The 137,953-nt window shown below is 44.8% G+C and overlaps 2 protein-coding genes across 5 annotated transcripts; one reads left to right on the top strand and one right to left on the bottom strand.

Annotated features, from left to right (window-relative positions):
• Positions 1–20,769: 20,769 nt before the first annotated feature.
• On the bottom strand, positions 20,770–83,412 carry LOC141271905 (uncharacterized). 3 transcript variants are annotated; one of them, XM_073682130.1, is made up of 11 exons: positions 83,328–83,412; positions 71,724–71,873; positions 71,415–71,594; positions 71,208–71,331; positions 71,028–71,125; positions 57,940–58,080; positions 56,456–56,584; positions 56,147–56,326; positions 55,946–56,069; positions 55,727–55,861; positions 20,770–28,418 (listed from the first exon to the last, which is right to left on the bottom strand). In XM_073682130.1, the coding sequence occupies exons 1-11, from the start codon at positions 83,367–83,369 to the stop codon at positions 26,617–26,619; spliced, it is 3,105 nt and encodes a 1,034-aa protein (XP_073538231.1). In that variant the 5' UTR covers positions 83,370–83,412; the 3' UTR covers positions 20,770–26,616. The 3 variants fall into 3 exon arrangements, with proteins under 3 accessions (XP_073538231.1, XP_073538232.1, XP_073538233.1); XM_073682131.1 differs by lacking the exon at positions 83,328–83,412 and adding an exon at positions 83,098–83,214; XM_073682132.1 differs by lacking the exon at positions 57,940–58,080.
• A 36-nt stretch (positions 83,413–83,448) lies between these two features.
• Positions 83,449–105,844, top strand: LOC141271915 (uncharacterized). Of its 2 annotated transcripts, XM_073682155.1 has the most exons (4): positions 83,449–83,510; positions 84,808–84,868; positions 84,952–85,078; positions 104,016–105,844. In XM_073682155.1, exon 4 carries the CDS (start codon positions 104,024–104,026, stop codon positions 105,605–105,607), a length of 1,584 nt encoding a protein of 527 aa, XP_073538256.1. In that variant the 5' UTR covers positions 83,449–83,510; positions 84,808–84,868; positions 84,952–85,078; positions 104,016–104,023; the 3' UTR covers positions 105,608–105,844. The 2 variants fall into 2 exon arrangements, with proteins under 2 accessions (XP_073538256.1, XP_073538255.1); XM_073682154.1 differs by lacking the exons at positions 83,449–83,510; positions 84,808–84,868; positions 84,952–85,078 and adding an exon at positions 103,541–103,804.
• Positions 105,845–137,953: the final 32,109 nt, after the last annotated feature.

Raw genomic sequence — 137,953 nt, 5'->3', positions numbered from 1 at the left:
AAAGTAACTTGTGCCTGTGCAGGGCTGACAGCCTGGATAGCATAGAGATACTGCTGCATATCTATGCTATACAAGCGATCAGCCTGCAAAAAATGAAAGTCCCATAGTGGGACAAAGTATAAAAGTAAAAAACTGTCAGAAAATGAAAAAAGGGGGCGTGTCCAGCAACCGAGGGAGAAGGACGTGGAGTAGAGAGCTCCCTGAAACAATCCTTAAAACTATTTCCTAAAAAAGTTTTTCACAGACCACTCATCATATAATTAATTTAGGAGATCCCACAGGAGCGAGGGGTAGATACCGGAGCCACAGTTCCGGTCTGGAGGACCAGGCCTACTGGAGCCCCTGAAGCCGCGGACTTTCCTGAGAGTGGGCAGCGCAATTCAAGAGGACCCTGCCGAACCTGACTGGAGGAGACGTAGAGAGGAGGTATCGGGACGAGTCAGCCCTGAATCCCACTCACGGCGGAGACCGAAGGACGAGGACCGGAGGGCTACGTTCCACCAGAGATACAAACGCCGACTGAGCACCTCAGCTAACACGGAAAATCTCCGGAGCGGAGGTAAGAGGAGATCCCGACTCCTGGCCTCCACGACGCAGCATAGAGCATGGAGCTCATACTTACCGAGCCAAAGCTCATGCCTGCAGGTTTTCCATCGGCTCCTGGGGGCCATGAGCTAGGCGGGAGGGTGCTGCCTGAGCGGAGGGAGAAGCTGAACTCACAGCCATAGACTTACAGTCCGTAGGGTATCTGTACCTCGGGAATTTCCCGCCGAGGGAGCACCCGCCATTTTGAGGCAACTGAATATATTTAATGCTAGCTCAAGTAGAGGCTCCTCTAAAATCTCTGTATGCTATCTACAACATCTGGTCACCACATAACAGATATCTTACCCCCTCAATGATCAGTAAGAGCAATCCCAAATAATATATACCTCTCCAAGGACGCAAATAGGAGTCCACTCATCATCACACTAAATATCGGTATATAAGAACTACTTCTCTTTAACTGCAACAGGCCCTCAAATATCAGATTTATTCTGAAAATACAGACTTCAGTGATGTTAACTCCTCATTACTAATTTAATACCGCTACAGTGGAGCTTCATATTTAATACTAAGAAAACCTAACAGTGTCTACCACAGTTCAGCATCCCTGCATAACTATCACACAGACTCTGGCGGGATCTAGTGGCTGAATACAGAATAACCTTAAAATTCTATGCCTATATTTCTCAAGAAAGTTGTACAGCAGTTAACAACTGGAACTCTGGAGGCACCCTGTGGCCAAGAGAAGAAAACACACCATAATAATCTTGCTAATTCTTATTCGGCCACTGTACACCACATATCCCTTTGATTATAACGCCGAGGGGTGAAAACTGAAATTTTGCCGACAACTACTGTATATAAAGAAAAAAAACACAAAATTTGAGCTTGGTTTAAAATGGTATCCATACAGCACATAAATGCATGTTTCACAATGGCCATGAATCAGAAAAACCTACAAGTGCATTTAAATAAAATAGGGTTCTTAGTAACAGTGTTTTTGATCAAAAATAGTATGAAAGCTTTCCTACCGTGACAAGGTGAACCCATTCGGGATAGAACCTTCTCTGTCTAATACTACTGTACTGTATATAGCCTGTTATTGATGTAACCTGTTTGCTAACTCCGGTGGTCACCGCTAAGCAGGGATCACTGCTTTTTTTATAACGGCTTGGATAGATAACGGATAAAGTCCCCCCTCCATCAGGGCTCGCCTTCCGTATTACATTTGACCCCGGCCCAGTTTGGGACATATCTTTGATTCAACTCTACCAGGACTATGTAAGTTTCCTTAGCTAAATCTCAGCTGTGGTATCCCCATTTTTTATATTTCTTTCTTCATGCACACATGATGACTTCATACTCTGCTCCATCCTCCATGATTAAATTTGTGAACCCTGGTGGCTCTAAATCGGTTAAGACCAGAGCCCAGGTCGCCAAATCTCCTCCTAAAACATCGGACTCTAATACCATCATGTCTGAGGAATCCCTGCAAGCAATTGCTGCTTCTATTACAATGAAACTCATGCCGTTGATTGATGCCAGACTTCAAACTTTTCAATCCTCATTGGAATCAATCACATCCCAGTTGACTGAACACACCAGTAAAATTTCAGCGGATCTCCAATTTAGTGGACACTGTACAATCCTTTGCTGCTCAGATAGAAGACAGAGACCATGAGATAGAGCAGCTCCAGGAAAAATTTGACGACTTGGAAAACAGAAGTCATCGTAACAATCTCTGGATCATCAGCGTCCCTGAATCTGTGAAGGACCTCCACCATTCCACCACCTTACTTTTCCTGGCTTCCATAAGCACTCAATTTTGCCGGACCGGCCAGGCTCTATGGTCGTGGAGCGAGCGCACAGGACTGGACCTGAGCGCTCTGATCCAAAAGCTCGTCCACGCCCTGTTATTTTTAAGTTACTCAATTATCAGGACAAAATACAGCTACTCCGGACATACCGAGCCGCCTTCTCATTGAAATATGAGGGTCACTCTCTTCTCATGTTTCAAGACTTCTCCGCCTTAGTAGCGGCCAACCGCTGTGCTTTTTCATCAGTATGTAAGCTATTACATGACAGAGGCAATCGTTTTGCTCTTTTCTACCCTGAACGCCTTCAGGTGGTGCTTCAAGGAAAACCGATGTTTTCTGATGATCCGGATAAAGCACTGGAGGAGATTGAGCGCTCTACCCGGGTCTCCTCTCCGGTCACTTGACTTTGATCCGTAACCATATGTTATACTACCTTTAAGTATTTAAATCTGAGTTTATTGCACGATTTATGTCGAACTTTTGTTCTTATCTTATGATTTTTGTTATGGATCCGGGTGGTGGAACCTCTGTGCTGTGGTGCAAGGAGGGACCAGAGGGGCGTAACTAGGTATCAACTCGGACCGACCAAGGCCGTACGGCGGCTCAATCAACTCCGTGACCAGGGAAGGACCGAGCAGAGGGACCAGGTGGTACTCTGGGGACCGACCTTGTATGAGAGCGGGTGACTCCCACGGGTCAGAAGGTAGGGACTGACCGGTACAGCTGATGGGCACGGCAGGCAGGCTGACGGGTGATCCAGGCAGACGGACTGGCAGACACGGCAGGTACCAAGCAGGAGCCTCCAGGTACGCGGGCTGGTGGGCATGGCTGGTAACAGGCAGGTGCTTCTAGGTAAGCGGGCTGGCTGGCACGGCAGGTAACAGGCAGGAGCCTCTCGGTAGGCTGCCTGGTAGGCACGGCAGGTAATAGGCAGGTGCTTCTAGGTAAGCGAGCTGGCAGGCACGGCAGGTAACAGGCAGGAGCCTCCAGGTAGGCTGGCTGGTAGGCACAGCAGGTAACAGGCAGGAGTCTCCAGGTAGGCTGGCTGGTAGGCACGGCAGGTAACAGGCAGGTGCTTCCAGGTAAGCAGGCGGACAGAGCCCGTAGACAGTCTGTTGGGCTGGGGAGTAGACAAGCAGGCGGACTGGACTAGTAGTCAGGGTGGCGGACTGGACTTGTAGTCAGGCTGGCGGACTGGACATGTAGTCAGGCTGGCGGACTGGACTTGTAGTCAGGCTGGCGGACTGGACTTGTAGTCAGGCTGGCGGACTGGACTTGTAGTCAGGCTGGCGGACTGGACTTGTAGTCAGGCTAGCAGCGGGATCTGAGGGCTGAAGCAGAGTATCAAACGCAAAGCTACAACCTTGCATGGGCACCTCCATATTGGAGGAGGTGCTTTTTGTAGGGGAAGTCCTCCGGCCATTGGCCGGGGACTTTTTAGCATGACGCGCATGGCCCCTTTAAGAGGGAGGGGGCGCGCGCGGCCCCTTTAAGAGTGAGGGGGCGCGCGCGCCCTATGCACAGAGCCGGGGAAGCTGCATGCACCAGCAGCAGCTGCAGGGAGGCCTGAAGACGCCAGAGCAGGACACCGGCGGTAAGTGGGACAGCGTCTCTGCCGGGCAGGGGGCAGAGATGCCGATGCTACAACTTTCCTTCTAGGGGATGCCAATAGTTGGGATAATTTAACCTGATGTTCAGCTTTTTAGTTTATATGTTGTTTTTCAGTTCAGTTGGGGTTTGGGGGTGGGTTCCCCTTCCTTGGGCACAGTATATATTTGGTCTTTTTGGCTAATTTGGGTATCTGGGTTTGCTCGCTGGGACAGACCTTTGCCCAATCATTCTCTCTTTCTTATTCTTACATTCTGGCCCCAATGTGGGATAGGTTAATATGGCTGCCCTTAATAACACAGCTTCTCACATTAATATAAGTTCCATCAAACTTTTATCCTGGAATGTGGCTGGCCTTAATTCACCGGTTAGGCGCAGAAAAAGTATTAGATCACATTACTCGCTTATGCCCGCATATAGCCTTTTTACAAGAAACTCACTGGCTATGCAAAGGTCACCCAGCGCTTCGTAATAGACATTATGTGGAGTGCTTGGAGGCTTCCTTTTCGTGGAAAAAACGTGGTGTGGCCATTCTGTTCCATAAGGATCTCGAATATTCTATACAGGATATAGTAAGAGACCAGGCGAGTCAATATATATTAGTCAGAGCCATTATTGTACAGCGGGAATATTGTCTCATAAACGTTTATGCACCCAACACTACTAATCCTTCTTTTTTTACTAAGCTTGTAGAGGTAGTTCATGGCTGGCATCCTACTAATATACTTTTAGGTGGAGATTTAAATGCCCTTCATGATGTCTTTATGGATAGATCCACATCTCTACTTGCATCTCATTCTCCATTTAGAGCGATTTCTACCTTATTAGACAGGCTTGACTTGGCGGATGCCTGGAGGTGCTGCCACCATACGGACAGAGAATATACCTTCTATTCTAGGGTACATGATGTCCATACTCGCATTGACTATTGGCTGACCTCTGCTTCTCTTCTTTCCCTTTTAAAAACAGTTGACATTCTCCCTTCGATTATTTCAGATCATTCTCCGGCCTTAAGCCCCCGTTTCACATAGCCGAGTCACGGTTTTGGTGACGCAACAGCGACCTCACCAGCGATGTCGCTATGTGTGACACTTTGCAGCGATCAGGCCCCTGCTGTGAGGTCGCTGATCGCTGCAAAGTGTCCTGGACCATTTTTTGGTCGTTGGCCTCCCGCTGGCCAGCACACATCGCTGTGTGTGACCAGCGGGACCAACGATCAGGCTGGTATCCATGGTAAACATCGGGTTACTAGGGGCACGCGCGCACTTAGTAACCCGCTGTTTACCATGGATACCACTCTGCTACGGTGCGCGGGAGGTTACCGTTCACCTTAGCAGAGTCATATCCATGATAAACATCGGGTTACTAAGTGTGCGTATGCCCCTAGTAACCCGATGTTTATCATGGATACGACTCTGCTAAGGTGAACGGTAACCTCCCGCGCACCGTAGCAGAGTGGTATCCATGGTAAACATCGGGTTACTAGGGGCACACGCGCACTTAGTAACCCGATGTTTATCATGGTTACGAGCCTGCTCCTGCTTCAGCAGCAGGCTGGTAACCGGGAGCAGGACATCGTGGAAAGATTCTTTTCACGATATCGCTGCTCCCCTGATCGCTGGTGAGCCTGCCTGTTTGACAGCTCACCAGCGATGTATTAGCGATGCAGCAACGATCCCCGACAGGTCATATCGTTGTCAGGATCGCTGCTGCATCGCTTAGTGTGACGGGGCCTTTACTTATTTTGGAACTCCCCACTAGTAGATCTGTATCTTTTCGCTGGCGCTTCCCCTCCTATCTTTACACTTCAGATAATTTCAAATGCTACATGACTGGCTGGTGGGAGACTTCCATGGAGGATAATTTGGAACACCTGGATGATATCAATTTATTTTGGGCCGCTGCTAAAACAGTGCTTAGGGGACATGTTATTTCCTATGTGTCTCAGGAAAAAAAATAAATTGTTGTCCTCCTTGCGGCCTCATCTAGACCAGCTTACTCGGTTATACAGAGACTTTAAATTACACAACACTCCCTCCTCCAGAGAGTCTTACCTTACAGCTAAACAAAATCTAAATACCCTATTACATGAACAAGCACACAACCAATTAGCTCATCAATGTAATCGCTATTTCCGCTGGGGTAATAAACCAGGCCGTCTCTTGGCATCTCTAACAAAGCCATTCAAAGCGGCTACTAGAGTCCCTAATATTTCCTTACCCGATGGCTCTATCACTCGTGACCCAACTCAAATTTGTGCGGTTGTTAGAGATTTTTACGCAGATCTTTATGGCCCATCTTTAGACTCTCAGGAGGATGGATATACATTTTTGCATAAGGCTTGTCCGCCAAGGCTTTCCGATTCTCAGCGGGAGATTCTAAATCAGCCGATTTCTCCTGAGGAGGTTGCATCAGTCATCAAATCCTCAAAGCTGCATAAAGCCCCTGGCCCGGATGGGTTCTTGGCAGAGTTTTATAAACTGTTGCAACCTTTAATTACTTCTATTTTTAATCACATTATTGACTCGGGTTCTTTGCCTGATCGATTTAATGAGGCCTGTCTTTATTACTAAAGCCAGGAAAAGATCCGCTTCTCCCTGCCTTGTACCGCCTGATTTCCCTTTTAAATGTTGATTTTAAACTACTCACCAAAACCATGGCTAATAGACTGCAGTCTATACTTCCTGATATTCTCACCTTATCTCAAACACGTTTTGTTCATGGTTGGTCTATCACTTATAATATTTGGATGGCATTGGCGGCCATTACACATAGTTATCAGACTAAGGCCAAGCAAAATATACTGGTCAGCCTTGAGGCTGATAAAGCTTTTGACCGAGTATCCTGGTCTCATCTTATTAGAACTCTTAAGTATAGACTGTTTGGCTTTACCTTTTTTAACTTTATACGTACAATTTACACCAACCCCCAGTCTTCGATTTGGCTTAATGGTATCCACTCAACCCCTTTTTCCATCTTCAGGGGGACAAGGCAGGGTTGTCTTCTGTCACCTTTGTTATTTAATATTGCCCTTGACCCCTTATTGAGATACCTGGAGATGATCCCTTCCTTTAGGGGTATTGGGATCAGTCACTATACACTTAAAACATTGGCATTTGATGATGATATTTTACTCATGATATCTAATCCTAAGGAATCCATTTCCTCTATAATGGATGCTTTTAACGAATTTTGGAGCAGTCTCGGGATTTAGTATAAATTTTAACAAATCTCATGCTTTAGTCATATTTAAAAGTGCTCAGAAACGGTGGCCGTTCCCTTTCCCCTTTCAGTAGAAGAGAAATTCTTTACGTTATCTTGGTGTTGACCTACCCTCAAATCCTCATGATATCTATAAACTAAATGTCCAGCCTCTTATTTCGGTGATTATACAGGAAATGCAGTACTAGAAACCCCTTACACTATCCTTTGCGGGTAAAGCCCACCTAATTAAAATGATCTCTTTTCCTAAAATACTCTTCCTCTTACAGACACTGCCGCTTCTATTATCCAAAGCTGATGATAGGCTTTTGACATGAGCCTTCCATCAATTTATTTGGGGCTCAGAGGGGGGCTCTAGGATTAGTATTTTTAAGCTACAGCAAACTAAATTTTTAGGTGGCCTTAATCTCCCCAATTTACGCCTTTACAGTATAGCAGCTGCTTTCCGCCATTCCTTTGACTGGATCTATGCCTCCACTTGCTTCACAAATACCCCAATAGATGAGGTCATGTTTAGACCCTTTAGCCTTCCAGCTCTGCTCCATTTACGACAAGCTGAGGTCCCAGTGGAGGTTAGAGATAATCCCCTACTGTGGTCGGTAATCTTGGGATGGCGTTATACCAAATGAATTAGTGGACTTGACCATCACATCTCGGTGTTCCTCCCCTTTCAAGGCAGCCCCTCTTTTGTACAAGGCAGGCCACCTCCCGACTATCATGTGCTTGAGAATAATGGATGCAGACTGGTTCGAGACATGTTAACAAATAATAAATATCCTCTTACCGTGGATGACATGGTCCTCAAATACCCAATTCTTGCAAATGACAACTTCACTATCACTCAAATTAGACAGTATATAAGCTCGATATTGCGAGACATACCGGAAGATGTTAGAACACACCCTCTAAACTTAATTTCCATCAAATCCCAAATGGGGACTTATTCCTTGAGCTTTATATACAAGTCATTGAAAACTTCCATACAGTGGTCGGACTCTTCACCAGACCCAGGGACATGGGTTTCTCAATTAACGGATTGTCGGGTAAATGACCTTTTGAAAGCCACACTACGTATTAACTCTATACTACCGTATGATAGTTACACAACCATATCTCTCATGATATTTCATAGAGCATATATCTCCCTAGAGGTTAAGTCTAAAATGTCACCCTCAGGGGACTATCCCTGCCCTAAATGCTTACACTCTCCAGCTGATATTTTTCACTGCTTCTTGGACTGTCCAAAAATAAGAGGTGTGGGATATACTTTTGCGTCATCTCATTAACACTTTTGTTATATCTATTTCTCTATTCCCGGAGTGGGCCATATTTAACATTCTCACACAGGATCAGTTGGTGAGGCTTTCTGTTCAGCAACGCCGCATTTGTTCATATGGGCGGCAGCCACACGCAAAAGTATTCTCCATTCATGGGCACAGGATGCAGCACCTTCTTTAAGTTTACTTACTACAAAAGTAACCTATCTGTTCAAAATGGACTGGATAGAGGCCATACTCAATAAATACAAAGACACTGAACGTTTTTTTCTTACATGGTCTTCTTTTATTAATACTCAGACATCATCTACACGCCAGTTCACTAATTGGTACATGAGAGAGCAACTGGCCGGCAAAATACCTGTTAGACTTGATTGATATTGTTATACAAAGTCATGGGTATGTGCCCGGGAAGGGGAAAAAGGTTATAGTTATAAAATGCCGTCATCTGTTATAAGTAGTGCATAATTGTTTTTCCTATCTTCAGAGATATTAACATTATATGCATACTCTGATTTTTACTCAATAAAGACGGTTTTAAAAAAGAAAAAAAAAAGAGAAAAAAAAGTAAAAATATTTAAAAGAAAAAAAAAAGAAAAATACTGTACCCATAGATAAATATTATTATTATGAAAAAAAACAAAAAAACAATAAAAGTACACATATTTGGTATCGTCGTGTTTGGCATGATCTGACCGATAAAACTATCCCACTAGTTAACCCGTTTAGTCAACACCGTAAAAAAAAAAAACTAAGCAAAAAACTTTATCATACTGCCAAACAAAAAATGGAACAAAACGCAATCAAAAAAACGAATGTAAATAAAAATGATACAGCTGAAAACGTCATCTTGTCCCGCAAAAAACAAGCCGCCATACAGCTCCATCAACAGAAAAAATAAAAGTTATAGCTCTCAGAATAAAGCGATGCAAAAAAAATCCTTTTATCTATAAAATAGTTTTTATTGTGTAAAAGTGGCAAACATAAAAAAATATATAAATGTGGTATCGCAGTAAAAGTACTGACCCAAAGAATAACGCTGACTTATCAATTTGACCACACGCGGAACGGCATAAAAAAAAACCAATTCTTGAATTGTTGGTTTTTGTTTATTCTGCCTCCCAAAAATCGGAAAAGAAAGAGATAAAAAAAATGTGACATGCCCGACAATGGTACCAATAAAAACGTCAACTTGTCTTGCAAAAATAAAAGCCCTTACATGACTCTGTCGGGTGAAATATGTAAAAATGATTGCAAAAACTAGTCTTTGCAAAATAAAGCGTCTTTTTAAAACCCGATGTGAATCTGGTATCGCTGTAATCGCACCGACCAGAAGAATAACGTCATCTAATCACTTATACCGCACGAGGAACAGCGTAAAAAATAAAGGGTTGTGCTAGGGTTGTTGTGAAGAATATTGGAGATATAATCCCATGTCAGTCAATCATTGTATCCTATTTGGCAGGAAATTATAAAGGTCTACAGTGTACAGTCGTAACTGGACACTTCTGCAGCTAGGAAGAAGGGAGGGGGAGAAATGACAGTGAGTGACGGATATCTCACTTAGCAGCTCCAAGCCAAGGAGTTACACCCCCACCAGCTAAGCTCCAACAGAAAGACCCCTTGGAGTTCCAAGCCATGCGTCGTTCCCTTTTTGTCAGACAATTATAATTCAATACCGAGTTATGGGAATACTGTATGTCCTAGTTTTCATAACCTAGATTTTCGAGATTCCAAGAGAATGGGGAATGTCACCCTGGCTTCCAGTCCAGTCTAGAGCGTAGGGACGGGAAGATACCCAGCACAGCCTTTGGAAACCACTAGGACCACTGTGTTTAGTCTCCAAGCGTAGCAGGGGCCCGACCAGGGAGGCCAAAGGTGGAGATTTAGGTCCAGCCCAGGGGTCAGGAGGGGGAGTGACCCAGAGGTTAAAAGCTACTGCAGCCCTAGCTCAGTGTTTTTTCTCTGGGAGGTCGCGACGATACATCGTGTGAAAAAGACAAAGGGAAGAGGGAAAGGGAGTCCAGACACTAGGGAAAGGGGGGGGGAGTGGAGACCTCCTAGGTTGATCTAGCGTCGCCCTATGTCCCCTAACGTCCCTGTATTGGCTCTTAACCAATCGCCGCACACATACCTCGCCCTGTGTTTCCCTGGTGTTTGGCTGAGGCTAGGGAAGGGAGGAGATGAGCACTAGTCGATCTCCACTAAACATTATAGACAAGGAAGGAAAACAAGGGGAAATAGCTTAGCTTTAGATGACTCCAGACAAATGAGCATACGTCCTCAAGCTCCAGAGGGTACTGCTCTTGCTAAAGCCTTCACAAGTAGTAATGAATATCGCTGGCACCTCCCTTTAGAACACACCAGGTATTTATACAACCAGGCCAGGGAGATAATTAGCCAGAGGGAGGTAGCTGCTAGGTCCTCGAGACAGCCTCTAATAAGATGTCTGTAATGTTAAAATATAGAGATCTCCTGCAATCAACTGCAGGGCGACTGTCTGTCACTTCTGACACACCCATGATAGTCACTGAAAAGAGAGAGGGACCCACAAGCCTCCCATGTGGCAGCCCCTCCCCTGCAAGCCAGGAATTCCATCTGACTAGTAACGGACTTTTAATATCTGCTTATATCTTTTGTACCACTACTATTGTGTTTGCATCTCTGACCATTATATATGTATAACCCCTATGTATATAGTGTATTGTCTAGTGTGCCCTTAAGGTGATTAAATATAGAATTTAACCTTGGGCTGCTCTTTTATCTCGATCCACGAATCCTCACGCCCATTGTTCGGTCCAACGAACACGCTACCGGGGCTGGTTTCTGGCCCAATATAATTCCCGTTATATCTAATAGAAACTGGTGGCAGCTCTACCGGGCTGATAAGGTTCTGTTTCACTGTGGCTAGTGAAGGGGCCTCTCAGCACTCCCAGTGCCTTCCTGTACCCGTGTGGACAGGGGGTGTCTGTGTAGAACTGTACCAATCTGACCTTACGTGTCCCCAAGGGGGTGCAGAACACCACGTTAAGGCAAAGTGCGGATTCGTATCATGTGATCCGTCTGACGTAATAGTGACGTCAGGCGGGTGGCGAAGTGGGGATCCTTCACATGTGGTGGCAGCGGTGGGATTCTGCGGGATCTCTCTGGTGCCATTCTTCACATGTGGTAGCAGCGGTGAGATTCTGCAGGATCTCTCTGGTGCCATTTGTCACAGTTGTGCTAGAGTTAGAGTTAAACTAGGGTTAGGGTTGTGCTGGGTTGGGGTTAGGGTTGTGTTGGGGTTAAGATTTAAAAAAAAGTAAAGAAAAAAAATGATGATATGGCGACTAGGGTTGAGTGCAAGTGCTTGCATGGGGTATGAACCGAGTATCACGGGTGCTTGAGTGACATGCTCGAGTCTCCGCCCCATATGTTTCGCGGCTGCTATACAGCCAAAAAAAAACTTGCGGGGATTGCCTGCCATGCACAAGCAATCCCCACATGTTTTTTTTGGGGTGTCTAACAACCGTGAAACATGTGGGGTGGAGACTCGAGCATGTCACTCGAGCACCCACAATACTTGGTGCATACCCGACTACCCGATGCAAACTCAAGTAAGAGCATTTGCGCTCAAGACTAATGACAACTTATTCAATATGATGACCTAATGTTATCAAATTCTGCGTCGAAACTCTGGGTTCAAAATGTTCACTATACCCCTTGATAAAATCCTTGAGGGGTGTAGTTTCCAAAATGGGGTCACTTTTGGGGGGTTTCCACTGTTTAGGCACATCAGGGGTTCTCCAAACATGACATGGCGTCCGCTCACGATTACAGCCAATTTTGCATTCAAAAAGTCACACAGTGCTCCTTCACTTCTGAACCTTGCCGTGTGTCCAAACAGTGTATTTTCCCCACATATGGGGTATCAGCGTAATCAGGAGAAATTGCAGAACAGTTTTTGGGGTCCATTTTTCTCCTATTACCCTTGTGAAAATAAAAAAAATGGGGCTAAAGATCATTTTTGTGGAAAAAGTTAGATTTTTTTTATTTTCACGGCTCTACGTTATACATTTCTGTGAAGCACATGGGGGTTCAGGGTGCTAACCACACATCTAGAGAAGTTGGGGTCAGTTGTGGGGGATTTCCACTGTTTAGGCACATCAGGGGCTCCCCAAACGCGACATGTCATCCGCTAATTATTCAAGCAAATTTTACATTCAAAAAGTCAAATGGAGCTCATTCCCTTCCGAGCCCTGCCATGTGCCCAAAAAGTGGTTTCCCCCCACGTGAGGTATCGGCATGCTCAGGAGAAATTGCACAACAAATTTTGGGGTCCATTTTTTCCTGTTACTGTTGCGAAAATAAAAAAATTGGGTCTAAAAGTAACATTTTTGTGAAAAAAGTTAAATGTTCATATTTTTCTTCCATATTCTAAAAATTCCTGTGAAGAACCTGAAGGGTTAATAAACTTTTTGAATGTGGTTTTGAGCAGGTTTTAGAATGGTGTTAATTTTAGGTATTTTCTGTCAGAAAAGCCCCTCAAAGTCACTTCAAATGTGACATGGTCCCTAAAAAAATGGTTTTGTAAACTTTGTTGGAAAAATGAGATAGCTGGACAACTTTTACCCTTATAAACTTACTAACAAAAAAAAAATTTGGTTCCAAAATTGTGCTGATGTAAAGTAGACACGTGGGAAATGTTCTTTATTAACTATTTGGTGTGACATATCTCTCGGATTTAAGGGCATGAAAATTCAAATTTTGAAAATTGCGACATTTTCAACATTTTTGCCAAATTTCCTTTTTTTTCACCTATAAATGCAAGGCATATTGTGAGAATGCCAAGAGCAAAGCAGTCATCAAAGCAAAAGGCTACTTTGAAGAACCTAAAATATAAGACATATTTTCAGTTGTATCACACTTTTTTGTTAAGTATATAATTCCACGTGTTAATTCATAGTTTTGATGCCTTCAGTGTGAATGTACATAGTCATGAAAATACAGAAAAATCTTTAAATGAGGTGTGTCCAAACTTTTGGTCTGTACTGTATTTGAAAGCAATCTATTCGTAGAGGATAATTAGAGTCAGTATTATCCAAAACATATATAAAATATATACAAGTATATTAAACCAGCCAGATGCCCAAAAATTCAGGCTGAAACTGGCAATACCCTAGGACAATCATTAATAACTAATTCCTACAAGAGACACAGAGTCATAGTCCATAAAGATACAGTGGGGAAAACAAAGTATTTAGTCAGCCACCAATTGTACAAGTTCTCCCACTTAAAAAGATGAGAGGCCTGTAATTGACATCATAGGTAGACCTCAACTATGAGAGACAAAATGAGAAAACAAATCCTGAAAATCACATTGTCTGATTTGGAAAGAATTTTTTTTCACATTTTGGTTGAAAATAAGTATTTGGTCAATTACAAAAGTTCATCTCAATAATTTGTTATATATCCTTTGTTGGCATTGACAGGGGTCAAACGTTTTCTGTAAGTCTTCACAAGGTTGGCACACGCTGTTGCTGGTATATTGGCCCATTCCTCCATTCAGATCTCCTCTAGAGCAGTGATGTTTTGGGGCTGTCGCTGGGCAACACAGACTTTCAACTTCCTCCAAAGGTTTTCTATAGGGTTTAGATCTGGAGACTGGCTAGGCCACTTCAGGACCTTGAAATGCATCTTACGAAGTCACTCCTACGTTGCCCTGGCGGTGTGCTTGGGATCATTGTCATGCTGAAAGACCCAGCCACGTTTCATCTTCAATGCCCTTGCTGATGGAAGGAGGTTTGCACTCAAAATCTCATGATACATGGCCCCATTCATTCTTTCATGTACATGGATGAATCGTCCTGGTCCCTTGGCAGAGAAACAGCCCCAAAGCATGGTGTTGCCACCCCTATGCTTCACAGTAGGTATGGTGTTTTTTGGATGCAACTCAGCATTCTTTCTCCTCCAAACACGACAAGTTGTGTTTCAACCAAACAGTTCTACTTTGGTTTCATATGACCATATGACATTCTCCCAATACTCTTCTGAATCATCCAAATGCTCTCTAGCAACCTTCAGACGGGCCCGGACATGTAATGGCTTAAGCAGGGGGACACGTCTGGCACTGTTGATCCAGGGAACTAGTCTGATTGTCATATGGAGTCGGGAAGGAATTTTTTTCCTCAATGTGGAGCTTAGTGTTTGCCACGTTTTTTTTTTGCCTTCCTCTGAATCAACATGGTAGGCTATGGGTTGAACTAGATGGACTTAGTCTTCCTTCAACCTTAAAAACTATGTTACTATGTTACTTCAGGATCTGAGTCCCTGGCGGCGTAGTGTGTTACTGATGGTAGCCTGTGCAACGTTGGTCCCAGCTTTCTGCAGGTCATTCACTAGGTCCCCCCGTGTGGTTCTGGGATTTTTGCTCACCGTTCTTGAGATCATTTTGACCCCACGGGGTGAGATTTTGTGTGGAGCCCCAGATCGAGGGAGATTATCAGTGGTCTTGTATGTCTTCCATTTTCTAATTATTGCTCCCACAGTTGATTTCTTCACACCAAGCTGCTTGCCTATTGCAGATTCAGTATTCCCAGCCTGGCGCAGGGCTACAATTTTGTTTCTGGTGTCCTTCAACAGCTCTTTGGTCTTCACCATAGTAGAGTTTGGAGTGTGACTATTTGAGGTTGCGGACAGGTGTCTTTTATACTGATAACAAGTTCAAACAGGTGTCAGTACTACAGGTAATGAGTGGAGGATAGAGGAGCCTCTTAAAGAAGAAGTTACAGGTCTGTGAGAGCCAGAAATCTTGGTTGTTTCTTAATTGACCAAATACTTATTTTCCACCAAAATTTGAAAAAGATTTCTTTCCAAATCAGACAATGTGATTTTCAGGAAAACAATTGAAGCAGAAACCATCCAAAACCTGACAAATTCAATGGACGAGAGAGTTCAGAAGCTCCTTTCAAACAAGGGGTCCTATGTGCAAATGTAACATCACCTAGAATAAAGTTTCGAGTTGAAAACTGTTTGATTTCAGTTTGTAATAACCTGCTAATGCTTATAATTTCAAAAATGACCATTTTTTTGTTCTTTATTAAAATGAAAAGGTTGAAAACTCTGCTGTGCATAATAATTTGGAACATGCATTTTGAGAGCAGTTTGAGTTTTTTAAAAATATACTGTTATCATAGGCAGTTTGTACAAAAACCTTTCAATTGTACTCTAATAGTTATTTGACTGGAAAATTACAATGACTGCAATTCATATAGGTAATTTGGGAAAATTTGAGAAAATATTATTTGCATAATAATTTGGAACACAGTGTATATCCCCTATATAGAAGTCAATTATACTATAAAAAGTGCAAGTGCATAAAGTATGGGATTAGACTCTGTAATACAACTCTTATGGCTTTATACATGTGGCTTGTACTTTTCACCTTGCAACACTGAGTAGCTCTCAGACGATATATAGGGTTAATGGAAAGGGAAAAGAAAAAAAAAAAAAACAGCTCACCTCCATGAACCAGCTGGGTGTCTCCTGGATCCGTGCTCAGCGCTGCTGCTTGCGCTCAGTAGACAGGTAATAGAAAAGACGATGATCCAGCTCCACAAACTCCAATAGTAAAAACAAATGTCTTTTATTTAGAATTTTTTAAAAATATCAAGATGGCGATAATGTAACTCCAGCTGGTAGAAGAACAATACTAAAAGGGAAACACAGGGGCACCAAGGAGGGGTGCGCTACCAGATGCATTTCCAGCGACGACCGCTCTTAAACTTGGTTTATTCATACCAAGTTTAAGAGTGGTCGTCGCTCGAAACGCGTCTGGTAGCGCACCCCTCCTTGGTGCCCCTGTGTTTTCCTTTTAGTATGGTTCTTCTACCAGCTGGAGTTACATTATCGCCATCTTGATATTTTTAAAAAATTCTAAATAAAAGACATTTGTTTTTACTATTGGAGTCTGTGGAGCTTGATCATCGTCTTTCATATAGGGTTAATACATGTGATGTAGGATCAAATACTTTCTGCATTTGCATTTTTTTTTATAGTATAACTGACTTATGCATAGGGGATGCATATCATGTTGATATCAATTATGTGATAGCTTCTTCATCCATGTTTTCAAATGAGGATCGTGACATATTGTAATATTGAGAAAGAAGGAATCCTGCGGTGTTTGTGAAGCGCTAGAACAACTAGACAGTGGATTAGGTTATAACACACAAACCTTTTATTGTTTAGTACGCTCTCTAACGCCACGACGCGTTTCGATAGCAGACGCTATCTTCCTCAGGTAGATTAGAGAGCAAATGAAAGAGCAACCATTATATAGGGTAGGTGCACCAATCAAAGGACGCTAACAATTATGACAACACAGGAAATACAAAACAGGAAGCTAAAAAAAAAAGGAAGTAAAAGAAATGAATATCATATAAATATGAATATAAATACTACATTAGATCAGCAGGTTAAAAGAGAGGATAAAAGATGCCACAGTATACCCAATAATGTCATGATGTACTAAAAGCAGGGATTATGAATAAAATATAAAATTACTAAAAAAAATAAAAAATGAAATAAAAACTAGTAATGCATGAATAAGAACCAAGAGAGAAATAGGGTTAATAAGTCGCATTCTCAATTGTTAAATTAAGGCCCTCAGGGGACAGAGTGCCCAATCTAAAAATCCAATAACTCTCACGATTAATTAAACGACCCAAGCGGTCAGTCGTGGTTTCAGCAATCTGATCAATAATTTTAAGCCTTAAGTCAGTAGGATCCTTATTATGCGCCACAGAAAAATGTTTAGAAACGCTATGTAGAAGGAAACCACTACGAATATTAGACCTTTGCTTATTCATCCGTGCATGCATGGCCTGTATACAGGACTCTTGAGATAATGCTCTACATTTCTGAAAGGCATCACTCAGTAATTTCCGTGGATATCCTTTTTGCCTGAACCGTTTGTTGAGGATTTTGGCCTCCAGGGCAAAATCAGAATTATTAGTGCAGTTTTTTCTGATCCTCCAGTATTGGCCATATGGTACGTTTCTGACCCATCTAGGGAGGTGTCCACTGTCAAAGCAAAGGTAGCTGTTAACATCAACCTGTTTAAAATGGGTAGACGTGGACAACCTCCCCGACGGGTCAACCCGCACCAAAAGGTCCAAATAATGGAGGGCTGTTTCTGACACAGTTGCTGTAAAGGTAAGACCCCATGTATTCAAATTTAATTCTTCCACAAACAGATGCCTCCTCTTTAGTCCCTGACCACAAAAAGAAGAGATCATCAATGAAACGCTTGTAGAGGAGAACATGTCCAGCTGCAGAGGGGGACTGCGTGATGAAGACAGACTCAAACACCCCCATAAACAAGTTAGCGTAACTGGGGGCGAATCTCGTCCCCATCGCGCAGCCCCTCAACTGCTTGTAAACAGATGTCCCAAAAGTAAAAACATTATTGTTCAAAATGAATAGGATCCCCATCTTAAGAAATTCCTTCTGGTCCTCCAAGAGAGTATCATCCAAGGACAGAAAATGATCTACCGCAGATATGCCTAGCTCGTGAGGAATATTGGAATAAAGAGCTGTGACGTCTAAAGTCATCAGCAAACAAGCTGGCACATTATATAGACCTTTTTTGCAAAAGTTTGTTCTTAAGTTAGCGTCCTATCTGAAGGACTCATCCCAATTGATCAGACACCTTAGGGATGTTCCTTCAGTGCCAGGTTGTTTGCTGATGACTTTAGACGTCACAGCTCTTTATTCCAATATTCCTCACGAGCTAGGCATATCTGCGGTAGATCATTTTCTGTCCTTGGATGATACTCTCTTGGAGGACCAGAAGGAATTTCTTAAGATGGGGATCCTATTCATTTTGAACAATAATGTTTTTACTTTTGGGACATCTGTTTACAAGAAGTTGAGGGGCTGCGCGATGGGGACGAGATTCGCCCCCAGTTACGCTAACTTGTTTATGGGGGTGTTTGAGTCTGTCTTCATCACGCAGTCCCCCTCTGCAGCTGGACATGTTCTCCTCTACAAGCGTTTCATTGATGATCTCTTCTTTTTGTGGTCAGGGACTAAAGAGGAGGCATCTATGTTTGTGGAAGAATTAAATTTGAATACATGGGGTCTTACCTTTACAGCAACTGTGTCAGAAACAGCCCTCCATTATTTGGACCTTTTGGTGCGGGTTGACCTGTCGGGGAGGTTGTCCACGTCTACCCATTTTAAACAGGTTGATGTTAACAGCTACCTTTGCTTTGACAGTGGACACCTCCCTAGATGGGTCAGAAACGTACCATATGGCCAATACTGGAGGATCAGAAAAAACTGCACTAATAATTCTGATTTTGCCCTGGAGGCCAAAATCCTCAACAAACGGTTCAGGCAAAAAGGATATCCACGGAAATTACTGAGTGATGCCTTTCAGAAATGTAGAGCATTATCTCAAGAGTCCTGTATACAGGCCATGCATGCACGGATGAATAAGCATAGGTCTAATATTCGTAGTGGTTTCCTTCTACATAGCGTTTCTAAACATTTTTCTGTGGCGCATAATAAGGATCCTACTGACTTAAGGCTTAAAATTATTGATCAGATTGCTGAAACCACGACTGACCGCTTGGGTCGTTTAATTAATCGTGAGAGTTATTGGATTTTTAGATTGGGCACTCTGTCCCCTGAGGGCCTTAATTTAACAATTGAGAATGCGATTTATTAACCCTATTTCTCTCTTGGTTCTTATTCATGCATTACTAGTTTTTATTTCATTTTTTATTTTATTAATTTTATATTTTATTCATAATCCCTGCTTTTAGTACATCATGACATTATTGGGTATACCGTGGCATCTTTTATCCTCTCTTTTAACCTGCTGATCTAATGTAGTATTTATATTCATATTTATATGATATTCATTTCTTTTACTTACCTTTTTTTTTTTTTTAACTTCCTGTTTTGTATTTCCTGTGTTGTCATTATTGTTAGTGTCCTTTGATTGGTGCACCTACCCTATATAATGGTTGCTCTTTCATTTGCTCTCTAATCTACCTGAGGAAGATAGCGTCTGCTATCGAAACGCGTCGTGGCGTTAGAGAGCGTACTAAACAATAAAAGGTTTGTGTGTTATAACCTAATCCACTGTCTAGTTGTTCTAGCGCTTCCCTAACACCGCAGAATTCCTTCTTTCTTGATTGCTAATCTCCCTTGTGGAGAGCGGTGGAAGCTGCTCTGTTTACAACTAGCCTACTACAGGACCTACCGTGATGTCATTGTGGAATGCCCACTTCGGTCACACGGTCCTGGTCATGTGACCGCTGAAGCAGACAGAAGTTCCCTAAAACAGTTCCTGCTAAGTTGTGATCATCTTACAGACTCCCACCTGGAAGCGTTTTCCCTTGTTGTGCGGGGCTCCTTTGCACAACAGGACCAGGTGAGTGGTCACAACATCTCCCCCTTCATTTCCCCCCCCCCAAACCTCAGGCTCTTCACCATTGGCGCTCCTACTGTTTTTGTTTTCCATATTGTAATATTGATATTATTCTACCTATAACTTAAAGGGTTGCCGTGACGTGGCGGGATAGCTTTTACATTATTTTGATCAAAATTATGTTAACTAAATACCCTTTATTATTTATTATTTTTGCACTGTGCGATCTATCCATTTACTTTCAGTTATTTGGGTATTTTTCTGGTCTTTGGTTTTTCTCTGTCTAATGGCCTTGTGTGAACATGCATTTACATTTTGCATGCACATCATTTTACGTTTCAGTTCAGACCTCCAGGTTTCTTTGTAGTTCAGTGTGCTTTAGTGCATATAAAAGGGTGTGGCCGCCCTTTGTCTGGGCTGGGCCGCTTATCCTGCCTCGGGTCTATGCTTATACTAGGGATCCAGTCTCTCTGCCCTTGTCCATATTTATGTCACTTGACAAATGGTAAGGTTTTTAATATTAGAGTTAGGACTGTCCCATAAGGGTTGCCGTGACGAGGTGGGATGGCTTTTACATTATTTTGATCAAAATTATGTTAACTAAATACCCTTTATTATTTATTATTATTTCTGCACTGTGCGATCTATCCATTTACTTCCAGTTATTTGGGTATTTTTCTTGTCTTTGGTTTTTCTATAGCTTAAAGAAGTAGCATCACTCCTGCCCGGTATATTTTTGTGGCCCATTCACTACAAAATACCTGTGTCTTTGCTACTGTAGACTATTTTTATATATTTGATGTTTGCCTTTTGCCCGTTTTTGTTACATTCTCTCAATAAATTTTGATATTTGTGATACATCTTCTGTGGTAGATCGACTCACTTGGTTGCACACATAGGTACAGAGGAACACTGTCTCTTTAAATCTTCTGCTGAGTTTATTAAGAGCATCTGCATAAACTACAGCAATCTTAGTAAAAACAAACACAGCCTTCCTGGCCTAAAATGCAAAATAAAACATAAACATAACGTATGGCACAGTCCTTGTTGCTACGGGTAACCACCAGCTTCAGGAACAAAACAACCAAAGGTTTTAGCTTTCCTTAACATGAATACCAGACCTTTCATCTCCAGGCCCACCCCACACCAAATGCTCTGAAAGGCTGTGATTTTACTCTCCGAGTTCCACAGGTGTTTATCACCCTAGCACTAAGATGGCCGATTAACCCTTTTTATACTTTGTGTGCTCGAACACTTTTTCTATGGTTATATCACAGGAGCTAACAATCTTAATGTTACACATCTTCTCTCCAGTACTTTGTCAGTGACTTTGTCACACTTCATAGTGGATAATTGTATTAACCATATTAGAATACATCCAAACATGGCTCTGCAGTGTATCAAAATAATTGCTGTTCTATTGTGTGCTAGGAAGAGGCCCTTGTAGGGTTTAATATTATCAAAAATGCATTTCAAGATGTAGCGGACATTGGATAACGTCCGAAACAAGGTTCATTACTTTAGTCCAAAAGATGCAAATACCAAGACAAGACCATAGTAGATGTATAAAATGTGTTCATCCCCTATGACATAGTGATATTAGAAATCCACCACTTCTAAATAGCCTAACACAGGCATTGCCAAGCAGGAGGCGAAATGGATGCATGAACTCACAACTGTGTGAGTTTATGCAACATTATAGCCAAAAGTGAATTTTAAGCAGCATCTGGAGCAATATCTGTACCCTAAAACATAATTTTGACACTCGTAACTCACAGATAAGCAAAGATGTTTAATCATCATTTAATGCTCCAAACCAGGGGTGGGCAATTTATTTTTCCAAGGGTTCACAAGACAAACTGGGACCCAATCAACTAAACTTAATTCTCTACAATATTCATTGTATTGTTTAAAAAAAAAACATAAACTATATGGTTTTGATTAGTTGATATTGGTAAATCTACAATCATAAGAGCATATAAAAAATAGTCATCACAAAAAAACGACAGATTTTTCATCTGTATTGCCATCCGTGTGACAACCATTTGATACATCAGCAGTGAATTAAATTTACAAAACCAAATACAGTTTTCTATGTTAATTTCAATCTATACGTAAAAATCAGATTCTATATTGTTAAGCCATATGAGATCCATTTTTTTTATATGCGCCCATAGACTTGACTCTGCAGTCTCATCCAAATGCGGATGAGTGTTCGTTGCGATCTTTTTCACTTGAACATTCGATTCATGTGAAAAACGTTTCATCTGAACAGCCCAATAGCATAACATTAGTTCTAGAGCTGTCTGTATGAAGTCAGTTTTTTATTTTTACACAGACAACACTCATAACAAAAATATGGAAGTATGAACATAGCCTAATAATACATGGTACAATAAGCTTTATGGTATTAACAGTTACTCAAGCAATGGAAAAATTGTATTGCCCACCCATTCCACATGCATGGATCCACATGTCACATGGGGGAGATCATAGAAGAGAGCACATGTGAGGGGCTTAACCCAGGGGCAGACAATATCATTGGTGCAACCTGTACGGCTGCATAGGGGCCCGAGAGGTAAGGGGCCCAATTTCTACCTCCAAATCAGGTGCAATTTTGCATTATGATGAGCTGTTGGGCTGCAAAGGGTCCATATATTATTCTTGCACAGGGGCCCTTTTCTGTGTGTCCGCCAGTGGCTCCTGCGCTTACCTCCCCTGCACAAGATATAGAAAGTAGCAAAATAACACACAAGCTCGGTGCTAAGGGTTAACCCTTTTACACACAAAAGTGAGAAGCACAAGAGTACATGGTGGGGAATACAGAGCAGTTTAGGGAGCACACTTCACCAATGAAGAATATTATATATGAAGACCACATGTAGTGGAGTTAAGGGGTACCTCACACTGTTAGGCTAAGTGCCCACGATGCAGAAATGCTGCGGAGCGTTTCTGCATCTCCCTGGCAGAAAAAACGCATGCGGATTTTACATGCGTTTTTTCTACCAGGTAGAAACGTTTTGAACATACGATTTTGCATGCGGGTTATCAAGCGCTTTTCCAAGCTTTTTTAGCATCACTTGGAAAAGTGCTTGACAACTTGGTCACACAATATAAATCCATGCAACTGGCATGGATTTATGTTGTGTGACCAAGTTAAGATGCTGCAAATGTAGCATCAATATTAAAAAAAAAGAAAAAAAAAAAACATTATACTCACCTTCCGATGGCCCCCCTCCTTCTCCGGCGGCTCACGGTGCTCTAAAAACGACCTTCCATGACGTCATTTAGTCATGTGACAGGTCACGCAACCGCCGTCGTCAGCGGTCGCGTGACCTGTCACATGACTAAATGACGTTATGGAAGGTCCTTTTACATCTCCGCCAGCAGCCGAAGAGCCAGCAGCGCCACCAGGGTACCATCCACGCACTGAATTGCATAACATCCACATGCATGCTTGTATGTTTTGAGGTTCAATGCAAGTCAATGGTGGCGATTTTGCCACGATTCCGCAAAATTAATGGTAGTGCTGCGGATTTTTCCGCAATGATAATCCGCAACGGAAATTTCCGCAGCATGTGCATAGCACATGCGGATTATCATTGGGAAACATGGCAGACAACCTAACATGCGTATTCGCGGTGAAAATGCAGCCGCAGAAATGCATTAAATCCACATTGTGGGTACGCAGCCTTAGGCACAGTATTCTTCAGAAATACTTCACCCAAGTGTTCAAGATGTAAGGAGATGTCCCGGGAAGATGCAGCTGCTACTAAATAGCGGATCATCCAACATACAAACTGTAGTTGGAGCTTTCATCCTGCAATTAGGGAATTAAGTGTTAAAAGTATCAGCAACGGTATAGAGACCAACTCTGCAAAGCCACGACACACAAGGCAGTCTCTTATGTCTTTTTTAACCCCTTTAAAGCCCATGACGTACAAATACGCGTCTGTGCCCTGGGACTTAAGAGCCTGACCCGTATTAGTATGTAATCGAGATCGCGCGCGCACACAGGCTGTGCGGGCGCGATCGCCGCCGGGTGTCGGCTGATAGTACCGGGTGTCAGCTGTGACAATGTGCAGGGAGCGGTACCGCACCGCTCCCGGCACATTAACCCCCACAATGCTGCGATCGAAGTCGATCGCAGCATTGCGGTGGCTAAGGGGAGGTGATCGGGATACTCACCTCCTCTTTCGGCCTCCAGCGCTGTCTGCCGCGGCTTCCCGGGTGTTGCCATGACGACCCGATGTCGTCATGACAACATCCGGGTCACCAGACAGCAGAAAGATTTTTGGTCATGCGCAGTGCATGACCAAACAATCTTCTCACTGTGCAGCGCTGACTGCCTGCATGGCACAGGGATGGTGCTCCATCCCTATGCTATGCAGGCGATCAGAATAAAAGAAGTGAAAGTCCCCAGAGTGGGACAAAGTAAAAAAAACTCTCAGAAAGTGAAAAAAACAATTTAAAAAAATCCACAAAAAATAAAAATATAATGTACCCATCAATAAATATTATGAAAAAAAAAAACAATAAAAGTACACATATTTGGTATTGCCGCGTCCGTAACGACCTGACCTATAAAACTGTCCCACTAGTTAACCCCTTCAGTGAACACGGTTAAAAAAAAAAAAAAAAAAAGATGCAAAAATCAATGCTTTATCATCATACTGCCAAACAAAAAATGGAATAACACGCGATCAAAAAGACGAATATAAATAAAAATGGTACCGCTGAAAACGTCATCTTGTCCTGCAAGAAACAAGCCGCCATACAGCTCCATCATCCGAAAAAGCAAAAAGTTATAGCTCTCAGAATAAAGCAATGCAAAAAAATAATTTTTTCTATAAAATAGCTTTTATTGTGTAAAAGCGCTAAAACATAGAAAAACGATATAAATGTGGTACTGCTGTAAACGTACTGACCCGAAGAATAAAGCTACCTTATCAATTTTACCACACGCGGAGTAGAATAAAAAAAAAAAAAAAACAATTCCTGAATTGTTGGTTTTTGTTTATTCTGCCTCCTAAAAGCTGTAATAGAAAGCGATCAAAAAATGTCACGTGCCTGAAAATGGCACCAATAAAAACGTCAACTCATCCTGCAAAAAACAAGCCAATCACATGACTCTGTCGGCCAAAATATGGAAAAATTATAGCTCTCAAAATATGGCGATGCAAAAACTACAGAGAGTTCCATAGTCTCACTGCTCTTACAGTAAAGAATCCGCGTCTGTGATTATGAATAAACCTTCTTTCCTCCAGACGTAGAAGATGCCCCCTTGTCCCCGTCTCAGAGTAAAAAGATCAGTAGAAAGGTCTTTGTGCTGTCCCCGCATATATTTGTACATAGTAATAAGATCACCCCTAAGCAGGGCCGGCGTCACCACCCGGGCAAGTGCCAGGGCCCTGGACTAACAGAGGGGCCCACTAGCAGTCTGGGACAACGTTGCTCGCTCTGGGAGTGTCTATAATGGAGTTGCTCCCGGGAGGTGATGATGCGATTGGAAGGGGCAGCGCCTCCTCCAGATCAGTGCCCACCGATACCAGGAAGTAGCGTGGTGCTGCTGTATATGAGGTGATGCTTAACTACAGATCCTGGGAGGGCTGAGGAGCTGCATAAGTGGTCAGTGTGGAGACAGCAATTACGTATTTAGTTTTTATGTATAGGACAAAGTGTAAGTGGTCTGATACTGTGTTTTGGGGGCATAAAAATGTGGATCAGGTTACTACATGAGGGTTGCATGTAGTGGGTCTTGCACACAGAATGTGCACAGTTCTGCAGGTTGTGAGGGCTTACATAACTAAAGGTGTGATGTTGAGGGTCTGGCACATAGAAGGTAGTGATGCATACATGTGCTGGATGTTGTGGGTCCTTTCACAGGGAAGGGATTGTCCACTGCTAGGACAACCCCTGTTCATACCCCACGCTTGGCCCAGATAAAATAAAAAAGCCTATACTCAGCTCTGATGCCGTTTCAGTGGTGTCGGTACGAGCAGGCTCTGGGCTCCAGTGCGGTTGTTGTGACACGTGACCCCGGCACCCAGTCAGCGCTGGCGTCACTGTCCCCACCTGTACAAACTGAACATGAAGAGGAAGTCTGAAATCAGCCACAGCCCTGACTTCCTGTTGATGTTTGATTTGTGATCTAATTTCACTTGCGGAGACTAGCGACTCCGCAAGAGAAATTGACGGAAAGACACGACGCATGTCCGTGTCCGCGGGTGATCCGCAGGTGCCTGGAGATGCATAGTGGCCATGGGATTTCTTCAAATCCCATCCACTTTGCGTGTAATGTCGAATGCTGTGGTTTGCACGCAGCGCAAGTGTGCTGCATCCAATCAGCAGCGTTTACTGACCGTGTGCACATACCCTTTATGTTGCATGTTGGCGCCTTGCATATGTAAGGGGGTGATATTGCATTTCATTCCTCTTGCATGTGGAATTTCACTGTTGGGGGGCTTACACACTTAAGGGGTGCATCTGGAATCATAATATCTGTTAAAGGGGCCCACTGAGACTCTTTCGCCCGGGGCCCACAAAAACCTGGAGCCAGCCCTGCCCCTAAGCCTTCGTTTTTCCAAACTAAATAACCCCAAGTGCAAACCTGTCTTTGTATTGCAAACCCCCCAGTCCTAATTCTGACAATCAGTTATATGCATGTTTTTTTATGCCAGACAAGCTTTGTTTTCTGGATAAAATAATTCCCGCCTACTCGTGATTAAATTGGCTTCTCCCCTGTGTGAAGTCTCTGATGTGTAACCAGAGTTGACTTCCTTGCAAATAATTTTCCACATTCTGAACATAAAAAAGGTTTCTCCCTTGTATGAATTTTCTGATGGCTAATAAGAGCAGATGTACTGCTGTAGCGTTTCTCACATTTTGAACATGAATATGGTTTCTCCCCTGTGTGACATCTCTGATGTATAACCAGATTTGACTTCCTTGTAAAGAATTTTCCACATTGTGAACATGAAAAAGGGTTCTCCCCTGTATGAATTTTCTGATGAAGAACAAGATCAGTATTATTGCGGAAACATTTCCCACATTCTGAACACGATTGTGGATTCTCCCCGGTGTGAATTTTCTGATGTATAACAAGTGTTGATTTTCGCTGAAAAGAATTTCCACATTCTAAACAGGCAAATGGTTTTTTCCCTGTGTGATTTATCTGATGCACAACAAGAGAGGATTTATCGGTAAAACATTTCCCACATTCTGAACATAAAAAAGGCTTTTCACCTGTGTGAGTTCTCTGATGCCCAATGAGAGCGCTTTTGTGTCTAAAACATAACCCACATTCTGAACATGAAAAGGTCTTTGTGTGAATTTTCTGATGTTTTGTAAGAGATGATTTTTCATGAAAACGTTTGTCACATTCTAAACATGAAAATGGCTTAAATATTTGATGAATGTTTAGATGTGAAACAAGATGTTTTTTATCTCTATAACATTTCCCACATTCTGAACATGAAAATGGTTTCTCCCCTGTGTGAATTCTCTGGTGTCCAACCAAATTTGCCTTTCTTGTAAAGAATTTTCCACATTCTGAACATGAAAAGGGTTTCTCCCCTGTGTGAATTCTCTGATGTGTAACCAGAATTGACTTGCTTCTAAACAATTTTCCACATTCTGAACATGAAAAAGGCTTCTCCCCTGTATGAATTTTCTGATGTGTAAAAAGAATAGACTTCTTTATAAAGAATTTCCCACATTCAGAGCATGAAAATGGCTTCTCCCCTGTATGATTTCTCTGATGCATAACAAGATTGAATTTAGTGCCAAAACATTTCCCACATTCTGAACATGAAAAAGGCTTTTCACCTGTGTGACTTCTCTGATGTCTAATGAGTGTGTCATTGTATCTAAAACATAACCCACATTCTGAACATGAAAATTCCTTTTTCTCCGTGTGAATTATCTGATGTTTTGTAAGAGATGATTTTTTATGAAAACATTTGTCACATTCTGGGCAAGAATATGGCTTCTCCCCTGTGTGAGTTCTCTGATGTGTAACAAGATGTGATTTCCGGTTAAAACATTTCCCACATTCTGAACATGAAAAAGGCTTAAATACTTGATGGATGTATTGATGTGAAACGAGATGTTTTTTCTCTCTATAACTTTTCCCACATTCTGAACATGTAAATGGCTTCTCCCCTGTGTGAATTCTCTGATGTATAACCAGATGTGTATTCCGATTAAAACATTTCCCACATTCTGGACATGAAAATTGCTTAAACCTTTGATGAATCTTTTGATGTGTAACAAGATGTTTTTTAGCTTTATAACATTTCCCGCATTCTGAACATGAATATTTTTTGTTTGCAGGGTGGGCTGTTTGCGCTTTATCACCTTTTTTATGATTTTTAGTTTGCTTAATAGTCTTTGCTAGCATTGGTTTAAAACATTCAGATGATAGATCTTTGACTTGCTCTTCACATGTATGTTGTTTTATGCCACCATCTTCTACTCTGAATTCTAAAGATATCCGTTGTGCTTGTAAAGTCCTGGAACAGTAATCTGTCAAAAACATAAACTTTATTAAAAGGATTGTCCAGTTAAAACAATGAAAAACTTACTTATCAGTGGAAGTCCAACTGTTGGAACCTGTGTCAACCAGCAAAACAAGGAATTCTTATCCCCGACGAGGCACTTTTATCCTTGTTGCAAAATGGAGAAGCCGGTCGGATGCCTGATCACCTCTCTATTCTTTCTCTATAGGGTTGCTTGAGGAGAGGAGCTTAGTGAAGCCCCAGAGGGGATGAATCAAGCAGCGGTAAAGCATGAGCACTGCCAGCATTTTATGAACCTTAGACTCTGATTCTTATTGGCCAGTTTTCCTACTACAAAATCAGATATAAAATTTTTAAACAAAATATTAGCTAGTCGGGTAAATTCAATAATTTGTTCATTAATACATCCCGACAAAACGGGCTTTATGTCTGGTTGCTCAATGACCTTTAAGACACACATAATTTTTTACAAACCCTAAAGCGACTTACTATCATATCGGGTCCAGGCTAATTTTGACTCGTTATGTCTCCAAAACATTCAACTCGATTGAGTGGCGTTTCTTGTGCCGTACACTTTCAGATTAGGGTAAAGAGACACCTGTCACAGGTGTGTCAGATGTAGCAGAGATGAGTTCTGCAGCTGGTTGCAGAAGGTCACTTTGTCTGGCATTAAAGACACCTTCTTAAATCTGTCTTACTCTAGGACCCAGCAGCTACCTCCCTCCTGCTCTGATTGACACCCTGGCCTGGGTGTTTAAATACTTTCCGTTTGCTACAGGGAGGCACCGGTGATAATCACATGTGCCTTTGTGAAGGCTTGGAGCTACTGCAGTCTGCTTACTTCCTCTCTGGTCCTTGGAGGACGTTTGGTGTTGTCTCTCTCTGAAGTCGGCTCAAGCTAAGTTGCCTCCCCCTATGTTTGTCTCCCTTCATGTCTTTAATGGTTGGTGGGGATTGACCAGTGCTCACGCCCCCCCCCCCCTTCCCTATGCAGGCCTAGCTCTAGGGAGATGCAGGGTTTAGGTTTCCTGTTCAGCGACTGGTGAGGAACCAATATAGGGACGGTAGGGGAGACAGGGTGTTATTAGATCAGCCTAGGAGGTCTCCACTCCCCCTTTCCCCTCATCCCTTCATTTTGCACTGTCTTTCCTACACTGTCGTGAACAACACCTTTATTTCATGGGTACACTACACTGAACCTAACTCCCAGGTAACAATGAAGAGGTAGACCTCAGAACTCTTTCAGCTACTAAGTGGCACCAGGCAGGGCTACCTTTAATCTCTAATTTTATTTGCATTAGCGAAAAGAACCCCTACCAATACATCTATGGCAGGACCCTGCAGTATTCGGTTTTGATGTACCCCCAGTGAGCAAGAAAGTCAGTTTATATGCAAATGATACCTTGCAGATGCTGATTTATCACTTGACCACATTATGGACTTTCTAAATCACTTCAGTTCCCTGTCTGGACTCCAAATTAATTGGTCCAAATCCAGATTGTTAACTATAGATATAATGGCTCCTTCTAGATTGGTGACATACAGTAGGTATCATTATTGAGGGAATCAACCATCATGTATTTGGGTGGTCATGGTTTCCTCATCTGTGACAAAATAAACGCAGCTAAATGTTCCACCACTTTTTTCTCAACCATAAGTCTAAAATTAAAGGATAGAGTAAGCTCCCATTAGCAACAGCAGCTAGATTAGGTTTAATTAAAAGGATTCCTTTACCCAAAATATTTTGTGTGTTGCAGCACTCTGCATTATAGGTGTAGCACTATATGTAGAAAACATTGGAAAGCAGGATAGCCTTATTTGTGAAAATAAAGGCCAACAGAGTATCCATTAGATATTGTGTAGCATCATGGAAAGCTGGGGGCATGGCATTTCTGGACATAAGGTTAAACTAGTTGTTCAGCAAATTAGCTCATCACACTAGGTGGCATACATCAGAAGGAATGAGGGTGCAGACACGTCTCATACATCACCGTAACAAGGGATATTTGCATCCATTGAATCTTCTGTTTTGTGGTGTGGGAGGCAGAGGGCCATCTTTGGAGACCCCAGTCTATTGGCATTCATTATTGGTATGTAAAGCAATGGAGGAACTCTTCAAGATAGTTGGAATTTATGCACATATCCCCCTTTGGCATAATGAGAAATGGATATTCCTCTCTGGGGAACTGGTATAGAAGAAACAAGCGGTGTTGCCTATATCCTAGGTATATACAGAAGTAGGGGTATTGGACAGTTTTGCAGACTAGCTATGATCTGCCACATGCCCAGATTTTAAATTACCTATGTTTCAAACATGTACTGTAATGAGTGCATAGATGTGTGCAAAACCATGAAACTTGCCTACCTTTACCGAGCCAGTGCTGGTGCTTCACCCTCCTAAACTGATAACCATCTTTTAATCAATACTTCTTAATAAATCATATATTTTTCCCTTATTTCTTTAAAGGGAATCTGTCACCCTCTGGGAGATTTGAGATCTCTAATATGGGCATACAGGTTATAGAAAAGTAAATCTATACATACCTGTATGGCCCATAGTAGAGGTCGGCTTCAAGTGAAATGGAGTTCGATAAAATCTATTTTCACATGCTTGGCGTCCCCCGGACGCCAAGAAATCCCAACCTATCTCTTTAGTTAGCCCAGAAATCCCCACCTGTTTATTTAGCATGTTCTCCCCCTCCCCTGCACATCACAGGGCCCTGTGATGTGCACTGGTCTAACTCATTTCCAGTGCATGCGCAATGCGACGCTCACATAAGGAGCAATTTGCTTCCTCCCGGCCCGTTTGTATCTGCACTGTTCCGCAGTCTTCTGGTGCACAGGCTACCATCGAGGGTAACAAAACATCATTACCCAATCTTACTATGCACATGCCGGAAGTGACGCGGGGCAAGTCACTATAACCATGATATGCAACGGCGTCGGCATCCACATTGCAGAAGGCAATACGGAGGATGCCAAAAGCCGCCGCACATACCAGTATCCCGACACCCCAGCGCACATGCATGCATATTGGTAAGGGGATAATGGATTGAAAGAACATATGAAAATAAATACCCATCCATAAAAAAATGCCCACAACAGTAAAGCTACTACACCTAATATGAAGAGACATCATTCCTAAATGGGATAGTATCATAGATCATATAAAATGATACCAGCAAAAGCCATATCAGATCATAAGATACTATTGGATCACATAGAATGTCACACGCAATTATGTATAATAAGATCCAAATTATAGTCTCACAAAAGATGTCATATCACAATTATTATTACACTATATTGTATGATCAGATGCATATATATCCATAATAATAGGACAGCTGGGGCTTGGAATATTTATTCACAACAGGCTTGTCCAAGATAAGGAGAGGGGACCATCATAAAGCCCACACATGTATACTGGACCACCATCAACAGCAGGCAAATGTAGCAATTCTTAATATAGCCTAAAAAACGGAGAATACACATAATACAAAAAAATATAAATAAAAATATAAAACAATGTTCTAAAAGCATGTATGTCCAGATGGTAAGGACATCATAACAACAAGTCATGGATCACAAGAAAGGGACGAAGCTAAAATTGGTGGTGGCAGACGTCATTTACGGTCATGCGCAATAAGCTATGTGTGGACGCCGATATCTTTGTTTGCGGTGCGCACTTTGGCAATGGGAGTGTTTTTTACGGTGGGCATTTGTCACGTGGAGTGCGGGTACCCTATTTATAGAAGGCAGGTGTTGCAATCAGTACCCCTTGAGGAAGGCTCGTGCCGAAACGCGAATTGGGGTGGCAGCGTGCATTACTGTGACTGGGTAGCAACCACCTGTTCCTTCCATATTGAGTCATGGGTGTCTCAATATGGAAACCGCTGGTGGCACCAGCCTATTGCGCGGTACCACCAGCAGAACACTGTCGCGAACACGCCGTACACGCTGCCGCTGGGATCAGCCGAATGATTCACTGACCGCTGCTATCTTTGTACTGGAGGAGCGCATGCGCAGTTTTAATGTAACCGCTGCTATCTGCCTGCACAAAGATGGCGGCGGTCTGATTTACTGCGCGGGGAGACAGCTCAAACGTGAGAACACATGAGCGAAGAAGACAGCACAGGTGTGGAGAGAGACAGCAGACAAGGAGGAGAGCACATAGAATACACAGGTCAAAGAAGAGATCACGTGAGAGGAGAAGACAGCAGATGGGGTAGAGAGAAAGCGCACAGGGGGGAGAGAGAAAGCGCACAGGGGGGAGAGAGAAAGCGCACAGGGGGGAGAGAGCTCAAACAGGATAGCACATGAGGGGAGAACACAGCACAGGAAGGAGAGAGATAGCAGACAAGGGGGATAGCACATGAGGTAGACAGGTCAAAGAAGAGCACAGACAGGAGAAGTCAGCACATGGGGCAAATTTATTAACCAATGGAGGTCTGGATATGGAGTCACCCCCAAAATTAAAGTAGAAAAACACACTACAGGCTGATCCAACTTTGATGTAATGTCCTTAAAACAAGTCAAAATGAGGCTCAGTATTGTGTGTGGCCTCCACATGCCTGTATGACTTCCCTACAACGCTTGGGCATGCTCCTGATGAGGTTGCGGATGGTCTCCTGTGGGATCTCTTCCCAGACGTGGACTAAAGCATCCATCAACTCCTGGACAGTCTGTGGTGCAACGTGACTTTGGTGGATGCAGCGAGACATGATGTCCCAGATGTGCTCAATCGGATTCAGGTCTGGGGAACGGGCGGGCCAGTCCATAGCTTCTATGCCTTCATCTTGCAGGAACTGCTGACACACTCCAGCCACATGAGGTCTGGCATTGTCCTGCATTAGGAGGAACCCAGGGCCAACTGCACCAGCATATGGTCTCACAAGGGGTCTGAGGATCTCAATTCGGTACCTAATGGCAGTCAGGCTACCTCTGGCAAGTACATGGAGGACTGTGCGGCCCTCCAAAGAAATGCCACCCCACACCATTACTGACCCACGGCCAAACCGGTCATGCTGAAGGATGTTGCAGGCAGCAGATCGCTCTCCACAGCATCTCCAGACTCTGTCACGTCTGTCACATGTGCTCAGTGTGAACCTGCTTTCATCTGTGAAGAGCACAGGGTGCCAGTGGTGACTTTGCCAATCCTGGTGTTCTGTGGCAAATGCCAAGCGTCCTGCACGGTGTTGGGCTGTGAGCACAACCCCCATCTGTGGATGTCAGGCCCTCATACCACCCTCATGGATTGGTTTCTAACTGTTTGTGCAGACACATGCACATTTGTGGCCAGCTGGAGGTCATTTTTCAGGGCTCTGGAAGTGCTCCTCCTGTTCCTCCTTGCACAAAGGCGGAGGCAGAGGTCCTGCTGCTGGATTGTTGCCCTCCTACGGCCCCCTCCACGTCTCCTGGTGTTCTGGACTGTCTCCTGGCAGCGCCTCCAGCCTCTGGACACTACGCTGACAGACACAGCAAACCTTCTTGCCACAGCTCGCATTGATGTGCCATCCTGGATGAGCTGCACTACCTGAGCAACTTCTGTGGGTTGTAGAGTCCGTCTCATGCTACCACGATTCAAAAGTGACGAAAACATCAGCCAGAAAGCATTGGTACAGAGACGTGGTCTGTGATCCCCACTTGCAGAACCACTCCTTTATTGAGGGTGTCTTGATAATTGCCAATAATTTCCATCTATTGTCTATTCCACTTGCACAACAGCATGTGAAATTGATTGTCAATCGGTGTTGCTTCTTAAGTGGACAGTTTGATTTACTTGGGAGTTACATTCTGTTTAAGTGTTCCCTTTGTTTTTTTGAGCAGTGTGTGTGTGTGTGTGTGTGTGTGTGTGTGCGTGCGTGCGTGCGTGCGTGCGTGCGCACGAACGCACACGCACGCACAATTGGCTTAAAGCACGATTGATGACATGAAATGTTTCACAGTTATGTGCAGCGTTTTCTGTCTTTAATCATGTAGTGTCCTCCTTCTGCATTTTGCTCTTTTTCCTGTTATTTGATATGTTAATAAAGTTTTCTATTTTTTATATACAAACCAATTGTTACGGGTCCGGGTGGTGGAACCTCTGTGCTGTGATACAAGGAGGGACCAGAGGGGCGTAACTAAGTGCCTACAGGGACCGACCCTTTCTACACGGCAGCTTAATAGACTCCGCGGTCCAAAGATGGACCAGGAACGTGGACCAGGTGCCACTCTAGGACCGACCTGGTGTGAGAGCAGACGACTCCCACGGGACTGATGGCCGAAACAGACAGGCACGGCAGGTAGGCAGACAGGTGATGCAGGTAGGCAGACAGGTGATGCAGGCAGACTGACAAGTGGACACGGCTGATAGGTCCAAGTGCAGCCCGCCAGCCTGAGGTCTGGAGAAGTGTTAGAACACAAAACTACAACTTTGCACAGGCACCTCCATTTTGGAGGAGGTGCCTTATATAGGGGCAGTCCTCCGGCCATTGGCCAGGGACTTTTTAGGACGGCACACACAGTCCCTTTAAGAGGGAGGGAGCGTGCCCTAAGTACAGTGCCTGGGGATCTGCGCAGACCCCGGGCAGATGCAGCAAGGGAGCCGGAGGACGCCGGACCGGGACCACGGCAGTGAGGGGAATGGTGTCCCTGCCGGGCAGGAGGCAGAGAAGCCGACGCTACAACAATTTTGACGTTTTTTTACGGCCACTCTCTCTGTATAGTGACTGGTATACAAGGCAAAATCTAAAAAAGATTTTAAAAAAATAATTTAAGTAAACCAAAATTTAATTTATCAATTTTTATTACATTTTATTATTTTTTTATTACAAAAATTGGAAATTCAGTGTAATTTATGAAGGAAGCAAGAACTGCCAAAAATTAGATGGACTAGGGACTCAGATACACCCTGTATTAGAACATTATGTTCAAATTGTCATGTAGTGATAGTGCATAGCCTTTATGAGTAAATACAAAGCCTGCCAAAAATTGCAAGCAGGGTCATCCAAACACCCTTGAGGGCACCAACTGTAGCGCCTCATTCAAATATTGTTAACAAGGTGTAGTTGTGGTACTCCTACACTCATAAAAGCTCTGCACACAGAAATAGTGGCGGCTGGAGACCAAGTACCAAGGGACGGCTGATGCCATGTGTCAGCGGAAATCCTCTGTGTCTACCCGCCTATATGGCAACATTTCCAAGACAAGCAGCCTGGAAATGTGCCCGTTTAGCATTTGGGCCTGTGGGTGGGTCGCTGGGAACTTTATTTTTCGTTCCAAGGCCTGGGGTAGGGACAGCTGAAAACTGTGCTGGGACAAGTTTTTGTCAGTGCCTGACGATGGTGCAAGCAGAGGTGCAGTGCGGGAGGTATCTGCACTAGTGTCATGGACAGGGGATTGGGAAGCACCTAGCACAGGTGAAGAGGCAATGATGTCATCCACTGGCACCAATCGTGGTCCTAAGAGTTCGACCCACTGAGTCAGGTGCTTAGATTACACGTGCCTGATCATGCTGGTGGTGGTTAGACCCCTGCTGATCTTGGCATGGCACAGGTTGCAAATGACCATTTTTTTGTCTCAGAACTCTCTTTAAAAAAAAGTCCCAAACTGGAGAACACTTGACTCTTTCATGGAGAAATTCACTTGACGCATGTTGGTGCTCTGCAGAACAGTTGCTCGTCTTCTCCCTCTGGTCATCCCACTGCCTCTTCCTGCCAGTTTTGGTGCTGCCAATCCCTCCCTCTCAGCACTGCTGGCCTTGCTCTGCATGCCAGCTTCCCAGGTTGGATCAGTGACTTAGTCATCCACCACCTCGTCTTCCTCCACTGCACTCTTGTCCTCCTGACTTGGTGACTTAACAACAACCAGACTTATCGGCAACTTTGTCTCTTCATCATCTACCACATTAGACAAAATTTGTCATTACCCACAGTCATCTTCTCTTGACTGTGGCTGCTCTAAGTTTTCTGCATCACTAAACAGCATGTTCTCCTGTCCCTCTTGGAACATGCAGAGTGAGAGGACACAATCAAGAAAGGATATTGTAAAGAGCTCAGCAGACTGTACTAGTGTGGGATCACTGGTCTCCTGGGACTCAACATGGTGGGAGGAAGGAGGATCAGGGTTAGGATTAAGTGATCCAGACTGTTGGCTGTTAAGACTGGACCGTGTGGAAGACTGGGTGCTGCTGGCAAGCATGCTGGAAGTACGATCTGATATCCAACCGACCACCTGTTCGCACTGGTGTGGCTTCAGATGTGGTGTCCCGTGCCTCCCTGCAAAGTGGGACATGAAGCTATGTGTCTTGGATGGGCATGTTTCTTGAGCTCCAGCAACAGGCGTAGTCACACCTACCCGATGTTCTCAGCGTCTGCGTGCACCATAATCAGCACTTCCACTCATCCGCCCTTTATCGCACGCCTTACAAATTTTCTAATTGCTAGGTCTATAGAAACCAGTGAAGGCAAAGAGACAACTATAAGACCCAAAGTTGAAAAAATGCCAATACTTTAATGAAATACATATTAAAAATTACATATAATAATCATAAAAACAAGGCACACCACAGATGAAAAAAATGGTGGGATGCCTGGACCCATAGTATGTATAAGCTGAAAGCTATGTCATCCAGATAACCAGCATAAATATATCATTGGTAATCAATATAAAACATGATATAAAATATCACGAGCAACAGAGAAAGAGGTGTATATATAAATATATTTATCACAAAGAATAATAACAGTCCAAGATTAATAATAATAATAATAGGTAAATAACCTCTGTTGATCCATTATCCCAATACAATCACATATACAGGTATATCAATGCACAAAGGGACTATACACAAAAATAAGATATAACCATAGTTACCAAAGAGCTCAGATCAGAGGTCCAAGCACCCACCACGCACCCGACGCGCGTTTCGCACAGGGTGGATGACATAGCTTTCAGCTTATACATACTATGGGTCCAGGCATCCCACCATTTTTTTCATAGTTCTCTCTTTGACTTCATTTATTTTGGTGTTTCATAGGTTAATTTGGCCCATTTGATTCATTGGTGTTTATTGTCTATAAAAACCAATAAAAAAATTTTTTTCAAGATACAGCACTCTTGTGGTTGATGCTTTTTACACTTATTTTCAGCAAAAAATCCAATGCAAGTGCAACAAAACTTTTACAGGAATAACTGATTTTATCAACATAATGTGTGGGCTCATCCCGAGCTTTGTTCACAGTGACAAGTGGAAAAAGGATCTTCAGGAAAAGACACCAGAAAGCTGTAGGAATAAAGGATTCAAGCAGGTATTGCTCATAGGGTATGTCAGCTCAACGTAGTGTCAACACCACATATTACATGCCACTAATAAATAAAAATATATACACACACACGGTACAGTTACATACCTCCCAACTTTTACAGAAAAAGTCAAACTATGTGGCACGCAACGTGGCAAACTTGGACTACACCCATTTACTGTTTCTTTCTACCCTGACAGGAGGAGATGTCAGAGGAGGCAGGGAATGATACTGAGCACACTGTCCGGGACAGTGGTGTGCAGATCCAAATCCAGGACTGTCTCGGTGTCCTGGGACAGTTGGGACCTATGAATTTTCTTTTTTTTTGTCCATTCATTCATAGACATAGCTTACATAACTTTATAGCTTCACTATAATAGGTATTGCTTTTTGTTTCTGCAAGGGCATGTTCACACAGTCACATAAAAGACTGTTTTTTTTTCTTTTCCCCGCATGTTTGGCACCTGTTAAACAGCTAATGAACATGCGGGGAATGCCAGCCATGCACAGTAATGCCGTAGTAATGTTGGCTAGTGGCATTGCTTTGATTAGTCGGCCGCATTGCGTCATGGGGGTCTTATACAAGTCACGGTGACGCAATGCTCAGCACGCTGTGTTCAGTTCAGGGAGAGTTGTTATAGGAGGAGAAGCGTCGTTAAAGCAGGCATATAGTCTGAGTTTAATAATATTGCTATAGGAGTACTTATATACAGCAGACACAGAAGCAACTTCAGCTCTCCAAGGGCAGGATCCTCCATGCACAGAACGTTGCAGTCTGTCAAGGAAAAGTTAGCAAAAAGAAGGAAAAAATCCAGCAAAGGGAGGAAATCCATAAAAAAACTGTATGGTAATAAACCACAGCAAACCCATTTCAAACATGGTCCTTATTCATGGACTACTTCTGAAACGTGTTTGCTGTGGTTCATTACCACACAGGTTTTTATTGATTTGTAGATTTTTTTTTAATAAACCAAGTTTTTATTTATCTCCTCCCTTCGATGGATTTTTTTCTTCTTCTGTTTGTATACTGCTCCTGTAGCATTAAAATAACATTCCCTTTTAGGACTAAATATTTTCCTTTCTGTAGTAAAATCGCTGTTAAGTGGAGGGAAAGTTTAGGAATAGAGGCATCTAGGCAAGGTTTAATATTACTATTGCAGTACTAGTATACAACCGCCGCTACTGCACCGTTAAAACAACAGTCTATGTCAGGGTAAAATAATTTTTTGCCCTATTAATACTGTAAAAAGTTTGGAGGCCTATATACCTGATTTAAAATGCACAAGGTGTGTGGTAAGAGATGAGGAAGTGAACATGCTGCTGATGGTGCACGCAGAGGCCCAGGCGGTGGGACAGGTGAAACTGTTCCTGTTGCGGGAGCACAGCAAACACGATCATCCATGAGACCTAGCTTCCTGTCCTACTTTGCAGGAGGGTGCGGGACACCACTTTTGAAGCCGAAACAGTGTGAACAGGTGGTCGGTTGGATAGCAGATAATGCTTCCAGTATGTTTCCCAGCACCACCCTGTCTTTCAAACAGTCCAGTCCACATAATTCTCACTTTGATCACCTTCCTCCCACCATGGCGAGTGCCAGGAGACACGTGATCACACACAGGTCTTCCCCAGTCTGGTGTTTTTTAAAGAAAGTGCAGACGATAAACGAATAGTCATTTGCAACCTGTGCTGTACCAAGATTAGCAGGGCCTGACCACTACCAGCCTGACCCACACCGGCATGCTCAGGCATACGAGGGGCGATCCAAAAGTAATGATAATCGGTTATTTCTATTACACACAGAAATTAAAATAAAATGTTTTCTTCTCTCTTAGGTACCCACTAGTCCAGGAAAAAAATCACTTAAATAGTCCACGATTCCCGGGAGCTACATTCATTTGAATAGGAACTGCCGAGGAGTGAACATCAAAATGGAAAAAAACGAGCTCAGAGCTGTCATCAAATACCTCTGCTTGAAAAAAATGACTACCAAAGACATACACAGCGACTTGGTGGAAACATTGGGGGACTCTTCTCCTCCATATTCCACAGTTGCACGCTAGGCCAAGGAATTTAAGCTGGGAAGAACATCGACGGAAGATGAACATCGTGAAGGACGCCCATCCACGTCCCTCAATGAAGAAAACGTGAAAAAAGTTGAAGAAGTTGTATTGGCCGATCGAAGAGTGACTATCAGGCATGTAGCTGAGGTCACAGGGATCTCATATGGCAGTATTCAAAGAATCCTTGCAAAAGAATTGCATATGAGAAAGGTCTCGGCGCGTTGGGTGCCAAAAATATTAACCGACGAGCAAAAGAAGAAATGAGTTGACATTTTAATAGCAAATCTCGAAAAGTTCCAAGCAGACAAGGAGAATTTTTTGTCACGTTTTTTGACCATGGACGAGACCTGGATCCACCACTTTGATCCCGAAACGAAACAACAATCGATGACATGGAAACGAGCCAACGAACCGACGCCGAATAAATTCAAAGTGTCAAGCTCAGCAGGGAAGGTTATGGCGTCCGTTTTTTTGGGATGCTGAAGGAATTATTATGGTCGACTATTTGGAGAAGGGAGCCACTATTACGGGCTCCTACTACGCAGAACAAATAAGAAGATTGCGGGAGGCTATCAAGGAGAAAAGGTGCGCCAAACTGCGGGCTGGAGTGCTGTTTCACCAAGATAACACGCCGGCTCACAAAGCTACAGTTGCCATGGCTACCATTCAAGAAGCGGGCTTTGAACTGGTGGAACACCCCCCCCTATTCGCCAGATCTAGCCCCAGTGACTTCTTTCTCTTTCCTCGGCTCAAGGAACACCTCTGGGGCAAGAAATTTGACGACAATAGCGACGTGATAACCGCTGTTGGGGATTTTTTTGAGGGTCAAGATCAAGAATTTTTTCCGAAGGGAATTCTAAGTTTAGAAAAGAGATGGACTAAATGTATAGACTTGTTAGGAGACTATGTAGAAAAATATATATATTTTTTTACTATATTCATTGTGTTTAGTATTGATTATCATTACTTTTGGATCGCCCCTCGTATGTCATCAAAGCACCCGACTAGGAGGGCCAAACTCCTGGATCCACAATCTGTCTGTGGATGACGACACTTCCTCTTCCTCTGTGCTACGTGCTCGCCAATCCTCTGTACATGACGCAGGCATGGATGCTTCCTGCTCGGCTTGATGTCGTTGTACATTTGCAAGCAGTATCAGCAACCACGTCTACTTCCTTTTTCCAGCGCAGTGTTCAGCTGTCCCTACCCTATGCTTTGTAACGCAAGCGAAAATACCCACCCACCCACGCACAGGCCCAAGCACTAAATGGGCACATTTCCAGACTGCTTGCCCTGGAAATATTGTCGTTTAGGCTAGTGGAGACTCAGACTTTCCGCTACCTCATAGCGGCGTCAGTCCCTCGGTACTCAGTCTCCAGCGCCACTATTTCTTCCCAGTGTGCCATCCCCACCAACACGTGTACCATAACATCACCCGTGCCCTGACTAACGTGTTTACTGTGAAGGTCCACTTAAAGACCGACACTTAGCCAAGTGCTTGTGACATAACCTCACGTGAGCCCCGAGAACGAAGCGCAAACACAGCTGGAACAGCGCCAGCAAGGGAGGGGAGTATAAGCTCTATTATTGTAATGGGGCCAAACATGGGGAATGAGAAAGGGTTGTCCTAATAGTGGACAACTCTTTTTAGAATTATCGATATGCCTGGTGGATTAGTATATGGTAGTAGGCATCTTGCATCGACCTAAACTAGTCCTGGTATAACAGATCCAGCACAGATCTGGTTCTCCATTTTTTTAGTTCTTTGTATTTTAGAAACTTGTTTGTTTAAGCCTTTAAAGTTCATAATAGTTCTCATCCCGCTTGGTTCCCTTACTAAGGGTATGTGCAGACAATCCGGAGCCGGCTGCGGCCCCGAGGCTGTGAAGAAGCTGCCTCTGGCTTCCGCTCATTATGCAAATGAGCGGCTGCCGCTTTTTTTTTCCCACAGGCGGGCTTTCCCCATAGAAGTTAGGTCTATGGGGAAAGCCTGCATGCAGACCCACAGGAGGAAATAGACATGCAGCGGTCTGGAAAGACGTGCCGCATGTTTGTTTCTGCAAGTGTGCCACAGACACATAGTGGGCATGGGATTTGTATAAATCCCATCCACTATGCTGTAACATCTGGCCGCTGCGGATTGCACGCAGCGCACTTGCGCTGCGTCCAATCCGCAGCGAACACTGATCGTGTGCACATACCCTAAGAAGAAGTGAGAGTAAACTAAACCTCAATCTTAAGTGGGGTAGAATACATGAGGTTTGTCAATGGAACCAGGGATTCTTTTTCTTTTTAAAATCTTTTTATTACATTTTTCAAAAGGTAACAGTACACAACACGCTAGCATTATAAGAAAAGAACACCACCTTTCAAGTATTGGTATATAGCATAGTTATACACAACAGAGGTTTTAACAACTGATTATTATTCATTTATAATAATGTATAAATAGGTGTGTCGAAAAAACAAGAAGACAGACAAGTGGGGGGGGGGGTAGGTAGAATAAGGTGGGGTGGGGAAGGCATGGAAATAGAGGGGAGGATATTTTAGAACAGAATAAATTAGGTTTTCAGATGTATGTTGGGTGGGTTGGATTTAAATATTATGAAAAGGGCTAATCAGTGAGTTATTTATTTTTTTTTTTTTGTGTCAGTACAAGAACCTAAACCAGGCGTTATTATTTCCTAGTAGTTTTAATGTTCTTAGAATTAGACATATGGCTTTTGACTTTGTCTCTAAATTGGGGAAGAGGGTAACAGTTGTATCTTCAGTTATGAGAATTTTTGAAAAAGAGCCAGGGGGACCATATCGTGAAGAGAGAGTGTTTCCTAAGTTCCCAGGCTGTTAGTTCTTCTAGTCTATATATCTGCTCCACCTTCTGTTCCCATTGGTCTAAGGTGGGGGGTTGATTTGATTTCCACATTGTGGGTATTAACAATCTAGCAGAAGCCAAGAGATGTCTTAGCAGAGATTTCTTTTCTGGAGAGGTCACCTGGAAACAGATGGAGCAGACATATCTCTGGTAAAACGGATAAATTAATCTTAAGAACCTACGAAACAACTTTGAGGACATTTATCCAGTAGTGTCTCAAACCATGTAATTTGTCTGATAATATCTTCTTTTAGCGTGATGTGTTTGTAATGAAGTAAAAAACGGTGGTACAGAAGGGGGTTTAAGTTCTCAACGTTCAATCTTTCTCCTATTTCTTTAATTGAAGGTATCAGCCCTGTGTCCGTTAGGGTTTGTAGCATGGTATCAGATTTTCATATTGCTTGGGGTATTGCCTCGTTCAGTTCTGGTGTATTAGATAGGAAAAGATCTCGGATTCCCATCAGCGGTGAGGGTAGGGAACACATGTCTCTCTTATGTGTTTTAGTGATCATATTTTTTGTGTGACTGGAGTGAAAGGGATTGACAGCTGAAAATTAGAAGACTTCCCTAGTTTGGAGAATATAATTTGTCTTAGAGGAAAGGAGATGTTTTCCTCCTCTATCTGGATCCAAAGCTTATTTTCTGGACTCCTTACCCGATCAACTATTCTTTGTAAGTGTATGGCTTGTTGGTAGTGTAATGGAGATGGAAAATCAATGCCTCCATTCTGGTGGGGTAAGATAAGCACCTGCAATGAGATTTTAGTTTTTTTCTTGTTCCAGATGAATTGTGAAAGAACTCTTCTGGTTTCCTTAAAAAAGGGGCCAGGTAAGTGTATGGGAAGAGACTGTAATAAGTATGTGATTTTTGGCCAAATTATACTTTTCATGAGATTTTTCCTACCCATCCAGGACAAACAGGGGGCATTCCAAGAGGACATTTGTTCATCAATTTTGGATAGTAAGGGTGGAAAATTATCCTTGTATAAGTCCTTAAGGTTGGGAGAAATTTTAATACCTAGGAATCGGATTGAAGAAGACCAGTTAAAGGGGGAGTTTTGGATTATTTTTGCTTTCACATTTTTTTGAGGTTAATATCTAAGGCTTGAGACTTGTCCATGTTAATTTTGAAATTGGATATATCTTTGAACCTATCTAGTATATCAAATATGATTGGCAGGGCTTTTTGGGGATTGGTTATAAACAGTAGCAGGTCGTCTGCATAAGCTGCGGTTTTATGTTCCTTCCCCCACATTTCACACAGAACCAGGGATTCTAAGTCAGTCTCCCATGCTGGTACTTGCCAGACCTCAAACTGCATGACGTCTGCAATCTGACGAGGGCAGGCACGCTCAGCCCAGAATGGCCATTGATTTTGAAGGAGAGGGATTCTAGCTTCAACCTGTTTTTCATTATATCAAGGGTCCAGATATCTCACCAGCCAGGGTTGCCAATCGTCCAAATACTCCAGAACGGTCTGTAACGGTCTGTAAAAATAGGGCACCTTTGTGTCCTGACTGTAGAAAACAAATTACCTTCCAAGGTCACAAAAAAAAAAACCTCATGCGCTAACAGGAAGCAGCAACCCTCAATTGATAATGGCAGAGGCAAGACAGGCGCAAAATACCGATGAGACAACCAATCACAACCTACTAATTCATGGAGGGGGTGATTTACTGTTTAGTATTGAAATGTCACACAAGCAAGGCTTGTATAGGGCGCTGGTCACACACATCTAATGTCAATGTCTGGCTTATAGCCTATAAGTTACTGCCATACTATTAAATTAGGCGGGCAGCCCAGCGCTATACGAGTGTACTTCACTGGGGTATCAGAATTATGGGCCATAGATATGCATCACTTACAGCCATAATGATTATTTATGGTTTACCAATATGTCCGTAAAAAATATTCATTTCTTTTCGATCACTGCAAACATTGTTATGGATATAAATATAATTCCCTCTATGGGATGTTCTGGAAGATTTAGTTAAACACCTTATCAAAAAATGTAAACCGGGCCTAATTAAGCACAAAAAAAACTATAAAGATTAGACCCCTAAAATTTAACTTTTAATAAATTATCTAAAAGGACTAGAAAATTCACAGCAGAAAAAAAAAAAAAAAAAACCCACAATAATATAGTGTTAGGGAATGACCAAAAATAGATTACACACTGACCAGGAGAGAGTACAGGCTAAACCTGTCCCTACTTTATCCCTAATATCTCCCCCTTCCTGGCAGCGAAGGTTGGCACCCTAATTTGTGATACGTGGCGCCTCCGCTCAACGACGGTGACCCTTATGTCCCTTAAAAAATCCCCTATCCTAACAAATACAAAATTACAATCGTGCAAAAAAGATAGAAGGAAATGAACGTATAGATTAAGAGGCGACCATTTAAATGAACATTTAAAAAAAAACACAACTGTTCAAATAGGCATAATAACAGCTCTAGGGAAATAGAGGGATAATACCAAACTCCAACGAGCTGTGCTAGTAGGGCTTATAAATTCATAGATAAAGTGTATCATTCATTACCCGAGCCCAGGATATAATCCCTATCACATGCAGTGGTGATTCTCTTTTCTTATATTATTAGAAGGATCCCTAAAGCGGATTCTCCACAGAATAGTATCATATATAGGAGTAACCTATTTTTGGTCATTCCCTAACACTATATTATTGTGGTTTGTTTTGCTTTTTTTTCTACTGTGGAGTTTCTAGTCCTTTTAGATAATTCATTAAAAGTTAAATTTTAGGGGTCTAATCTTTATAGGTTTTTTTATGTACTGGAAGCTTCCCATCTCTCTGAAGGTTTTTTTTTTGGTATATGATAGAGGCCCAATTGACCTGCTCAGAAGTTGCTGCGTGTCCACTTGAAGTCTGCTTTATTAGGGTATTACATATTTCTCCCTCAGTCAACTGCTTAATGGGTTAACCTGGACTTCGTTTCAACAGCAATAGTTTCTTAATACAGTTTAGAGATCAGTAAAGGAGACACCTAGTTTAGATTTCCAAAATTGCTCCCTTAACCTTTGTCAAGTCTAATGCCTTTCAAGGCCTATCCTCTTAGACATTAATATAAACAAATTGGAGGAGGAAAATAGTGCTATGGCCCACAGCCACTCACCCTTACCATCCCCAAAACCAAAGTGGATGGGGTAGCCAGGACACAGATCACTTCATCTGGACTATCCAGTGTTAAAAAAAGTATCCATGAACCATCATGCCTGTTCTCTTAAGGGTAGTACAAATTTTCTCTATAATCATCTTTCAGCTTAAACATAGACGGGGCTCAGCTGCTACGATCTCCCCAATACACTTTTCACATAGAAGCTTAGTGAAGGAGGACTCCAGTTTGGATTTACAAACCGCACATTCCTTAAACCTTAGTTGAGGTTTTCCTAGGCCATTCTCTCTAGAGTATTAATATCAATACATTAGGAAAGGGGGAAAAAACATTTACTGCCACACAGTCACTCGCCCATACCATAGTGAATGGGGTAGCCGTGTCACGATTCACTTTGCCTGAACAATCCATCAGGTCAGCCGAAGTGTCCATGGAGAGATCTAAACTTAGTAGATGATCCTAAGTGTAGTCACTTGGAGGAGCCCATGTAGTCTGGATAATTCCTGATCCGTGAAGACCAACCACGCCCTGAGACAGTGGGCCGTGCTCAGTTATCTAAAGGTCCAGCGTCCGCCAGCTGTGATGTCAGCCAACCACCACCGATCTGGTTCCATCCCAGGTTTCTAACTGGGCTCTCCTGGGGCCGGGCGCGGTCGTGATGGGGAAACTACCCCTTATCAACCACCCCGTGGGAGGCCAGCTTTCTGTTAAGTTTTCTTTGCTTACCTCCACCTGATCCCAGGCAGCGCCTGGGAGCTCAACAGGATTGTGCCTCAAGGACAGGAAACCACTGTAGAATGATGGGAGGCTCCATCTTTTTGTACAAATAGGTTTCCTGTCCAGGGAAGGGTACCCTCTCTCATGGTACCATCATGTGTGAAAGGAAAAATGCAGTTGTATTTTTAAGTGCAGAATCAAAGTTTTTCTGTATGATAAAAAAAAACCCTGTAAAAATGCCACTTCACATCTGCACCAAATGCACATCAGGTAAGGTGGAAAAAAAAAAAAAAAAATGCCACAAAAATCACAATAATCAGTGAAGATTTTTATTGTGTAGTGTGGTGTAGACACTTGCACAAAACATGCAGATAAAAAGCGGCAGAAAAAAACCCCAGCATTTAAACCATGTGTGAACACAGCCTCAGTGTTACATTTTTATAAAAAAAATAAATAAATAAGCGGAAAAAAAAATAAAAATCAATCAACATTTACCAATCACCGTAAATAATCTTTTCACTGTGTTGTACATATTGTTATGATTACATGGAAACCGAAAATGTTTGTTTTTTAAATTTTTTAAAAAAAAAGCTGTATTAAAAATTGAATTATTGTAATTATTTTTCATTATTTTTTAGTCATTTTATAGATAAAACAAAATCTGACTTTTATTTTACCCCCAGAATACAGGCTTATAGAAATGCACAAGTATACAGAGATGTAGCTCTATTCACCAGTACAACTTGCTTGTAATTTAGGACAGTACAATGCACGTTCAAGTAGAGAAAATTCTCCAATACTTGACAGTGCAGGGAGGATGGGTCCTTACTTGTAAGCTTGATTGCACTACAAAGTGGAAAATGTCCAGTCAGTATGAGAAAGGTTCAAGCAAAAGAGATATTTCCCTCAGATCTCCTTGGTATCAATAATATCAACAGATCCAAATATTTTGGTCTATGTGTGCTCTTCATTAAAGTGCAGCCTTTGAGTGCACATCAGAAACATACCAGCAATGTACTAGAAATGATGAGAAGGTAAGCGCTACAATGGTCTACTAACCGCACCTTCCTTATTATCTTCCCACAATTACTTTTACACACCATGCTTACATATGCCATTACAGTTATTACTCCACTAATCGTTATTCTCCTTCATGGTCTCAAAACCCACAAAATCAAATATTTATTTCTTTTACCTCCCACTTGCCTCATTTGCAGAGCCGCTACTAAACCTCAGATCCCTGCTTCTAAAACACATAACAAGCCGGTCACTCTCCTCCTCCCACTTGTTTGCTCTCCCTTTGCTTCTCCTACTCCCAATCCTGGACCTTCTCAGCTAATACTCCAATTATTTCTTCCTTCTATCACTCCCCACCTACTAGAAACTAGTGCAACCTCTCCAACATAAAGTCCATTCACTTGACCCCCACTCTGCCACTAACTCTCTGTGGATCACTATGGAACGCCCGTTCCATCAGCAATGAGCATCATATCATTCAAGACCTCTTTACCTATCCTATCCTTCCTTGGACTCAACCAAAACATGGCTGACATACTCAGACACAGCCTCCCCTGCTGCGTTGTGTTACGGTGGCCTTCACTTCAACCATACTTCTCGCCATAGCAATAGATATGTTGGAAGAATTGGTATTATCCTTTCTCACAACTGTTCTTTTAATCAAATCTCACTTCTGCCCTTCCTCCTTTTGAAATGCACTCTCCCCGTATCCACTCTCCCTGCAACCTCCAAGTGAGCCTCAAACAGCTGCCCGGGCCTGGCTACTGCCTTTATTGACAACTTCTTTCTCTCTTTCGACATTTTTACCATCATGGGTGACTTCAACATGACCCCCCCCCTATTGACACCCTCCAATCAGCAGTCCCCATACTCATGTCACTTGCTTCAACCTTTCGTCTTGCACAACAGTCCTGCGCAGCCACCCATAGATAGACATACATTAGAGCTCATCTTCACCTGCTTCTGCTCCCTAACCTCACCTCTTCCCCAACTGACCACCATCTACTCATTTTCTCATCCCTGACCTTTTCACCTCATCTCTCCTTCTTTCTGTGGGTAGCTCTCAAAGCTCTGTCCTGGTACACCTACTCTTCTACATCTATATCTTTGGCATGGGACAACTCAAAGTCCCATGGCTTCCAGTATCATCTGTACTCTGATGACACTCAGATCTACCTCTCTAGCCCAAACGTCACCTCTAGGCTGTCCAGAATCCTAGAGTGTCTACCAGCCGTATCATCCTTCTTCTCACCGCGCTTCCTAAGACTCAATGTGGGCAAAACTGAACTCATCATCTTTCCTCCATCCCACTCAAGTCCCCTACCCGATCTCTCTATCACAATAATTGACATCACACTCTCCTCCTGTACCGGAAGTCTGCTGCCTCGGAGTAACCCTTGACTCTGTCCTATCCTTCAAACAGCACACCCAAGCTCTTGCTACCTCCCGCCGCCTCAACCTCAAAAATATTTCCACAGTTCATCCTTTTCTCAACCCTGAATCTAATAAAATGTAAGTGCCTACCCTCATCATCTCTTGCCTCGACTACTGCAACATGCTCCTCTTTGCCCTTCCTGCTAACACTCTCTCACCTCTCCAGTCCATCCTTAACTCTGCTGCCTGACTAATCCACCTCTCTCCTCGCCTATCTTCCATTTCACCCCTCTAAAAATCCTTTCACTGGCTTACTATTCCAGTTAAAACTACTTTTGGGAATTTTTTGGGGGGGAATTTATTTTTTTCTTTTCTCTTTCCTTTCTTCGTCTACTTTTCCCTAATTATAATGATAGAAACTGATTGTAATTTTATAACTTTATATTTATACATTGTTTTATGTTATATGTAAAAATGATTATTTTTTTTTTATATAATATAAAATATAGGGTGGTAGATGACAATATATCCTATTAAGTATTATGATTATAGGATTCACAAGTTTTTATACAGCGAATCCTTTTTATAAGAACCCTATATGCTTCATTAGGTATTAATTTATAACAATCCTTTTTACTCTATTGAGCATATATGAACTCAAGGGGTTAATATAGAGGTATTACTCTGTATCTGGCCCCGCCCCTTTTAAGTAATTGTATACCTAGTCAAATGTATATAAGGATCAATTGTTTGCTGCTTGTCACACCTGATGAAGGTGGCTGTGTCCACCGAAACGCGTTGTGTGTATTAATAAACCAGTCCTTTTAATATTTTTGCCCTGTTATTGGCGCTCTGGTACCGCTATTCATATTCACTGATTGGCCCTTTCCCCCTGTTGGGGTGCGGTAGAGCTGCCTTTAATCTATTGTTCTTTCACCTGTGGGAGCAATTTAATTAGAATCACTACCCTGGTTTTCCAAGCTGCGCTGCCCTAACCCCTCCGGAACGCTGCCTGGGGTGCTGGTGAAGCTGGGCGTCCATCTCGGCGTTACATGCTACTAACCTGACCACGTGATCCACCACCGAGAGATCAGGATCTGTGAACGCCGCTGGAATTAGATGACAGCCACCAACAGAGCGGAGCTTGTGGAGCTTTACACTGGGGTTGTGCAGAGGTGCACAACTTCACAAGGTTAGTAGCCATCCCCACACCCATCTAACAATTGCAATACTGAGTCACCCATTGCGCCTTGTTCTCTCCTCTCTTTACATATTGAGTCTGCTATTGCTGGGGGCTTAGCCTCAAGACCAGGAGCTGCAAATTGGGCGACCCAGATTATTCTACACATCGAGAGACGGAAAAACCTTGCAGAATCGTCAACAGATAAGAACTGTGTTTAAGACTTTAAAATCTAAATTGCTGGATCATTATGGACTTTTATGTGACCAATAGAGAGAAATTTAGATTATCTCTGATCAATACAGCCCTTAGTAAAGACTCTAAAGATGGCGACAGATGCATATATAATAATCCAACTATGCTGAATGATATAGATCAAAAAAGGTTACGTGGACTGTTTTTGAACTTAGAAATAACTAATCACGTAGACACGATGTTTTTAGAACATTACATTAAGGATAACATAATACCCAAGGGATTGAGAATGAATCTCCACTCATCCTTTCCTCAGGATATTGTTTTTACTGAAAGATGGGACAGGTGTATTTCTGATTGCTCAACAACACTGATCAGATTGTTGATTGATATAAGGAATACTCTGGCTATGCATGCTTTAGAAACAATAGCTAAAATTAAAGGGGATTTGGAGTTCTTTTCTTCATCTGCGGAATATTTTGCCACAGATAATGAGGTAAAACTAAGACTGGCTAAGTTTGAAAATGATTTAATAAATAAAAAAGCAAAAAAATATGAAAGATATAAAAGACTCTAAAAAAGAAAAAATCCAATCACCACTTCAAATTTCACCTGTTCCCATTATCTCTATGCAGAGAACAACTAGGGATAATCCATCATCCCCTATTCTAAGCAATGATACTGATAACCATACAAAACAAGTGAATAGTTTTCAAAAACTGTTTTTTTATGAATAAAAAACAACAAGCAATATATGAGACTCATAAAAAGAAGTTATCCATTAACAATAATTACAAGAAAAATACTGCATTTAATTCTAATTTGGAAAAAAATAATGACCTTATAATAGAGGGAATGTGTATGGAAATTACTCCTCCCTCCATACTGATTGCTGATCCACCTATTTTATCCACACAAGCAGCAGATGTAGAATTTATTGCTAATCCGTCTACTATTTCCACACAAGTAGCAGATATTGATGAACTGAACTTCACATTACATATTAATACACAGGAGATATCCCATAGTGGATCTAATATCTCAGAGCTTTCTAGTGCAATACAGACTCCTATTGCTGGGGAGTCATCTGGACAGATCCTGATAGCGGATACACTGAATATTTTAAATCAAGGGAGACCCTCTGATAAAACAAATGGTATAAACCACATAAAACCCCCTATAAACAGAATGACATCCTTGGAATTATCTCCGATTTTGAATGAAAATAGTATCTTGATAAATCCTCAACCACAGAATGCAGTTGCATCTCAAACTAATAAAACGAAAATTACACATTTTCTTCACGTGGTCCCTGGACGTTGTCCAAAACGAAAAAGAAATTTAGGGGATGTAGAGGGAGTGGAAAAACCCAAGGCCTCAACAACAAAAATAGTCGAAATGCCGAAATTGAGACACAATCCAAATATAAAGAAAATGAAATCTTGCCAATGAACCAGAATACAAATTCCCTGCAGATAGAAACCCCTATCGGTTGTGGGGGTATTTTTAATATTTCTAGCTATGTGCTATCTGAAGCTGAACGATCCCTGTTAGGTCGAGGATTATCTTTCTGTCCAGCTGTCCCATTTAATAATTTCACTTTGTTCTGTGATTTAAATGAATTTATAAGGAAATTGACACTAAAAAGACATTTTCTATTGGAAGATAAGAGAAAATCACATCCTATTAGTTCATGCTTAACAGTATCCCCCTCCATTCAAGAATCTAATATACCAGGCCCCCCATTACTGGACCCTTTCACTCATGTAAATGTGAAGGGGAAAAATAATTTTTATCCATTACATCACAAAGGTTCACACCTTGAAACTTTCCAACAATTAATTTTGAGGGACCTTAGGACATTCCCCCCAATTTCTAAAAAAGTTAATAACTTGAGCTACCAGGAGAAATGTGCATTAAAAACCCTTCAGGATAATAAAGAAATAATTATAAAGAGAGCAGATAAGGGAGGGGGGACTGTGATAATGAACAGAGGCTGGTACATCAAGGAGGGCCTCAGAATCTTAGACGACTCAAACTACTACATGAAATTAGAAGCAGACCCATCTGTAACCATTTTTTTGGAGTACAAAGGACTTGTAGCAGGGGCCTCCACAGCTGGCTTCCTCAATAAAAAAGAAAAATCCTTTTTAGACATTAAAAAATTCAAAGTCCCTTATTTTTATTTTTTACCCAAAATTCATAAAGATAAATTTAATCCCCCTGGACGTCCTATTATTTCTGGTATTAATTCTATCACATTCAACTTATCCCACTATATTGATCTTTTTTTACAGAAGTACATTTTATCCCTAGATTCTCATTTAAAGGATTCTACACATTTAATTAGACTATTGAGAGAATTACCCCCTCTTTCAGGCTGTCTTCTTATTACACTCGATATAAGCTCTCTTTATTCCAATATCACACATGTATTGGGTTTACAGGCAATTAAAAAATTCCTAGATGAGGACCCTAACTTACAAGATCCTCAAAAAAACTTTTTATTGAGGGGTATAACTTTCATTCTTGAGAACAATGTATTTTCTTTTGAGGGGGTGATGTATCGGCAGCTGAGGGGCTGCGCGATGGGGACGAGGTTTGCCCCCAGTTATGCAAATCTATATATGGGGGCATTCGAGTCTATCCACATCGCGCAATCCCTCGGCGCCGATAAATCCATCGTTATGTACCGCCGCTTTATAGATGATCTGTTTATCATATGGAGAGGAAATACTGTGGAGGCTGCCAAATTTATTGATGAATTAAACTCTAACGACTGGGGTCTTTCCTTTACCTCTACCATATCTGAGAGTAATATTCAATATCTTGACCTTCAGATAAATATAGACAATTCGGGTAAAATATCCACATCTACCCACTTTAAGGAAGTGGATGTAAATAGCTATCTTGAATTTGACAGTGGCCATCTACCCAGCTGGATTAGAAATATTCCATACGGTCAATATTGGCGTGTCAGAAAAAATTGTACACATGATTCGGATTTTTTTCTGGAATCTAAGGTTTTACAAAAACGTTTTAGAGCTAAGGGATACCCCCGGAAATTATTAAAGGATGCTTTCTCCAAAACTAGATCCCTATCACAGAACTTGTGTATCAACAAATCCAAGAATACCAGCCAAGAACCATACAACGATTTCAGTTTAAATCTGATTACTACTTATGGTAAACCTACGCAAGTGTTATCCAGTTTATTAAAAAAATACTGGTTCATTTTAAGTAATGATCCAATATTAACTGGTCATTTACCGGAATTTCCTCATGTCGTATATCGGAGGAGTAAAAATCTAGGAAACTATATAGCCCCTAGCAATACAACAATTGGTAGAAGACCAAACCATTTAAATGTAGCTCCTATTAGCAATAATGGATGTTATAAATGTAACGTCCCTAAATGCTTATGCTGTCAATCCATTGATAACGGAGCCAAAACATTCGTCTCTGCGGTCACTGGAGAGATATATCCCATTCGCTTTAGACTTACATGTCAGTCCTCATATGTGATATATCTGCTCCAGTGCACCTGCGGCCTGCAATACATTGGCCAAAATATTAGAAACGGCTTTCCCCTACATAGTGTTTTTAATCATTTCTTAAAAGAACATCAAAAAAATCCTAATAACCTAAAACTAACTATCATTGATCATATAGTTGATACACACCATGATAGACTAAATCGTCTCATTACACGTGAAAATTATTGGATTTTCAAAATGGGAACCTTGTCTCCTGAAGGTTTCAACCTTAATAAAGAGAAGAGAACTTTTTAAATAATTGTTTTAATATTTTAGCAAATTTATTATATATATATATATATATCTTTTATATGGGGGAGGAGAGAGAGAAGGAGGGAAGAGGGGAAAGGAGAGAGGGAGGGGAGGAGGGAGGAGAGAAAGAAAAGAAAAAATAAAAAAAATATATATTTTGGGGGGGGGGGGGGATTTTTTTTTTTTTCTCTTTCCTTTCTTCGTCTACTTTTCCCTAATTATAATGATAGAAACTGATTGTAATTTTATAATTTTATATTTATACATTGTTTTATGTTGTATGTAAAAATTATTATTTTTTTTTTTATAAAAGTATTATGATTATAGGATTCACAAGTTTTTATACAGCGAATCCTTTTTATAAGAACCCTATATGCTTCATTAGGCATTAATTTATAACAATCCTTTTTACTCTATTGAGCATATATGAACTCAAGGGGTTAATATAGAGGTATTACTCTGTATCTGGCCCCGCCCCTTTTAAGTAATTGTATACCTAGTCAAATGTATATAAGGATCAATTGTTTGCTGCTTGTCACACCTGATGAAGGTGGCTGTGTCCACCGAAACGCGTTGTGTGTATTAATAAACCAGTCCTTTTAATATTTTTGCCCTGTTATTGGCGCTCTGGTACCGCTATTCATATTCACTGATTGGCCCTTTCCCCCTGTTGGGGTGCAGTAGAGCTGCCTTTAATCTATTGTTCTTTCACCTGTGGGAGCAATTTAATTAGAATCTCTACCCTGGTTTTCCAAGCTGCGCTGCCCTAACCCCTCCGGAACGCTGCCTGGGGTGTTGGTGAAGCTGGGCGTCCATCTCGGCGTTACATGCTACTAACCTGACCACGTGATCCACCACCGAGAGATCAGGATCTGTGAACGCCGCTGGAATTAGATGACAGCCACCAACAGAGCGGAGCTTGTGGAGCTTTACACTGGGGTTGTGCAGAGGTGCACAACTTCATAAGGTTAGTAGCCATCCCCACACCCCTCTAACAATTGCAATACTGAGTCACCCATTGCGCCTTGTTCTCTCCTCTCTTTACAAAAACTATTAGCTTTGACCTACACGGCAGTCCATAATCTGTCTCTGAACTAATTGATATCTTCCCACACATAATCTCCGATTCTCTCATGTCCTTTATCTCTACTTCCCACTTCTACATTCTTCACCCAATCTCCTCCAAGACTTTTCCCCGAGTATCCAATCCAATTATCCACCACATTGATTTTCAAGTACCAACTGAAAGTTCCAAATCTCTTCAAGAAAGCTTACAGCCAGCCTGCAATGACTTCACTGTCACCTCACCAACGACGCTGCTGCAAACCTCTAACCTACTGTTTCCTTCCCCATTATCTTGTAAACTGTAAGCCTGCAAGGGGAGGGCCCTCATGTTTGTACCAGTCTGTCAATGTTAGTTTGTTCATTGTAATTTATATTTGTATGTTGTATGTAAACCCTTTTCACATGTATAGCACCATGGAATCAATGATGCTCTAGAAATAAATATTTTCCTAAAGTCTACACACTGTTTGCACCACCTGAGGAAATGGTTTTAGCAGAACTATCCTAGATTAAATCACTCCCCAATTTCAAAATCACATAGCTGTATTTCAGACATCCTATCGAGACACAATAGCTTCTATGTGGAAGTAGAATCTGTGACTTCTCCACATTTACTGGGTACTACTCACTTGAGTCGCCATCTGTAGAAATCTGTTTACGCTGCACACCACTTATCACATGACCGTTGGGATTTTCTTGGTTACAGTCCTGTAGAAGAAGAGGACGGGGACATCTCTCTGGTGTTGTCCTCTTACTGGATAGAACTGGGAGGAAACACATACAGGGACTGAATTCATTCTTTACATACAGATAATTATAGGCCATGTGTATTTAGTCCTGTCTATTACCTGGTGATGTCAGGAGCTGGGGAACCTCCATCATGAAGTCCTTGCACAGATCTTTGTGTCCTTCTAAATACTCCCACTCCTCCATGGAGAAATAGACGGCGACATCCTGACACCTTATAGGCACCTGACACATACAATGATACCGTCATCACCAGATCCCTTCAAAGCGTTACTGTATAATGCATTTCTCAGCAGTGTCACCTCTACAGTCAGAAGCTCAATCATGTTGTAGGTGAGTTCTAGGATCTTCTGGTCATTGATGTCCTCATGTATCAGGGGGTGAGGTGGAGGCTCGGTGATTGGGCTCAGGGGTCTTCCCCGTCCTTTAGACACAGGGGCCTGACAGTGCTCACTAGAGGTCTTCTTCACTACTGTGTAATCCTGATTATGGAGAGACACATTAATAAAACTCACTACAGACATTTCCAGAGTCCTCACCTCTCCAGTTCTGTCCATCTGTTATTCCCATAGATAAGAATGATGTAATGTGACGTCATCAGAATCTCTCACCTCTCCAGTAAGTCGGAAGAGGATCTTTAGGGTGAGGTGTAATATCCTCTCCGCCATCTTGTCCCTGTCCATCAGGAAAGTTCTCTTATATAGAAGATCTCCACTGAGAGGATCTGATATTGCAGACACCTGAATGGGGAGAAGATCAACTGAGGTAACATGATAAAGAATTACTGGTGATAAGAGGAAACATATGAGGAGATATAACATGTAGATGTTTACTACTAGTAAAATGTGGAGAATATTCCCCAAAATTTTGATCTGCAATGAATAAATTCACAGATTAAAAAGCCTCAAAATTGCCTGGAAAATATTGGTAGAACATTGAATCAAATTTGCAGAGTCAACGGAACATGTTTTGACTTCTATAATGTAACCACAGCCTTTTAATGTCCAAATAACTTCAAGCTAACTTGCTAGGGGAATACGGATGAAAACCAGAGGTAACCAATATCATATTGACCAAAATACTGCAGTATCAGACTTTTCAGGCTACCTAACAGTCAAAACATTTCTCACATCCTCGGCTTCTTCCCTGTGTGAATTATCTGATGTGTATCTTGTCGACTTCTTAGTAAAGCACTTTCCACATATTGAACATGATATATACCAAAATATGATTTAGTGCTATATGGTTTCCCATATACTGAACATGAAAATTAGTTGTTTTAGTTTTCTGTTATGCGTTATCTGAATTAATGTTTTAATGTTTCCTATATTCTGGACTTTAAACTAACACGAACCCTCTATAAATTGTGCAACAAGATTTTCCTTAAAGAGAGTCTGTCAGCAGGTTTTTGCTGTGTAATCTGAGGACAGCATAATGTTGCAGCTGAAACACAGATTTCAGGGATGTGTCCCTTATTAGACTGTGTGCTATTTTTTTCCATACAATGAAGGTTTTATTACCAAAAAATTACCACTGCTAGGAACACAGTGCATGCGAGCCCTGATCAGATCAGCCGTTATGTGCCTGAAAAGGTGCAGACTCAGCGCTGAATCCTGCTCCAAGGAGGGAGAGGTGACCTATGACTTACCTATACGTCATAGGTCGTAAAGGGGTTAAGGATGGGAGGCACCTGGGGACATGCCTGCAGACCAGACCAGATTGATTGACAGCCCTGCTGCTCAAAATGCTGACAACCCAGCACGCCCCAGGATCAGAATAGGTGACTGGAGTGTCACTCTCAAAACCGACAGTCCAGTACACTCTAGATCCCTTAAGGTGGCTGAGCTGTCACTCACAGCGTCCCTCGGCCACAGTCAATATTGAAACCGTGACAAATAGTCTTTTTGATGAAAACATTTCTCATATTATGGGCATGAATATGGCTTCTCCCCTGTGTGAGTGTAACAAGAACTGATTTCTGGTTAAAACATTTCTTGCATTCTGAACATGAATATGGTTTCTTTAGCGGGTGGGTTGTTTGCTCTTTATCACCCCTTTTATGATTTTTAGATTGCTTAACAGTCTTTGATCAGACCTGTTTCAAATGTTCAGACGGTAGATCTTTGCTTTGCTCTTCATATGCATGTTGTGTTATGCCGCCATCTTCTGCTTCGAAATCTGAAGATATCTGATGTCGTTGTAATCTCCTGGAACAGTCATCTGTCAAAAGCATAACCTGTATTAAATGAGATGTCCAATGAAAAGAAATTATCACCTATCCAAAGGATAGCTGAAAATTTATTGATCGGTGGAAGTTCAACCATTTGGACCCAGGTTGATCAGCAGAACGATGAATTCTTATCCATGACGAGGCACTTTTATCCCTGTTACAAAGTGCAGCAGCAGGTTAAATGCTGGTTATTACTGTGAGGTAACACATTTTCCTGTCTGTTTTATCATTGTAGAGAGAGTTTCTGTCAAGTCATCAGTCCTGCCGCGAGCCCTTACTGTGTCGTCTATATACTCGCTTATGTTTCCTCCCCTGCCCAGGAGATGTGGTATGATCAGACCATGTTCCTGTACGGTCAGACACAACCATTATACCAGTGCACAGAAGGGGCACATTTATAAGATTATCTCGGCACAGGAACTTTTTTTTGTTTGTTTCACACATCCAAACTATATATTTTTTTATTAAAATGTACTTTGTACTATTATGATAGGGGACCTAAAAGGGGTTGGTTGTCTCATGAACAGTCAGCCAAACCCACCAATATCAGTGGGATCTGCTGGCTGTCTAATGTGTATAGGGACCTCCTGACATCAGGATGTTGTGTAAGAAAAGAAATCCAGCCTGTTGAATTTCCAGCTACTTTTGTTTTCAGGGAAATAAACCGCTGCCAGAGAAACGTCTGAGAACAGCTCTCTCATCAAGAACAAAGAAGCACTTGGCCGAGCTGTGTATGAAGAGGTCAGGAGAAATAGGGGTGGGATAAATGATCATTTGGCCAACAACCATCTAATGTTCATGTGAGCTTTTAGTCATGTGAATTTACTACCAAAAAGAAGTGGAAGAAGGATTGTCACTATATTGGGAAGAATGTTCTAAACTGCATGCACGTGTGAGCTGTACCGAAGGGGAAAGAGGAGGCCGGACGGGCCCTCAGGCCTAAAGGAAGGCGGTCATGACAAGGTTAGGGTTGGAATTAGTAGGAGCCAGTGCTGCTAGAGTGCTGTGGGGGTTAATAGGCTACAGGGGAGAGAGCTGGGGTAGGAGGTGACTTTATAAATATCAGGGTCATGTGGTAGCTCGCAACCATTTTAGGTGGCCACTGACTTTATAGATCTTTATAGGGGACTCTGCATTTTTTCTCAATTATAGAGTCTGTGGACACTTTATTGCAGCAGCTAAGATCGGCTACTGGTTCCCTTGGAGAGCAGTGGCTGCAGCCATCCATTCGGGGTCTGCTACAAGGAGTTGCCTCTGCATCCCCAGCTCAACCTGGACGCCGGCCACGGAGAACTAGGCCTCCGGTGCACCCGAGTCCAGATTATACCCCTAGGGCTCGGTGCCGCATCAGGAGCCCCTTTGGGGACCCTCCGGATCATACAAAGGCCGGTTCTTTGGCACGCCGCTCAAAATCCGGGAAGAATCCGACCTCCCGGATGGGCCTACAGCGAGGTGAGGCATTCCAGCCCCCTTCTTCATCCACTCACACCGATGGATCCGGAGCTGCTGCGGCAGATGTTCTGACCGGACCGGGACCCGCTCGTTGTCGACAGGTACACCAAGCTAGAAGGCGGGGGCCAGAGCGCAGGGCCCTCAGCGCGGCGGTGCGAATGGCTAGCCGTCAGCTGGCTCCGCCCACAACGTGGCATCATCAGCCCCTCATGGTTTTCAGCAATCCACACAGCCAGCCTGAGGTTGGGCCTGGAAGCTGCAGGAGAGGAAACCGCCCCAGGAGTCACTGCAGACCGGCGAGCAATAACCCCTTAGTAGGGGTAGATGAGCCCAGGAGCATCCACCAGGCGGCACACGGCCAGTCTGAGGCTGTGTTAGGGAGCACAAGGGGGGTTCCAACCCCAGGAGACGTTATTGAAAGGCAAGCATTAACCCCTACAGGCAGGCATGAGCCCAGGGGTGTTCATCAAGGGCAGCAATTGGCTGGCCTTGTGCAAATTTCCGGCCCACCAGGTAAGGGCCCTAGTTTCCACACCACTTCTAGTCTGCTTGACAATTCAGGACAGACGGTACAGATGGATCATGGAAGGCGTCTGCAGGATCCGGGACTTACGGCTGCTGGGAACACGGCACCCACGCAGTAAGGTGAGGCTTTTCACATGCAAACCGCTTTACCTTTGCGAACCGCTCTAGGGAATGGGGAGGGTTTGGGGGGGGGGGGGTCAGGATTCTTTCCCTGGGGGGGGGGCGGTTTTAGCGTTGTTAATGGGTTCAGGGAGCATGCAATGGGGAACATGTCCTATTGCAGCGTAGCTGGGTAATTTGGATAAGGCAGTATCAGCTGGTGGGGCTTTTGGCGGGGCACAGAGCATGGCTGGGAGTACAAGTATAGGGACACAGGATCCTTAACCCAACCCTCAATCTACTTAACTGCTTGTGCATGCCCTCATCACCCCCCGCCTTGACTACTGCAACATCCTCCTCTGTGGCCTACCAGTTAACACTCTCGCACCCCTTGATTTACTGTAAGTGATATCTGTATTTGGTATAACCCTTTGTTATGTACAGCACCATGGAATCAATGGCACCATATAAATAAATAATAATACCGTTTGATCCTGAGAACTTTCACTAATTGGCTTCAGGCATTTGCAATCTTGGCTAGCATTATTAGCGAAAAGGCTCCAGAAAATTGTTCTGGCCTTTTTTGTTATATGGACGCAATTGGGGAGGCCTATAGGGTTTATGGAGGAAAGGGTTGGCTTAGAAATGACGAGCAATTTCGTCAAAGCAAGGCAGTACGGCCCAGCATACGCTGGGACCGTAAAGACATCGCTTTATGGTTAAGAGTAACCATCCTACATGGTTCGGTCAAGGGAGCCAGTTGTTTAATGGGGTTACCGGGAGAGGTCAGGACAGTCAGGTCACTCGATGGCGTTACAAAAAGGACTGTGCTTCAGCTTCAATGAGGGGGTCCTGTAAATTTGAGAGTAAATGCAAGTTCAAACATGAGTGTTCAACTTGTAGGGGCACTCACGGAGCATCAAAGTGTTTCAGGTCTAACCGTCATAGAGGGAGAGAAAATTCTGAAAAAAGGGAGACACCAGTGCGATTAGCAGAATTGGAACAATTTCTAAATAAATACCAGAATAGAGCAGCAGCAACCCTGTTGAGAGAGGGTTTTGAGGATGGTTGTAGCATACCGTCCGTTGATTTTGAGTACAAGTTATGTAAAAAGAAATTAAAATCTGCAAATCCTTTTCCAGAAGTTGTTTCAGAAAAGTTACAAAAAGAGGTAGTTTTGGGCAGAATGGCAGGACCATTTGATGCAGCTCCGTTAGACAATTTGAGGGTTTCACCTTTAGGGGTGGTTTCCAAAAAGGAGCCGAACAAATTCAGGTTAATACATCATTTATCATTCTCAAAGGGTGCTTCTGTGAATGATGGGATTAATCTGGAGTTATGTTCAGTGAGTTACACTTCCTTTGATGCTGCGGTTGAGTGGGTGTGTTTCTTTGGTAAAGGGGTACTTTTGGCAAAGACAGACATAGAGCCAGCATTTAGGTTATTACCTGTTCACCCAGATAGCTTACATCTATTGGGTTGTTTTTGGGACAGGGGATTTTTCGTGGATCGTTGTCTTCCCATGGGTTGCTCTCTTTCTTGGGCCCATTTTGAAACCTTTAGCACCTTTTTTGGCGTTCGTGGTCAAAGACTTATCAGGTTTAAATTCCTGCATTCACTATTTGGACGACTTCTTGTATATTGGTTCAGATCACAGTTCTGATTGCTCCATTCTGTTGCATACAATGGAGAGTGTTGCAAAGAGGTTCGGTGTTCCGTTGGCGGTGGCGAAGACTGTGGGGCCGGTTACGGTTTTGAGTTTTTTGGGTATCGAAATTGATACATTGTTGATGGAATGCAGGTTAACTATGGAAAAAGAGAATGATCTTTTGGCAGAAGTACGTAGAGCGAGTAAAATGAAGAAGGTGACACTAAGAGAGCTACAGTCTTTACTCAAGAAATTGAACTTTGCATGCAGAATTATGCCAAATGGGGAGAGCTTTTTGCCGTCGTTTGTCACTGGCGACGGTAGGTATAAGGTCTCCTCACCATTTTATCCAGCTGGGTAAAGGGTGGAAGAAAGATTTGGTCATCTCCAGTTTTTCTGGAGGCATACAACCGTAGGCCAGTGTGGATTCAACCAATGGTAGATGCGGAAGATTTGGGTTTGGTCATTGAGGTAGACATGTATTGTGGTTTCAAGATCTCTTTTCAGGGCAGCTGCTTGTTGAACACTTGGCCTCAATCCTGTTTGGTTCAAGGTTTCAGTTCAAACACTGTGCTGCTGCACACTTTTCCTTTAGTGGTATTTTTTTTTTGTTATGGAGCGAGAATTTCAAACACAAGAAAATTTGTTTCTTCAACAAACAAGATGGTGTTGTGAAGGCAATTAATTCTTTAACATCGGGTTCGGCACCCGTGGTGCGTGTTTTGCAACGCTTGGTATCGTTGGGCCTGTCATTAAATATGTGGGTAGTAGCGGAAATCAGAAGCAGGGCTCAAACCTTTTGGTTATAATGTCTCCCATTTTTAATGGGACCAAGTGAGGAGTTCAGCAGCTCAAGATGGACTGACATATCAGATGTTCCCGCCGGATCTGTTCAGCATCCCTTCAGGGCAGTAAGGGAGTTGATATCCTTATCCTTAGCAGATAGGATGTGGATTCAATATGACCAGGCTTGGAAAACGTGGGAGGAGTGGAAATTGGCTTTGGGTAGTTCACCAAAGGAGGCATTTGTTATTATTACTCTTGGGGCACTGTAGGGAGTCGGGATGGCCAGTTTCAAGGATAACTAGTTTGTTGGCAGGATTGGCGTTAGCCTTTAAGGCTCGGGGACTCCAGGATCAGACTAAATCATGTTTGGTGTGCCAGGCCCTAAAGGGTTGGAGGAAGGGGTGGAAAGTACTAAACAGGCGGCCAGTTTCGTACGATTTACTTTTATAGTTGGGGGTGAAGTTGGAGGCTGTGTTTCAGAATGGGAGGTGTCTGTTCAAATTAACCTTTTCATAAGCATTTTTTGGGGCACTTTGGCTGGGGGAGTTGGACAGCTCTTCCAGGTTTAAAAAAAGAGGAGCTATTAAAACAAGATTTAGACCAGGGGTCTCAAACACGCGGCCCTCGGGCCGCATGCGGCCCCTGAGGCTGCTTTATGCGGCCCGCAGGCACAGACCCCTTGATGATCCTGACCAGGTCCAGGAGGAGCCGCCGACAGCAGCGCTGCATTGCCGCACAGAGACTGTCTCCCAGCACTGCCAATGCCAGCCGCTGGCCAATCAGAGGCCAGCAGCTGATATCTGCGTGTCGGCGCAGCGAGTATGACGACATTGCCATATGCAGATGTCAGCTGCTGGCCTCTGATTGGCCGGCGGCTGACATTGAAAATGCTGTGCTGGGAGACAGTCTCTGTGCGGCAATGCAGCGCTGCTGTCGGCGGCTCCTCCTGGACCAGGTCGGGATCGTCAAGGGGTCGGACTCTGTGGTGCCTGCGGGCCACATCTGCAGGAAGGACGCCGAGGGAACGGAGGACAGGTGAGAATCATCTTTTTTTTTCTATTTTATGTGTGTGAAGAACAGGGGGCACATAGCCACAAGAGGGGACCTGGATGGGGCACATAGCCACAAGATGGGGACCTGGATGGGGCACATAGCCACAGGATGGGGACCTGGATGGGGCACATAGCCACAGGATGGGGACCTGGATGGGGCACAGAGCCACAAGATGGGGACCAGAGCCACAACATGGGGACCTGGATGGGGCATATAGCCACAAGATGGGGACCTGGATGGGGAACATTGCCACAGGATGGGGACCTGGATGGGGCACATAGCCACAAGATGGGGACCTGGATGGGGCACATAGCCACAAGATGGGGACCTGGATGAGGCACATTAGTACAAGATGGGCGCCAGGATGGGGAACATTGCCAAAAGATGGGGACCTGGATGGAGCACATAGCCACAAGATGGGGATCTGGATGGGGCAAATAGCCACAAGATGGGGACCTGGATGGGGTACATAGCCACAAGATGGGGACCTGGATGGGACACATAGCCACAGGATGGGGACCTGCATGGGGCACATAGCCACAGGATGGGGACCTGCATGGGGCACATAGCCACAGGATGGGGACCTGCATGGGGCACATAGCCACAGGATGGGGACCTGCATGGGGCACATAGCCACAGGATGGGGACCTGCATGGGGCACATAGCCACAGGATGGGGACCTGCATGGGGCACATAGCCACAGGATGGGGACCTGCATGGGGCACATAGCCACAGGATGGGGACCTGCATGGGGCACATAGCCACAGGATGGGGACCTGCATGGGGCACATAGCCACAGGATGGGGACCTGCATGGGGCACATAGCCACAGGATGGGGACCTGCATGGGGCACATAGCCACAGGATGGGGACCTGCATGGGGCACATAGCCACAGGATGGGGACCTGCATGGGGCACATAGCCACAGGATGGGGACCTGCATGGGGCACATAGCCACAGGATGGGGACCTGCATGGGGCACATAGCCACAGGATGGGGACCTGCATGGGGCACATAGCCACAGGATGGGGACCTGCATGGGGCACATAGCCACAGGATGGGGACCTGCATGGGGCACATAGCCACAGGATGGGGACCTGCATGGGGCACATAGCCACAGGATGGGGACCTGCATGGGGCACATAGCCACAGGATGGGGACCTGCATGGGGCACATAGCCACAGGATGGGGACCTGCATGGGGCACATAGCCACAGGATGGGGACCTGCATGGGGCACATAGCCACAGGATGGGGACCTGCATGGGGCACATAGCCACAGGATGGGGACCTGCATGGGGCACATAGCCACAGGATGGGGACCTGCATGGGGCACATAGCCACAGGATGGGGACCTGCATGGGGCACATAGCCACAAGATGGAGACCTGCATGGGGCACATAGCCACAAGATGGGGACCTGCATGGGGCACATAGCCACAGGATGGAGACCAGGATGGGGCACATAGCCACAGGATGGGGAACATTACTACAAGATGTTTTCCATTATTACTATATGATGCTAATTGTAAGACAATATTACTGTATGTGGCCAATTGGGGGAAATAAAATTGTAAAAAAAATAAAAAATAAAATAAAGCATGAAAAAATATTGGGCACTAAAAATGCTGTTTTATATGTAAACTAAAGTAAACACAAAAAAGTGCACGTTTATTATCGCCACATCCATAACGACCCAAGCCATAAAAAAATAAACACGGCAAAAATGTTCAAAAGGTGTATACAAAAAAAATGGCATCACTAAAAATGTCACATTGAACAAAGAATGCGGCCCCCAAATTCAAATTTTTTCCATGTGCGGCCCATATACCCAGCCGAGTTTGAGACCCCTGATTTAGACCTATATGATGATAGAGTCGAGCTATTCATACGTGCATCCAAGACGGAGAGTGGTACTCTTTAAGGTTCATGGTTCGGCACTTTGTCCAATTCAATGTGCTAGGGATTTTGGCAGAGGGCCCACTAATTCTCCACTTTTGGTTCATTTCTTTCGCGTTTTCAGTATATAGCCATATTTCGTCGTTGCTTGGAAATGGGAGGGATTCCCTCTAAGTATGGTAGGCATTCTTTTAGAATTGGGGCAGCGGCGGAGTCAGCCAAAAGGGAGCTAAGTGAGGAAGTGATTAAGAGGATTGGGACTTGGGAATCGGAGAGATGCCGTTCTTACGTGCGCACAGGAATGGTTTACTTGTTACAGAGTTTGAAATCCGCGTTTACTCCCGATTTATTTTCACATCTTATGGATTTATCTATTCTATTTTACAGATAGGCCTCAGCTACTCGTACGGATCATGGGACATTCTTTTGTTTTCTGGGCGGCGTTGCGTGCAGCGGTACGTCCAGACGGGCGTCAATTAGGATTCAGACGGGAGGAGGCTATCCTGCGTTGGATCGGTAAACGCGGCATGGTCTGGAAGCAGTTTTTGCTTGAGTTCCATCGTTTTGTGCGGCTTGATCGAGTTCCAGAGGTTTTGGTAATTCACCTCGGGGGTAATGATCTCGGAAAAAGACTGTGTAGAGAACTTATTTGGGATATTAAATGTGACTTTTTGCGGCTTTGGTCCATGTTGGGTGTTGACAATATGGTCAGATATCATCCCGAGAAAAGTTTGGTGGGGGGGGGGGCACGTTCAACAGAAGGAATCAACAGAGCACAGATAAAAGGTGAATCGGGCAATATGGTTAGGAACGGCACATTGGTGGTTCGTCACGTTGAATTGGAATCAGGCAATGGGGAATTTTTGAGGAGTGATGGTATTCATTTGAATGCGGTGGGCATCTATATGTGGGGCCTAGCAATACAGGGCATGGTCCTGGGCATGCCTGGGCATGCTCCTGATGAGGATGCGGATGGTCTCCTGTGGGATCTCCTCCCAGACCTGGACGAAAGCATCGGCCAACTCCCGGACAGTCTGTGGTGCAACGTGACGTTGGTGGATGGAGCGAGACATGATGTCCCAGATGTGTTCAATCGGATTTAGGTCTGGGGAACGGGCGGGCCAGTCCATAGCTTCAATACCTTCATCTTGCAGGAACTGCTGCCACACTCCAGCCACATGAGGTCTGGCATTGTCCTGCATTAGGAGGAACCCAGGGCCAACTGCACCAGCATATGGTCTCACAAGGGGTCTGAGGATCTCATTTCAGTACCTAATGGCAGTCAGGCTACCTCTGGCGAGCACATGGAGGGCTGTGCGGCCCTCCAAAGAAATGCCACCCCACACCATTACTGACCCACTGCCAAACGGGTCATGCTGAAGAATGCTGCAGGCAGCAGATCGCTCTCCACTACGTCTCCAGACTCTGTCATGTCTGTCACATGTGCTCAGTATGAACCTGCATTCATCTGTGAAGAGCACAGGGCGCCAGTGGAGACTTTGCCAATCCTGGTATTGTGTAGCAAATGCCAAGCGTCCTGCACGGTGTTGGGCTGTGAGCACAACCCCCAACTGTGGACGTCGGGCCTTCATACCACCCTCATGGAGTCGGTTTCTAACCGTTTGTGCAGACACATGCACATTTGTGGCCTGCTGGAGGTCATTTTGCAGGGCTCTGGCAGTGCTCCTCCTGGAGGTAGCGGTCCTGCTGCTGGGTTGTTGCCCTCCTACGGCCCCCTTCACGTCTCCTGGTAGCGCCTCCAGCCTCTGGGCACTACGCTGACAAACACAGCAAATTTTCTTGCCACAGCTCGCATTGATGTGTCATCCTTCTCTGGGTTGTAGAGTCCGTCTCATGGTACCACGAGTGTGAAAGCACAACCAACATTCAAAAGTGACCAAAACATCAGACAGAAAGCATTGGTACCAAGATGTGGTCTGTGGTCCCCACCTGCAGAACCACTCCTTTACTGAGGGTGTCTTGATAATTGCCAATAATTTCCATTCTATTGGCTATTCCATTTGCACAACAGCATGTGAAATTGATTGTTAATCAGTGTTGATTCCTAAGTGGACAGTTTGATTTCACAGAAGTTTGATTTACTTGGAGTTATATTCTGTTCTGTTAAGTGTTCCTTTTATTTTTTTGAGCAGTGTATATTTGAAACTGCACAGTTAAATTATCAACCTTAAAAGGATGAATCAGCCAGGGAGGACGGGCCTTTAATTGTAACCCTGACTGCAGTATTAAGTGGAAAAATGTTATTGTCTAATAACTCTAGCCGGTATCAGAAAGGTTCAAGCAAAAAATGATAATTACAGTACTTGTCAGTAATTTGATTTTCCAGAACCCACTACAGCACCATACGACAGAGAGGATCCGCCCCCAAGGACCTGAAACCTACAGATTTAAAAGGCGGAGCCTCTCTTCTGGCTTCAGTGGCATGAGAGGACCTCCGTTTAGTTAGGCAGAGAAATATATAATGTATAATAATATATATCTTATATATAATTCCCCTATCCTTCTAGCTGAAGTAAGGGCCACAAGTAAGATAGTTTTATAGGTCTGGATTTTAGGTTGCATATCCGCTAAAGGCTCAAATGGTGATCTAGTTAGGGCATCTAAGACCAGATTAAAGTCCCATGATGGAACCTGAGACAGAGCCACTGGTCTAGAACTGCCTACTGACCTCATGAACCTCACTAGGCAAGAGTGGTCAGCAATTTTTTGGTCAAACAAGATACCTAAGGTTGATATCTGTACTTTAACAGACAGACCCAGCTATAGTTCTTTCTGTAAGAATTCGAAGATCTTAGCCCATGCCATGGTACAGGGTTACTTACAAAGGGATTTCTCTTGAGGAATTTTAAAAAACTCTTCCAGACCCTGGAATAAATCTTAGTTGTTACATTCTTCCTACACCCCATAAGGGTAGAAATTAGATTTTTGGAAAACCCCTTTGACTCCAGGAGCTGCCGCTCAAACGCCATGCTGTCAGATGTAAATTCTCTAACCCCTGGGCAAACTACTGGGCCCCGAGATAGTAGGTCCAAAATTTCTGGGAAAACCCATGGATCCCCCACTGCCATTAGCCTTAGCCAGGTAAACCATGTCCTTTTGGGCTAAAAGGGTGCAATCAGGATGACTTCGGCTTGGTCCGACCGAATCTTCCTTAGGGCTAATGGGATCAGCTTTAACCCCTGCCCTATGGTATCCAAGATCCACCTGCGCCTTGAAATCTCTGCCCAGGCAGGAAGAAACATTTTTAACCTTCCACCTACATGGAGCCTGGCATCAATGCCTTCTTGGTCTTTTTGGGGGAATCAGCGGGAAAGGAGTTAAATCCTTTCCCTCTCCTCTGGCCCGTCCATTGTGGGTCCCTAGTTCCTTTGGAGGAAAACAGTATTTTTTCTGAGGGACAAAAGGACCTCTCTGAAAGGGATTCGTGGGGAATCCCTTCTTGGCATCTGCCGCTTTTTCCAGTATTTCATCGAAGGCTGGCACAAAAAATAATTCTCGGCATGGAATACCACATAATTTGCTTTTTGATTGTAGATTTCCTGCCCAGTTTTTTAACCAAATAGCATGGTGAGCAGAGCTGGATAGAGCCCAAGAGCTGGCTATGAGTCTTACTGTGTCGATAGAAGCTTCCGCTAAAAAATCTACCGCCTTCTGAATGGTCGGGAAACTAGTCAAGATTTGATCCTTAAGCCATTTTTTTTTATCTGAGTGCAGCTGATCCAACAATATAATCATTGACCTTGCTGTGCAAGATGCAGAGATATTGGTTTAAATGCAGCCGGTTGGTTGCATCAATTTTTTGGGGCATTATCCCAACTCTAAGAGATATCTGCTTCAAAGGGGTACTTTCTTTTAACCCCTTCTGAAATGAAACCTCTTATCCGGCTTCTTCCATTTTTTTTTTTATTATTATTATTATAGAGGACACGTTCTTATGAACTGGGAAAGATTTCAGTTTTCTCCCCTCCAGTCACTCGAATATTACGTCTTGTACAGTTCTGTGCTCCTTAATGTTCTCAATTTTCATTGTGGTCCTAACCGCCTTGACCAACCTATCCACGCGTCCTCTGCTGGGAAACAAGGATGGGCCCTCATTATCGTACGAGGAGGAGGATAAAGATGAGACGTCCGAATAAAACCCCCATAGTTCACCACTTAGAATACGCAGAAACGTAAGGGGTCCTATTTTTAAGTCCCTTAAGGGAATTCCTGACCTCCATGTTTACAATAGCCTAAGATTTTCATAAGAGACGAAGATTCCACTGCCACCATCTTCTCTATGCAGGGTTGGCACAACTTTTTTTGTTATAGGAGGACAACAACTTTACACAGTGTGCATTCATTATTTTTCGATTTATACAGCTTTCCTAGGTTTGCCCTATAAAATATATCCAAGGGGCACAGCATTAGATTATAGGTAAAGAATGCGGTTACTTGACTCATCCAACCCAGTAGCAGGAAACTACCATGCATGGAGGGGCTGCTCCTTCTGCAGGATCTTTGGCTTGATTCTCTTCCTCCATTCTTTCCACAAGATCACTGGTGGTGCAGCCAAGAATTGTAGGGGAGGAAGACCTTATATACTAAAAAGGTACCATTTTCAAATTTCTCACCACTGTGGCGGCCGTGCCCCTTAGCCACTCCCCCGGAAGTGAAAAAAGATATCGGTCACCTCCTCCCTGTGCGCATGTGTGCGCGACCTACGACGGCTCTATTCAAGCATGGATTGCGCAGTGCTTCTGTGAAATTGAGAGGAAGCTCCTATTAGACCCCTCCCGGTTCCTTCAGTTTCTCGATCCGTTAGCCCCTTTTCTCTTCATTTCTTCCAGACCCATTTGAACCCGTCAGAGCCTGGTCTATTGACTTTCATTTCATCGCTCCAATCTTCTACTGTCCACTTTTCACAAACTCGAGCCAACGCTTCTTATGACGATACTGATGTTGAGGTTTCTTCACCTTTTTTCAAACTGCCATTCCAAACTTGTGCAACGTGCTTAGACGTCTTTGATCTCACTATTACAAAGCATACAAGCCACGTCAACTGCAGCGTTTGTCGTACCAGAACTGATAGACCTTGTGATAAGCAGACTTGTTGACTCCGATATTTTGCCTGGACGTCCACCTCTTGGCTTTTGAATAGATGGACGGACTTCATTTCGTATTTTTACATCATGACACTCCCATGATGAGCTACACGATGCAGTTTTTCGTTTCTTGGGAAACTTTCTTCATGGCTGATCCTCTATTCAAACCAGTGTCCTTTCCCTTTGGAATATTAATGTGTGTCAGATCTTTACCCTTAAAAAAATATTGTAAAAGTGACAGACAGATGGAGAAGTCATAGTTATGATCAGCTCTAATCCAGTCATCTCCACCGTTCTCATTACACAAGTATAAAACAAGACTCAACACAAGAACTTCACAGCCTTCTATACATCATAGGAGAGATCTCACAACACCTTCCCTCTATCTACCTGATGGTCCTGAGGAACATTGGAAGTTTCTTGGTTACAGTCCTGTGGAAGAAGCGGATGGGAACATCTCTCTTTTGTTGTCCTCTTACTGGATAGAACTGGAGGAAACACATACAGGAACTGAATTCATTCTTTATATACAGATATTATAGGCCATGTGTATTTAGTCCTGTCTATTACCTGATGATGTGAGAGGCTGAGGAACCTCCATCATGGCGTTCTTGTACAGATCTTTGTGTCCTTCTAAATACTCCCACTCCTCCATGGTGAAATAGACGGCAACATCCTGACATCTTATAGGAACCTGTCACATACAATTATACCATCATCCCCCCGATCCCTTCATAGCGTTACTGTATAATGTCCCAGCATTCCCAGCAGTGTCACCTCTCTAGTCAGCAGCTCAATCATCTTGTAGGCGAGTTCTAGGATTTTCTGGTCATTGATGTCCTCATGTATCAGGGGTTGAGGTGGCGGCCCCGTGATTGGGCTCAGGGGTCTTCCCCATCCCTCAGACACAGGAGCCTGACAGCGCTCACTAGAGGTCTTCTTCACCACTGTGTAATCCTGATTATGGAGAGACACATTAATAAAACTCACTACAGACATTTCCAGAGTCCTCACCTCTCCAGTTCTGTCCATCTGTTATTCCCATAGATAAGAATGATGTAATGTGACGTCATCAGAATCTCTCACCTCTCCAGTAAGCTGGAAGAGGATCTCTAGGGTGAGGTGTAATATCCTCTCCGCCATCTTGTCTCGGTCCCTATCCATCCTTGACGAGTCAATCAGAAAAATTTTCTTGTACAGAAGATTTTCAATGAGAGGATCAAATATTGTAAGGACCTGGATGGGAAGATGATGACTTCAAAGAATTACTGGTAATAAAGGGGAAGCATGAGGAGATAATGGTAGTAACATCTACACGTTTTAACAGTAATCAATGTGTGGTTACTAAAAATAGTTTCCAAGTGGAAACTGCTTCCATCATCTGAAATCTGAATTTGCAGAATTTTCTCCACAATTTTGATTTGCAGTGAATAAATTTATGTAAATAGAAGGAGTCAAATTGTCTGGAAAATATTCATAGAACTCAGTGAGTTCACCTTAGAGTCAGTTGAACACGTTTTGAGTTCTATAATGCAAACACAGCCTTTTTAATGTCCAAATGACTTCAACCTAACTGGCTAAGAAAAAAACAGATGGTAACCAAGAACAACATTAATATAACACCAAAATTAAAGTTTACAAAGAGTATATTTGCCAATTACAAACACCAGCATATCTTGATAATAAAAGGTCATACCTCAAAATCAGTTTCTGATTATATAATTTAAATTAAGTATCACCCCTATTTTATCCTCAGGGCACCATCCACCTCACCAGGGGAAAATATGGGAGACAAGGGTGAGCAATCAACCCATTCCACAATACCAAAAAGGACAGAGATCTATAATTTGAATTAGACTATAAGGAGTAAGAATTGGTCCGAACCACTATTTTGCAATACACTCGGTGAAGGAAGACCCACCACATCCACCCATTGTTTCCAAATCTTATAGAACTTATGTAATGCATATCATTTTAGATATACACCCCTTTCCAAACGCAATATATTATTAATCTCATTCTTAAATTCTACAATAGTCGGGGGAACAGCATCTAACCAATGATAAGCTAATAATTTCCTAGCCTGATACATTATACGTGAGACACCCAGGTTCAAATGGCAAATCTGGATCCGTCCCCTTCTCTTGGAGGCCCAAGACACATGACAGTGCGTTTGGCTGTATATCAATGCCATAGACCTGCTTCAGCCCCTTGGTTTTTTACCTATTTTGTTACATTACAACCTGTGTTTAAACCTTCTTGTAATCCGATTTGTGTATGATGCATGAGCACTAAATAGTCTAAGTTGGTGAAGTGAGAAAAATTTAGGCATACATTAAATTTACGGGATCAAATAACTAAAAATTGCCATGCGCATATGTATTCACACCTTTTACAATTTCTGGTATAAACAATTACCTTCATAAGTCACATGCTTAGTGAAAGGAAGTCCAACTGTCTGCTATCTAAGTGTCTCATGGTCTGTCAGTATATACACACCTTTTCTGAAAGTCCACAAAGGCGGCAACACCATTAAGCAAGGGGCACCACTAACTACAGTAAACAACACCATGAGGACCAAGGAGATCCCCAAACAAGTCAGCAACAAAGTTGTTGAGAAGTACAAGTCAGGGTTGGGTTATAAAAATAAAAACAATATTCCAATCTCTGATGATCCCCCGGAGCAACATCAAATCCATTATCATCAAATGGAAAGAACATGGTACCACAACAAAACTGCCAAGAGAGGGCCGCCCACCAAAACTCAGTCCAGACGAGGAGGGCATTAATCATAGAGGCAGCACAGAGACCAAAAGGTAACCCTGAAGGAGCTGCAGAGTTCCCAAGCTGAGACTAAAGTGTCTGTCCATACAACCACAATAAACCATACACTCCATCACTCCATAGAGGTTGCCTTCATGGAATAGCGGGCAGAAAAAAGCTTGACTTCCTCACAAAAATTGTAAGGCTCGTTTTGAGTTTGTTAAAAGACATGTAGGAAACTGCCCAAATGTATGGAGGAAGGTGCTGTGGTCAGATGAGACAAAAATGTAACTGTTTGGCCACCAAGGTAAATGGTTTGCCTGGCGACAAACCAACACAGGTCATCACCCCAAGAACACCATCCCCATGAGTAAGACATGGTGGTGGCAGCATTACGCTGCGGGGATGTTTTTCAGCAGCAGAGACAGGGAAAATGGTTTGAGTCAAGGGGAAGATAGATGGTGCAAAATACAGGGATAATCTTGAGCAAAACCTGTTTCAGTCTGTCAGTGATTTGAGACTGGGACAGAGGTTCACCTTCCAACAAGACAACACTAAAGCAACACTTGAGTGGTTTAAGGGGAAATGCGTAAATGTTTTGGAGTGGCCTAGTCAAAGCCTAGACCTTAATCCAATTGAGAATCTGTGGTCAGACTTGAAGATTGCTGTTCACCAGAGAAAACCCATTTAACTTGAAGGCGCTGGAGCAGTACTGCCCTGAGGAATGGGCAAAAATCACTGTGGCAAGATGTGGAAAGCTCATACTTGTCCAAAGCGACTTGCAGCTGTAATTGCCATAAAAGGAGGTTCTACAAAATACTGACTTTAGGGGGGTGGGGGTGAACAGTTATGCATACTGAACTTTTCAGTACTTTTGTCCTATTTGTGGTTTGCTTCACAATAAAAAGAAAAACCAAATATGTTCACAGTTGTAGGCATGTTTTTAACATGAACTGATGCAAACCCTCAAAAAAAACAATGAAATTCCAGGTTGTGGGATAGCAAAACATGAAAATGCCAAGGGGGCTGAATAATTTTGCAAACCACTGTATAGACAGACAGTGCAAACGAAAGAAGCTGTTGCATTTTTACACGGTTGGGTGCAACAATTGTCATTGTTTGGGGAGTTTAACAGTTTACTAAATAAAGAAGCTGTAATTTTGGACAGCTTATCAAAAAACTATACATTTAATTAGGGAGATAAAATTGGTGTACTATTTTGAATGTGAAGAAGTAATGACTAGTGTTGAGCGAGTATGTTCTATTAACCCTTTCGCAGAGTATGCTCGGGCCGAGCTCCGAGTATTTACAGCTGTTCGGTGATATGGTTGAATCGCTCCTGTGTGCATGATTTGCGACTGTTTGACAGCTTTATTACATGTGAGGAATGTCTATTTCTTACACATTCCTGTATGACTCCAGCAGCGAGCGGGCCCCGGAGCTGCGCTCAGCGATTGACACGGCACCATTTGTTGAGCGCAGCTCTGGGGTCCACTCGCTGCAGGAGTTATTCTCCTCGGCATGAGCTCTCACACGGATTACAGCAGGTCACACTTAGGAGAGGTGAGTATAAGGATTTTTTGATTTTATTCCTATTTTTACAGTTGGACACAGCGGGAGTAGACTACTACGCTCATCATTGACCCTGCTGCTGCTGATCGCAGCGCCGGCAGGGATTTATGATGAGGGCAGCGCTCAGCACCCGGTGCTTGGGAACAGCACTAACTGTTATCAGTGTGCTCTGGTACGTGTGGAAACTGTCACCGCACGTACTGACGTGTGAAAGAGCCCTTAGTATGTGTCTGTGTGCGCTTGTTTTCGTGTGTGTAAGCGCGCTTCTGCATGTCTGTGTGGTCTTCTGAAGATTTATTATATTTGGGGAGAGATGGGAGAGAAATTTTAGAAGACAGAATGGGGAGATGTATGAAGAAACAGTATGGGGAAATAGGGGAGGGGTGGGAATGGGTGCGGGAACAGAAAAGGGATGTATGAGGAAACAGTATGGAGAGTGGGGGAATAGTGTGAGGAGACAGTATGGAGGGAGAAAAGTGTGAGGTGACAGCACAGAGACTAGGTAGTGTGGGGGAAGGTATAGAGATGCGTGAGTATGGGGGGGGGGGGACAGTGTGAGGGCACAGCAAGGAGGGAACAGTATGCTGAGGAGGGGGGAGTGTGATGAAGGGGCACAGTATAGAGACTGGGCAGTATAGGGGGGACACAATGTGAGAGGACAGTGTGAAGAGGGGGCCCAGTATGGTAAGGACAGGACAGTGTGGAGAGCAGGTACCATAAGAGGGGTAGAGTGTATGTCATGTTTTGTGCAGGGAGCATTGTAAGAGTTAGGTTTATTCAGGGGCTCAGTGTAGATATTTTTATTCAGGAGCATTATAATGACACTGCTATCTTTAAGGGCATGGTGTGGGGATGTGCTGCAGAAGACCGGAGAAGATGGAAGTCTGCAGAGACGAGCTGTGGATGAGAAAAGTCATCATGGAGACTGGACAAGAGGAAGAACAGAAAGAGAACGACTCTAATCAGAGAAGAAGTCTCAGGTAAGATACCTGGATGTAAATGTTCATTTGTGATCCTGCCTGTGTCTCATCAGTACTGTGGTTCCTGTATGGTCTGCAGTCTGATGATGACTGATAACTCCCAGTATCTCTATTGTTAATTACATATTGGGAGTTGTAGGTTTATGCGATACAAAGATATATGGGTCTGACCTGACATTACAATTGATGGTGGTTCAGAAAATCTATTCAGCTTTTTCTGGGGAATCCCATTCCTCTAGCACCAGATACCAAATGTTTTGGTGAATAGGAGAAACTAATTTTTTCCTTGAGTGTAGACCTTCAAACATTTCCTTCTGCGACACCTTTTCTTCCTCGACCTCCATAGTCTTCCTCACTGCCATTAGGAGTTCTTCCATACTATCTGCTGAGAAACAATATTTCTTCCGTTGGGATTCCTCAGGCCCTGGACTCAGCTCGCCCTCTTCTGGTGGTTCTTCTGGAATAGAAATCTCACCAGAGGATCCTTGTCCTCTTCTTCAAGCAGGTTGATCTTCCTTTTCTTTGCAGCCGGGGAAGTGGGTGCCGCGTCTTGGCTGGGTGAGGGTGTAGGGTGGGAAAATGAGGCCAAGGAGTATTTGATCTCCTGGCGCACTATGCCCTTTATCTCTTCCATTAAGAAAGGCTGTTCCTTCCAGGTGCATTTCTTGCATAGCGATTTCTTATGGGAGAAAGATAATTTTTTGGAACAAATTGCACATCTACGGAATGTTTTGAATCTGTCTCCAGAAGCAGGTTCCTTGTCCCCCTATAAGCGAGAGGAGAAGGATATGGCTATAATATCTATTACCTGCGTTCTGGAGATGTACAGCCAGTGCCATACTTACCGGGACTGGAACGGCACTGGGCTCCGAAGATGCAGAGCGGGAAGACTCTAACCCCTCCATAGCAGACATAGTTTGCCCTACCTCCGGTGTCTTCCTTATCCAGGGCTCCTTTATGGGCGGCCGGATGTAGCGCCCTCCCTCCATCTGGAGGGGCTCCTCCCCTTTGTAGTCCAGGTGAAGGTGTATGCGTTCACCAGCGGTCATCTGCCAACATCCCCATGCAGCTGCTGATGCGCTCCAGCGTAGAAGGCAATTTCGCTGGAAGTGACGTCATCATCCATCGCCCGGTGTCCGACGTCACTTCCGGTGCCAAGAACATGCGCACCCCACGTGGAACGCGGGATTCTCCGGAGTGGTATCCACAGCGTCACAATCCGCTGTTAGTAGAGAAAAGGGGAGGAGGAGATTGCCTGGAGAGGTTCAGGAGGCCTCCAGTCAGCAAACCCTGCAGACCTTGCCTGAAGGTGCAGACTTCAAGAGTACGTCTCGAGTCCTGAAGGAGACGGGAGCAGCGCTTCAGGGAGGGGAGGTAAGCCCACTCGGTCCCCAGCAGCCCGGCTTGTTCCATTTCCCCCATGGTGTCTGCCGCCGACCCAGCACACCGAGGATGAACCTTTTCATCCCTGATAGGGACAGGAAAAAAAAAAAGAACACACTGGAGGGAGGATGTGGGAGAGGCCATTTAACCTCTTCATGTTTCCTGTCCCTATTAGGGTGGGGTTACATCCTCCAGTGTGCTGTCGTGGGGGGTTATTAGAGAAAAAATGGTGGTGGTAGTGTAATGGTCTGGGGCTGTTTTGCTGCTTCAGGACCTGGAAGACTTGCTGTGGTAAATGGAACCATGAATTTTGCCATCTAACAAAAAATCCTGAAGGAGAATGTCTGGTCATCTGTTCAATATCTCAAGCTGAAGCGCACTTGGGTTATGCAGCAGGACAAACACACCAGCATATAGGATGGTGCAGAACTGGAGAGAGCTTTGTGGGTGAGAGACAAGTTTGTATTGTATTTTGTATCGAATGGGCAACCAGTGCAATGACTGGCACTGACAATGAACTGCTTGTGCCAGGTATCATTCAGCAAGATGAAAATCAAAGCTCACCACCTGATATAAATAACATAAGGGGAAGTACGGCAGCAAATTAAATATTGGAAAAGCTTCTGGGCCGGATGTACACCTGAATAGGGATCTGGTTCTACAATAGAACCCAATGGAATGCTACCATGGAAGGGCTGCCGTCCAGAGGGAGGAATGGTTGCCTTGCAGGATCAGAGTCGAGAGGGTCACGTCAAGGACAAAATCAGGATCCCTAAGAATAGTCAGAAACAAGTTGGGGTCAAAACAGGGATATGCTAAACAAAGCTATGTCTGGCAGCTTCCAGCAGTGAACTGGAAGCCTCAGTAGGGTGTGGTGCGGTGCTCTCCAACTGGCTGGGGCAGATAACTTCAGCTGGAAGCACACACCCATACTGCCAGACTGGAGAGCACTACAGGTCCCAATCACTAACATTTCTGGCTGGACTGAGCCTGCGCCCTCCAGAGCTTCTGGTTCTTCCATCCCCTATCACCAGCACCACCTGGAGAGAGAAGCATAAGTCACAGGAGCAGGTTCTGGTGTAGACATAACACCAGCCTCACATTAGTATCTATACACACACACAGTCCAGGAATAGAAATACACACAATAACTACACTTACAGATGAGCGCAGGAAAAAAAGGCTACACTCACTACAGCTGAGTCCGACACAGGGGCGTACATAGGAATCATGGGGCCCCATAGCAGTTCTAATTGGGTACTCCCCCAGAAAAAAAATGTAAATAATTGTCGGGGGTCACAAAAGAGCATATCCCACAACCTTCCAGCCTTTATATAATAATTTTCCTCCAGCTGAAGTCCTAGATTCCTCTTTCATTGCCCCATAAAGTATGATGCCAACAAAAAAAAGGGTCCCACAGACACAGTATGGTACCCCCATGGTGAATTCCTCCGCGTGCACAGTATAATGAACCTACTGTACCCCACCTCAACTCCCAAGGCAAATAATGGTGACCCCAACACAACCCTCCATGCAGTATAATGGGTCTACATACAATATAATGGCCCCCACACAAACCTTCACACTACACAGAGTATAATGCAGCCCCCCATGTTTCTCCACACAGTATAATGATGCCCCCCATGGTCCTCCACACAGTATAATGCAGTCCTTCATAGGGTGAAATGCAGCCCCCAGTATTATCAGTACACACGGATTTAAAAATAAATAAATACATACTCGTTCCCCTCTGCTTCAGTCTCTGCAGTGTCTCTCTCATCACCTCAGCAGCTGCCAGCTCTACTGTCAGACAGAGCGTGAAGCATCATCACGCCGCTGTGTCAGATGCAGGAGGAGGAATGATGGGAGGGGAGTGTCACATGACGTTCCCTCCTCCATCATTGCTTTGAACCAGGGCCGGCTCCAGGTTTTTGTGGGCCCTGAGTGAAAGAGTCTCAGTGGGCCCCTTTAGCACATACCACCATTCATGATGCACAGATACCGCAGAGAAATATATATATAGTACAATGCCGAAGATTTCACTTCTTACATTTCATGAGCGATATCTATTGTAAATTCCACAATAGCTCAACGCACAGTGCAGACCGGACAGTATAGTCCTCCACACAGTATTATGGGCCCCATATAATGTGAATACTGCCTGGCCCCCATATAATGCCCCATGCAGACTGGGCCCCATACAGAGCTCCCACAAGCCCGCAGCACCCCCCCCCCCAGAGCTCCCACAAGCCCGCAGCATCCCCCCCCCAGAGCTCCCACAAGCCCGCAGCATCCCCCCCCCAGAGCTCCCACAAGCCCGCAGCATCCCCCCCCCAGAGCTCCCACAAGCCCGCAGCATCCCCCCCCCAGAGCTCCCACAAGCCCGCAGCATCCCCCCCCAGAGCTCCCACAAGCCCGCAGCATCCCCCCCCAGAGCTCCCACAAGCCCGCAGCATCCCCCCCCAGAGCTCCCACAAGCCCGCAGCATCCCCCCCCCCAGAGCTCCCACAAGCCCGCAGCATCCCCCCCCAGAGCTCCCACAAGCCCGCAGCATCCCCCCCCCCAGAGCTCCCACAAGCCCGCAGCATCCCCCCCCAGAGCTCCCACAAGCCCGCAGCATCCCCCCCCCAGAGCTCCCACAAGCCCGCAGCATCCCCCCCCCAGAGCTCCCACAAGCCCGCAGCATCCCCCCCCAGAGCTCCCACAAGCCCGCAGCATCCCCCCCCAGAGCTCCCACAAGCCCGCAGCATCCCCCCCCCAGAGCTCCCACAAGCCCGCAGCATCCCCCCCCCAGAGCTCCCACAAGCCCGCAGCATCCCCCCCCAGAGCTCCCACAAGCCCGCAGCATCCCCCCCCAGAGCTCCCACAAGCCCGCAGCATCCCCCCCCCAGAGCTCCCACAAGCCCGCAGCATCCCCCCCCCAGAGCTCCCACAAGCCCGCAGCATCCCCCCCCAGAGCTCCCACAAGCCCGCAGCATCCCCCCCCAGAGCTCCCACAAGCCCGCATCCCCCCCCAGAGCTCCCACAAGCCCGCAGCATCCCCCCCCAGAGCTCCCACAAGCCCGCAGCATCCCCCCCCAGAGCTCCCCCCCATATTTGACAAGTCAAATCCACATGTAAAAACGCTGCAAAAACGCATGTAAAATCCGCAAGCGTTTTTACTGCCAAGAACATGCAGAAACGCTGCAGAAATTTTCTGCTTCATTTCTGCATCGTGGGCACATATATATTCATATATCGTGGGCTTGCGAATTTTACATGCGGATTTGACTTGCGCTTTTCAAATGCACTGGGACCTCAAATCCGCATGCAGAAACGCACAAATAATGGACATGCTGCAGATTTTTCCGCTGCGGAAAATTCCGCAGCATGGGCACCGAACATGCAGATTTTCATTGGGGATCATGGGGCACGGATTACCAAGCGTTTACGCTGCGGAAAAATCCGCATCAAAAACGCATAGTGGGCACACAGCCTAAGGGTATGTGCACACGATGCAGAAATGAAGCAGAAAATTTCTGCATCTCCCTGGCAGAAAAAAAGCATGCAGATTGTGCATGCGTTTATCCTGCAGAATACATGCGGATCCACATGCGTTTCCGCATGCAGATTGACAAGCGCTTTCCAGGCGATAGCATCACTTGGAAAGTGCTTGACAACTAGGTCACACTATATAAATCCATGCAAACAGCATGGATTTATATAGTGTGACCCGAGAGAGTGTATATACTTACCTCCGATGGCCCGCGCTGTCCTGCTCACTCCGTTCTCCCGGCAACTTTGAATTGAAAGACCTGCCGACGTCAGCGTCACGTGACCCGTCACATGACTCTGACGTCAGCGCAGGTCCTACAACTCACTGCAAGTGCCGGGAACCAAGCGGGAGCGCTGTGCGGGCCGACAGAAGGTAAGAATACATTTATTTTTTATTTTATTCTTTTTTTACAGCTTTTTTAATGGTACCTGGGTGTGGATGAGACTCTCCTCTCCTCCACACTCGGGTACCATCCGCATATTAGAACGCGCCAATAGCGCAAGTACAGATGCTGTCTTGCGGAATTGGCGCGTTCTAATGCAAGTCAATGGCGGCGAAATCGCCGCGTTTCCGCAAAATTAATTGACATGCTGCGGATTTTTGACCGCAGCGTTCACGCTGCGGAAAAATCCGCATCATGGGCACAGCACATGCGGATTTCCATTGGGGAACATTGCTTCCCTTCTACCATGCGTTTTTCATGCGTTTCCGCGGCGTTTACGCAACTGCAAAAACGCCGCGGAAACGCATGAAATACGCATCGTGTGAACTCAGCCTAAGACTGTATGCCCACGTAGCATTTTTCAAGCGTATATGCTGCGGAATTTCCGCAGCGTAAACGCTTGAAAAACGCATGTATATCCGCACCCCATGGTCCCCAATGGGATTCCGCAAGTTCTATGCACATGCTGCGGATTTTTCCGCAGCGTTTATGCCGCGTTCAAAAATCCGCAGCATGTCATTTAATTTTGCGTTTCCGCAAGCGGAATTGCCTTTGTCCAATGCATAAAAAACGCAAGGCAATTCCGCATGTGGAAAACGCGTGATAAACGCGCGAAAAATGCGCGATAAACGCGTGCGGAATTCCGCATGCGTTTTTCCGGGAGAGGCCTTGCATTTATGCAGCAGAAATTTTCTGCTTCATAAATGCAACGTGGGCACATAGCCTTAGGCTGAGTTCACACGATGCGTTTTTCATGCGTTTCCGCGGCGTTTTTGCAGTTGCGTAAACGCCGCGGAAACGCATGAAAAACGCATGGTAGAAGGGCAGCAATGTTCCCCAATGGAAATCCGCATGTGCTGTGCCCATGATGCGGATTTTTCCGCAGCGTAAACGCTGCGGTCAAAAATCCGCAGCATGTCAATTAATTTTGCGGAAACGCTGCTCTTTTGGCGCCATTGACTTGCATTAGACCGCATGGAATCCGCATCACTGTATATGTTGATGCGCTTTTCATGCGGTCTAATGTGCGGATGGTACCCGGGTGTGGATGAGAGGACTCTCATCCAGACCCAGGTACCATTAAAAAAAAAAGAATAAAAAATATATATATTCTCACCTTCTGACGGCCCGCGCTGCGTCCTGCCGGCTTCCCGGGCACTTCGCGGTTGAATGAAGAAGGACCTTCGCTGACGTCAGAGTCATGTGACGGGTCACGTGACGCTGATGTCGGAAGGTCCTAAAGTCCTAAAGTCTTCACTGCCGGCAGCCGGGACCGATGAAGCAGGACACCGGGGGCCATCAGAGGGTAAAGTATAGATTTATTTTTTATTTTTTTGACATTCACACACTATATAAATCCATGCCGGTTGCATGGATTTATATAGTGTGAAGTTGACAAGCACTTTCCAAGTGATGCTAAAATCGCTTGGGAAGCGCTTGTCAACCCGCATGCGGAAATGAAAGTGAAGACCGCTTCATTTCCGCATGTCCCTGGCAGGAAACCGCATGTACAATCCGCATGCGTTTTTTCCTGCCAGAGAGATGCAGAAACGCTCAGGAAAAAATCCTGAGCATTTCTGCATCGTGTGCACATACCCTTATGGTGCTAAACTAGTACACACCCATAATGCAGTCAGAACACGCCCCCGAAAATTACATCATACCTGGAAGGAGCCCATACATTCTAGCATCTACCATGCCCTCAGAGTTCTCACAAACCCGCAGCATCGCCCCCCCAGAGCCACCACAAGCCCGCAGCATCCCCCCAGAGCCCGCAGCACTGACCTCCTCCTGCAGCTTCACCGGCAGAGGGGTCTCTCTCTCTGCATCAGACTATGGCGTCCACGCTGGTGCTAAACTAGAACACGCCAGTAATGCACCGTCAGGACACGCCCCCGGAAATTACGTCATACCTAGAAGGCGCCCATACATTCTAGCATCTACCATGCCCTCAGACCCCCCCACAAACCCGCAGCAGTTGCTCCCCAGAGCCCCCACAAACCCGCAGCACTGACCTCCTCCTGCAGCTCCACCGGCAGCTGTGTCTCTCTCTGCATCAGACTATGGCGTCTGGTGCTAAACTAGAACACGCCCATAATGCAGTCATGACACGCCCCCGGAAATGACGTCATACCTGGAAGGAGCACGTACATTCTAGTGTTTATGCTGTGGGCTGTTGGTGGCTCTGGGGGGATGCTGTGAGTTTGCAGGGGCTCTTTGAGGATGCTGCAGGCTCTGGGTGCTATTGTGGGGCTGGTGAGGGCATGGTGGTGGTTCTGGGGGGGTGGATGATGCACGCTTGTGGGGGATTCTGGGGGGATGCTGCGGGTTTGTGGGGGCTCTGGGGGGATGCTGTGGGTTTGTGGGGGCTCTGGAGAGATGCTGCGGGTTCTGTAGGGGCATTCTGGGGGGGTGATGCACGCTTGTGGGGACTCTTGATGCACGTTTGTGGGGGCTCTGGGGGATGCTGCGGGGCTGGTGGTGGCTCTGGAGGGATGCTGCTTGTCGGGACGCTGGGGGCATGCTGCGGGCTTTTGTGGGGATGCCGGGGGCATGCTGCTGGCTCTGGGTGCTCTGTTGGGCTGGTGGGGGCATGATGCACGCTTGTGGGGACTCTGGGGGGGCGGATGATGCATGCTGCGGGGCTGGTGGTGGCTCTGGAGGCATGCTGCAGGGCTGGTGGTGGCTCTGGGCGGATGCTGCGGGTTTGTGGGGGCTCTGGAGGGATGCTGCGGGTTCTGGGGGGATGATGCACGCTTGTGGGGACTCTGGGGGGCGGATAATGCACGCTTGTGGGGGCTCTGGAGGCATGCTGCGGGTTTGTGGGGGCTCTGGGGGATGCTGGTGGTGGCTCTGGAGGGATGCTGCTTGTCGAGACGCTGGGGGCATGCTGCGGGCTCTGTAGGGGCATGCTGTGTGCTCTGTGGGGCTGGTGGGGGGGATGCTGCAGGTTTGGGGAGGGGGGGTGATGGTACACTCCTGGGGGGTGTATGCTGCTGACACTATACAAAAAAAGTTAGCTCTTCCCCAGAAGGGTGCATAATCAACTGGCATGAAGCTAATCCGTTTTAGCTTGGTGTCAATAGGAGGCAGATACGAGTCTGGACCCAGGCCCATCTCTACCTTAGGGTGTTTTCACATTGCGTTCTGTGTCCCCGTCGGGGCATACGTCTGAAATCCCCGGCAAAACAGGGTTTGGAAGTATGCGCTGACGGTGACCATAGACTGCAATGGTGACGGCAAAGCGAACATGTGCTTTCCGGAGTGTACGCCCACAGGAGGCGGACACTCACATAGGCTACTGTGTCTGAGAGTCCGCTCCTGTAGGCGTATAATCCCAAAAAAAGTGTACGCTCGCTCTGCCATCACCATTGCATACTTCAGACCCCGTTTTGCTGGGGATTTCAGAAATACACCCCGATTGCGACACAGAACACAATGTGTATGTAGCCTTCGGGGAATCATTAATTAAAAAAACAAACCTTTTTCTTTCAGATAAGGTTTGTGAGGGCGACAGTGGAATTGTTTCACTACTGTATCATCTGTGGTCTACGAGGTAGGACCCTAACACAACAACAGTGTTTGGGATTCCCTTGCAGACGGTCCTTGGCACTAATCCCCTGCCCGCTCGCCCTCCAGATCCAGAAGGTGCAGGGAGGGAAGACTGATCCGTTACCTGCCAGCCGCCCGAAGGTCTTTGTCCAGGTTATCTCATGCCCATCTTCATCACCAGTCTGTGAAGAAGGATTCAGGTTCTTCAGTACAGGTATATCCTACCAGGCAGTGAGGGTGCTCGAATCGCCACCTCCACGTTTTCCAGAGGCTCCTGCGGCCCCTCTCTTAAGAAATCCAGACTTCAGTCTAGACTTTCTCTGATGGCCGGGCCACACCCCTAGCAGCCTAAGCAATCACGCACGCCGGCTCTCCAGCGCTTTCCGCCCTCCACCTATCAGGGCACACTTTGTATTCTGGTGCGCAAGAACCCTGCATGTGTTTTTTCCCCTCCCCCATGACAGCACACCTTGAGAGAGGATCCGCCCCACCAAGGACAGGAAACCGTCTGAAATAAAAGGGCGGTACCTCTCCCTCGCTTCAGTTGGTTTCCTGTCCTTGATGGGGAACCTGTCTGGAAGAAAGAAGACTTACCTGGGGCTGTCCCGGTGTGGAAGAGCGGGCACTGGCCTGTGCACCGGGTTCAGTATCCCAGAAGCGCCGTCCGCAGCTTCCCCTGGGGTCTCTGCGCCGAGCGGGGCGCACGCGGTGAGGCAGGCTCTGTCCTCCCGGAGACCGCGGCGCCGTCCTCCCCCTGCAGTGTGGAACGCTTCCGGGTGTGACGCGCCTGACGTCACGGCGCAGGGCACGCTGGGAGCGGCGCGCTGGGTGACGTCAGGAGGCGGCGCCGATCCAAGATGGCGGCGCCCATCGGAGCGTCCCAGGCCGGTTTTTTTCAACGGAGCTCCGGCCTGGCGAAGGGGGAGGACCCACAGACCGGAGGAGGCTGGATGGCCCTATATTTAAGGGGGGGGAGCTTTCCTGGAAGCGTGGTGCGCTTCTGAGACATGGCTGATCCAGATAGCCAGGAGCAGCAGCTTACCCCCCCACCTCAGCAACAGAAGCAGAGGGATGCATCGTATACAGACAGCCGCTCGAGTAATCGTAGTGGCAGCCGCAGGAGTAAGGCTTCGAGCGCCTCGGGACCATCCAGAATGGAATCATCAGTTCCGCGACAGCCTCCGAATCCGGTACCCGTTTGTGACCTCCGAGGGTGAGTGAGCTTCGTGAATGTCACTGATTAGTAACGGGAAGTCTCTTATGTGCTTCCTTTTTTTAGGAGCCTAAGAAGAGTAGTGCCAAGCAAAAGCATAGGATGTGTGCCCTTTGCCAAGCTTCTCTCTCAGTAGAGTGGCAGAAACCACTTTGCCAGGGCTGTGTGACCAAAACCATAGCTGAGAATTCCCAGGATTTTGCTGCAAATTTAAAGTCCATAGTAAATGCAGAAGTTCAGGGGTCCCTGAAGGGGTTCCTTAGAGGGAAGAAAAGGCCCCGTAGAGAGGTTTCCTCCGTCTCTGATTCCTCCCAGTCCGAGGAGCAGTGGGATTCATCGTCCTCTTCCTCATCGGGGGGCGGTAGACCCTGCTTCCCCATTGAGAATACAGACAGACTGGTTAGGGCAGTAAGATCAACCATGGGTCTGGAGGAAGAGAGAGCATCTAAATCCCGGGAGGACATCATGTTTGCGGGCTTGGGAGAGCGGAAGAGACGCTCATTTCCGGTGAACAGTAAGATTCAGGGCCTCATTGACCGGGAGTGGAGGAGACCTGAGAGATCAGGGGCTTTACCCTCCTTCTCCAAAAGAAGGTACCCCTTCGAAGAGAAGGATGCGGAACCTTGGGATAAGATCCCCAAGGTGGACGGGACTGTGGCAAGGTCATCAAAGAGATCTTCCCTGCCCTTGGAGGACTCTGGCGTCCTAAAAGATGCCCTGGATAAAAGAGCTGACTCCTTCCTGCGCCACACGTGGGAGGCGGCAGCAGGTGGCCTAAAACCAGCGGTGGCTAGCACCTGTGTGGCGAGGTCCTTGATGGTGTGGCTTCAACAGCTGGAAGACCAGCTTAAAGATAAAAAGGTCTCCAGACAGGCAATACTTGCAGAGCTACCTTTAATTCAAACAGCATCGGCCTTCCTGGCCGACTCTTCAGCTGACTCGGTCAGACTGTCAGCTAGGGCAGCGGGACTATCCAACGCAGCCAGGCGGGCCTTGTGGCTCAAGGGTTGCCCAGGCGACCTACCTTCAAAACAGAAACTGTGCTCCCTCCCGTGTGACGGTAGACTCCTGTTTGGCCAAAAGTTAGAGGACCTGTTAGAAAAAGCAGGCGATAAAACCAAAGGGTTCCCGGGATTTTCGGGGGAACCAAGAAGATTTAGTTTTCGGAGGAGAAAATTTAACCGGGGTCGTCCTCCGGGAGACAAAAAGAAATGGGAAGCCAAGTCCAAAAAAGAATCGGGCTACATGTTTGGAGGACCATCCTCGAGTTCGAAGAGATCCTCCCAATGACGCCAGGCTGGAAGTGGGTGGAAGGCTTTCCCACTTTTTTCCAGCTTGGGACGCGATAACAACAAACCCATGGATTCTGAAAATTATCAGTGGGGGCCTGAAGATCCAGTTCAGCCAGACCCCCTGGCGGACCTTTGTGGTTACCCCCCTACGAAAGGTCCAGGAAGAACAATTAGCCCTGGAAACAGAAGTGTTAGAGTTAGTAGGAAAGCAGGTCCTTCTCGAAGTACCAGCAACACAGAGAGGGAGGGGGTTCTATTCCCCACTATTCATGATAAAAAAACCAAACGGGTCCTTAAGGACCATCATCAACCTCAGGAGTCTGAACCAAGTAGTAGAAAACCAGACTTTCAAAATGGAGTCAGTAGGCTCGGCAGTGAAGCTCTTACATCGCAACTGCTTTATGGCTGTAATAGACTTGAAGGACGCATATTATCACGTCCCAATCCATCCGGAGTATCAGAAGTATCTGAGAGTAGCCCTGTTTATTCAGGGGAAGCTGAGGCATTTTCAGTTTGCTGCCCTACCCTTTGGCCTCTCCATTGCCCCGAGAATATTTACGAAACTAATAGCAGAAGTGACAGCCTTCCTACGGATCAAGAATGTAGTGATCGTGCCATATTTAGACGACTTCTTGATAATAGGGAAAACAGAAGCCCACTGCTCCAGTCAGCTCCTAGTGGTCACGGAAGTGTTGCATCAGCTGGGGTGGTTAGTAAATTTCCAAAAATCAAGACTAACCCCCTCCAGGACTCAGACCTTTCTGGGTCTAATCCTAGACTCTCGTCGTCAAACCTGCTTCCTCCCAGAGGACAAAATCTGCAGGTTAATTGCATTAGTCTCGAAGGCCATTCAAGCTCCAGAGATGTCTCTGAGAGAGGCAATGTCCCTCCTGGGTTCTATGACGGCCTGTCTCCCAGCAGTAATGTGGGCCCAGGGGCATATGCGGCGGCTTCAGTGGGAGGTCCTGTCAGCACAGAGGTCCTGCAACGGGCGTTTAGAAGGCAGGCTCTCTCCCCAGAAGTAGTAGATTCTCTTTCGTGGTGGACAGTCAGGGGAAATCTGACCACAGGCGTTCAATGGTCCAGATCGATAGATCGGGTAGTTACGACCGACGCAAGCAGTTCCGGATGGGGGGGTCATCTGGCAGAACTCTCAATACAGGGTCACTGGGCTTACCACGAGAGGGGATCATCCTCAAACTTAAAGGAGCTTTGGGCAGTAGAAAGATCCCTCAGGGGCTTCCTCCCTCACATCCAAAATCACCATGTCCAGGTCAGGTCCGACAACCGGACCGCAGTAGCCTATGTGAATCACCAAGGAGGGACAAGGTCACGCCCTCTGATGGTGGTGGCAGACAGGATCCTTGGTCTAGCAGAGCGAAACCTCCTATCCCTCAGCGCCCTTCACATAAAGGGGATAGAAAACGTGAAGGCAGATTTTCTAAGCCGCCATACCCTAAGACAGGGGGAGTGGGGGTTGAACCCGGAGGTCTTCCATCAGATTGTCCAGTTATGGGGGCAGCCAGACATAGACCTGTTCGCCACAAGGGCAAACAGAAAGGTGCAGAGATTTTGCTCCCTAAATCCGGCAGAAAATCCCCATGCCATAGATGCCCTCCAGATTCCTTGGGGGTTCAGGAAGGCCTATGCCTTTCCGCCATTAGTGATGATTCCAGTAGTGGTGAGGAAGATCCGGGAGGAAGGCGCCAGGGTGATTTTGATAGCCCCTTTTTGGCCCAAGAGGCCTTGGTTCTCTCTGCTTCGGCTAATGTCGGTGTCAGATCCCTGGATTCTACCAGAGAGGCCGGACCTTCTCATGCAGGGACCAGTATTCCATGCCCAGGCCAGGGGATTCCATCTTTCGGCATGGAATTTGAGAGGTCGCTATTGAGTAGCAAGGGGTTTTCACCAGGCTTAGTTTCTACTTTATTGGGGAGCAGAAAACCGATTACAACTAAGATTTATAGCAGGGTTTGGGGTAAATTCCTAGAGGTTATAGATATTCCGCTATCGAGCAAACCTCCGATCAGAGGGATCCTGGAATTTCTGCAAAAGGGGCGGGACCTGGGTCTAGCTACAGGGACCCTTAAGGTTCAGGTTTCAGCTTTGGGAGCACTCTACAATTGTAATCTGGCTGGGAATAGGTGGATCTCGAGGTTTATCAAGTCCTGTGCCAGAGCTGGACCGGTTAGGTCCATGGGTGTTCCTCCTTGGGACCTGAATTTAGTCTTGAACGCTCTTACTAGTGAACCATTCGAACCCCTACACAAGGTTTCTCCAAAAATTCTCACCCTTAAGACCATCCTTCTAGTGGCCTTAACATCAGCCCGTAGGGTGGGGGATCTGCAGGCCCTCTCGGTTAATCCTCCTTACACACAAATCTTTGAGGATAGGGTCACCTTGCGGCCAGATCCAGCATACCTTCCCAAGGTGGTATCTAGATTTCACCGTAGTCAGGAGATTGTGCTACCCTCGTTCTGCAGCAATCCCAAGAACCCAGGGGAAGTCAGGTTCCATAGCCTAGATGTTAGGAGGTCCCTGCTACAGTACATTCACATGACTAGTCTGTGGAGGAAAGACTGTTCTCTGTTCCTGGCCTTTCAAGGGTGTAGGAAAGGTCATGGGGTGTCCAAGGGTACCATCTCTAGGTGGCTCAGGGAGGCCATTTGCTTAGCCTATACGTCCACAGGGGTTCCAGCCCCGGACAATGTGAGGGCTCATTCCACCAGAGCCGTTGCAACCTCCTGGGCAGAGAGAGCAGACGTCTCGATCGAGCAGATATGTAGGGCTGCTACTTGGTCTACACCATCCACCTTCTTTAAGCACTATCGGTTGGATCTATCCTCTTCTGATCTCACCTTTGGGAGAAGGGTACTTCAGGCGGTGGTCCCTCCCTAGGGTGCTCATAAATTCTCCAAAATTCTCTCAAGGTGTGCTGTCATGGGGGAGGGGAAAACACCAAGGTTACTTACCGGTAGCCGGTTTTTCCTGAGCCCATGACAGCACCCGTAGTTTCCCCCCCTTATTTTTTCTATGTTTCTCACACCCTGGTGTGCACTGTGTGGGGTGGTGTGTATTTGTATATTGTGGTGTTGGTTATGTGCCTAACCTGTTTAGGGAGGTCCTCTCAATGCTCTGTAAACAACTGAAGCGAGGGAGAGGTACCGCCCTTTTATTTCAGACGGTTTCCTGTCCTTGGTGGGGCGGATCCTCTCTCAAGGTGTGCTGTCATGGGCTCAGGAAAAACCGGCTACCGGTAAGTAACCTTGGTGTTTCCTGACTCTGCCTCTTTCGCCTCCTTCTGCTCGGCGCCATTTTTCTGTCGCCAGTTTATAACACTGCCGCAGCTCACCTGAACTCTGCTGCCTCATCGCCTGGTTCTGCTTTATCACCGCCACCTTCAGCCTCTCCAGGTCCTCAGGATGTAGGGTCTGAGTAAGCTCTGCCACCTGGGGGCAGCTCTTTATCCACAGCCTAGCTCCCCTCTAGCACCTGTTTCTTTCTCTTCTCTCTATACCTAACCCCAGGGAGTCTCACTCCCATTGTCCTGCATTTTGCATGCTTCTCCTGTAATGAATGGTTTCACTCTGGTCAGACCTGGTCCCGCTGCCAGGACTTCAGTCCGCCCACAATGTCACCTTCCCAGGAGCTCCTCACTGCCTATAACGAGAGTGTGCCCCCCCTCTGCAGCCGCCTATTCATCCCTGGCAGCTGGCAACATCACCATCAACATGGCCTCGTAGCTGAAATCATGGAACGTGGATTCAGCTTCCAAAAAGTCCACCAGCCTCACCTTCCCGGGCTCCCGCCTTTTCGAAGAGCTAGATAAGATTATCTCTAATGCCATGGGGGGTAAGAGTATTTTGCTTCAGCAACAGAGGGCCAAATTCCCTCCTCCCAAGAGATGCCCAGTCCAGTTTTGGTCCTTTCGGAAATTTTCAGTGTAGAACAGCAACCAAAAGGACAACTCTCCGGCCCGCCAGGAATAGAAGAGACCTTCCTTTAGACTAGCCCCCTCCTGGCGTCAACGAACCCACCAGCGCCGGTCCGCCAGGCCCGGATCTAGCAGATTCTCTTCGGTATGATGCGGTGTTCCCACCTGGGATGTTTCTCAGGGTGGGCGGCCATCTCCTTTGGTTCTGGGATCAGTGGCTCTCAGTAGTCAACAACGCTTGGGGCTGAGACATTGTCGCCGATAGCCACAAAATAGAATTTTTCACGCTGCCTTGTTTTCGAGACCAATCTCCCCAAAGACCCCCTTCCCTTATTCCCATTTTTTTCAAGGCTATTGATTTGCTATCCAAAGCAGGCATCATGATCTCAGTTCCAGGACGCTGAAGCATCAGACACCGGAGGCAGGCCGAGGGGTCGGGGCAAAGCCAAAGACTTTACCCACAATCCTCCAATAAATGCACTTTTATAAAATTAGAATTATTTCTATACATAATGTTAAAATGTTATTTATACAATATTTCTACAAGTAAAAGTTTGAGATTTCTGTGATAATGGTTATTTCTTTTAAAGAAGTTGTCCACTACTTTATTTCCAACCCCCCCCCCCCACCAACCCCCTCCCCCCCAATGTATTCCCCCGGGGCCCCTAAGACTTCTTGTAAATACCTTCTGTTGCTGATAATGCCTGCAAGTGGCGCTATCGGTGGGCGCTCACAGGCGTCACGTGACCCCGCGCTTACGTCACAAGTGAGGCTTGACTCAGCGCTGGGGTCCCCGCGGTGGCTGCGTCACACCCAGCATCTACCGCGCGCTTTCCCGATGAATGGGGAGAGGCAGAGCACGCGGTGGATGCTGGGTGTGCCCACAGCCTGGCATCCACCGTGGAACCCGGAAGATCGTGACCCCCGGCTGCTGCCAGCACTTGTCGTGACATCAGCGGATGTCAGAGCCGGCTGCAGCTGGGGGTCACATGATGCCTGTGAGCGGCCAGTGATAGTGCTACTCACAGGCATTATCAGCAACAGAAGGTATTTACAAGAAGTTTTAGGGGTACATGGGCGGAGGGATATAAAGTAGTGGACAACCTCTTTAAACCTGTTCTGAATGTAAATATAACATTTCTCTGATTAAGCTTCCACATTGTATTTTAGCCTTTCATTTTACTCATAGGGCAGGAAAAGCCCATGATGCATCTGTGTAAACCATGTAAAAGGTACTATAATAACATGGCTTAGACAGGTAACCCACTTGTTCCCTTGTACAAGCTGCATAGATAAAAACCTGCTTATGGGGAACCTGTCACTTGGTTTTCCCCATATACAATACGACCACCACCTGTATGCCCTAGAATGCTGTATATAAGTCCCCAAACCGATCTGCATAACGTAAAAAAACTTGTATTAGAATCACCTACAGGGTGGTCCCATCCAATGGGTTTCTCCAGTGTTAATCCGGCGCCTCCTCTTCCTAAGATTGCCGTCTTTCTTTCTTCAAGTGGATGACGTGTCCTACATCATCCGGACAGTGTCTTCCATCGCGCTCCTGCGCAGGCTCGTGATGGCAGAGGCTGTGTGGCTGACGTTGGACGTGTAATCCACATGAAGCAGAGGAGGAGGACAGTGCCGGATGAAGACCAGCGACATCCATAGGACAGGACGTTACTAGATTGTGCCTGCTGTGCCTCAGACCATCGTGAGAACGGTACTAGATTGTGCCTGCCGTGCCTCAGACCACCGTGAGGACGGTACTAGATTGTGCCTGCCGTGCCTCAGACCACCGTGAGGACGGTATTAGATTGTGCCTCAGACCACCGTGAGGACGGTACTAGATTGTGCCTGCCGTGCTCCAGACCATAAGTGATGACGGTACTAGATTGTGCCGGCCGTGCCCCAGACCACACGTGAGGACGGTACTAGATTGTGCCTGCCGTGCCCCAGAACACATGTGAGGACGGTACTAGATTGTGCCTGCCATGCCCCAGAACACACGTGAGGACAGTACTAGATTGTGCCTGCCGTGCCCCAGACCACACGTGAGGATGGTACTAGATTGTGCCTGCCGTACCCCAGACCACACGTGAGGACGGTACTAGATTGTGCCTGCCGTACCTCAGACCACACGTGAGGACGTTACTAGATTGTGCCTGCCGTGCCCCAGACCATAAGTGAGGACGGTACTAGATTGTGCCTGCCGTGCCCCAGACCACACGTGAGGACGGTACTAGATTGTGCCCCAGACCACCGTGAGGACGGTACTAGATTGTGCCTGCCGTACCCCAGACCACACATGAGGACGGTACTAGATTGTGCCTGCTGTACCTCAGACCACACGTGAGGACGGTACTAGATTGTGCCTGCCGTGCCCCAGACCACACGTGAGGACGGTACTAGATTGTGCCTGCCGTGCCCCAGACCACACATGAAAACAGTACTAGATTGTGCCTGTTGTGCCTCAGACCACCGTGAGGACTGTACTAGATTGTGCCTGCCGTGCTCCAGACCATAAGTGATGACGGTACTAGATTTTGCCTGCCGTGCCCCAGACCACACGTGAGGACGGTACTAGATTGTGCCCCAGACCACACGTGAGGACGTTACTAGATTGTGCCTGCCGTGCCCCAGACCATAAGTGAGGACGGTACTAGATTGTGCCTGCCGTGCCCCAGACCACACGTGAGGACGGTACTAGATTGTGCCCCAGACCACCGTGAGGACGGTACTAGATTGTGCCTGCCGTACCCCAGACCACACATGAGGACGGTACTAGATTGTGCCTGCTGTACCTCAGACCACACGTGAGGACGTTACTAGATTGTGCCGGCCGTGCCCCAGACCATAAGTGAGGACGGTACTAGATTGTGCCTGCCGTGCCCCAGACCACACGTGAGAACGGTACTAGATTGTGCCCCAGACCACCGTGAGGACGATACTAGATTGTGCCTGCTGTGCCTCAGACCACCGTGAGGACTGTACTAGATTGTGCCTGCCGTGCTCCAGACCATAAGTGATGACGGTACTAGATTGTGCCTGCCGTGCCTCAGACCACATGTGAGGACGGTACTAGATTGTGCCCCAGACCACACGTGAGAACAGTACTAGATTGTGCCTGCCATGCCCCAGACCACACGTGAGGACTGTACTAGATTGTGCCTGCCGTGCTCCAGACCATAAGTGATGACGGTACTAGATTGTGCCTGCCGTGCCTCAGACCACACGTGAGGACGGTACTAGATTGTGCCCCAGACCACACGTGAGGACAGTACTAGATTGTGCCTGCCGTGCCCCAGACCACACGTGAGGACGGTACTAGATTGTGCCTGCCGTGCCCCAGACCACACATGAAAACAGTACTAGATTGTGCCTGTTGTGCCTCAGACCACCGTGAGGACTGTACTAGATTGTGCCTGCCGTGCTCCAGACCATAAGTGATGACGGTACTAGATTTTGCCTGCCGTGCCCCAGACCACACGTGAGGACGGTACTAGATTGTGCCCCAGACCACACGTGAGGACGGTACTAGATTGTGCCTGCCTTGCCCCAGACCACACGTGAGGACGGTACTAGATTGTGCCTGCCGTGCCCCAGACCACACGTGAGGACGGTACTAGATTTTGCCTGCCGTGCCCCAGACCACACGTGAGGACGGTACTAGATTGTGCCTGCCGTGCCCCAGACCACATGTGAGGACGGTACTAGATTGTGCCTGCCGTGCCTCAGATCACACGTGAGGACGTTACTAGATTGTGCCTGCCGTGCCCCAGACCATAAGTGAGGACGGTACTAGATTGTGCCTGCCGTGCCCCAGACCACACGTGAGGACGGTACTAGATTGTGCCCCAGACCACACGTGAGGACGGTACTAGATTGTGCCTGCCTTGCCCCAGACCACACGTGAGGACGGTACTAGATTGTGCCTGTTGTGCCCCAGACCACACGTGAGGACGGTACTAGATTGTGCCTGCCGTACCCCAGACCACACGTGAGGACGGTACTAGATTGTGCCTGCCGTGCCCCAGACCACACATGAGGATGGTACTAGATTGTGCCTGCCGTACCCCAGACCACACATGAGGACGGTACTAGATTGTGCCTGCCGTACCTCAGACCACACGTGAGGACGTTACTAGATTGTGCCGGCCGTGCCCCAGACCATAAGTGAGGACGGTACTAGATTGTGCCTGCCGTGCCCCAGACCACACGTGAGGACGGTACTAGATTGTGCCCCAGACCACCGTGAGGACGGTACTAGATTGTGCCTGCTGTGCCTCAGACCATCGTGAGGACTGTACTAGATTGTGCCTGCCGTGCTCCAGACCATAAGTGATGACGGTAGTAGATTGTGCCTGCCGTGCCTCAGACCACACGTGAGGACGGTACTAGATTGTGCCCCAGACCACACGTGAGGACAGTACTAGATTGTGCCTGCCGTGCCCCAGACCACACGTGAGGACGGTACTAGATTGTGCCTGCCGTGCCCCAGACCACACATGAAAACGGTACTAGATTGTGCCTGTTGTGCCTCAGACCACCGTGAGGACTGTACTAGATTGTGCCTGCCGTGCTCCAGACCATAAGTGATGACGGTACTAGATTGTGCCTGCCGTGCCCCAGACCACACGTGAGGACGGTACTAGATTGTGCCCCAGACCACACGTGAGGACGGTACTAGATTGTGCCTGCCGTGCCTCAGACCACACATGAGGACGTTACTAGATTGTGTCTGCCTTGCCCCAGACCACACGTGAGGACGGTACTAGATTGTGCCTGCCGTGACCCAGACCACACGTGAGGACGGTACTAGATTGTGCCTGCCGTGCCCCAGACCACACGTGAGGACGGTACTAGATTGTACCTGCCGTGCCCCAGACCACATGTGAGGACGGTACTAGATTGTGCCTGCCGTGCCTCAGACCACACATGAGGACGTTACTAGATTGTGTCTGCCATGCCCCAGACCATAAGTGAGGACGGTACTAGATTGTGCCTGCCGTGCCCCAGACCACATGTGAGGACGGTACTAGATTGTGCCTGCCGTGCCCCAGACCACACGTACGGACGGTACTAGATTGTGCCTGCCGTGCCCCAGACCACATATGAGGACGGTACTAGATTGTGCCTGCCGTGCCCCAGACCACATATGAAAACAGTACTAGATTGTGCCTGTTGTGCCTCAGACCACCGTGAGGACTGTACTAGATTGTGCCTGCCGTGCCCCAGACCACACGTGAGGACGGTACTAGATTGTGCCCCAGACCACACGTGAGGATGGTACTAGATTGTGCCTGCCGTGCCCCAGACCACACGTGAGGACGGTACTAGATTGTGCCTGCCGTGCCCCAGACCACATGTGAGGACGGTACTAAATTGTGCCTGCCGTACCTCAGACCACACGTGAGGACGTTACTAGATTGTGCCTGCCGTGCTTCAGACAACATGCTGCAGATAGCAGAGCAGAAAGGCAGTTATTTATTTATATGGGGCTGTTCACCGTATCTGGGACAGTTGGAACTAGAGCTGAGCGGATCAATTCATGGGATGCTGGACAGGCGGCCACAAATCTCTTACTTATAGTGTTGCACGAGCGTGCTCGGGTGCTGCCCAAGTATTTTCGGCGTGCTCGGTATCTATGTTCGAGCCGCCGTGCCTGTTAGACAGCTGTGACACATGCAGGGATTGTCTAACAAACATGCAATCCCTGCATGTGTCACAGCTGTCTAACAGCCGTGACACATGCGGCAGCTCGAGCATAGATGCTGAAAATACTCGGGCAGCACCCGAGCGTGCTCTGTGAAAGGGTTAACTGAGCACGCTCATGCAACACTACTAACCTTACCTCATCCAGCATGACTTTTGATTATCCAGGACTGGCATGTCATCTGTGCGTCGTGCTTATTTCAATTGGGATCTATGGATTCACTTTCTGTCCATTCAACTTTCTCATCTTTATGTAGCTTCACTATTTGAAATCTGGCTTTTTTGTGTCTGCAAGGCCGTGTTCACATGTTGAATACTGTAATTACTGTATTTATTTGTTTTCTGCAGATGTCCGCACCAAACTACACAATAACAATCTTCTCTGATTGTTGCATATTTGCTGCATTTTTTATGCCTTTTCCCACTTATTTTATGTTTTTTGGTGCAGATATGAAGCCGCATTGTTAATTTTTTTTTATAATACAGAATAGCTTTGATTCTGCACTTAAGGTAACTGCAGTCTTTTTACATGCATTTTCTCTCTTTTTAAGCTTCACATAGAAGCCTCTAGACGTAAAAAAAAAACATAACCGTACAGATCAGCAGCGTCTTAAGACCACAGATTAGTTTTCATGAAATCACATCCACTTTTCTTGGCCATTTAAATGCTGCAAAATGACTTCCAAAAAATCATCTGAAAAAAAAAACCACAGCATGTATGCTACATCTGAACACAGTCTAAATGTCCAACTACAGTGGATGTGATTTAATGAAATCCACGCCTGCAGTGCGTCTAAAGACGCCGCTGAACTGTGCGGATTTCATGGATTTTTTATATATATATACAGTACAGACCAAAAGTTTGGACACACCTCATTTAAAGATTTTTCTGTATTTTCATGACTATGAAAATTGTACATTCACACTGAAGGCATCAAAACTATGAATTAACACATGTGGAATTATATACTTAACAAAAAAGTCTGAAACAACTGAAAATATGTCTTATATTCTAGGTTCTTCAAAGTAGCCACCTTTTGCTCTGATGACTGCTTTGCACACTCTTGGCATTCTCTTGATGAGATTCAAGAGGTAGTCACCAGAAATGGTTTTCACTTCACAGGTGTGCCCTGTCAGGTTTAATAAGTGGGATTTCTTGCCTTATAAATGGGGTTGGGACCATCAGTTGTGTTGTGCAGAAGTCAGGTGGATACACAGCTGATAGTCCTACTGAATAGACTGTTAGCTGCTTTTTTCTTGCCATAATACAAATTCTAAGTAAAGAAAAACGAGTGGCCATCATTACTTTAAAAAATGAAGGTCAGTCAGTCTGAAAAATTGGGGAAACTTTGACAGTGTCCCCAAGTGCAGCTGCAAAAACCATCAAGCACTACAAAGAAACTGGCTCACATGAGGACCGCCCCAGGAAAGGAAGACCAAGAGTCACCTCTGCTTCTGAGGATAAGTTTATCCGAGTCACAAGCCTCAGAAATCGCAGGTTAACAGCAGCTCAGATTAGAGACCAGGTCAATGCCACACAGAGTTCTAGCAGCAGACACATCTCTTCAACAACTGTTAAGAGGAGACTTTGTGCAGCAGGCCTTCATGGTAAAATAGCTGCTAGGAAACCATTGCTAAGGACAGGCAACAAGCAGAAGAGACTTGTTTGGGCTAAAAAACACAAGGAATGGACATTAGACCAGTGGAAATCTGTGCTTTGGTCTGATGAGTCCAAATTTGAGATCTTTGGTTCCAACCACCGTGTTTTTGTGCGATGCAGAAAAGGTGAACGGATGGACTCTACATGCCTGGTTCCCACCGTGAAGCGTGGAGGTGTGATTGTGTGGGGGTGCTTTGCTGGTTACACTGTTGGGGATTTATTCAAAATTGAAGGCATACTGAACCAGCATGGCTACCACAGCATCTTGCAGCGGCATGCTATTCCATTCGGTTTGCGTTTAGTTGGACCATCATTTATTTTTCAACAGGACAATGACCCCAAACACACCTCCCGGCTGTGTAAGGGCTATTTGACCAAGAAAGAGAGTGATGGGGTGCTACGCCAGATGACCTGGCCTCCACAGTCACCAGACCTGAACCCAATCGAGATGGTTTGGGGTGAGCTGGACCGCAGAGTGAAGGCAAAAGGGCCAACAAGTGCTAAGCATCTCTGGGAACTCCTTCAAGATTGTTGGAAGACCATTTCCAGTCACTACCTCTTGAAGCTCATCAAGAGATTGCCAAGAGCGTGCAAAGCAACCATCAAAGCAAAAGGTGGCTACTTTGAAGAACCTAGAATATAAGACATATTTTCAGTTGTTTCACACTTTTTTGTTAAGTATATAATTCCACATGTGTTAATTCATAGTTTTGATGCCTTCAGTGTGAATGTACAATTTTCAAAGTCATGAAAATACAGAAAAATCTTTAAATGAGAAGGTGTGTCCAAACTTTTGGTCTGTACTATATATATATATATATATATAAAATATATATATATATATATATATATATATATATATATATATATATATATATATATATATATATATATATATAGTACAGACCAAAAGTTTGGACACACCTTCTCATTTAAAGATTTTTCTGTATTTTCATGACTTTGAAAATTGTACATTCACACTGAAGGCATCAAAACTATGAATTAACACATGTGGAAATATATACTTAACAAAAAAGTGTGAAACAACTGAAAATATGTCTTATATTCTAAGTTCTTCAAAGTAGCCACCTTTTGCTTTGATGACTGCTTTGCACACTCTTGCTATTCTCTTGATGAGCTTCAAGAGGTAGTCACCGGAAATGGTCTTCCAACAATTTTGAAGGAGTTCTCAGAGATGCTTAGCACTTGTTGGCCCTTTTGCCTTCACTCTGCGGTCCAGCTCACCCCAAACCATCTCGATTGGGACAGGTCTGGTGACTGTGGAGGCCAGGTCATCTGGCGTAGCACCCCATCACTCTCCTTCTTGGTCAAATAGCCCTTACACAGCCTGGAGGTGAGTTTGAGGTCATTGTCGTGTTGAAAAATAAATGATGGTCCAACTAAATGCAAACCGGATGGAATAGCATGCCGCTGCAAGATGCTGTGGTAGCCATGCTGGTTGAGTATGCCTTCAATTTTGAATAAATCCCCAACAGTGTCACCAGCAAAGCACCCCCACACCATCACACCTCCTCCTCCATGCTTCACGGTGGGAACCAGGCATGTAGAGTCCATCCGTTCACCTTTTCTGCGTCGCACAAAGACACGGTGGTTGGAACCAAAGATCTCAAATTTGGACTCATCAGACCAAAGCACAGATTTCTACTGGTCTAATGTCCATTCCTTGTGTTCTTTAGCCCAAACAAGTCTCTTCTGCTTGTTGCCTGTCCTCAGCAGTGGTTTCCTAGTAGCTATTTTACCATGAAGGCTTGCTGCACAAAGTCTCATCTTAACAGTTGTTGAAGAGATGTGTCTGCTGCTAGAACTTTGTGTGGCATTGACCTGGTCTCTAATCTGAGCTGCTGTTAACCTGCGATTTCTGAGGCTGGTGACTCGGATAAACTTATCCTCAGAAGCAGAGGTGACTCTTGGTCTTCCTTTCCTGGGGTGGTCCTCATGTGAGCCAGTTTCTTTGTAGCGCTTGATGGTTTTTGCAACTGCACTTGGGGACACTTTCAAAGTTTTCCCAATTTTTCGCACTGACTGACCTTCATTTCTTAAAGTAATGATGGCCACTCATATTTCTTTACTTAGCTGCTTTTTTCTTGCCATAATACAAATTCTAACAGTCTATTCAGTAGGACTATCAGCTGTGTATCCACCAGACTTCTGCACAATACAACTGATGGTCCCAACCCAATTTATAAGGCAAGAAATCCCACTTATTAAACCTGGCAGGGCACACCTGTGAAGTGAAAATTATTTCCGATGACTATCCCTTGAAGCTCATCAAGAGAATACCAAGAGTGTGCAAAGCAGTCATCAAAGCAAAAGGTGGCTACTTTGATGAACCTAGAATATAAGACATATTTTCAGTTGTTTCACACTTTTTTTGTTAAGTATATAATTCCACATGTGTTAATTCATAGTTTTGATGCCTTCAGTGTGAATGTACAATTTTCAAAGTCATGAAAATACAGAAAAATCTTTATATGAGAAGGTGTGTCCAAACTTTTGGTCTGTACTGTATATATATAAAGCCTATGTGGAGCCTGTTCAAAAAACACATTTTTAAGCTCAAAAATCCAAGTGTTTCTGTGCTATTAAAAATGTAGATTCACAGCTACACCAAAACACATTTTAAGGGGGAAAACTCAAAAGAAACTCAGCTAACACACAATAGTAAGATTATTTTGTTGTATGGTGCGGACACCTGCATAAAAAAACGCAGTCTTTATGTTGTGTGAACATGGCTTTAGTGTTACATTTTATTTAACTTTTACATTTAATTTTTATGGCTTTAATAGAGACTAGCACACCTTTTCATTTTGTGGGGTTGAAATTCAGCTGGTATACAAAGCTGAGAGCAGAACACAAAAATATTTTTCTTCAATTTGCGAATGTGATAGCGCAAGCTATAGTAGCCCACCTTATCAGTTTTTGGGGGTGAAATTCAGTTGTATGCACAGTAAAAAATAAATAAATAAAAAAATTCTGTTGCTAGCCAGAGTCCACCTAGTCATTTTGTGGTGGTAAAATTCAGCTGTATGCAGAGTAAAAAAAAATCTATTTTTTTGCTGTGACTAACGTGATACAGCAGGCTAGATCTGAGTTTGAAATATCTTGGAGCATATATTCCATGTTATACAGGCCTCATCCACCGTAAAAAAAAATACTTTCTTCTGTTCCTAACGTTATACAGCAGAAGACCTCTCAGTTTGAAATAGTTTAGAGCATATCTGCTATGTTATACAGGCCTCATCCACACTAAAATATTTTCTTCTGTTACTTGTGTCATACACTGGGGGACATCTCAGGGTGCCAAGGGAGGGTGGTTCACTGCGATCAAGTGGGGTTGCTGATACCAGACAAATTGTTAGTGAAGGTGCAAGAGGCGAGGAACAAATGGAAGAGGTGATGGGGGCGAGCAACAGTCAGAACATGAAGAGGATAATCATCCCCTCTCTGTTCGTGTTTGGCGGGAGGGGACAGAGGAAACAAGCTTCAGAATTACCCAGCCACCAACACAGCATGGGCTTGAACCTCATGGAGGAGCCCAACATATGAGTGCATTCTTGCTGCACTATCTGTAACATGATCCCCGTATAGTTATGATTCTAAATAGTGCTGACTACTGGCTTGTAATTCTGTTAGATCCATGTTATAAGAGTAAATTTTTTCCAAATGCTTCCCGCCCTGGAAAGGGACCTGCGAATGCTGGAGTATCGAAACACGTTTTGTTTTTTTTTTAATCAAATATTTTTTTATTGTTGAAACTCTTTTTGTAACACAACAGCGAAACAAATAAAACAACCCAACCAAAGAAGGGATCCAGTCCCTATTCTGTCCCTCTCCCCACAACACATTGCCATTTCAAACAAAACATTTTGAGTTAAATGTTCCACAGTTCTGTCCACAGCAAATTAACAATCTTACAGTATGAATAGTCACAATTGTATTAAGGGGTATCTAACTCTTGCTTTGGATCAATTGTATACGTGCCTAAAGCAGTCCAATGTAGGATTTTGCACCTGTCAAGTAATCTATACACCAATCATAACAGACCAAGTCGAAATCTATGCAGTTCTCTGGATGCTAGCCGGAGCCGTCAATCCATGGAGCCCATATTTTTTCAAATTTGGAGATAGCCTTCCTTTTCAGATATATACTTTTTTCCAGATTTAATAACCAATTAATCTTATTTATAAATTCTGTCACCGTGGGCACCTGCTCTGATAACCAATGTTGGGCTATTAGTTTCCTAGCCATGTATAACATGCGTGCCACCCAGGGTGGATAAAAATCAATGTTTTTTTTTTTTAAAAATCAAAAAAATCGGATTTTTTTGATTTAAATCGGATTTTTTTCAATAAACTGCTTTTTGAGGAAAATATTTTACCATCCAAAGGTTCTTCCATCATGAGATAAAGCTGAGTTGTTTAACTCAGTAGAATAAAGGCTGTATATGTGTAACATTCACAATGCCATGCTCTTCCAGAGGTTTCTGTAGGATTAGTGGGCAGTTTCTCTCCTATATTATCACAGACGCTCGCTTTACTTACGCAGTTCTCAAAACTGAATTTGACTCCGCAGAGGTCCCAGCCTCTTCTTCACGGCAAAAATGTTACAACATGAACAGAGTTAAGAAAAAGACCTTAATCCTATTGGTCTACAAACCTATGAATACAGAATCAACCCCTTCAGTGCCAAGTCCAAAAAGTTAGACAATATGTTTCTGATTGTTTGGAGTGGAATAGATCTGCACAACACAAGAAGAATGTGAATCTAAGTGGGAGGAGGAGGAAGGGCAAGCAGACAAGAAAATGAAAGTGAAACTTTGAGCACAATACTGCAGCATAGCCAAAGACAGACAAGTCTGGATCTGTTTGTGTGTACGATCTGAGGTTTATTACATTCTTTCCTTATAATGGCAGCAGGCCGTAAAAGAGACCCAGTTTGGGAATATTTTAATGAAGCTCCTTCGCCTATCGGTAAGGCAGGCATGCGTGCAAAATGCAAACGATGCAACAAAGAGATGCAAGGCCTGGTGGCGCGAATGAGGCAACATCATGAGAAGTGCGGTGATGAAGATGACCAAAGAAACACTTCTGAACAGGCAGGATCTGTTGGTAAACATTTTTATTGAATCCTATTTCTAAAGACTGAACTGTCATGTGTGAGAAAATTTATATTTCTTATTATTACTGCATGTTACTGTCATTTGGTACAGTTATGAAGAAAAACAAATATTCCTTTTGGGGCAGGGGCAGTGATGTGTTGTGTACAATAAGCAGAAATTGTATAAACAATAAAATAACAGCATTGACTTTTTTTGTTTAGGGGAATTCATGGATTCTGGAAACTATCCACCTCCAAGATCACCATCATCCTGTTCTACAGTTTCAGAGTTATCCATCCAGGATAGTGCTTCATTAGCAGCAGCATCATCATCAGACATCCACAGCCACATATCACCATCACCCAAAAGGAAGAAAAAACCTTTACCTCCTGGAACCACCATAGATAGGTTTGTGATAAGAACTAGCAGATTAGAAAAAGAGTTGATTGATGAAAAAATTGCCCAGTTTATTTATGCAACGAACTCTTCTTTCCGTCTGACTGAGAACCCACATTTCATTAATATGGTTCAGTCACTGAGACCAGGATACAGTCCACCCAGCAGAGCTGATGTTGCAGGGAAACTGCTGGATCAAGTGTATGACAGAGAACTGGAGCAATGTGTAACAGCTCTGGAGGGTAAAATTGTTAACCTAAGTATTGATGGGTGGAGTAATGTCCACAATGATCCTATTGTATGTGCTTGTATAACAACAGAAGAAGGTAAAGTCTTCCTTGCACAAACAACTGATACGTCAGGAAATGCACACACAGCAGAATACTTACAAGAAGTGGCAGTAAAAGCTATAACAACATGTGAACAAAAATTCAAATGTCTAGTACGCAGTTTGGTCACTGACAATGCTGCAAACGTATCCAAGATGAGAAGAAATTTAGAAGAGCAGGGAGGGAATACAAAGCTGCTAATAACATATGGTTGCAGTGCTCATTTGCTGCACCTCTTAGCCAAAGACTTAAGTGTTCCAGAAATAAAGGCTAATGTTGTTGAAATTGCTAAATACTTCCGTAATAATCATTTTGCTGCAGCAGCTCTGAAAAGGATGGGTGGAACCAAGCTAACGCTCCCACAAGATGTTAGATGGAACTCTGTGGTGGACTGTTTTGAGCAGTATATCAAAAACTGGCCTATTCTGATGACACTTTGTGAAGAAAATCGAGATAAAATAGATGGCACTGTCACGGCCAAAATCCTCAACATTGGGCTTAAGAGAAATGTTGAACATATGCTGAGCTTCCTGAAACCCATCTCTCAAGCTTTAAACAAAATACAGAAAAATAGCTGTTTTATTGCGGATGCTGTTGAAATTTGGAAGGAACTGAGTGAACACTTAAAAACAGAACTACACATGGACAGAATTAAATTACAAGCAGTAAACAAACGAATGGGACAAGCACTGACTCCAGCTCATTTTTTGGCAAATATTGTCAATATCCAATATCAGGGTCAAAACCTAAGTGCTGAGGAAGAGGAGTTAGCTATGACATGGGTATCCAGCAATCATCCATCTTTAATGCCAACTATAATAAACTTCAGAGCTAAGGGGGAACCATTCAAGAAATATATGTTTGCTGAAGATATTTTAAGGAAGATCACACCAGTAAACTGGTGGAAGTCACTTAAGCGCTTGGATTTAGAGACTGTTCAAGTAATGATTTCACTTTTAACAGCAGTAACTTCTTCTGCAGGCGTTGAAAGAATATTCTCTTCCTTTGGACTCATTCATTCTAAATTGAGAAATCGGTTGGGACCCAATAAAGCAGGAAAGCTTGTTTTTTTTTTTTCCAGATTATGAATAGGAACAAAGAAGAAGATGATGATGAAGATGACGACGAGTGAGCTACAGAGGACAGCAGGGACAGTAGTATTTAAGTTTTTCATGTGTCGGCTGGGCTGACAGTCTAAGTTTCTTAAAATATATATATATTTTGTTTAGCCAAATTAGTTAACAAACATGGATGTTTGTTTAAGCAAATAACTTATGCTGTAATGTTGTTATTGTTTCAGTTGAATAAATCTATTTAAATTGTTATTAAGGTCAGGATTATTTTTCTCCTTCCTAAATACAACAGAACAGTGGTGTCCAAATATGAATGATTAACCCATTAAACTGGGGAGAAAAAAGTAATATAAAAAGTGATTCTAAAAATCTTCATCTACTTGCATGTTAAAGTAAAGTAGCAAGAACTAGTTTAGGTAGAAACTTTGATTTAAATCAAGCCTTACTGACTAGTGATTTAAATCGTGATTTAAATCAGTTAGATTTAAATCAAATCCACCCTGGTGCCACCACTATTTTGCCATGTTCGTCAGTGCTCAGATCTTCTATATATCCCAGTATACATACTAATGGTGAGGGATCTGAATCGACTGAGTATGTTCTATCAATGATCGCTATTACATCCCTCCAGAAGTTTTCCAGAGCAGGGCAGGTCCACATCATATGAAACATGTTAGCTGGGGATGTTTTACATCTAGCACAATCGAAACACTTTTTTGCACAACATTAAGAGAGGTTTTCCCCAAGACAGCATTGAGGCACACAGAGTGCATTGCAGCTCTACACTTCCAACCTCTGGCACGTCAATTTATCAACGCAAAAATATTAGTAGCAGCAGTAGTGTAAGTGGCAGAAGCAATTTCTGTGAGTCCTTTCACACATTTTTTAGACCAGCTCGTGCACCAGCAGAACAGAGTACAAGTCTGACACATGAACGACAGGAGAGGATGGTGCACTCCTGATTGAGTCTCCATCTGCTGGGTTGGCTGTAGTGGAAGAGGTGTCTGTCCCCATTATACTACTTCTAATCTACTGAAATTGATGCCACTTTGGTGGTGTCAGGCCCTACTTTTTTAATGTGAACACTCCTGGTTGGGTTTCCATCTGCTGGGTTGCCTGTAGTGGAAGAGGTTTTGGTCTCAATTATAATAGTTATACTTCAGTGAAATTAATTTTTTGGTGCAGATATTGCTCTCCACACAGTGGTACACAAACATGTTAAACTCAAAATAGATTTTCAATAAACAACCACCAGCCACCCCATCAAACGCATCTGCAACTTTTTCCTCCTCTTTTGTTACTGTGCCAAGTATTGTCAAGCAGGTCTCCGACTACAGAACCTCCGGTTCTTTACCCGCTTTGCCCATCACCTGTAACGGAAGGGGACGTGCCTGCTGTTTTTGACCGATCTCAGAGAACGAGCACACCACAACCTTATCTATCGTAACATCTCCGTCTGCATCTCACTCACGGTCCAGCTGTTTGTCCGGTCCACCGTACTCCGCCCTCTCTCAGCACTGCAGCCAGCAAAAGATTGTTTCCTCCTGTACATGACAAAGCTAAGAGATTGAACTCCACCATCTCCAATCTGTTGGCCACGGAAATGGTGGTGTCCTGCCCTAATTTTTTGAAATGTGAGCACTCTTGGTTGGGTCTTCATCTGCTGGATTGGCTGTAGTGGAAGAGTTGTCGGTCTCCATTATACTAGTTCTATATCTAGTGAAATTATTTCTTTGGTACAGATATTGTTGTCACAGGAGTACACATGACATAATCAAAATTGGTTTTCTTAGTACTGGGGTATATAAAGCAGGCTACATTTCATCTTTTAATTCTTTGGTGATGATATTGTTTTCCACATAGGGGTACCCATTAGTGATGAGCGAGCACTAAATGTGCTCAAAATAGTGATTCAGCAGTTTCTCAAAAATTACCCAGAGCTGCTCATGAAAACGCCGCGTGTGTGCCCATTTTAGAAAGTCAGCTACAGCTTTCGCCACCCTGGCAGTGCTTCAGCAGTGTTTGCAGCTTCCAGCTCACCGACTGGTGTGCGATGTGACCATTTGTTGGAAATCAACGTTGCAGATGTTGGGAAGGATTTGTGAGCAGCAGAGGGCAGTTGTCGAGTACCAGCTTCAACATGCTCGTTGGAATTCAGGTCAGCCTGCGCACATAACAGCTGATGAGTGGGGATGAATGTTTGACATCTGTGTTGTCTCCAAAACTTTGAGGACTCCACCAAGATGGTGAGTGGCGATGACGCCATAATTAGCGTCACCATCCCGCTTCTCTGTCTACTGAAATGCTCGCAGCTCACAAAGACTAGGCCTTGCAGGCAGAGCAAGGAACTATACAGGGTGATGCTACACAGCCCAGTCTCATCTTATCTCAAGGCGGATTGGGTGATAATGAGGAGGAGAACATGGACAGTCATCCTCTTAGTGAGGACAGGGAAGTCTTGGCTGTCTTGGAAGTCTTAGTACCCCTCTTTCAGTCTGGGAAAGCTGTATGAGTTTCGCTTAATGATGACCGTCAGTGGCTTTGCTTATGCAAGTTATTTCTTAAAACGCATTGTAGATCAGGCCATTGCCCAACTCTGTAGTCATGAAATTCAAGGCGCAAAGAAACATCTTTGTGTGTTGAAGCACCACCAAGAAGTGTGAGCTGATGTTGGACAGGCTGTCATTGATTATGAAAGAAGCTGCATTAATGGACTTTCCTGGGAGAAATGACAGCCGGCGTAGACACGGTTTCCCTCTATGCCAGTCCTTTCACTAAGCTAAAGAATATGGCTGTGGTGAAATACAACTGTCACCAAGAAGCAATGTTAGACTGAAGAACATTGGGCCCACCAGAGGATTTGATTCTGAGGGCCTACCTTTCTCCCCTGTTCAAGAGCCCCATAGCAGCTGCAAGGTTTGCATTATGAACTCTCGTGAAGGAGAAGCCAGGGCCCACCGGAGGGGTCTCTGGTGGGCCTGTACAACTATGCCGAGAAGCATCCCTGGCCAAGGTTCCCGGACACTCTATGGCTACTTTTTTACTGTGGACTGGCTCTAGCAATCTATAAGATCCATTCACTGGCTCCCAATTGCCCAGCGTATCCAGTTCAAACTACTAACACTGACCTACAAAGCCATCCATAACCTTTCTCCTCTGTACATCTCTGAATTAATCTCCCGCTATATTCCCTTTCGTAATCTTCGGTCTAACATGCTGGAGAAACTTGCACCTACTGCCACTCAGTGTCTACAGCTCCTTTGTGAGAAACTAATGTTTGGGCAGACATTCTACCAAATAAAATTCCTGAGATATGGAAATTGTGGATGGCTTCATTTCTGGTACTGGGTGCTAATACCAAACCGTGGCGTGCCATTCACTGGATATTCCTGACTGGTTGCACACAAGCTCATTCCCACAGAAAAGTACCAGCAGCAAGCTAAGGAGATAGTGGCCTCTGTCATCATGAAAGAGTTTGCTCGTTGTCTAGGGGACCGATCATTGCTGCTGTCTATATTGTGAACATTGTGTTGAAGTTTGCAAGGATTAAGAGGTTACATTGGGGAGTCTGGTTTTTATACTAAAGATCCTACTGTTTATAGTTTTAAATGAGCACACACAGACCGTGGTTTCTGCAGCAGCTCATCGAGGCCGGGATAGTGACGGAGAAATTGCTGTACCATCAGGTAGAGGATGCAAGACATGCAAGGCACGTGTGTGAGGTTGCCCCGGTGTGTGAAGTTGCCCCGGCGTAGGGCCGCCACGAGGTTTGCACCATTATTGCACACAGCCTTCCCTTGCTCCAGGTTCAGTGGAGATAGCCATTGCTCAAACTCGGCCTGGAGAGCTGTCCACAACTCTTCAGCTGTATGACTGCGATCTCCAAGGCATATTAATTTTAACACTGCCTGATTGCGGTGAGCCATGGCTGCGCAGTACGGAGGTAGGGGGATTCTTTCTGCACTGTTGAAACGTGTCTCATTAAGACAGAGGTTGAGGGCGCAGGTGGAGGCCCTATACGAGGCAGAGGCATCGGACGAAGTGTTAGATATAGAGGTTTGTCCCACAAGCCTTGAGGATTCCAACACTTGCTGTCTAGTGACACCTTGATGTCTAGTGGTCCAGTTATCCATCCCCTGGTGTGTAGTAGTTTAGTTCTCCAAACCTAGCTGTTTAGTAGTTTAGTTTTCCAACCCCTGTTGTCTATTAGTTTAGTTCTCCATGTTTTGGTGGAAATTTGTTTCATTCTCCAACCTTGGCTGTTTAGTAGTTTAGTTCTCCAACCCCTGTTGTCTATTAGTTTGGTTCTCCATCTTCTGGTGTCTAGTGGTTTAGTTCTCCATCCCCTGGTGTATAGTACTTTAGTTCTCGAAATCTAGCTGTTTAGTAGTTTAGTTTTCCAACCCCTGTTTTATATTAGTTTAGTTCTCCATGTTCTGCTGTGTATTTGTTTCTTTCTCCAACTCATCCATGCCCACCCCCAGGGGTTAACTTCTGATGATGAGGGTTTGGATTCTGTTCGGACCCTACTTCGTCCGGGCCCGGATCAACTGAAAAATTTTTTGGCATTGCTACACATGCTTTCCCCCTCTCTTGATTCTGTGAAGCTTTGTATCACACCTCTGATTCTCTGGAATAGAGCTCTGCAGACTCGCCCATTTGTAGTTCCCCACAGTCAGTTGGGCAGTTGGAGAGTTGTGACGCGGGGGAAAACAAGGGTAATTGGGCTGCCACTTCTGAGGACTGTACTGTGTGTGATGTTAAGGTGGAGGAAGAGGAGCAGAGGCCACTTGATGCCACGCTTGTCATCCACTGGAGTACATGTTCTTTCTGGCCCTCACCTACAAAGCATACTGCTGTCCGCATCACTGACTTGGCCCTAGCTTGGATCTCTTCATATCTAACCGACCTTCAGAGTCTCCCACTCACACACCACCTCCTCATCTCGCCCCCTATGTGTTGGTGTCCCCCAAAATTCAGTTCTAGGACCCCTCCTCTTCATCTATGACTTTGGCCTGGGACAGCTCCTACAGTCTCAAGGCTTTCAGTATCACCTCTATGTTCATGACACACAGAACTACCTCTCTGGACCTGATATCACCTCCTTACTAACCAGAATCCCACAATGTGAGTCCGCTATTTCAGCTTTCTTCTCTGCTAGATTTATAAAACTTTACATGGATAAAACCAAATTCACCATCTTTTCATCATCTCATTCACCCCCCCAACTGACCTATCCATCAAAGTCAATGGCAGCCCACTCTGATCTGTCCTTCAAACGTCAGATCCAAGCCCTTTCCACTTGCTGCCGACTACAACTCCAAAATATCTCCGGTATCCACATATTCCTCAACCATGAATCTACAAAAACTCCAGTGCATGTCCTCATCCTCTCCCGCCTGCAATCTCCTACTCTGTGGCCTCCCTTCTACCACTCTCGCACCCCTCCAATCTATCGTAAACTGTGCTGGCCGGCTAATCCACCTGTCATCCCGCTATTCCCCGGCTTCTCCCCTCTCTCTGTCAATCCCTGCGCTGGCTCCCCGTTGCCCAGAGACTCTAGTTGAAAAGTCTAAGTTTGGCATACCAAGCCATCGAAAAATTGGCTCCTCCATACATGTGTGATCTAGTTTCCCTGCACGCAACCTCCCATCCTTCCAAGATCTTTTCTACTTCCCTCTTATCTCTTCTTGCCACAATCGCATACAAGATTTGTCCCGTGCATCTCTCCTACTGTGTAACTCTGTACCCCAACACATCAGACTCTCGCCTACCATGGAAACCTTGAAAAGGAAGCTGAAAACCCACTTCTTCTGACAAGCATACAATCTACGGTAACCCTCGCTGCAGCATACCGTTGCACGACTAGCTGTACCCTGACCTACTGTATCCTCACCCATCCCTTGTAGATTGTTTGTGCGCCCTCGCGGGCAGGGTCCTCTCCACTTGTACCAGTCAGTGACTCCTTTTCACATGTAAAGCGCCACGGAATAAATGTCGCTGTAATAATAATAATTATAATACTTGTACTCTGGGTCAATTGATGGCATTTTCCTGGTGTCTGCCCCTAATTTGATGTGTTTTGCCAGCTTTTGGACCAGTTTGAAGTTGTTGTGTATGCGTTTGTTGCTGCCCCCCATTGAATCCTATGACGTTCGTCAATGTTCAGCAAATTTTGCAAATTCGACGATCGTAATCTGACCCGAACATTGAAACATTCGCTCATCTCTGCTCACTAACACATCCCGAATAGGAACCCATACATTCTGATCAGAGGCGTAAGTGAAGTCTGATGGGCTTGGTGCAAGATTTTGACCACCACCTACCGCCCCCAGGAAAAATATATATATGACTTCCATCCTGGTATATATTATGGTCCCTTATCTTAGAGCCCCATATATATATATATCCCTATTTTGGTGCTGTTCTTTACCATATAGAAAAAAAAAGTAAAGCATTACACTCCCCAGGGGTGAACACAGAAGTCATAGTGCCCCATAGTCCCCCCTACAATATTATGCTCCTACTTATAGTATAATGCACTCCACATACTCCTCCATACACTATAATGAACCCCATAGTACTCCATACAGTATAATGCACAGCCCATAGTCCTCCCTATTGTATAATGCAATCCCCATACTTCTCCATATAGTATAATGCACCCTCAATTATCCACCATACAGTATAATGCACACCCTATAATCATGCATGTAGTATAATGCACAGCCCATTCTGAAATATGTGCCCCATCCTGGTATATGGCCCTCATCCAGAGCCCCATCCTGGTATATGACCCTCATCCTGGTATATATTCCCCATTCTGGTATATATTCCTCATCCTGGTAGATGTCCCCCATCCTGGTATATGGCCCTCACCCTGGGCACCCATCCTGATATATGGCCCCGCTGTTGCTCAATACACGGAAAAAAAACAATAAATGCTCCTACTCACCTTCCTAGCACTCACCATGCTGTGTAGCGTCCACATCTGAAGCAGGCTGCTGATTTTGGTTGATTTTGACAGGAGCGCATAACGTCACTACCATGCGCCCCCGATCCCCTCTGATTGGCCAGCAGCATGTATTGCGGAGCACGTATCCGGCAAGTTTTTGCGATGCAATACACTTCAACTGAATGTGTGTCCGACGCACATTCAGCTAAAATAGGGGCTGGCGCCGGCGGGCCCCTTATCCACCGGGTACGTTACGCCCCTGATTCTGATGTTCTATTGTATACCTGGCAGGAGCCAATATATTGTGATGCCTTAACTATTATATACCACCAGAAACCCATACATTCTAGTGTCTTTAACAGTGAAATGGCTAGAATGTATGGGCTGCAGTGAAGAACTGGAAGGAGACCAAACATTGTAGGCTACATCCTGCTAGCTTCACTAATATATAGCTGGGAAGAAATCATAGATTCTCCTGCCTCCAATAATATATACCTAGCAGGAGCCCATACATTCTGCTGTCTCCACTAATATATACCTGACAGGAGCCCATACATTCTCCTGCCTCCAATAATATATACCTGACAGGAGCCCATACATTCTCCTGCCTCCAATAATATATACATGACAGGAGCCCATACATTCTGCTGTCTTCACTAATATATACCTGACAGGAGCCCATACATTCTCCTGCCTCCAATAATATATACCTGACAGGAGCCCATACATTCTCCTGCCTCCAATAATATATACCTGACAGGAGCCCATACATTCTCCTGCCTCCAATAATATATACCTGACAGTAGCCCATACATTCTCCTGCCTCCAATAATATATGCCTGACAGGAGCCCATAAATTCTGGTGCCTCCAATATTATATACCTGACAGGAGCCCATACATTCTGCTGCCTCCAATAATATATACCTGACAGGGGCCCATACATTCTCCTGCCTCCAATAATATATACCTGACAGGAGCCCATACATTCTCCTGCCTCCAATAATATATACCTGACAGGAGTCCATACATTCTCCTGCCTCCAATAATATATACTTGACAGGAGCCCATAGATTCTGCTGCCTTCAATAATATATACCTGACAGCAGCCCATACATTCTCCTGCCTCCAATAATATATACCTGACAGGAGCCCATACGTTCTACTGCCTCCAATAATATATACCTGACAGGAGCCCATACATTCTCCTGCCTCCAATAATATATACCTGACAAGAGCCCATACCGTCTGCTGCCTCCAATAATATATACCTGACAGGAGCCCATACATTCTGCTGCCTCCAATAATATATACCTGACAGGAGCCCATACATTCTCCTGCCTCCAATAATATATACCTGACAGGAGCCCATAGATTCTGCTGCCTTCAATAATATATACCTGACAGGAGCCCATACATTCTGCTGCCTCCAATAATATATACCTGACAGGAGCCCATACATTCTCCTACCTCCAATAATATATACCCGACAGGAGCCCATACATTCTCCTGCCTTCAATAATATATACCTGGTAGGAGCCCATACATTCTGCTGCCTCCAATAATATATACCTGACAGGAGCCCATACATTCTTCTGCCTCCAATAATATATACCTGACAGGAGCCCATACATTCTCCTGCCTCCAATAATATATACCTGACAGGAGCCCATAGATTATGCTGCCTTCAATAATATATACCAGACAGAAGCCCATACATTCTCCTACCTTCATTAATATATACCTGACAGAAGCCCATACATTCTCCTGCCTCCAATAATATATACCTGACAGGAGCCCATACATTCTGCTGCCTCCAATAATATATACCTGCCAGGAGCCCATACATTCTGCTGCCTCCAATAATATATACTTGCCAGGAGCCCATACATTCTGCTGCCTCCAATAATATAAATCTGACAGGAGCCCATACATTCTGCTGCGTCTAATAATATATACCTGACAGGAGCCCATACATTCTGCTGCCTCCAATAATATATACCTGACAGGAGCCCATACATTCTGCTGCCTCCAATAATATATACCTGACAGGAGCCCATACATTCTCCTGCCTCCAATAATATATACCTGACAGGAGCCCATAGATTATGCTGCCTTCAATAATATATACCAGACAGGAGCCCATACATTCTCCTACCTTCATTAATATATACCTGACAGAAGCCCACACATTCTCCTGCCTCCAATAATATATACCTGACAGGAGCCCATACATTCTGCTGCCTCCAATAATATATACCTGCCAGGAGCCCATACATTCTGCTGCCTCCAATAATATATACTTGCCAGGAGCCCATACATTCTGCTGCCTCCAATAATATAAATCTGACAGGAGCCCATACATTCTGCTGCGTCTAATAATATATACCTGACAGGAGCCCATACATTCTGCTGCCTCCAATAATGTATACCTGACAGGAGCCCATACATTCTCCTGCCTCCAATAATATATACCTGACAGGAGTCCATACATTCTGCTGCCTCCAATAATATATACCTGACAGGAGCCCATACATTCTCCTGCCTCCAATAATATATACCTGACAGGAGCCCATACATTCTGCCGCCTCCAATAATATATACCTGACAGGAGCCCATAGATTCTCCTGCCTCCAATAATATATACCTGACAGGAGACCATACATTCTGCTGCCTCCAATAAAATATACCTGACAATAGCCCATACATTCTGCTGCCTCCAATAAAATATACCTAACAGGAGCCCATACATTCTGCTGCCTCCAATAATATATACCTGACAGGAGCCCATACATTCTCCTGCCTCCAATAATATATACCTGACAGGAGCCCATACATTCTGCTGCCTCCAATAATATATACCTGACAGGAGCCCATAGATTCTGCTGCCTCCAATAATATATACCTGACAGGAGACCATACATTCTGCTGCCTCCAATAATATATACCTGACAGGAGAACATAGATTCTGCTGCCTCCAATACTATATACCTGACAGGAGCCCATAGATTCTGCTGCCTCCAATAATATATACCTGACAGGAGCCCATAGATTCTCCTGCCTCCAATAATATATACCTGAGAGGAGCCCATACATTCTGCTGCCTCCAATAATATATATCTAACAGGAGCCCATACATTCTGCTGCCTCCAATAATATATACCTGACAGGAGCCCATAGATTCTCCTGCCTCCAATAATATATACCTGACAGGAGCCCATAGATTCTCCTGCCTCCAATAATATATACCTGACAGGAGCCCATACATTCTGCTGCCTCCAATAATATATACCTGACAGGAGCCCATACATTCTCCTGCCTCCAATAATATATACCTGACAGGAGTCCATACATTCTGCTGCCTCCAATAATATATACCTGACAGGAGCCCATACATTCTCCTGCCTTCAATAATATATACCTGACAGGAGCCCATACATTCTGCTGCCTCCAATAATATATACCTGACAGGAGCCAATACACTCTGCTGCCTCCAATAATATATACCTGACAGGAGCCCATACATTCTCCTGCCTCCAATAATATATATCTGGTAGGAGCCCATACATTCTGCTGCCTCCAATAATATAAACCTCACAGGAGCCCATACATTCTGCTGCCTCCAATAATATAAACCTGACAGGAGCCCATACATTCTGCTGCCTCCAATAATATATACCTGACAGGAGCCCATACATTCTGCTGCCTCCAATAATATATACCTGACAGGAGCCCATACATTCTGCTGCCTCCAATAATATATACCTGACAGGAGCCGATAGATTCTGCTGCCTCCGATAATATATACCTGACAGGAGCCCATACATTCTCCTGCCTCCAATAATATATACCTGACAGGAGCCCATAGATTCTGCTACCTCCGATAATATATACCTGAGAGGAGCCCACACATTCTGCTGCCTCCAATAATATATACCTGACAGGAGCCCATACATTCTGCTGCCTCCAATAATATATACCTGACAGGAGCCCATAGATTCTGCAGCCTCCAATAATATATACCTGACAGGAGCCCATACATTCTGCTGTCTCCAATAATACAGTTATATGAAAAAGTTTGGGCACCCCTATTAATCTTAAGCTTAATGTTTTCTTAAAATTGGTGTTTTTACAACAGCTATTTCAGTTTGATATATGTACTAACTGTTGGACACAGTAATGTTTCTGCCTTGAAATGAGGTTTATTGTACTAACAGAAAATGTGCAATCTGCATTCAAACAAAATTTGACAGGTGCATAAGTATGGGCACCCTTATCATTTTCTTGTTTTAAATACTCGTACCTACTTTTTACTGACTTACTAAAGCACTTTTTTTGGTTTTGTAACCTCATTGAGCTTTGAACTTCATAGCCAGGTGTATGCAATCATGGGAAAAGCTACTTAAATTGGCCACTTGCAAGTTGTTCTCCTATTTGGATCTCCTCTGAAGAGTGGCATCATGGGCTCCTCAAAACAACTGTCAAATGATCTGAAAACAAAGATTATTCAACAGAGTTGTTCAGGGGAAGGATACAAAAAGCTGTCTCAGAGATTTAACCTGTCAGTTTCCACTGTGAGGAACATAGTAAGGAAATGGAAGAACACAGGGACAGTTCTTGTTAAGAAAAACATCAGAAAGGCAGAGAAGAAGAATGGTGAGATCAGTCAAGGACAATCCTCAGACCACCTCCAGAGAGCTGCAGCATCAACTTGCTGCAGATGGTGTCACTGTGTATCGGTCAACTATACAACGCACTTTGCACAAGGAGAAGCTGTATGGGAGAGTGATGAGAAAGAAGCCGTTTCTGCAAGCACGCCACAAACAGAGTCAGCTGAGGTATGCAAAAGCACATTTGGAGAAGCCAATTTCTTTTTGGAAGAAGGTCCTGTGCAGGGTCGGTCTGGGCTGGCGGGATACCGGGAATTTTCCCGGTTGGCCCCGCCCCCTGCTGCAGAGGAGAGGGGGAGAAGAGAGCAAAAAAAAATCCTGCGGTTTTAAGGGGCACGGGCCCTTTAAAAGCGCAGGCACAGTGTATGCAGGGACGCGCTCATGCAGCGTTCATTACCTGAACCACCGCGGCGCACGTCCCAGTGAAGCAGCTGAAGCTGCGCGTCTCCCTTCGCCGGCCGGCGTATGACGTCATCGTCATGCGCCTGCTGTGAAGGAGGCGCGCAACTCAGGAGAAGGAGGATACCGCACGGGAGCGCAGGAAGGTAAGAGGTGTGTATGTGTGTGTGTAATGGCCTGGGCCCCTGGCTGGACACACAAGGAGTTAGCCGACTGGACACAAAAGGGGCGGTCCTGGCTGGACACACAGGGGGGGAACCCTGGCTGGACACACAAGGGGGGCCCAGCTGGACACAAAAGGGGGGTCCTGTCTGGACACACAAGGGGGGAACCCTGGCTGGACACACAAGGGGGGCCCAGCTTGACACACGAGGGGGAACCCCGGCTGGACATATGAGGGGGAACCCTGGCTGGACACACGAGGGGGGGCCAAGCTGGACACACGAGGGGGGCCAAGCTGGACACACGAGGGGGGAGCCCTGACTGGATACACGAGGCGGGAGCCCTGGCTGGATACACAAGGGGGGCCCTGGCTGGACACGCAAGGGGGAACCCTGGCTGGACACACAAGGGGGGGCCCAGCTGGACACACAAGGGGGCGGCCTTGGCTGGACACACAAGGGAGGGCCTGGCTGGACACACAAGGGGGAGCCCTGGCTGGACACACAAGGGGGGGCCCTGGCTGGACACACAAGGGGGGACCCTGGCTGGACCCAGGCAAAGGGGGTGGGCAGGATGGGTATATGGGGGCAGGCTGGACACATGGAGGCCAGGATGGATATATGGGGGGGCAGGCTGGACACATGGAGGCCAGGATGGATATATGGGGGGGACAGGCTGGACACATGGAGGTCAGGATGGATATATGGGGGGGCATGCTGGACACATGGAGGCCAGGATGGATATATGGGGGGGCAGACTGGACACATGGAGGCCAGGATGGATATATGGGGGGGCAGGCTGGACTCGTGGAGGCGAGGATGGATATATGGGGGGGCAGGCTGGACTCATGGAGGCCAGGATGGATATTATGGGGGGCAGGATGGACACATGGAGGCCAGGATGGATATATGGGGGGGCAGGCTGGACACATGGAGGCCAGGATGGATATGTAGAGGGAGCAGGCTGGACACATGGAGGCCAGGATGGATATATGGGTGGGGCAGGCTGGACACATCGAGTCCAGGATGGATATATAGGGGGGGGGCAGGATGGATATATGGGGGGTGTCCGGATGGATATATGCAGGGGGGAAGGGCAGGATGGATATATGGGGGGGAGGCTGGACACATGGAGTCCAGGATGGATATATGGGGGGGCAGGCTGGAAACATGGAGGTAAAGATGGATATGTGGGGGGGGCAGGCTGGCCACATGGGGGGCTAGGATGGGTATATGGGAGGGGGCAGCCTCGATACACGTGTGCTAGGATAAATATATGGAGGGGGTCACACTGGACAAATGGGGGCCAGAAGGGATATATGCAGGGGGGTGTCAGGATGGATACATGGAGTCCAGGATGGATATATGGGGGGTGCAGGCTGGGAACATGGGGGCAAGGATGGATATGTGGGGGGGGGCCGGATGGCCACATGGGGGGCTAGGATGGATATATGGGGGAAAGGGCAGACTCGATACATGTGGGCTAGGATAAATATATGGAGAGGCCACCCTGGACATATGGGGGCCAGAAGGGACATATGGAGGTGCCTGGCTGGACAAGGGACTTAATTACTGTTTGGGGGCCAGATTGAGGAACATACTTTATTAGTTTATGGTGGTCAGTGGGGAACATTATTACTTTAGATTCCAATTATTATTATTATTACATTATTACTTCTGTAATATAATTTACTTTTTAGGAAACTGTTTTCCATGGGATGGGACAAAAGAGGAGTCCTGTTACTGTGCAGGATGGCACTATGTTGCTTTTTTTCTTCAACTGGTATAGTGTAGAAGTCGGGGGGGAGTGGGAATATTCTCTAGAAGAGATCAGTTATTGGTAACTGTGTGTTATTTTCTGCAGAGACAATTCCTGGCTGGAAGAAGTGATGGCCGTCTGTACCTGATGAAGAAGAAAAGCGAAGATGAAGGACTTCACCTAGAGACGTCACTGGTGAGTCAGTGTATTACATGTATACTTACACTACACACGTGGTCAAAATTGTTGGTACCCCTTGTTTCATGAAAGAAAAACCCACAATGGTCACACAAATAACTTGAATCTGATAAATTACAAATTTTTGAAAATGAACAAATGAAAGTCAGACATTGCTTTTCTGCTTCCACAGAATTTAAAAAAAAATTAACCTCATGAAATAGGCCTGGACAGAAATGATGGTTCTTCTTAACTTAATATTTTGTTGAACAACCTTTTGAGGCAATCACTGCAATCAAACGATTCCTGTAACTGTCAATGAGACTTCTGCACCTCTCGACAGGTATTTTGGCCCACTCCTCATGAGCAAACTGCTCCAGTTGTCTCGTGTTTGAAGGTTGCCTTTTCCAGACGTCATGTTTCAGCTCTTTCCAAAGATGCTCAATAGGATTTAGGTCAGGGCACATAGAAGGCCACTTCAGAATAGTCCAATGTTTTCCTCTTAGCCATTCTTGGGTCATTATCCTGTTGCAAGACCCATGACCTGCGACTGAGACCAAGCTTTCTGACACTGGGCAGCACATTTCTCACTAGAATCCCTTGATAGTCTTGAGATTTCATTGTACCCTGCACAGATTCAAGACACCTTGTGCCAGATGCAGCAGAGCAGCACCAGAACATAACAGTCTCTCCCATGTTTCACAGTAGGGACAGTGTTCTTTTCTTGATATGCTTAATTTTTCCGTCTGTGAACATAGAGCGGATGTGCCTTGCAAAAAAATTCCATTTTTGTCTCATCTGTCCATAGTACATTCTCCCAGAAGCTCTGTGGCTTGTCAACATGTAGTTTGGCAAATTCCAGTCTGGCTTTTTTATTATTTTTTTTTTCAACAATGGTGTTCTCCTTGGTCGTCTCCCATGAAGTCCACTTTGGATCAAACAATGATGGATAGTACGATCTGACACTGATGTTCCTTGAGCTTGAAGTTCACCTTTAATCTCTTTAGAAGTTTTCCTGGACTCTTCTGTTACCATTCATATTATCCGTCTCTTTGATTTGTCATCAATTTTCCTCTTGTGGCCACGTCCAGGGAGGTTGGCTACAGTCCCATGGATCTTAAGTTTCTGAATAATATGTGACACTGTAGTCAAAGGAACATAAAGCTGCTTGGAGATGGTCTTATAACCTTTACCTTTAACATGCTTGTCTATAATTTTCTTTCTAATCTCCTGAGACAACTCTTTCCTTTGCTTCCTCTGGTTCATGTTGAGTGTGGTGCACACCATGTCACCAAACCTCACAGTGAGTATCTGTAGCCCTATATACAGGCCCACTGACTGATTACAAGATTGTAGACACCTGTGATGATAATTAGTGGACACAACTTGATTTAACATGTCCCTTTTGTCACATTATTTTCAGGGGTACCATAATTTCTTTCCAGGCCTATTTCATGAGTTTATTTATTTTTTTAAATCTGTGGAAGCAGAAAAGCAATGTCTGACTTTCATTTCTTCATTTTCATAGATTTTTAATTTATTATTACTTTTGTCAGATTCAATTTTTTTCTGTGACCATTGTGGGTTTTTCTTTCATTAAACGAGGGGTACCAACAATTCTGACCACGTGTGTATATAGTATATACAGAGCTCCTGTGTATGTCACTGGTGATCACTGTATTACGTATGCACTATATACAGAGCTTCTGTGTATAATGTCACTGGTGACCACTGTATTACCTGTACACTATATACAGAGCTGCTGTTTATAATGTCACTGGTAATCACTGTGTTACCTGTACACTGACACTATATACAGAGCTCCTGTGTATAATGTCACTGGTGATCCCTGTATTACCTGTACACTGACACTATATACAGAGCTCCTGTGTATAATGTCACTGGTGATCACTGTATTACATGTACACTGACACTATATACAGAGCTCCTGTGTATAATGTCACTGGTGATCACTGTATTACCTGTACACTGACACTATATACAGAGCTCCTGTGTATAATGTCACTGGTGATCCCTGTATTACCTGTACACTGACACTATATACAGAGCTCCTGTGTATAATGTCACTGGTGATCCCTGTATTACATGTACACTGACACTATATACAGAGCTCCTGTGTATAATGTCACTGGTGATCACTGTATTACCTGTACACTGACACTATATACAGAGCTCCTGTGTATAATGTCACTGGTGATCACTGTATTACCTGTACACTGACACTGTATACAGAGCTCCTGTGTATAATGTCACTGGTGATCCCTGTACACTGACACTATATACAGAGCTCCTGTGTATAATGTCACTGGTGACCATTGTATTACCTGTACACTATATACAGAGCTGCTGTTTATAATGTCACTGGTGATCACTGTGTTACCTGTACACTGACACTATATACAGAGCTCCTATGTATAATGTCGCTGGTGGTAATAACAGTGTTGTTAGTATTGTGGTTTGTATTCATGATCAGTATTGTAGTATTTGGTCACTTTGGGGTGGTAATATGTGGTCTGGTCATGGTGTGGCCGTATTTGTTCCTTGTATGTGGTATTATTCGGTCACTATGTGGTGGTAATATGTGATCTAGTCATGGTGTGGCGATAATTGTCCCTTTTGTATGTGGTATTATTGGTGTTGATATAGTTAACTGTGTTGTGTATGGCGGTCATTTTGTTCTTGCTGATATTAACTAGGAAAAGATTTTTTTCCATTAGGCCACAGCCCCACCATTAGTATTTGGTTAGTATTTTTTCTCAGGAGTCGCTGCCAAAACAAGTAGTGGGTGATAAATGCAGAATTGGTGACTTGTTTCTATTCTACCTTTTCTCTGATTGTTCCTCACTTGGTTTTGGCTCCCACTCCTGAAAAAAAATACTGACCAAATGCTGATAGAGGGGCCGTTGCTTTAGAGATTAAATACTTGGACCAGAGCAGCAGAGATGCACTTACAGGGGTTCTCCGGTGAAAACAAGTAATCACCTCTCCACAGGATCAGTGATAATATTGATTGGTGGGGTCTGACTGCTGGGACACAATTGGCAGAATGTGGAGCTTTTCTCCCCATTAGACTGGTGCGGCATGTGAGATGCCTCCACTGATCCATTCATTCCCTCAGTGGCTGTGAGCGCTGCTCTTTTTTGGAAGCCCCCAAGAGAATGAATGGAGCCGCGGTCAGACGTCCCAGCTGTCGCTGCATTTTAAAATGGGGATAAGTGTCCTGTCAGGGATAAAACTTACCCATTCTTCCGATAGGTGCGTTTTCCAATGTTCGGACCCAAACGATCAATAAGTTATCACCTATCCTGTAGAGCCCATGGATCGGTGATAACTTGTTTTAACCAAAGAACCCCTTTAATTCAAACTACCGTAATTGTACATCCCAGTTAGTGTCGCACAGTAGATGTGCAGGAGCCGCCAGTCAATGCTCCACTATAACAGGGATAGCGGATAACAGATATTTGCATATGGCTGCAGGTGGGCCCCTAGAGTCAGTTCTCCCTGTGGGCCCCAGACACCCCAGTCCGACCCTGGTCCTGTGGACTGATGAAACCAAGATTGAGTTGTTTGGTCATACAAAAAGGCGTTATGCATGGCGTCAAAAAAACACAGCATTCCAAGAAAAACACTTGCTACCACAGTAAAATTTGGTGGAGGTTCCATCATGCCTTGGGGATGTGTGGCCAATGCCGGCAACGGGAATCTTGTTAAAGTTGAGGGACGCATGGATTCCACTCAGTATCAGCAGATTCTTGACAATAATGTTCAAGAATCAGTGATAAAGTTGAAGTTACGCAGGGGATGGATCTTTCAGCAAGACAATGATCCAAAACACCGCTCCAAATCTACTCAGGCATTCATGCAGAGGAACAATTACAATGTTCTGAAATGGCCATCCCAGTCCCCAGACCTGAATATCATTGAACATCTGTGGGATCATTTGAAGAGGGCTGTCCATGCTCGGCGACCATCAAACTTAACTGAACTGGAATTGTTTTGTAAAGAGTAATGGTCAAAAATACCTTCATCCAGGATCCAGGAACTCATTAAAAGCTACAAGAAGCGACTAGAGGCTGTTATTTTTGCAAAAGGAGGATCTACTAAATATTAATGTCACTTTTCTGGTGAGGTGCCCATACTTATGCACCTGTCAAATTTTGTTTGAATGCAGATTGCACATTTTCTGTTAGTACAATAAACCTCATTTCAAGGCAGAAACATTACTGTGTCCAACAGTTATTACATATATCAAACTGAAATAGCTGTTGCAAAAACACCAATTTTAAGAAAACATTAAGCTTAAGATTAATAGGGGTGCCCAAACTTTTTCATATAACTGTATATACCTGACAGGAGCCCATAGATTCTGCAGTCTCCAATAATATATACCTGACAGGAGCCCATAGATTCTGCTGTCTCCAATAATATATACCTGACAGGAGCCCATAGATTCTGCTGCCTCCAATAATATATACCTGACAGGGGCCCATACATTCTCCTACCTCCAATAATATATATCTGGTAGGAGCCCATACATTCTGCTGCCTCCAATAATATAAACCTGACAGGAGCCCATACATTCTGCTGCCTCCAATAATATATACCTGACAGGAGCCCATACATTCTACTGCCTCCATTAATATATACCTGACAGGAGCCCATAGATTGTGCTGCCTCCAATAATATATACCTGACAGGAGCCCATACATTCTCCTGCCTCCAATAATATATACCTGACAGGAGCCCATAGATTCTGCTGCCTCCAATAATATATACATGACAGGAGCCCATACATTCTGCTGCCTCCAATAATATCTACCTGACAGGAGCCCATACATTCTGCTGCCTCCAATAATATATACCTGACAGGAGCCCAAACATTCTCCTGCCTCCAATAATATTTACCTGACAGGAGCCCATACATTCTGCTGCCTCCGATAATATATACCTGACAGGAGCCCATACATTCTCCTGCCTCCAATAATATATACCTGACAGGAGCCCATACATTCTCCTGCCTCCAATAATATATACCTGACAGGAGCCCATAGATTCTGCTGCCTCCAATAATATATACCTGACAGGGGCCCATACATTCTCCTGCCTCCAATAATATATACCTGATAGGAGCCCATACATTCTCCTGCCTCCAATAATATCTACCTGACAGGAGCCCATAGATTCTCCTGCCTCCAATAATATATACTTAACAGGGGCCCATACATTCTCCTGCCTCCAATAATATATACCTGACAGGGGCCCATACATTCTCCTGCCTCCAATAATATATACCTGACAGGAGCCCATACATTCTGCTGCCTCCAATAATATATACCTGACAGGAGCCCATACATTCTCCTGCCTCCAATAATATCTACCTGACAGGAGCCCATACATTCTGCTGCCTCCGATAATATATACCTGACATGAGCCCATAGATTCTGCTGCCTCCAATAATATATACCTGACAGGAGCCCATACACTCGGCTGCCTCCAATAATATCTACCTGACAGGAGCCCATACATTCTGCTGCCTCCGATAATATATACCTGACAGGAGCCCACACATTCTGCTGCCTCCAATAATATATACCTGACAGGAGCCCATACATTCTCCTGCCTCCAATAACATATACCTGACAGGAGCCCATACATTCTCCGGCCTCCAATAATATCTACCTGACAGGAGCCCATACATTCTACTGCCTCCGATAATATATACCTGACAGGAGCCCATACATTCTCCTGCCTCCAATAATATATACCTGACAGGAGCTCATACATTCTCCTGCCTCCAATAATATATATTTAACAGGGGCCCATACATTCTCCTGCCTCCAATAATATATACCTGACAGGGGCCCATACATTCTCCTGCCTCCAATAATATATACCTGACAGGAGCCCATACATTCTGCTGCCTCCAATAATATATACCTGACAGGAGCCCATACATTCTCCTGCCTCCAATAATATCTACCTGACAGGAGCCCATACATTCTGCTGCCTCCGATAATATATACCTGACATGAGCCCATAGATTCTGCTGCTTCCAATAATATATACCTGACAGGAGCCCATACATTCTCCGGCCTCCAATAATATATACCTGACAGGAGCCCATACATTCTCCTGCCTCCAATAATATATACCTGACAGGAGTCCATACATTCTCCTGCCTCCAATAATACATACCTGAAAGGAGCCTATACATTCTGCTGTCTCAAATAATATATACCTGACAGGAACCCATAGATTCTCCTGCCTCCAATAATATATACCTGACAGGAGCCCATAGATTCTCCTGCCTCCAATAATATATACCTGATAGGAGCTCATACATTCTGCTGCCTTCAATAATATATACCTGACAGGAGCCCATACATTCTCCTGCCTCCAATAATATATACCTGACAGGAGCCCATACATTCTCCTGCCTCCAATAATATATATCTGACAGGAGCCCATAGATTCTGCTGCCTCCAATAATATATACCTGACAGGAGCCCATACATTCTCCTGCCTCCAATAATATATACCTGACAGGAGCCCATAGATTCTGCTGCCTCCAATAATATATACCTGACAGGAGCCCATACATTCTGCTGCCTTCAATAATATATACCTGCCAGGAGCCCATACATTCTGCTGCCTCCAATAATATAAACCTGACAGGAGCCCATACATTCTCCTGTCTCCAATAATATATATCTGACAGGAGCCCATACATTCTGCTGCCTCCAATAATATATACCTGACAGGATCCCATACATTCTGCTGCATCTAATAATATATACCTGACATGAGCCAATACATTCTCCTGCCTCCAATAATATATATCTGACAGGAGCCCATACATTCTGCTGCCTCCAATAATATATACCTGACAGGAGCCCATAGATTCTGCTGCCTCCAATAATATATACCTGACAGGAGCCCATAGATTCAGCAGCCTCCAATAATATATACCTGACAGGAGCCAATAGATTGTGCAGCCTCCAATAATATATACCTGACAGGAGCCCATACAGTCTGCAGCCTCCAATAATATATACCTGACAAGAGCCCATACAGTCTGCTGCCTCCAATAATATATACCTGACAGGTGCCCATACATTCTCCTGCCTCCAATAATGTATACCTGACAGGAGCCCATAGATTCTACTGCCTTCAATAATATATACCTGACAGGAGCTCATACATTCTGCTGCCTCCAATAATATATACCTGACAGGAGCCCATACATTCTCCTGCCTCCAATAATATATACCTGACAGGAGCCCATACATTCTCCTGTCTCCAATAATATATACCTGGTAGGAGCCCATACATTCTGCTGCCTCCAATAATATATACCTGACAGGAGCCCATACATTCTCCTGCATCCAATAATATATACCTGACAGGAGCCCATAGATTCTGCTGCCTCCAATAATATATACCTGACAGGAGCCCATACATTCTCCTGCCTCCAATCATATATACCTGACAGGAGCCCATACATTCTCCTGCCTCCAATAATATATACCTGACAGGAGCCCATACATTCTCCTGCCTCCAATAATATATACCTGACAGGAGCCCATAGATTCTCCTGCCTCCAACAATATATACCTGACAGGAGACCATACATTCTCCTGCCTCCAATAATATATACCTGACAGGAGCCCATACATTCTCCTGCCTCCAATAATATGTACCTGGTAGGAGCCCATACATTCTGCTGCCTCCAATAATATATACCTGACAGGAGCCCATACATTCTCCTGCCTCCAATAATATATACCTGACAGGAGCCAATAGATTATGCTGCCTCCAATAATATATACCTGACAGGAGCCCATACACTCTCCTGCCTCCAATAATATATACCTGACAGGAGCCCATGCATTCTGCTGCCTCAAATAATATATGCCTGACAGGAGCCCATACATTCTCCTGCCTCCAATAATATCTACCTGACAGGAGCCCATACATTCTGCTGCCTCCGATAATATATACCTGACATGAGCCCATAGATTCTGCTGCTTCCAATAATATATACCTGACAGGAGCCCATACATTCTCCGGCCTCCAATAATATATACCTGACAGGAGCCCATACATTCTCCTGCCTCCAATAATATATACCTGACAGGAGCCAATAGATTGTGCTGCCTCCAATAATATATACCTGACAGGAGCCCATACACTCTCCTGCCTCCAATAATATATACCTGACAGGAGCCCATGCATTCTGCTGCCTCCAATAATATATATCTGACAGGAGCCCATACATTCTCCTGCCTCCAATAATATACACCTGACAGGAGCCCATACATTCTCCTGCCTCCAATAATATATACCTGACAGCAGCCCATAGATTCTGCTGCCTTCAATAATATATACCTTACAGGAGCCCATACATTCTCCTGCCTCCAATAATATATACCTGACAGGAGCCCATACATTCTCCTGCCTCCAATAATATATACCTGACAGGAACCCATAGATTATGCTGCCTCCAATAATATATACCTGACACGAGCCCATTCATTCTCCTGCCTCCAATAATATATACCTGACAGGAGACCATACATTCTGCTGCCTCCGATAATATAGACCTGACAGAAGGCCATACATTCTCCTGCCTCCAATAAAATATACCTGAAAGGAGCTAATACATTCTGCTGCCTCCAAAAATATATACCTGACAGAAGCCCATACATTCTGCTGCCTCCAATAATATATTCCTGACAGGAGACCATACATTCTGCTGACTCCAATCATATATACCTGACCGGAGCCCATACATTCTCTTGCCTCCAATAATATCTACCTGACAGGAGCCCATACATTCTGCTGCCTCCAATAATATATACCTGACAGGAGCCCATACATTCTCCTGCCTCCAATAATATATACCTGACAGGAGCCCATACATTCTCCTGCCTCCAATAATATATACCTGACAGGATCCCATACATTCTGCTGGCTCCAATAATATATACCTAACAGGAGCCCATAGATTCTGCTGCCTCAAATAATATATACCTGACAGGAGCTCATACATTCTGCTGCCTCCAATAATATATACCTGACAGGAGCCTATACATTCTGCTGCCTCCAATAATATATACCTGATAGGTGCCCATAGATTGTGCTGCCGCCAATAATATATACCTGACAGGAGCCCATACATTCTGCTGCCTCCAATATTATATACCTAACAGGAGCCCATACATTCTGCTGCCTCCAATAATATATACCTGACAGGAGCCCATAGATTCTGCTGCCTCCAATAATATATACCTGACAGGAGCCCATACATTCTGCTGCCTCCAATAATATATACCTGACAGGATCCCATACATTCTGCTGCCTCCAATAATATATACCTGACAGAAGCCCATACATTCTCCTGCCTCCAATAATATATACCTGACAGGAGCCCATACATTCTGCTGCCTCCAATAATATAGACCTGACAGAAGACCATACATTCTCCTGCCTCCAATAAAATATACCGGACACGAGCCCATACATTCTGCTGCCTCCAAAAATATATACCTGACAGGAGCCCATACATTCTGCTGCCTCCAATAATATATACCTGACAGGAGCCCATTCATTCTCCTGCCTCCAATAATATATACCTGACAGGAGACCATACATTCTGCGGCCTCCGATAATATAGACCTGACAGAAGGCCATACATTCTCCTGCCTCCAATAAAATATACCTGACAGGAGCACATACATTCTGCTGCCTCCAAAAATATATACCTGACAGAAGCCCATACATTCTGCTGCCTCCAATAATATATTCCTGACAGGAGACCATACATTCTACTGCCTCCGATAATATATACCTGACAGGAGCCCATACATTCTCCTGCCTCCAATAATATATACCTGACAGTAGCTCATACATTCTCCTGCCTCCAATAATATATATTTAACAGGGGCCCATACATTCTCCTGCCTCCAATAATATATACCTGACAGGGGCCCATACATTCTCCTGCCTCCAATAATATATACCTGACAGGAGCCCATACATTCTGCTGCCTCCAATAATATATACCTGACAGGAGCCCATACATTCTCCTGCCTCCAATAATATCTACCTGACAGGAGCCCATACATTCTGCTGCCTCCGATAATATATACCTGACATGAGCCCATAGATTCTGCTGCTTCCAATAATATATACCTGACAGGAGCCCATACATTCTCCGGCCTCCAATAATATATACCTGACAGGAGCCCATACATTCTCCTGCCTCCAATAATATATACCTGACAGGAGTCCATACATTCTCCTGCCTCCAATAATACATACCTGAAAGGAGCCTATACATTCTGTTGTCTCCAATAATATATACCTGACAGGAACCCATAGATTCTCCTGCCTCCAATAATATATACCTGACAGGAGCCCATAGATTCTCCTGCCTCCAATAATATATACCTGATAGGAGCTCATACATTCTGCTGCCTTCAATAATATATACCTGACAGGAGCCCATACATTCTCCTGCCTCCAATAATATATACCTGACAGGAGCCCATACATTCTCCTGCCTCCAATAATATATATCTGACAGGAGCCCATACATTCTCCTGCCTCCAATAATATACACCTGACAGGAGCCCATACATTCTCCTGCCTCCAATAATATATACCTGACAGCAGCCCATAGATTCTGCTGCCTTCAATAATATATACCTTACAGGAGCCCATACATTCTCCTGCCTCCAATAATATATACCTGACAGGAGCCCATACATTCTCCTGCCTCCAATAATATATACCTGACAGGAACCCATAGATTATGCTGCCTCCAATAATATATACCTGACACGAGCCCATTCATTCTCCTGCCTCCAATAATATATACCTGACAGGAGACCATACATTCTGCTGCCTCCGATAATATAGACCTGACAGAAGGCCATACATTCTCCTGCCTCCAATAAAATATACCTGAAAGGAGCTAATACATTCTGCTGCCTCCAAAAATATATACCTGACAGAAGCCCATACATTCTGCTGCCTCCAATAATATATTCCTGACAGGAGACCATACATTCTGCTGACTCCAATCATATATACCTGACCGGAGCCCATACATTCTCTTGCCTCCAATAATATCTACCTGACAGGAGCCCATACATTCTGCTGCCTCCAATAATATATACCTGACAGGAGCCCATACATTCTCCTGCCTCCAATAATATATACCTGACAGGAGCCCATACATTCTCCTGCCTCCAATAATATATACCTGACAGGATCCCATACATTCTGCTGGCTCCAATAATATATACCTAACAGGAGCCCATAGATTCTGCTGCCTCAAATAATATATACCTGACAGGAGCTCATACATTCTGCTGCCTCCAATAATATATACCTGACAGGAGCCTATACATTCTGCTGCCTCCAATAATATATACCTGATAGGTGCCCATAGATTGTGCTGCCGCCAATAATATATACCTGACAGGAGCCCATACATTCTGCTGCCTCCAATATTATATACCTAACAGGAGCCCATACATTCTGCTGCCTCCAATAATATATACCTGACAGGAGCCCATAGATTCTGCTGCCTCCAATAATATATACCTGACAGGAGCCCATACATTCTGCTGCCTCCAATAATATATACCTGACAGGATCCCATACATTCTGCTGCCTCCAATAATATATACCTGACAGAAGCCCATACATTCTCCTGCCTCCAATAATATATACCTGACAGGAGCCCATACATTCTGCTGCCTCCAATAATATAGACCTGACAGAAGACCATACATTCTCCTGCCTCCAATAAAATATACCGGACACGAGCCCATACATTCTGCTGCCTCCAAAAATATATACCTGACAGGAGCCCATACATTCTGCTGCCTCCAATAATATATACCTGACAGGAGCCCATTCATTCTCCTGCCTCCAATAATATATACCTGACAGGAGACCATACATTCTGCTGCCTCCGATAATATAGACCTGACAGAAGGCCATACATTCTCCTGCCTCCAATAAAATATACCTGACAGGAGCACATACATTCTGCTGCCTCCAAAAATATATACCTGACAGAAGCCCATACATTCTGCTGCCTCCAATAATATATTCCTGACAGGAGACCATACATTCTACTGCCTCCGATAATATATACCTGACAGGAGCCCATACATTCTCCTGCCTCCAATAATATATACCTGACAGTAGCTCATACATTCTCCTGCCTCCAATAATATATATTTAACAGGGGCCCATACATTCTCCTGCCTCCAATAATATATACCTGACAGGGGCCCATACATTCTCCTGCCTCCAATAATATATACCTGACAGGAGCCCATACATTCTGCTGCCTCCAATAATATATACCTGACAGGAGCCCATACATTCTCCTGCCTCCAATAATATCTACCTGACAGGAGCCCATACATTCTGCTGCCTCCGATAATATATACCTGACATGAGCCCATAGATTCTGCTGCTTCCAATAATATATACCTGACAGGAGCCCATACATTCTCCGGCCTCCAATAATATATACCTGACAGGAGCCCATACATTCTCCTGCCTCCAATAATATATACCTGACAGGAGTCCATACATTCTCCTGCCTCCAATAATACATACCTGAAAGGAGCCTATACATTCTGCTGTCTCCAATAATATATACCTGACAGGAACCCATAGATTCTCCTGCCTCCAATAATATATACCTGACAGGAGCCCATAGATTCTCCTGCCTCCAATAATATATACCTGATAGGAGCTCATACATTCTGCTGCCTTCAATAATATATACCTGACAGGAGCCCATACATTCTCCTGCCTCCAATAATATATACCTGACAGGAGCCCATACATTCTCCTGCCTCCAATAATATATATCTGACAGGAGCCCATAGATTCTGCTGCCTCCAATAATATATACCTGACAGGAGCCCATACATTCTCCTGCCTCCAATAATATATACCTGACAGGAGCCCATAGATTCTGCTGCCTCCAATAATATATACCTGACAGGAGCCCATACATTCTGCTGCCTTCAATAATATATACCTGCCAGGAGCCCATACATTCTGCTGCCTCCAATAATATAAACCTGACAGGAGCCCATACATTCTCCTGCCTCCAATAATATATATCTGACAGGAGCCCATACATTCTGCTGCCTCCAATAATATATACCTGACAGGATCCCATACATTCTGCTGCGTCTAATAATATATACCTGACATGAGCCAATACATTCTCCTGCCTCCAATAATATATATCTGACAGGAGCCCATACATTCTGCTGCCTCCAATAATATATACCTGACAGGAGCCCATAGATTCTGCTGCCTCCAATAATATATACCTGACAGGAGCCCATAGATTCAGCAGCCTCCAATAATATATACCTGACAGGAGCCAATAGATTGTGCAGCCTCCAATAATATATACCTGACAGGAGCCCATACAGTCTGCAGCCTCCAATAATATATACCTGACAGGAGCCCATACAGTCTGCTGCCTCCAATAATATATACCTGACAGGTGCCCATACATTCTCCTGTCTCCAATAATATATACCTGGTAGGAGCCCATACATTCTGCTGCCTCCAATAATATATACCTGACAGGAGCCCATACATTCTCCTGCATCCAATAATATATACCTGACAGGAGCCCATACATTCTGCTGCCTCCAATAATGTATACCTGACAGGAGCCCATAGATTCTACTGCCTTCAATAATATATACCTGACAGGAGCCCATACATTCTGCTGCCTCCAATAATATATACCTGACAGGAGCCCATACATTCTCCTGCCTCCAATAATATATACCTGACAGGAGCCCATACATTCTCCTGTCTCCAATAATATATACCTGGTAAGAGCCCATACATTCTGCTGCCTCCAATAATATATACCTGACAGGAGCCCATACATTCTCCTGCATCCAATAATATATACCTGACAGGAGCCCATAGATTCTGCTGCCTTCAATAATATATACCTGCCAGGAGCCCATACATTCTGCTGCCTCCAATAATATAAACCTGACAGGAGCCCATACATTCTCCTGCCTCCAATAATATATATCTGACAGGAGCCCATACATTCTGCTGCCTCCAATAATATATACCTGACAGGATCCCATACATTCTGCTGCGTCTAATAATATATACCTGACATGAGCCAATACATTCTCCTGCCTCCAATAATATATATCTGACAGGAGCCCATACATTCTGCTGCCTCCAATAATATATACCTGACAGGAGCCCATAGATTCTGCTGCCTCCAATAATATATACCTGACAGGAGCCCATAGATTCAGCAGCCTCCAATAATATATACCTGACAGGAGCCAATAGATTGTGCAGCCTCAAATAATATATACCTGACAGGAGCCCATACAGTCTGCAGCCTCCAATAATATATACCTGACAGGAGCCCATACAGTCTGCTGCCTCCAATAATATATACCTGACAGGTGCCCATACATTCTCCTGCCTCCAATAATGTATACCTGACAGGAGCCCATAGATTCTACTGCCTTCAATAATATATACCTGACAGGAGCCCATACATTCTGCTGCCTCCAATAATATATACCTGACAGGAGCCCATACATTCTCCTGCCTCCAATAATATATACCTGACAGGAGCCCATACATTCTCCTGTCTCCAATAATATATACCTGGTAGGAGCCCATACATTCTGCTGCCTCCAATAATATATACCTGACAGGAGCCCATACATTCTCCTGCATCCAATAATATATACCTGACAGGAGCCCATAGATTCTGCTGCTTCCAATAATATATACCTGACAGGAGCCCATACATTCTCCTGCCTCCAATCATATATACCTGACAGGAGCCCATACATTCTCCTGCCTCCAATAATATATGCCTGACAGGAGCCCATACATTCTCCTGCCTCCAATAATATATACCTGACAGGAGCCCATAGATTCCCCTGCCTCCAACAATATATACCTGACAGGAGACCATACATTCTCCTGCCTCCAATAATATATACCTGACAGGAGCCCATACATTCTCCTGCCTCCAATAATATGTACCTGGTAGGAGCCCATACATTCTGCTGCCTCCAATAATATATACCTGACAGGAGCCCATACATTCTCCTGCCTCCAATAATATATACCTGACAGGAGCCAATAGATTGTGCTGCCTCCAATAATATATACCTGACAGGAGCCCATACACTCTCCTGCCTCCAATAATATATACCTGACAGGAGCCCATGCATTCTGCTGCCTCCAATAATATATACCTGACAGGAGCCCATACATTCTCCTGCCTCCAATAATATACACCTGACAGGAGCCCATACATTCTCCTGCCTCCAATAATATATACCTGACAGCAGCCCATAGATTCTGCTGCCTTCAATAATATATACCTTACAGGAGCCCATACATTCTCCTGCCTCCAATAATATATACCTGACAGGAGCCCATACATTCTCCTGCCTCCAATAATATATACCTGACAGGAACCCATAGATTATGCTGCCTCCAATAATATATACCTGACAGGAGCCCATTCATTCTCCTGCCTCCAATAATATATACCTGACAGGAGACCATACATTCTGCTGCCTCCGATAATATAGACCTGACAGAAGGCCATACATTCTCCTGCCTCCAATAAAATATACCTGACAGGAGCCCATACATTCTGCTGCCTCCAAAAATATATACCTGACAGAAGCCCATACATTCTGCTGCCTCCAATAATATATTCCTGACAGGAGACCATACATTCTGCTGACTCCAATAATATATACCTGACCGGAGCCCATACATTCTCCTGCCTCCAATAATATTTACCTGACAGGAGCCCATACATTCTGCTGCCTCCAATAATATATACCTGACAGGAGCCCATACATTCTCCTGCCTCCAATAATATATACCTGACAGGAGCCCATACATTCTCCTGCCTCCAATAATATATACCTGACAGGATCCCATACATTCTGCTGGCTCCAATAATATATACCTAACAGGAGCCCATAGATTCTGCTGCCTCAAATAATATATACCTGACAGGAGCTCATACATTCTGCTGCCTCCAATAATGTATACCTGACAGGAGCCTATACATTCTGCTGCCTCCAATAATATATACCTGATAGGTGCCCATAGATTGTGCTGCCGCCAATAATATATACCTGACAGGAGCCCATACATTCTGCTGCCTCCAATATTATATACCTAACAGGAGCCCATACACTCTGCTGCCTCCAATAATATATACCTGACAGGAGCCCATAGATTCTGCTGCCTCCAATAATATATACCTGACAGGAGCCCATACATTCTGCTGCCTCCAATAATATATACCTGACAGGATCCCATACATTCTGCTGCCTCCAATAATATATACCTGACAGAAGCCCATACATTCTCCTGCCTCCAATAATATATACCTGACAGGAGCCCATACATTCTGCTGCCTCCAATAATATAGACCTGACAGAAGACCATACATTCTCCTGCCTCCAATAAAATATACCTGACACGAGCCCATACATTCTGCTGCCTCCAAAAATATATACCTGACAGGAGCCCATACATTCTGCTGCCTCCAATAATATATACCTGACAGGAGCCCATACATTCTGCTGACTCCAATAATATATACCTGACCGGAGCCCATACATTCTCCTGCCTCCAATAATATCTACCTGACAGGAGCCCATACATTCTGCTGCCTCCGATAATATATACCTGACATGAGCCCATAGATTCTGCTGCTTCCAATAATATATACCTGACAGGAGCCCATACATTCTCCGGCCTCCAATAATATATACCTGACAGGAGCCCATACATTCTCCTGCCTCCAATAATATATACCTGACAGGAGTCCATACATTCTCCTGCCTCCAATAATACATACCTGAAAGGAGCCTATACATTCTGCTGTCTCCAATAATATATACCTGACAGGAACCCATAGATTCTCCTGCCTCCAATAATATATACCTGACATGAGCCCATAGATTCTCCTGCCTCCAATAATATATACCTGATAGGAGCTCATACATTCTGCTGCCTTCAATAATATATACCTGACAGGAGCCCATACATTCTCCTGCCTCCAATAATATATACCTGACAGGAGCCCATACATTCTCCTGCCTCCAATAATATATATCTGACAGGAGCCCATAGATTCTGCTGCCTCCAATAATATATACCTGACAGTAGCAAATACATTCTCCTGCCTCCAATAATATATACCTGACAGGAGCCCATAGATTCTGCTACCTCCAATAATATATACCTGACAGGAGCCCATACATTCTGCTGCCTTCAATAATATATACCTGCCAGGAGCCCATACATTCTGCTGCCTCCAATAATATAAACCTGACAGGAGCCCATACATTCTCCTGCCTCCAATAATATATATCTGACAGGAGCCCATACATTCTGCTGCCTCCAATAATATATACCTGACAGGATCCCATACATTCTGCTGCGTCTAATAATATATACCTGACATGAGCCAATGCATTCTCCTGCCTCCAATAATATATATCTGACAGGAGCCCATACATTCTGCTGCCTCCAATAATATATATCTGACAGGAGCCCATAGATTCTGCTGCCTCCAATAATATATACCTGACAGGAGACCATAGATTCAGCAGCCTCCAATAATATATACCTGACAGGAGCCAATAGATTGTGCAGCCTCCAATAATATATACCTGACAGGAGCCCATACAGTCTGCAGCCTCCAATAATATATACCTGACAGGAGCCCATACAGTCTGCTGCCTCCAATAATATATACCTGACAGGTGCCCATACATTCTCCTGCCTCCAATAATGTATACCTGACAGGATCCCATAGATTCTACTGCCTTCAATAATATATACCTGACAGGAGCCCATACATTCTGCTGCCTCCAATAATATATACCTGACAGGAGCCCATACATTCTCCTGCCTCCAATAATATATACCTGACAGGAGCCCATACATTCTCCTGTCTCCAATAATATATACCTGGTAGGAGCCCATACATTCTGCTGCCTCCAATAATATATACCTGACAGGAGCCCATACATTCTCCTGCATCCAATAATATATACCTGACAGGAGCCCATAGATTCTGCTGCCTCCAATAATATATACCTGACAGGAGCCCATACATTCTCCTGCCT

Source organism: Phyllobates terribilis, unplaced genomic scaffold, assembly GCF_046119375.1.
Source record: "Phyllobates terribilis strain yellow unplaced genomic scaffold, ASM4611937v1 Scaffold_5__5_contigs__length_657084704, whole genome shotgun sequence".
NCBI lineage: Eukaryota > Metazoa > Chordata > Amphibia > Anura > Dendrobatidae > Phyllobates > Phyllobates terribilis.
The sequence above is the reverse complement of the archived record's forward strand: the minus strand, read 5'-3'. Positions and strand labels throughout refer to the sequence as shown.

What these genes read in the sequence shown, in the direction of transcription:
- LOC141271905 (XM_073682130.1), bottom strand. Translation starts at nt 83,369, where the DNA reads ATGCAGAGAGAGACACAGCTGCCGGTGGAGCTGCAGGAGGAG. An exon ending in CGGTGGAGCTGCAGGAGGAG is followed by an intron (nt 71,874 to 83,327) that starts GTCAGTGCTGCG and finishes CTTCCCATCCAG; the next exon opens with GTCCTTACAATATTTGATCC. An exon ending in CGTCTGAACATTTGAAACAG is followed by an intron (nt 56,585 to 57,939) that starts GTCTGATCAAAG and finishes CTCCCCATTCAG; the next exon opens with GTGTCTGCAATATCAGATCC.
- LOC141271915 (XM_073682154.1), top strand. Translation starts at nt 103,603, where the DNA reads ATGGCAGCAGGCCGTAAAAGAGACCCAGTTTGGGAATATTTTAATGAA. An exon ending in TGAACAGGCAGGATCTGTTG is followed by an intron (nt 103,805 to 104,015) that starts GTAAACATTTTT and finishes TTTTTTGTTTAG; the next exon opens with GGGAATTCATGGATTCTGGA.